The sequence below is a fragment of the Podarcis erhardii genome, assembly GCF_964252035.2.
Source record: "Podarcis erhardii genome assembly, chromosome: 2".
Taxonomy (NCBI): Eukaryota; Metazoa; Chordata; class Lepidosauria; order Squamata; family Lacertidae; genus Podarcis; species Podarcis erhardii.
The window spans coordinates 69,496,846-69,618,741 of record NC_138498.1 but is presented as its reverse complement, the minus strand read 5'-3'; the positions used below and the strand labels follow the sequence as shown (position 1 = coordinate 69,618,741).

General features: G+C 47.6%; 2 protein-coding genes across 4 annotated transcripts; one reads left to right on the top strand and one right to left on the bottom strand.

The window, feature by feature from the left end:
* The first annotated feature begins 1,644 nt into the window (after positions 1-1,644).
* Positions 1,645-21,122, top strand: HK3 (hexokinase 3). The gene is made up of 17 exons (XM_081850192.1): positions 1,645-2,609; positions 4,505-4,653; positions 6,026-6,145; positions 7,899-7,997; positions 8,100-8,199; positions 8,609-8,792; positions 10,240-10,395; positions 11,319-11,552; positions 12,319-12,623; positions 13,147-13,295; positions 13,463-13,582; positions 14,266-14,361; positions 18,344-18,443; positions 18,854-19,037; positions 19,124-19,279; positions 20,082-20,312; positions 20,771-21,122. The coding sequence occupies exons 1-17, from the start codon at positions 1,979-1,981 to the stop codon at positions 20,892-20,894; spliced, it is 3,138 nt and encodes a 1,045-aa protein (XP_081706318.1). The 5' UTR covers positions 1,645-1,978; the 3' UTR covers positions 20,895-21,122.
* Positions 21,123-21,345: 223 nt separating this feature from the next.
* UNC5A (unc-5 netrin receptor A) lies at positions 21,346-112,662 on the bottom strand. Of its 3 annotated transcripts, none has more exons than XM_081850196.1 (16): positions 112,170-112,662; positions 38,709-38,930; positions 38,121-38,264; positions 37,756-37,859; positions 37,127-37,307; positions 36,057-36,224; positions 35,140-35,304; positions 32,859-33,047; positions 29,969-30,268; positions 29,316-29,403; positions 27,531-27,699; positions 26,070-26,303; positions 25,528-25,677; positions 24,363-24,527; positions 22,923-23,101; positions 21,346-22,461 (listed from the first exon to the last, which is right to left on the bottom strand). In XM_081850196.1, exons 1-16 carry the CDS (start codon positions 112,270-112,272, stop codon positions 22,296-22,298), a joined length of 2,727 nt encoding a protein of 908 aa, XP_081706322.1. In that variant the 5' UTR covers positions 112,273-112,662; the 3' UTR covers positions 21,346-22,295. The 3 variants fall into 3 exon arrangements, with proteins under 3 accessions (XP_081706322.1, XP_081706323.1, XP_081706324.1); XM_081850197.1 differs by lacking the exon at positions 112,170-112,662 and adding an exon at positions 41,112-41,719; XM_081850198.1 differs by lacking the exon at positions 36,057-36,224 and having other exon boundaries at positions 112,170-112,660.
* Positions 112,663-121,896: the final 9,234 nt, after the last annotated feature.

The following is a 121,896-nucleotide window of genomic DNA, read 5'->3' as shown; positions in this document are numbered from 1 at the left end:
GAGCGGGAAAAGCCAGTGCAATGAGAAGCCAGTGCAATGAGTCTAAGGTAAGAGCACTTCTCTCTAGCTGCCAATCAATTGGTAATAAAAGCAGGGACCTGTTTGGTTAGCTGTTCTGTCATTGTTCTCAAAGCTTGCCATAAATTTGGGCTTGTTGCTTTGGGCAGCGTTCAACTAAGTTGTTGCATGCTCTGGTACAAGGTCTTCTTGTGCAACATGACTTCCCCCCATTCCTCCTCCCTATGCCTCCTAAATCTGTTCTGGTGGATTTGAAGAACACCCCAGGGCAGGTTTAGGCATAGCTGTCAACGTTTTCCCTTTTTTAAGGGCATTTCCCTTATTCCAAATAGGATTCCTCGCAAGAAAAGGGAAAAGTTGACAGCTATGAGTTTAGGGCGTGTGCAGAGAGAGGAGAGGAGGTGAAAATCTTGTTGCACAATCAGACCTCATTCAGTAAGCACATTCCCCACTTGATGCTAAGTCGCATTTCACCTGAGGGATAAGAAACTCTGCTTATAGGCCTCCAGTGGTGAAAAGCCCACTGCCTCCTGAAGCAGACTGTTTCACGCTCAGTAAGGTCTGCACTTAGGATGTTGCTACTGTAAAGGTAGAGCGGGCTGCACTAAGGGGAAACGGGGGTTGTTAAAAGTGGTCTGTGACAGAACTATTTAATCTGCTTTAATACTGCAAGCCTAAAGTTTTGGAATGCACTGGAACAAAATGGTGACAGTCTGGAAGCAGGCTTAGTCTCAATCTTGACCTGTGATATCCAAAGTGAACCTCAGTGAAAGGCTGACATAGTTTGGAATGGAAGAATCTGTTAATTTTGGTTCTCTCTATTTCTTGTTTTTCAAATCATAAACTCCAATCTCCACATTTCAGCATCAGTTTGTGAAGTTTTTTGTTGTTGTTTTAAAGGAAAAACCCTCATGAAAATTCTTCAGCATTCTAGTGCGAATTTCTCCTAACAAATACATTTCTATATGCATTTTTGACTGGTGTACACATTTTAACAAGCATTTCCCCCTAATGGAATCTATTTTTTTATGTTATTTTTGTATATAAATTCCTTTTTATGCACCCTTTCCCCTAACATATGCATTTTTGTGAACGTTTTTGACTGGAGAACTGCATCACAAAATTCAGATGAGTGTGAAGCTTGAAGGATAGCTATGTTTCAGTCCTCATATTGCTTTGGAAAGCGCAACTTTGATAAACCTGGCTTTAAATGCAAACTGAAAATTTCTCCCCTGTCCCTAGTCTCTGCCCCACCAACCAATTGGGACAAAAGTCTGCACTCGCATTGGAATTTCCATTGACAAGGCTATTTTTCCAATGGTGGAGAAAACAAATGAATGAAAGAAAGAAACGTCTTCCTACAAGATAGAAAGTGTAGAAAGTGTGTGAATTCCACAGCTATCTTTTATTTGGAGGTGGGCACTGCTGGGGGTCTAGTCACAGCAAGGTTAAAATCCCCTCAGGGGACTCTCCTCCCCAGCCCTCAGCTCCAGAGGCTATTTTAAAAAACGGCTTTTCAGTATGAACCATGAAACGGCCTATGCAGACAATTATATGGTCTCCTCTGCCCTTTTTATAACTCTGTGGCCCCACATTCTACTCCCCCCCCCCCCCGCTTCCATTCCACTCTCTCGCTTGAGGAATCTTCCAACTGCCTCCTGCTCCAAGCCCTCCTCTCCTTTCTCTCTCTCCTTTCCTCCTCTGCCACCCTCCCTCCCTCCCACTCTGCTTTCTTTCTACTTCACCTCTCCCTCCTGCACCCTGCCTCGTGTGTCTGTTCATGCCTCGCTCGCGCAGCTTCAAAACTGGGCCGCTCACATTCGGCCTCACTCTGCGCCCCACCCTGAGCCGGACTCAACTCCCAGCCCCACATGCTGGCCTGCCTCACCCCCACTCCCCCCTCGCGCTTTCCGCCCTTTGCTGACTTGACAGACGAGGGCTTTTTGTGACTGATGACACCATGTCTGACCGGGGCCGAGCCAGTCGGAGAGACAGTGATGACGATCTGTGTTCTAAAGTTTCGTTTCTGCTAAATTCCATGTCAGGTCCCAATCCAGCTTCCGAGGACCTTCATAGGTTTTCCTTAGTGGTAAATTCCTCGCTGGATTCCAGCTCAGCCTCCAACACATTTTTCGCTCTTAATTCAGGACCTAGTTCCTTCGACTCCAGGCATAATTCAGGCTTTCCCCCTCTTCCCAAGCAGCGGGACTCTGATGCCAGCGAGTCCTCTTTTTTAGCTGTCACCTTTTCACAATCACGTACATCTGCACCTGCAGCTTCACCTTCACCACAAAGCTCCAGGGAGATGAATTTTGTTCCCAGGTTAAAGAGAAGTTCGTTTGTGGGCACGTCCAGTACTGAAGGCAGGGAAGATCACAAACTGCTTCCCCACCGTGCTCCCTCTAAAAACGCTCCTGTTTCTGACCAGATCCAGAAACATGTACAGGCCTTTCATCTACCCAAGGAGCAGCTTCAACATGTGAGGGATTCTGTGTATTCAGCCATGCAGAGTGGCCTCAAGGAGAAGGTTAAAGATGGCCTCCCTTTACCCATGCTGCCTTCCTACGTTTGTACCTTGACTGATGGCACTGGTAAGTGTGCTTTCTTTTTGGCAGTTTGCCTGAACTGTTGTCTAGACCAGTTGTTTTAGGAATACAATTTCCACCATCCAGCTAGCTAGGGATGATGGGATTTGGAGTCCCAAAACAGCTGGAGACCTAGTCTAGACCCATAGTCTTCAACCTTTTCAGACCTAGGACTTACTTTTAACCCAAGCATGCATTTGAGGAGCCCATTTCTTAATTTCCGCCCAATATATCACCCACTGGTGATAGTGCTGCTGTTGTGGTCCACCTTGGATTAGGGGTTCTGAATGGGTCCTAAGTTGACCCACCAGTTGAAAACCAGTGGCTGACTCCAGACTCCTTTACACCTTGCACTGGGTTGCCAATTTTTTAAACAGCCCATGTAGCTGTACTTTGAATACCATTCCTTTCCACACTTTTGTTCCTGCTCCACATTATTTTCCACAACATCCTGGCTTCCCGATTGCCACATTTGGCTTCAAAACTTCCAAGTACTGGCTTGTGAATCTCTGAGAGTACACAGGGATGCACATATTTGGGCGGGGGGACAAAGAGAAAGATGAAATGCTATTAGATCATGCACAGAGCCTTGCGAAGGAGCGATTTCCTGGTTTGTCTAGCATGTGCAAGAATGACCCAGAATCTGGTAATCTGCATCTGTCCACAGTTTGCCTGTCTAGCTTGGTGGTAACAATGCTGGTGTTGGCTGAGAGGTGGCCTGCAGAATGATACAGCAGGCAGTCATCTGAGTGAGGATGAAGGGCTTGGGTTCTGCTTAGGGTTGTGAGGCTTGGTAGGCTAACACATACAACTGCGGTCTTGTTGAGCACAGATTGCCAAGCAGCACCTGCCACCTTTGTTCATTTCTTGGACCATTGAGTCAGACCCATTGGTCCATCTAGCTCAGTATTGTCTACATTTTCTGGCAGCAGCTGTCCAGGGCTTCAGACTAGGAACCTACTCTCCCAACCTTACCTGCAAATACCGGGAATTGAACCTGAGACCCCCTGCATGCAACACAGGTGCTTTCCCACTAAGCTATGACCCTTCTTGTTCAGGGGCAGAACTGTGTTGTAGTAGAAACTCAGTAGAATCCTTAAAAACACATAGATACCCTCTAAAGTACAGTGCTACTACCAGCTCTTTGGGAAGAAAGGTGAGATATAAATAGTAATAATAATCGTAATAATAATGTGTTATGCAGTGACAGCTCCTGCCTTTGCATCAACAGCAGAAACAGCTAGGTTGAAATCACTTCCACAGACTAGCCAAGAATTATAGAATCATAATTCAACAGAATTATAGAATCATAGAACTGCAGAGTTGGAAGGGACCCTGAGATTCATCTAGTCCAACCCCCTCAATGCAGGAATGTGCAGCTGTCCCATACAGGGATTGAACCTGCAACCTTGGTGTTATTAGCACCAGTAACAACGCACTCTAACCAACTGAGCTGGTTTTATTTTCTAAACCTATGCATGGAGCCTGGTGACTCTGAATTACTATCACCGTTCAGCACCTAGTCACATATGATGATCATGAACCTAAGTGATGATTGGCCTACTGCTTTTTGTATTTGTTATTGTGTGCCACTGAAACCCTGGACAGTCGCTTCCTCTCCCTCATGGAAAATAATCTATCAGTGTTTATTGACTATATAATAATTCACATTCTAATTTAAGATTGTCCATTGATTAGCAGCAAAGCTGGGCTAAACAAACAAACAAACAAACAAACAAACAAACAAACAAACAAACAGTCCTGGTGACAGACACCCCCCACCTCAGTTCCAGCTCTCCCCCCCTCATAGCAATTTAAAAAGAATTTATATGGCAACCATATGAATGAGACATGGGCAGTCTTGATCACTATATATCCTAATGTTCACATCTATTTTTCAGAGACGGGGGATTTTTTGGGTTTAGAAATGAAGAAGGATCAAGTGAAGATCATGCTCTTGCAACTATCAGATCGCAAGGATGAGCCTGTGGTGATGAAGAAAAAGGACTTTCCCATTACTGAGAATATTGTCAACGGCAGTGGGGAGCAGGTATCATTCCTCTGTCTTGAGTTCTTCAGCTTACTTAATTCATTTTGCTTGTTATTATGGGTTGGGTTGGGTTGGGTTGGGTTGGGTTGGGTTGGGTTGCTGATGTCTTCTGCAGTATGTCTTTGATGGAATAGCAATGCATTAGTGCTGGATTGAAACTGGACAGTCTGCACACCATATCCCTTTGCTAGTTGCTCTGCAGTGCTTCTGCACTGTTACTGCATTGTTGCCACCTGGGAGGGCACTTTCTTGAGCTATAACATAACAAAAGCAAGACAAACCAAAACTGAAACATTTGTTATATGACGAATTACAGGATGACAATGGAAAGCTATGGGACATGCACTGACTGGAAATGAAGCAGTATATCCAACCAGTTACCATCATGAGCACAAATAATCATGAATGCACCTTCTGCTCTCTTCACAAGCTTCTTCGTTTGTCTTGAATTTAAAATTATTGTATTGATTTTCAGATGTTTTCTTTCTCATTCTCCCACTTAGCTGCTCTTTCATCTCACCCTGCCCCTCCTTGATCATTTTACTCTTCTGGCACTCTTCTCTGCCCAATGCCCTGAGAGCACCTTTCCTCCCTGTAGCCTATCAGCTGTTTGGCTCCTTAAAATTGGCTTACTCATCCTGGGGCCCTTCAGCTGCCATCTTACACACACACAGGAATCAGCCCCACTGAATACAGTGAGGGGCTAACATGTATTCTGATTCCTCTCCTCTATTTTTCCTCCTGCTCTTTCTTATTCTTCCTGCTCTAGATCCTTTACCTTATTAATTTCCCCTACAATTTCCCTAACCTTGGCAGTTAACAGTATCTCCTGCATTTAAATGCGGAAAGTAGCTACAAGCCGCCCCCCCCCCCCATCATATTGTGACTGTGATACTGGGTAATGGGCAGATTAACCCTTCTCCCCGCAAATATATTTTTTCTGAATTAAATTCCCTACCCAAAACAGATATTTGTCCCCATAGGAAAAAGACAGATTTTGCCACGTACATTGGAACCTGCATTGGAACCTGCATTATACTGAGTCAGATTCTGGGTGTATCTAGCAGAACCTGTCTTGATGCTGGTTTCAGTTATACTGCTTAAGCATCGTCAGAGCCATTCCCTTTTAAAAATATTTGTTTCTATCTTGTGTACATTTGTTTTTTAAATAATAATAATAATAATAATAATAATAATATATTGGTAAGAGGTTGATAAAAAAAACCCTACTGGGTGATTTGGTGAGATCACACTACTGGTGAAATTTCAGGTTCTACACTGCTAGCAAATATTTGCTGTCGTCATTTGTTGGCATCGTGCCCTGAGGTGAGTGGAATGTACCGTACTCATAATACCGTGCTTTCTTTTCCAGCTTTTTGAATTCCTTGCAAAATGTGTGGCCACGTTTTTGGATGGACTTAGCCTCAACACCAAAAATTTGCTGCTGTGCTTCTGTTTTCCCTTTGCTTGTGAGCATATTGCACTGAACCAGGTGAATACTTTGTTGGCCCAGCAGCAGACAGTACGGGAGACTGGAGATAGGAAGGAAATCCAAACGGAACTTTAAATCTATGATCTTGTACCCACTTTCCTGACCCACTTCACTCGGCTGGCCGGCATTGAGAACAAGCTTTGTTTGCCAAGGAATGGTCAGGAGTGCACTTTAAGACTCCCCATTTCCCCTTTGCAGTCATGTCTTTATGTGCCCCACACCTAACATAACATGACATCAAGGGTGCAGCATATGGGTGTGGTTTGGGCAGGGCCGGATTTAGGTTTGATGTGGCCCTAAGCTACTGAAGGTAATGGGGCCCTTTATATGTGATATTTTAGGGAGCAGGCTAGCAGGCGGGGTCCGTTACTTACATGATAGGAGCCAAAATACTGTTGCTGTATGTTTATTTGTTTATTATCTCATATTTTGGAAATGTATATCTTTTTTTCCCCTTTAATTTTTTGGGGGGCCCTAAGCTATAGCTTATTTAATTTATACTTAATTCCGGCACTGGGTTTGGGGAAAACTGACTCATGGGCCAGATTGAGTTCCTCACTGCTGTTGTACAGTATCTGGGCAATATGCACCTCTGAAGGGTGCACATTCTTAAAGCCTAGGGGCTGCCACTGAAAAGGTCCTTCTGCTCACCACTTATTCTCAAACCACATTCCATAACAGCAGCATGACTAGAGTCTCCCCTGCAAATATTAATTCTCATGCAGATTGACATTGGAAGAAGCACTCCATCAGATATCTGGGACCCAAGTAATTTAGGGTTTTCTGTGTTAACAGAAGCACATTGAATTGAGCCTGGAAGCAAACTGGCTATCACTGCAGATCTTTCAAAACTGATAAAATGTGCATCTGGCCAGTGATACCTGTCAGTAGCAAGGCCGCCACATTCTCCAGCAGTTTCAGCTTCTGGGCCACCTTCAGGGGAAGCCACATGCACAGTACATCGAAGTAGTCCACCTGGGTGGGTGGAAATTACCGGAACACACGTAACTGTGGCCACATTTTCCTTGTCCAGGAAGGACTAGCTGGCAAACAAGCCAGAGCTGAAAATAGGTGCTTCTTGCCACTGAAGCCACCTGGTCCTCCTTTGGTGGTGCTGAGTCCAGGAGCACCTCCAGGCAAAGTACCAGCTCCTTTAGGGAGAGTGCATCCCCATCCAAAACAGGCTGTGTTCCCACATCCAGATCTCAGTAACCTGGAAGAAACAGCACCTTGGTCTTGTCTGGATTCATTTTCAATTTATTGGCCCACATCCAGTTCGCTGCCAACTCCAAACTGGCCCAACACCTGTCCTGCCTCTCCAAATTCAAATGGAACAGAGAGATAGAGCTGGGTGTCATCAGCATACTGATTTTGCGCTATTTGTTTTATTCATTTATTTCAGAACTTGCACGCTGCCTCGGAGGGAAAATCCTCCCAAGGCAGCCCACATAAAAAGAATAAAACATAACACAGCTCTTTAGAAAATACACAAACCCATTATCCAAATACAAAACTGGTGGCAGCTGATTAAACCAATATAGAGCTTGTTACTGAATGAATATATAGAGTAAATGAATTGTCAAAGTCATTCTCAGATTTGGATTCTTCTACTTTTCAAAGATCACAGGACATGTTTTCATGAATAACCCCGTTGGTCCTCTTGCTTGAATACTTTGCTTGTAGGAAGCAGGGCTGGGTTTCTCAGTGGTTTGTTGAAGTTTCTCAGTGGCCTTCCTGCTTGGTTTTCCCTTAGTGTAAGCTGATCAGATGGAGCAAGGATTGCCGGTGGCCAGGTGTGGAGGGGCATGATGTGGCACAACTGCTCCAAACAGCTCTTAACCAGACTTGCAAGGTGAGGACAGCGGCTGCGTCAGCTGTGACTGAAGCATGCATGGGGGGGGGGTGTGCTTCTGGTGAGAAAATGAGAGAGTCGCTTTAATCTTTTTCTCTCCAGAACTACCAGATTGAGGTCATTGCTGTAATAAACGACTCTGTGGGAACCTTGTTGAGCTGCCATTCTGAGAAAGAGCCATGTGAGGTTGGGCTGGTGATAGGTAAGCAAAACCTTGCATGGTGCTGGCGACTTGCTAGCAAGCTGTTGAGCTGGAAGGCTTTCATATGCCTTATAGTAGATGTGGGGGGCAGGGGTGCCAAGAAACTGGCTATTCTTCCTAGATTGGAAGAATCTCAGCATAGTATGTAGCCACATCACAGGGCTAGAAACCAATTCCCTGGTGATTAAGAATTAGGGAGCTGGATTCTAAGCACACATTCTAGGAAGATATTGCATTTCATCAAAATGGCAGGCCCTAACTATTGTGAGAGTTAGGATACTGGCATATAGATGGACAGTTGCAGGACAGTTGCAATTTCTCATTGCCATGCGGCCGGAGGCTTTATTAAAATGCTGTTTCTCCTGTTTTGAGCTTCTCTCCCTGTGTCCTGCCTTCCTGCATATGGTAGATGCTGGCACTAACTGTGGTTATGTGGAGGAGTTGCAGCATATAGCAGGCTTGGAGCATGGTGCTGGATGCATGTGTGTCAACACCGAATGGAGCTCTTTTGGGAAGCTGGGCGAGTTGAATGACATAACGACAGAGTTTGACCTGCAAATGGATAAGCAGTCCATGGACCGAGGCAAAAACAAGTGAGTCACAGTAAAGGAAGTAACAATCTGTTTAAAAAATGAGTCATTGGTTACTGGTGCCCGGGATTCACTGGAATAATCAAGGTTAGTCGTGCTCTGTGTCCAAAAACACATTTTCTGCATAATCAAACTCCAAATTTGTGTTTGCAATTGTTCAGTACCATCTTTGTTCAGTCACCTGATGGATGACCTTCACGAAGAGCAGGACAAGGGGAGGGTCACCTCGCTCCTGCATCTCAATCTGACTGTGGCTTTCGATACCATGGAATGGGAATTGGGAGCCCTGTGCTACCTTGGTTCCAGTTCTATTTACAGTACTGGGTCCAGAGAGGAGCACTGGGAGAGTGCTTTTCAGCCCCCTGGTGGTTACACCATGGGGTGCTTCAGGACACAGTTATATCCCCAATGCTATTTAGCATTGTCATACATTTGTGGGGTGCCTAGACTCCCCTTCTAATTCCTGGGTGTCAGGCGCTGAATTTAGCATGTTAAAATATAAGCCAGGCTGGCTTCCTGATGAAGTAATCGTCTGGAGCAGGCATGTCCAAAGTCCATTTCGGGGGCCTAATCTGGCCTGCTGTGGCAGTTTATACCTTAAAAAAGGTCAACAACTTTGGTTGGTCCTTTGGTCGGCACCCATGGCCCTTCACTTCATCAAATCTGGCCCTCTTTGAAAAAGTTTGGACACCACTGGAGAGATGGGCCATTGAAAGAGCAAAAGGTGAAGGGTGACCCATTAAGAAATCAATCAGCAAAGCTAAGACTGTGCCAGCTGGGAAATGGGTGAAGCCCCCTCGCTCTCAACTCAGAGTTAGTTAGAAATACAAAGTCAAGGAAGGCAAGCAGTTGTTGAAGGATTGCAGTTTGCGTGGTGTAGGCTGGAGGAAAAATGGTTGTGTTTGCAAGCTGGAGAAGGTGGGGAGTCAGAGCAATGTGGGTTGACAGATTGAATCTAAGGTGGCAGCCGTGGAGGAAATGGAACCCGCTTGGAGAGTAATGCTCGAAGCCCTTCCATCCCAGGTTCAGGTTGCATATATATGTAAGCAAGCCATATATCATAAAGAAAACACCATCTCTGCTGTGCCTTGTTGTCTGAAAGGAAACACAGACCCTGATCAGCAAACTTGGTACCTTTGGAATTGTGCTCTGCTCAGAGATTAGGGTGACATGAAGCCACTGGGAATGGTCATTCCTGTATAAGTCCTGAATGAATGCTGATGTTGTGTAACCTTATGTGAACTTTGTGCAGTCAGCATGAATACCCTATAGAACAGGTGGTCTACAAACAAGCAACCTATGATATTGTCTGTCTTAGCAGCAAATGTTGTAAGAAATGGCCAAGACTTCTCCTATAGACAGGGTGACTTGACCAGTAATTTGCCAACCACCCTTTCACTTCAATTCCTTCTCTTTCTGCACTGATTTTCTTCTTTCTTCTCACTGGCAGGTTTGAGAAGTTGGTCAGTAGCATATATCTGTGTGATACTATCCGTGTTACTTTGGCTACTTTGGCTGAGAAAGGTGATATCTTCAGCGGTGTCCTGACTCCCACCCTTCTTACCAAGGGAAAAATGGAGCTCCAAGATGTTGTGGACATCATAGAGTAAGTGAGTTCCTCAAACGCGTCTTGGGAGACCTGGTCAACCTGATATCCTCAGTAGCAGCAGAGTGTGACTTGGCATGCCTTGTTAGCCTAGCCCTAGAAAAGCAGCCAAGAGGAATGGACCCACATAAATAATTACATCTGTAGCCCATAAAAAACAACAACACTGAAGCAGGTGAATGAATGAATGATTGAATCAACTTGCACATTTAAATACACCGTAGGATGACCCAGAGATACACTGCCAGAGATATTTGTTCAAGTAAGATGTCTTAAAAGAAGAAGGCTTTAAAGAAAAGTGTCTATAGTGGGCCATTCATTAAGTATATCTCTCATCAGGTAGGAAGAGGGAATAGCAAAGGTGTCACAAGGCTAAGAATCAGAACTGGTAAATGTGACATGTCACTGTTTGTTCCCCCAGTACAATCATTTAATACTCTGCGTTATTCAGCACCAACACATGCATTCCCATGCTGCCTGCCCCCTTCTGCATACAAAACAAGGGCTATACTACTGAGCTATGGCCCTTGTGGTATTATTTTATTTGTAAACAATTTTTATAATGCTTTTTGCTGTAAGAAGGGCCTGTATAGCAGTGCAGATAAAAGAAGAAAATAAAACAAAGCATAATCAAGTAACAGACGTTAAAAACAAAACCTTAAATATCAACGAGATGTTAACAACGTCCACTTTCTGAAATATTTATCTTGTTACAGTTCTTGTGTCCGTCTCTAAAAAGTCAGCATGGGTAGAAACAAAACTAAACACACACACACGCTAGTTCATTATAGATGGAGAGTTCAGTGATTTCAATTTGGAATCAATATTATTCTTTGCTGAGATCAATTAACAGTTAACCAGAGTCTCCCTCATGCCTCTTGCTGCTGCCACCCTGCTTTAACTCATGTATGCTTTAACTGCAGTGAAAAAGTTGGCCTGGCCAATACCAAGAACTTCCTTGTCCGCCTGGGAATGGTGGCAAGCAACCAAGACTGTTTCAACGTGCAGCAAATATGCCAAGCGGTCTATGTCCGTTCTGCCAAGCTCTGTGCTGCTGGACTGGCTGGCGTTCTTACTCATATCCGGATCAGTCAAGGGCTGCCACACCTGAAAATCATTGTGGCTGTGGAAGGGGACATGTACAAGAGCCGACCACAGTAAGGAGTTGTACCAGGCATATAAATATTTGTTCGTGTCGTGAGTAGCCAGTGCGATGACCTCCAGATATTGTTGGACTATAATGGCCATATGCATGCTTGATGATCAAGGATGATGGGAACTGTAGCCCAGCTACATCTGTAGATCATCATATTGGCTGCCCCTCATCTAAATCAAAACCAAGAAACCCACCAATCCCACTTTCCTATGGACCACTGGACTAACCATAATATTTTCCCTGACTTCCTTTCATGAGCAGGTTATTGGAGCAAGCTTTCTCCTGGACTGAAATCACTGGCCAAGAAAGCATTTCTTCCAGTGTCTTCTTCCAGATATAAAAATATTTTCCTTCAACCCAGAGAACCATTAAGTCAGCTTAGCTATTCATTGTTGCCAGAAACTCAGTAGGCAGCATATTTTATCCTCTCTCTTGCCATATCAGCTCCTTCCAGGACAGTAACCCATCTATACTACTCAGATAAATGGATCCATCCATCCATCTGAATCTCTCAAATTGGTTACTGGGGTTTCCCAGGCTAGGGGGTCTGTTACATGTCCAAAGTTAGGAGGCTGTTAACTTCAGGGAGTTCAGCCATTTTAGAAAATGTGGATAATGTAAACAGACCCAAAGACTCATTTATCCAGCAAATTTTCACATTCCTTTTGGGCAAAGGCATAGTAAGCTAGGGGACAGGTGCAGAAAGGCCAGAAAGGTTACTTCCAGTCACCCTGCTTCAAGGTCTCTGACATTTCCTCTCCCTCCAGGTATGGTCAGATATTGCAAGAAACATTGAAATCACTGGCTCCTGATTGCACTGTCACCTTTGCCACATCAGAACATGGCTGTGTTTTTGGGGCTGCCAGGGTAGCAGCTGCGACAATGAGGCTCAAACACCAACAGGAAGGAGTAGCCCAGGTCCTGGCGCCTTTCCGACTTTCTATGTCCGACATGGACACACTGCGGACCATGATGAGACAGGAAATGGAGAAGGGTCTGTCAAAGGAGACACACAGTACAGCCACCGTCCGCATGTTGCCCACTTACGTCCGCCATTTGCCTGACGGCAGCGGTGAGAGCCAGAGAACAACCTCTTGGGAATGGCCTTTATCTTGGGAGGGAAGAGCTTTGAAGAGCTCAAGGGGGCTTTTAAAAAAGTATCAGGGAAGTTGTGTTTGTCCAGAGAAAACCTTCTGAGTTTTGGGGGGCCCAAGTCTTTCAATTGATATGGGGCTGTTGTTATTGTTACTTATGTTCATCTCACTGAGAAGAGTGCAGCATAACCACTGCTAGTAACAACAGGAGTCTCCAACCTTTTCAGATCCTGCAGCCGCCTATAGCACAAATATGCATTTTATTTTATTAGCAAATATTGGTATGGTGCCAGTGGGTCTTGACCCCTCAGTTGACAACCAATATTCTAGAGGGCTGGTGAGATGCTTTCCCAAGGCTTTATAGTTTAAGTTGCCAGCACTGGTGGGAATGATGTTGGCCTCAGGCAAAGAAGCCAAAGAAGGAGACCCTTGCAGTGACTGTGTTGGGTTGTAGTTGAGAGTCTATGTCACTCAAGCTCTTGTCCCTTATACATTTTGTAGAGAGAGGGGAGTTCCTTGCATTGGATCTGGGCGGAACCAATTTCCGAGTGCTTATGGTGCAGGTGAAAAGCAAAGAAGAGGGTGGTGTACACATGGTCTCTGAGTCTTACACAATTCCACCCGAAGTGGCCCAGAGTAATGCAATACAGGTAGGTGCAAGAAAGGGGAAGACATGGCTGGGTTGAACTGGCCTCTATTACAGACTGGCTGTGACACTGGCAACTGTGGGGATGGGCGACACTGTTATTGATGGCGTTTCCTCTCCAAAGTTGTCTTTACCTCATAAGGCCTCATGCTTTCTCCCATTTTCCTGCAGCTCTTTGATCACATTGTTCAATGCATTAATGATTTCCATAGCAAGCATAGCATTGTGGGACGAACACTGCCACTGGGCTTCACTTTTTCATTTCCCTGCAGTCAGACGAACCTGGACAAGGTATGAAGCACCTATGGAAGTGATCTGCTGCTCATGTGGTGATGCTGGGAATTAGGACTTTGCTGCCTCCCTTACCTGGGTTAGCCAGTGGAGCCCCCTGCTGGGAAGGTATTTTTGTGGTAGATGGGAAGGGAGAGAAATGGGGTTGAACTACCTTGTGTTCCCCAAGATAGAAAGAGAAAAATTTCCAAACGCTATGATAACAACATAGTTTTCAAACCATTTACAAATAACTTGAAATGAAAGCTCAGCTTGTAGGATTTCTAAATTGTGAAATTCAGCTGTCCTTTGTGAAAAACCCCTGTTGAACCCCCTGCCCCCACTAGTTAGGCATCTCCCTCTAATAGATCCAGTCTCTGTCCTAGTGTGTATGCTACAATTCTGTGGAAGCGCAGAAAAGCTGCACAATTTGGCACTGGCAAGTTTCTAGCCCATATTGTTGCAAGGATAAACTTGAGATTGGGTGAGCAATGCCTAAAGAAAACTCAGAAACTAGAGGACCTGCAGAACTTTTGCAGAGGCGGGTCCCTGCATTATCTGCATGTCTCCTACTGCCATCTCTCTGTTGCAGCTTAGCTACAGTAGAATCATCCATGAACATGTGAAGGGCAAGCAGCTCAGAGAAAGCAGTCCAGTTGCATCTACATGTTTATCACAATTCCTTGTTTCTCTTGGTTTCACAGGGCATCTTGCTGAGATGGACCAAGGGGTTCAGTGCCACAGGCTGTGTAGGAGAAGATGTCGTGCAGTTGCTAAGAGAGGCTGTAAAGCGTCAAACAGTATGTGTGGGATATGGGGCACAAACTCTGGATAGATTTGCCAGGGATTATAGTTTGGGCTGGACTATTCAGACTTAATCTGATTTATCAAAATGAAAGGCTTTTAAATTATCACAAAACCCGCTGGTTTAAAATCAGAGTTAAGGCTATCTCATGTTGGCTCAAGCTCCACAAAGCCAGAAAACTGGAAGCTGAGGCTAATGCTTTAACAGATGTGCCCCATAATCAGCAAAGTTGTTGTTCAAGGACACAAGTTGCACTTGTGTACAACTCACCCCTAAGTATCCACACTTCTCCTTGGTCTTTCAAGCCCAAATCCTGATGGGGAGGAGGGTTTTTAAAATTCTATTTAAAAATCATTTATCAAAAATTATATACCAGTTCAAAGTAGTAAAATCTCTAAGCAATTTACAAGAAAATTGTATATCCACACTTACCGTACCTCTGCTCTTTCCAGGCATGGCCCACACTTTAATGCTCTGTGTTCAAGCATCCTTCCCCCCCCTTCTTCTTTTTTTTCTCCAGTGCCTTCCCCATGAAAACCCATCTTTTAGAGTTCAATAAGAGCACACAGCAATCTACAGGAAACCCAAACTGACATTTGCTCTGATTGAGTGCTATAGAGCGGGTTTTCGTTGGGAAATCTCCAGGGCAAACAACAACAATGCTCAGACACAGAGCTTTTATGTCTGGACCAGTGCCTGGAAAGGGTTAAGCACCGTCTTCCAACACACCACTTTGCTTCAGATTGCACCCTCCCAACACCAGTTTGTAATAGAAAAGATGTGTGGGCTAAGATTTGTAAGCTCAATTGTCTAATGATGTTCTATATAAGTCCCTGTTGGAGGCTCTTTTATTTTTTTGTGTGAAAGAGGCACTGCCCTACAAATTCACTGAAATAACATGAAATGAATGAAAACAATTCATTCCTACTCAGAATCAGTGCATTCACCTCCTCCACACTGCCAAAATGCAGCTTTTAGTGTTGCCTCTTTAAAATCTATGAAACAGGTGGATTATTTTCAAAACTACTTCAGAGAGACTTTGGTTCAGCAGTTGCAGTCCTTCCAACTCAAGTGTCCAATGCTGTCTTTTATTTAATACAACTGATAATATGAATAACGTGTGTGCAGCAATATGCTTGATCATGCGCCCCCTTGATCCCTGTTCCTCTTGGTTTATTAAATCTACTATCAGGGACTCTAGGCGGCTTACAGATAAAATAAGAACAGCTTAAAACATAGAAAATAACTGCCTCCATCATTAAAAAAAACCCAAAACCCCCAATTAATTAAAAGCAGTCAGTTCCTTAAAGCCTGTTGGAATAGGATCTTCACTTGCTAGTAGGACAGCAAGGAGAGAGCTAGTCTAACTTCTCTAGTGAGGGAGCTCCAAAGTCTGGGAGCAGCCACCAAGAAGCAGTGGCGTAGCGTGGGTTATCAGCACCCGGGGCAAGGCAAGTAATTTGCGCCCCCTAACCCATGGATTTGCGCCCCCTAACCCGTGGATTTCCCTAACCCCCAGATGTTGCGCCTGGTGCGGCCGGCCCCCCCTGCACCCCCCACGCTATGCCACTGCCAAGAAGGCCTTCTCCTGCATCCCCACCACGCATGCCTGTGAGGGTGGTGGGACCAAGAAAAGGGCCTCCCCCAAAGCTCTCATAACCTGGGCAGGTTCATCTGAGGGAATATAGTCTTTCAAATAGCTTGGGCCTAAGTTGTATGCCATAATACTTCATTGCACAGTGGGGGGGGGGTCTTTGCTATCTTGAACTGCCAGTAGTACTGTCACTCCTAAAAACGCCAGCTCTAGTTCTGTTCCACTGATCTGAAGGGATGAGGCCACAGGGAAAAATAACCTGTGACCTAATCACAATGACATTTAGGCAATTTACTGGCTAATTCACACTCACAAAAACATCCCCAGCTCTCTGTCTCCTGGCCCCTAGACCTTTGCAAAAACTAGCCGTTCTGGACCCATGGGAACATCTGGACATCTGAAAAGCTCATAGACAACAGCACAAAATGGCTGCCAGAGCCGGACTTGTCCAGTCACAAAACAAGGGACACCCTCTAATCAGTTCCAGCTTAATTAACTCTTGATGCATTCATTTCTCCTCTGCCAACACTCTGACCACTTCCACCTGCATATAGACAAGTATACCCTTTCTGTCCCAGAGATAGCGGCTGTGATGATATATCCCTGTGAAATGCATTCTTTGTTTTCACCCAGTCCAATAGCCCAACCGCCACCCCACATCTCCGTTTTGGACAGTTGCCTTCTTAAACACATGGCCACTGTTGCTATCTCGAGACATAATCTATCTCCCTGGGTCACTGTGAGGTTAAGTAATGGAAGAGAACCACTGCCGTCTTCTTCTTCGTAATCTTCCTGGGCGGGTTCACTGTGGGGCAGGGTGTGTGGGAGCGGGTTCGGTATAGGGTGGGTTTCAGTGTGAGGTGGTGTGTATGTGACCAGGAGGGGGGGTTGAGGGGGGTTCAGTGCAAGGGGTGAGGTGCGTCTTGGGTTTTTGTGTTGGGTGGAGTGTGTGGCAAGCTTAGGGCAGAATGTGTACAAGGGGTTCATTTGGGCATTTGGCGGCTTGCAGCATGGGGTGGGGGCAGAGGTTTTCAGCACAGGGTATATGTGTGGTTATGGGGTGTAGTATCTTCTAGTAGTTTGGTTAAACACAAGGCATGCATCTCACTGGTATGCATTGCTAATCCACTCCCCCCCCCCCATGACCTACTTTATAGGGTCATTGTGGTATTAAATACTGGAAGAGAATAACCACTCTCAGTAGTTTTTGTGAAAATTAGGAAGAATATATATTATATGCTTTCTTAACTGGGGGAAAGGGGGCCAAAGTGTCCATTTCCAGTCCTTTAAACTTGCTGTATGCTGGCAATTTTTATCAGATTGATGTGGAAGTTGGCACTTTTGTATACCTCATCAGGCAAATCAGGTAGGCCAGCTTTGAAGTTATTAGTCAAACAGATACCATTTTTATTAAGCTATAGAATTTTGAATCTTATAATGATAGAACCTCTTTTTTTTATTCACCTTAGCTCTAGGTACCAACCATGCCTATACTATACATATACTGTAGGTACTAACGATGCATATCCATGCAAGGCAGGCCTGGCACCTGTTTTTCTTAGGGAAATCCATCTTCAAAAGGGTGTGATTTTGGAGAGGAGGAATGAGTGCTTAATCACATTCTTGCTTCTTAATTCTCTGCTCCAAATGCCTCCCTCGCCAAATCTGGGTTTGCCTTATGTGGAACCCTGGGAAGGAATGACTTTGCAGGCAACAATTTGAAGCAGAGAAGCCGCAGGCAAATGGTCAAGCATGCCTCCAGACATTTGCTTTCCCCAATCCCAAGGAAAAGCAGCCATCGCATGTCTATTTCCCTTGCATACGTGTGATGAGTGCCTCTAGTCTAACAACAGCTCTCCCATGTTTATCGGTGAGCGAGTGAGAACATGCTTCAGGTAGAAAAGGGCCTCGCCTCTATTCTTTGTCAGACCTGGGAAATGGGGCATGTGTCTGACAGAGTTCACTCAGTTTGGATATGGCGTAAGGAGCCCCTCACGACTCTGAGGCGAACCAACTTGTATGTCAAGCAGGCCCAAGAAGTTTGTGTTGCGTGTTCAAAGCATTACGGTGCTCCATATTCTCAGTCCTCACCCCTAGGTCTACTCTGTGATGATGGGTCACTTGCTCTGTAGCCCATTGAGAAAGTGGAAGGTGTAACAGCAACCATTCGGTAAGCCAGCCCGATGACAGTGACAGAGCTTGAGAGCTCCCTTCAGGTTGATGCCCCCAGGGGCCTTCAGAAGGGGGGGGGGCAGGGAGAGGGGGCCTATTTCCCAAGCGACAGGGCCTATGGGTCTCTGCTGGTTACTGTGGTGATAGGGAATCGTGTTGCCTGGTAACACATCTTGCTGCTCTCTGTCTCTCCCTCCCTTTCTCTTCCCAGGACATTGATATAGATGTGGTTGCCATAGTGAATGACACTGTAGGAACCATGATGGCATGTGCCTATGTGGACCCCAACTGTGAGATTGGCCTCATCGTCGGTAAGATGGTTGCGGCAGCATTATTTTAATTATTATTTTCTAGAAATGTATACTGCTCTGCCCTTTGATAAAATTCCTAGGGTGGTTGGGAATAGGTGAGCGGGATCTGTCTTTTAGGGGCAAGGGGATTATACATGTGGTGCTTTCCAAGGGAATATATTTCCAACAGCGGATGCCCTCCTGCACTCTTCTTCTTGAAACTATTACCTTCTTTGGGGGATCTATAACCAGAATCTGGGCTGCTCCCTGACAGGTAAGCCTTTCTCTGTAATTTTGAAATTTAGAATGGACCGCCAAGTGGGCTGAAGATTCTTCCTCCAGGCTTGATCCCAATACTTTCCTTGCTCTGAGCAGGGGGAAATATGACAGTCCATTTTCATCAGTGATTCATTTCCATCCCTTTCTCTTAGGTACGGGTACCAATGCCTGTTACATGGAGGAGATGAGGAATGTGGGCACTGTGGAGGGGGACGAGGGCAGAATGTGTATCAATATGGAATGGGGGGCCTTTGGAGACAATGGCTGCCTCGAGCACTACATAACACAGTTTGACGAGAAAGTGGATGCAGAATCCATCAATGCTGGCCAGCAAAGGTGAGTCCGGGTACCTGGGAGTGATCTGGGGTGATGGCTGCCTCCAGGGTCTCCTTGTGTGACACTCATTTCCATTTCCCCTAAAGGTATGAAAAGCTTATCAGTGGCATGTACTTGGGCGAGATTGTGCGCTATATTCTGCTGGAGCTAACAATGCGCAAGGTCATCTTCAGGGGTCGCCCATCAGAAGTACTCAAGACCAAAAACATCTTCCCCACCAAATTCCTAACAAATGTTGAGGAGTAAGTGTGTATCCGTAACATTCTCTTTTCATGTAGAATTTAGGTTTGGTGCAGAAATCAAATTCCTGAGGCTTCTTTTGGTCTTTACCTGTAAAAGACTCTATTGTTCAAGGTGTCTCTAAGTCCTACTTGGTTATCTGTCCACCCCTCATTCTTAACTTCACCTTACCTAGGCTTGGATCACCTTCTGACAAGCAAGTACCCCTTGTCCCAGATTATATTGCAAGCATGCAAACTTAATTGATTTTATGGAAAGCAAGCCAATTTTTAGATATTGTATTTATTTCAATAATACATTCTGAGCACCAAGCTTTAGTCTTGCTGATGCAGAATTCTCAGTAATTTGGCATTGCCTGGATTCCCTCCCCCCCCCCTTTTGGAATGTAAAAACCTTCATGATCTGCCGCATGAACCCTTTGGGGAACAATGGGTTCTTTCAGGATGAATGTGGTTGCTTCCAGACCACCTGTTTATACAGCATCCATAATGATTTGTTTGCACAAAGTTTGTGGGGAGGTTAAAACCGTTTTTATTCGTGAGGAAGTTATACAACATTGCACCAGACAATCTCCCACTTTCCATATTGCAAAAACAAAACTGATTTGGGATTGAAGCTGGTTTGTTGTGCAAGAACGCCAAATCAAGTTAAATTGTGCAGCCTGAATTTGCCCATTTGTGATTGAATCCCATCTGCAAAACTGAGAGACTAGAAATGCTTAGCTTCTAAGAGGGCAACAGCTCTTGTTGAATATAATAGGTGCCTCAAGCAGTTCCACCGCTGATTATAATGTTCTGTAAGCAGCACTCCTGGTCACCATTACGTGTGTAACATTCTGGAAGAATATGGGTTGAGTGTATCTACGGAGGATGCCTTGGTGGTAAAGGATGTGTGCCGTGCCGTGTCGTCACGTGCCGCTAAGATGTGTGCAGTGGGAATATCTGCAGTTGTGGAGAAGATCCGAGAGAACCGTCGTGCGTCAAAGCTGGATATAACAGTTGGCGTGGATGGGACACTCTACAAGATGCATCCTTAGTGAGTCAGTTTTGCTTCATTAAACTGCGGGGCAAGCAAGGCCTCAACCCAACAGAGTGCCAATAGGGGAATGGAAACTTCAGTTGCCCAGTGGATGGCAAGACCAGGTTGGGCAGAGATGACAACAACTGTGTTTTGATGCATGGGGAGAAACTCAGCCATTACTGATCCATGCTAGGCTGGAGGACCTTAGTACTTATAGGGAGACACAGTGCATGGTAAAGGATGGTTCTTCCTAAGCTGCAGTAAGGCTGTATGGGCAGTACCTGGTTTTCTTTGGAGTATGGGGTTCTGCAGCACCTGTCTAGAAAAGTTGAATGCTGCCCCTGTTTTGGGTGAGGGAAAGAGGGGAAAGCTGCAATAACGTATGTCCAAGAACCATGTAACCAGGGGAGGGTGTGATACTGGCTGAACATTGCTTTCTCTTCCTCACGGACATGCTCCCTTTCTGTTCTCAGCTTTGCAACAAAGCTTCATAAGACGACGGCTCTGATAGCTCCAAACTGCAACGTCAAGTTCTTGCTGTCAGAGGATGGTTCAGGGAAGGGGGCTGCACTGATTGCTGCTGTGGCCCATAAATAACCAAACCATCCACTTGACTTGAATAAAGATGTCCCAGTAACCAGGACACCAAGCCATTCTCTACAATGCCCAGCCCTTGACCCACAGCAATGTGTTTCACCCTCCTCTGTGGCCAAACTGCAGGAAAGGCAAGTTGTGTCAGCAGCTGTGTTCCATCTTTATAGCTCTCTTTACCATCTCTGATTCATGTTCAAGCGAGGAAAACAATAAAACAAATTCCTGCTGCCACTTGGTTTTCCAAGTTATATATATTTTCCCCCAACAATCCAAGCCCAAGCCCACAGACTGAGAGTGCTAAAATGGAGGTGCCTTCTTAATAACCCTGGACATTTCTACACCTACTAAGCTGTCAAGGAAGCTCTGCTCAGACTTTGAACTCTCTCTGCTTTTTTCCAGATCTGGCAATGCTTCCATTGGCCTAGTGTTGAGTAGAGACACAAGAAGTCCCATGTAGCAATATATATATATAATTTATTTACATTCATGCCCGCTAAAACCCTGTGCGGGACGCTTATATGTACATAAGGCCAAGTGTAAATACTTGAATGCACTTGAATACAGAATAAAAAACGATCTTTACACAATACGGCATGGGCCCGCCTGGCCCAGCACACGTTCACTGCACGGATTGGACTGCCACGCACACGCACAATTCCCTTTGCATATACACTGGGCAAGGACTAAGGAGGCACAGATCCTGTCATCCAGCACAGCATGGCCCACCTCCCTGGGCTGCCCTTGACCATCTCCTCTCCTTGTCCCCTCGGGGTCCCCAGTGTCAGCACCAACCCCAGGGCAGCCCACTATGACCAAGTCACGGGTATCTCTTGGGCTGGAGCAAAAATATACAGAGATGGCTCTGGAAACAACCTGTCGGATCCCCCCTCCCGGCTCTGCTTCATCGCAGCATGGGACACTCTGGGGGCTGCAGTGGGAGAGGCACGGGCTTCTCGGCTCCAGGACCAAGCTTACCTTTTGGTCCTGGGTCACTCCCCACAAGCACCAAGCCAGCCATCTCCCTTCCCCTTTCTTCCCATGCTGGGGAAGAAGAGGGCTCTGGGTATATGACTAAGCCCAACAGAAGTACATCAGAATCCATTGCCAGCCTACTGCAAAATATGGGGCAAGCCTCCCTCGGCCAGTCCCAGAGCTTCCATGGCAGTGGCAGGGCAGGCATTCAGTAGTTTCCCCCACCACCCCATGGCTACTAGAGACTGAGCCCGGTGTGCTTGCCTTCTAGTTGTATTTGGCACAAGGAACAGAGGGCGTGAGGCTAGGATGCCTCCGACGGAGCACGCAGGCGTATTCAAAGCAGGACAAGTGTGGCAACACTGCCTCCTTCAAGCGGAGATGCCCTCTGCCATCCCCCAGCAAAGGCCTGTGCTGCCCCTACCAAGTGCCTTAGCACTCAGCCTCCGACACCATGAAGAGGGAGCTGTCTTGCTTGCCCACCTCCGCCACAGCAGCCGCCAGCTGGTTGAGGTTCCCGTTGGGGAAGTGACGGGCTTCCCATAAGTTCAACATCATTGCGGTTGGGCTGGGTTTCGAAGCAAAGAAGCTTAGATGGCTGTGGAAAGAGGAGAGGCCATTATTACCCAGGAGAAAGAGCCCCCAAGGCAGCACTTATTCACACACACCTTTTGCCCCATGCTTTCTAGGCACAGGCCTGCTCTTTAAAACTCTGTCTGAGCGTTTTTGTTTTGCCCTAGCAAAACCCCCGCTCTTTAATGCTGAATTGGAACAATTGGCAATTTTGGATTTCTGCAGATTGCTGTTTGCTCCAATTCAGCAGTAAAGAGCGGGTTTTCACAGCACAAAAAGAAGTCCAGATGAGCCCCCCGTTTTCCTCTCCTTCCTTGCCCCCACTATGTCACAGGAAAAAACAATGTGACTGCATCTGTTCCTGCTGGCCCGCCATACAGAAACCCCTCCTCCCACCTTAGTCACTTGTTCCTGCTAAAGCAAGATTCATCCACCTGGTAGGTTCTGTGCCAGCTGCAGCTTGTTTCTCCTGGTATAGTGTTTTACCTGTCGAGGTGCAGTTTCTGGGCTAATGCTCTCCAGTCAGCCCCACGGGCCCCTGGTGCATCCAGGCTGCTTATGATCTTCTGGCGGATGAGGAAGGGGATCTTGAAGGCACTGGGGCCCACGAGGGCAGGGGAGCCAGCCTCATTGTCTGGGGGCAGCCAGTCTGAGAACCGTGCATCCTGGGAAAAGGAGAGCAGCTATTAGGACCTATAAGGCGAACAAAGTCTTCATGGTGAGAAGAGGCAATGGAGGAGAGAGTGCCCGTGAAGACAAGGCTGTTTCTGCTTTATATTCTCTCTCAGTTTGATGCTGCTTTAAGTAAGGTGGAGAGGCCTCCCTGACACAATATGATTTTCTCCCAGATATTCCCCAGAAGGGTAATTCTGTCTACTTGACAGGTTTAGCGAAGGAGGATACCTAAAGATCACAAAGAATATCTCCCGCTTGACTGGGAAAGGAGGAGTGAAGGGGAACGAAAAGTTAAAGGGTAGGCTCACTGCTGCGGGGGAAAGGAGGCTTTTGTTGACATAAAGAGCAGTGATGCGCAGGGCCGGCTGTATTTTGCACCGAGAAAAAATGGGATCCTGTGACTTCTACAGATTATGGAAATCGAGCATAATTGATAGTTAGCCACACCTTCTGAGATTCCAGTAATCACTGGCCACACCTTCACAGCCCTAAAGTAACTAAAAAACCTGCTTTTATGAAAGAAGTTCTTAAGATGTTAAATTTCACACCTCACGCTTCACATGTAGTCTCATAAGCCATGGCAGAGCAATGGGCCCACATGCTTCTTCCTTTCCACTCTCCCCCTCCCATTGCATGTTGGTGTTGATGCACAGATCCTGGAACTTAAGAGTTCCCTAATAACGTCTCAAATGGGGAGGTGGACCCATGTTGGTTTGTTAACCAGGATAATTAAAGCAAGCTCTGAGCCTGGTTAATATTCTAGTTAGTATTTATTTATTGTGAATACCTGTTACCTGCCCTTCAAAAAAAGTCCCAGGACAGGGTGCAATAAGAATAAAAAGGACAACTGTAAACCCCAATTTCAAATGCAGTTCCAGAATCTCCACGCCAAAGCGTGTGTGCAAGGGAAGGAAGGGCGAGTGGGATGGGGACAAGCAGAGCCAACACTCCACCTGGCTTCATAAACTATCGTTTGTTACAAAGCCATGTCCGAACTGGCCCATTCTATGCTTTTTCTGAACATGCACACAATTCCAGCCTGCGATAGTTTTCTATGCTCATGTTAGGATGGAAAGACCTATTGACGCCGCCCTGCCTTGCATTTCCACTTTTGACTCTGTTCCATGGGAATTCTATGAAACAGTCCTCGACACAATAACCGCAAGTGCGTATAACGTATTTAAAACCCGTTCAAAAGCTAGATAGGTTCCCACCCAGAAGGGTACCACATGGCCATGTCCTTGCCCTCACCTTGGCAATGTTGAAGTCAATATTGAAGCTCTGCCCATCACCCTCCACCTGCCAGATCCAGATTTTGCAAGCCAACTGGCAAGTGCTGGTGCTAAGTCGCTCCAACGTGAAGGTGCAGTGCAGGTAAGGCTGCAGACCACTCCAAAGGTGATAGAAGGGAATCTCCTGTAGAGAGAGAGAGAAAAAGAGAGCAGGCTTGGGTTGGGGGGGTGTATGGATTTCCTCAGTGGTGAGGAATGAGGCTCCTAGGAGCATGATGATCAGGCCCATGTTGTCAGCAACTGCTAGTAGAATTAGGAACTAGGCAAACTATAAAAGCAGACTGATAAATACCTGGCCCCCCTCCCACAACTACAGCTAGTGGGTGGAGCTTCATAAGAGCTTAGCATCTTTCAGATGGGGTATTCCTGGTCCTGAGGATATAATAATAATAATAATAATAATAATAATAATAATAATAATAATTTATTATTTGTACCCTGCCCATCTGGCTGGGTTTCCCCAGCCACTCTGGGCGGCTTCCATAGAAACCAAAAATACACTAAAATACCACACATTAAAAACTTCCCTGAACAGGGCTGCCTTCAGATGTCTTCTGAATGTCAGGTAGTTGTTTATCGCTTTGACATCTGATGGGAGGGCGTTCCACAGGGCGGGCGCCACTACCGAGAAAGCCCTCTGCCTGGTTCCCTGTAGCTTTGCTTCTCGTAATGAGGGAACCGCCAGAAGGCCCTCGGCGCTCGACCTCAGCGTCCGGGCAGAACGATGAGGGTGGAGACGCTCCTTCAGGTATACTGGGCCGAGGCCGTTTAGGGCTTTAAAGGTCAACACCAACACTTTGAATTGTGCTCGGAAACGTACTGGGAGCCAATGTAGGTCTTTCAAGACCGGTGTTATGTGGTCTCGGCGGCTGCCCCCAGTCACCAGTCTAGCTGCCGCATTCTGGATTAGTTGTAGTTTCCGAGTCACCTTCAAAGGTAGCCCCACGTGGAGCGCATTGCAGTAGTCCAAGCGGGAGATAACTAGAGCATACTATGGGGCTTTGCACTGAATCCCAGTAATTAAGAGATGAAAAAGGGAGGTGACATAGCACGATGACAGCAGGCAGAAGAAGAGGGAGCCTACTCTGGATACAGAACACTCCCAGAGCCCATGGACCACTTGCCTGATAGCTGACAAGAAGCTTGCTCTTCCACAGGGAGCTGGGCACATCATGGATAGAGAGGCGCAGGTTGTGGTAACTGTCCTTGAAGTGCAGGATCCGCGGCACGCCAATCAGCTGCCCCCCCATCTGCTTCTCTACTTGTACCACTTCCTGGAATTGCATGGACAAAGCAGAGGCTGAGTGACTAGAACCCATCAACACCCATTTCCTCGTGTCTTCCGCCTTCTGCGGAGGCGCAGTGTGGAGTTGCAAGGGACTGATCTGGGTTGTTGTGACAAAATCACTGGATGGTGGGGAAGGGGAGAGGCCTAGGTGAGGCCGGACACCCTGCAATTATAGAGCAACATACCGGGCATGTGGTCAGTGTCGCTGAAGCGGAACATAGGCTGTACTACTACAGCATTAAGGCTGTTCAACTGTGATTCTTGAGCAAATAATGGGCTATTATGTCTGGAGCAGGTGGGAAATTTGTGGGAAAGAAGCTCAAGGTGTGTATGTTTGGGGCATTTTCAGGGCAGTATTTTGGCCTTGTGGGGTAATACCTTGAGTGCATCACGGGTGTCACTGAGGCAATACACGCGGACATCATATTCCAGCCCAGTACAGGTAGTGGGTGCGAAAAGGACCAATTTGAGGCGCTTTGAAGCCGCCATGCTGAGCGATTCCCCCACCAAAGCAAAGCGGCCTAGTTGTTCTGTGAAGATGTAGCAAGCCTGGGGTTCCAGCTGGCAGTGGAAGAGTTCCGAGGGCACGGGCTCACCCAGGTGCAGCACATCCTGAGGAAACGGGAAAGGCGGTGGGGGGGTGGGCAGAGAGATAAAAACCACCCTGATCAACAGTTATTGGCACAATGAGCGCAGAAGCAGCACAAGGGAGCCAGTGCAGATTATGGCTTATTTTCAGAAGCATTTCTGTACCGTACAAGGTGTTGTACACTGCAAAAGCATCAATTAAAAAATTTAAATTGCATTTTAAAAGAACAAATAATCATTAAGGTGACCAGCTAATCAAAAATTAAGCAGCTGCAAAGGTCTGTTGGCAAACAAACAGGTGTCAGAAGGAGAAGGCTGACTAATACGCTAGAAGTACAGTGCTTGGGTAGTTCCTTGAATCCAGAGCAGTTTATGAATTCTGAAAAAAAATAAAGCAAGAATGGATGGCCAACACACAAGGAGAATGAATCTGTATTGGTGGGGTATCAGCAGGAAACAGCTGGTATATAGGACCAAGGATGCAGTACTGAGCTTGAGAGGGTAGGAGGATTGTTGCTCTTTGGGCACATATAGGAACATTTGCACTACATTCAAGCTGGAATCATAGAATGGTAGAGTTGAAAGGAACCACAAGGGTCATCTAGTCCAACCCCCTGCAATGCAGGAATTGTTTGCCCAAGCTGGGGTTCAAACCCACAACCCTGAGATTGAGAGTCTTATGCTCTACTGACTGAGCTATTTTCAGCTAGTCTGAGGGATCCATCACAGCCTCTATTGTAGAACACAAATCAGAATCAAATGTGCCAGTGCTGGGCAGTAAACACTCCATCAGATTCTGCTAATACTGAAAATAGGGTAATGTATATTCTACAATTCTGGGGGGAAATGTAAGATTGTAATACTGGAGGCAGAATCCAGCTTTCATATATATATTACAAAGCATGTTTCTATAACATTTGGATGCAAAGATATGCTTGAGAGTGTATGGCGAAGCCCTGAGAAAGCTACAGGGATAGCTGAATAAGACTTCCGTTGTTTCCCAAGGATGAGACTTCAGCATCACGCATAGTTCCTCCTCTTTCTCAGAAGTAGAAGAAACAGTATAGAGTTTGCAAAGCAAGCAAAAAAACCCACTATGAACAATATGACTGATTTGCATAATTTAAACAGGTTTCAGAATTTAGGTTACTTTGGCCCGGAAGGTTGTTTGTTTTGTAAAGCAAAAAGTACAATACAGCCTTGTTTAAAGCCTTCGGGTTGGTTTGCGGCTGCCTGAGGCCAAGCACTCACCTCCCATGTGCCCTCACACGACTGCTTCTTGAGGCGGAGACTCCAGGTCTCCGGGTTTGGCTCCACACAGTGGTCCATAGCTAGGATGACAGGTCTGGTGAGCAGCACCCCGGGGGGCCCACAGCTGACAATGGGGCTCAGCAGGGTCTGACAGCCAGCCAGGGGCAGCCTCAAAAAAGAGAGAAAACCATGAGTTGGAAAGAGAAGGGGCATACAAAGCCAAGCACAGACGCTTCTGACTATTGCCATGAGCTAGTTTCCCTTGGTTATCATTCCAATGGGCACAGAAAGCAAACAGGATCTGCATTCTCACCACTGGGCGGTGGAAGCAGAGTGGAGAAATTGGGTGGGGTTATAGTCAGCATGTACTACTGGCAATCCAAGCAGAGAATTGGAGCTGGCAGTCTTCAGTAAGTGCATCGGAAATGGATGCTGACATAAGGGAATGGGGAAGGATCATGGCTCAACAGCACAGCGTCTGTTTGCAGAAAGTCCCAGGTTCAATCCCTGGCATCTCTGGGTAATCCAGGAAGATCCTGGAGAAGTGCTGCCCATCAGTGTAGTCAGTGCTGAGCTAGATGGGACTCTGAGTGCTGAGCTAGATGTGTGAATTGGCATAAGGCTCGTGGGGAAAGTGGAAATGCCTCAGTTATGGCAGACAGCTGTTATTGGAGCTATCTGCAAAGTGGGAACTCCAAAAATGTTTCTGAGAAGATATCCACGATGAATAAGTTGCATTAGGTATCCTTCTTTGGAAGGGAGCAGGGAAAGGGTGGGGGCAGGAATTGTACAAGTGTGCAGCAGTCAAGTTCCTTAGAGGATGACTAGCCAGAGGGTGATGCTCCATTGAGCAGCCTGGCAAGGTCCTTTCTGGCTGGCAGATCTCACCCGCTTAGCTAACATGACTTATCCTTCATACTCCAGGCCAGGTTGCTTTAGATGTCCTAATCAAATCTCCCACCTCAATCCTCAACCAGCACCAAAGGGATTCTTGACACTAAATGTGCCATGACAGAAGCATGCTTTCTCCATTTGCTGTTGATGCAGCTGTGAGCAGAAGGATGCGGGCAAGAGTGGGCTGTCAAGGGCCAGCACAAAAACATTAAATCAGAAACATGCTCGGTAGCATTTTAGGATGTAGTTAAGATTGCGACAGAGAAATCTGCCTAGAAATGGCGGGTGATCTCTGTTGATTATATAGTTCAATCTTACGAGCATGACGTGGGAAGCGCTAGACTGGTATTACTAGAGCTTTGATGTAAAATGCTCAGGGTTGGGGTGCTGCTGGCCCTGTAGCCTCTGTACATGTAGAACAAGTAGATGAGTCCTATTGCCTATTTCCAATCAGTTTTGTTTCCTTCAGGCAAGTGTGTGCCTGGTAAGAGATTGAAATGCCGAATGGGATAATCTGGAGTTGTGGATCTTGAAGGGATAGAATTACACTGAGAATTTTCCAGCAAGAGGAGTAATGTGTATGTCAAGACTTTGTTTCCTTCCTGGATGCTGTAGCTGACCTTCCACAGTGACATTCAATTCATGCTCCTCATGAGTGGAGGCAAATTTCTGCAGCCCATCTGCATGACAAGGTCTACAGGGATGCAGTTGTCCAAGAACTCCCTGTGGATTCTACAGGTACCTGTAGGAGAGCCCTTATGTGCCACAGGTGATGGGTGGGCATACGGGGCAGGCATACAGTGGACTGGAGTCAAATTGGTATATGAGAAATTAGGGGTCCCACTGACCACTAACGGGGTAGTTGAAGGATTTCAAGGGTAAGAGGGATACCTCACATCTTCCTGCTTGTGCAGCGTCAGGTAGATTTCATAGATCTTTCCTCGCGGGATGGCATCAGGTGGGATGAGCAAGCTGACACCTAAAGGACACAGACATTATTGCTCAAGGGGATGCAATATACAGTGTCCATGGATGGCCCAAGACATTTCTGCACCTTGGACAGACCCCAAAATGATGTCCCGCTCCCCAACAGAGAAGAAGATGTGAGGGAAGAGCCAGCTCCAGGAACAAGGGGGGAAGATCAACATCAGGATCTGCTGCCCCTGTGAATCCTGACACCAGGGGCAGTCGCCTCGTGGGTGGACTAGCCCTTGTCAGACCTTCCTATGGGTCCAGGCTTGAAAGAAACATTCCCTGTTCTCTTGGGCAAGCTGACCCTTGGGCATCAATAAGGGGCTGCTCAGTATCGGGACAATTTCCCCGTAAAGTGGGGAAATGGTATATGTGGTTTCTATCTGGAATTTATCCACAAAATAATCACTTATCGTATTCCTATACAGGCCAAACAGGAAGCCTCTGTCTCTTGCATGTGTGTGCTTGAATGCTGGTCCAGAAGGGAACTACGAGCATCATAAAGCATCTACACTTTTCCCTACCTAGCTCAGCCTCCCAAATCCCCAGCCTTCCTTCTCTTCCCATCTCACCTGTGTTGGGGATCATTAAACGTCCACCCAGGAAGTTGAAGGTTCCATAAGCCATGTTGGCACCACCCCTGGGCAAGGAGCGGAAGAAGCTCTGGGTGGAGAACCGAGAGACAAAGTCCACAGGGTCCGCACTGGGTGAGCTGTGGTGCAGGGTGTGGCGCCCACTGCCCAGGGGGCTCAGCAGGTGCCCATTGCCAATCTGGAACTTGCTGGGTCCATCCTGGCGTGGACACAGTGAGCCCTGGTAGGTCATGGTGGTGGTGCTCAGGTCAGGCTGGATAGTAAGCAAGTGGGAGTTATCTGCAAAGAAGGAGAGACATTTATGTTAATAACCCAACAAACTGGGTTGGTCAAAATACATGTGCTGTTTGAACGTATTGAAAGCTCTTCTCTAGGCAGAATGGAAAAGAGAGTTCATTCTTAGCACAATATACAGACCTATATTGCTTACAGATGCAAATGCAGATATTTTCAGTCACCTCAGGTAGATAGCAGCCTAATCACATAACATCATCTCATCAGACAATGTTGCACAAAATACATTAACCAGCAGGGGTAACAGACTGCTGCAATGACCCGAGAAACAAAGATCCCTGTTCAAACCATCACTTTTTGTATTAATAAGGTTATGCATTTTATTTCCCAGAGACAGCTTCCTAAAGATGCAGTACAGTCTCCCTTGCAGAGCCCAGGAGTCTGGGCTAATTCACACAACCCATCCGGGCAGGATATCCAAATGCAGAATGACTAAGGGAGCTGGCCGCATGACACAGTTGTCGTTTTAACGCCCCACCACTTGTCAGGGTGCAAAGAGGTGAGCCTCAAAGGCCAAAGGTCGCATCATGAGGTGATGAGAAAGTTAAGTGGCTGATGGAATGATGGTAGGATACTTCTTCCGCCCACACCTAGATGCTCATAAATGACCCAGTCCACATGTATGTGAAGCTATTGTTTAAAACAGACCAGCCCTTGCTCTTTGTGCCTGCCTCTCTCCTCCCTAGGCTGCCTTGCAGTAGAAATAAACCAGAGCACTGGCTTAGTCTTACATGCAAATTAACAGTTGTGGTTTGTTTCCCTCCCAGCAAACCACAAACAGTAAGCTAAGAAAAAACATTGGTTACTGCTCATGGTTTGTTTGGAGAAAAACAAAACCACAAGTGCTGGTTTGCATGCAATATGAGGCCAGGGATCTGGTTTCTTTCAGCTCCTAAGCAGCACATGGAAGGAAGGGGGCAAGCAGGAAGAGCAGCACACTCTAGCACTCTGCTCATTCATGATCAGCCATTTTAGACCATGGCTCTGTGTTCAAAACAAACCATGGTCTGTTTTAGGGCCTAAAACCTTTGGGCCATGGCTTTGCCAACCAGGCTAGTGGGTCTTTGTAAACCGGTTCCAAAATGACAGAAATGGAGTGGTTAGGATGAAAGATGTGCTTAGCCACAAGTGTGATTTTACTATACAACTACCTATGATGGCCATTAGATTTTACTGACTTCCTCTACATTACATAATAGGTTCCCTACATGTTTAACTTCCTGGGGGTGTGACAGTCACCGTGACAGAGATGTGCCAGCAAGGTCTTGCATCTTCCATTCCAGCAACTACTTTTCCTCTAGAAGTTCATGTTTCTTGATTAGTGGGGAACCAACTTTAACTAACTAGTTCAGAAATACTTGAAGAATGCCTGGCAGATGAGCTGGGGGTGGGATGATTAGAAAACCCTTCTTGTACAGGCTCCTGTTCTGACCAGTGCTGGGCTGCCCTTACTGGTTGGTGTCCTGTAGCCCAGTGAGGGCTGGCAGGAAGCATTAAGGCCTTGTAACTGGAAAGGGTAATTTAGCAGGTTCTCACAAAATATGCAGATGGCCTGTTTCTAACCCTCTGGTGTTGCATCTTTCTTTGGCAAAGGCAATGCTTAGTAGTGTTGAGATGCATGGCTAGAGGTGAGTCTCTGGCTATAATTATGGTATTTTGTAAGAGATTTTTGGTGTGTTTATTGGGTCTGTGGTTTTTCTACGTAGTCCTCTGCAGATATCCTCTGCTTACGCTGCCTACTGTAGGAAGCCTTCAGGTGTTTAAACAGTTTTAGTCTTCTGTTATCAGAAATTTTCCCATTTGCTCACTTGACTTGAATTGAATCATAGAGTTGGGATGGACCCTGAGGATCATATATAGCTGAACCCCCTGCAATGAAGGAATATGCAGTTGTCTCTTATGGGGACAGAACCTGCAGTCTTGGTGTTATTAGCACCATGCTCTAACCAGCTGAGCTTATTCTGAGCTTATTCCAGAAAGCCATTTTTTAAACAACGAAACTCTTTAAACCACTGTTTTTAGTTGTCACCAGGTTCCATTGTGCTTTTAAGATCTGTGGTTTTTGTTCAACGTAGCACTACAATGAATGTTCTCTCAGTCAAATTATTTTTGTGTGTGTGCGTGCGACGAAACATTCTCCCCCTCCCTCTAAATCTGTTCTGGGGTTTTCCCCAACCCTCTGGAATAAATTTGAGAATAGTGCAGATGGAATAGAGGGATGGGAAATCCCCTTGAGCTAGTATGTGAAGTTTGTTGAATACTACCATTTCGTATTTATTTTTTGTAGCACTTGTAACAGCAGGAAGGAGAAGCAGAGTAGGGGAGGAAACCCGAAGAGCACATTAAGAGTTGGCACAGTAGTCACGGGACTCTTAAAATGGCGGGCACCATCCTATTTTGCTACAAGACACACTGCGGCTGTATCTTACCTAACCGTTCTGCAGTCGTAGAAGAGACAAACACCGTATCCACATCGAGACCTGGCAGCTGACTGTGGCTCCAGGAAGGCTGCTTGCACTCAATGCAAAGGACTCCAAAAATCCCCGGGATGCCCCAAAATTGGCGTGATGCTCACCTGCTTTGGTTGGCTTGATGCTGACCGGCTGGAAGCCAGCAGTGAGAATAGAAGAATCAGCCACGTCAGAATCCAGCCCTTCCTTCTTGCGGCAGTAGACAAGGGTTACCACTAGGAGCAGCAGCACCAGGCAGACAGCGACAGCAATCAGGCCCACATACAGAGCCACATCCTCAGAGCCATTCGTTCCTAAAAGGAGAAGCAGAAGAACAGAGAGGTGTGCAATTCTGAGCCAGTTGTTGCCCTGTATAAAATAATGGCATCTCCTTCTGGAGAAGGAGCACACTGCTCATCTGCATGGTGTGCAATTATCTATGGAAGTCCGCCAATGTTTCTAGGGAAGGAAGAGACACTGGATGAAATGTCATTGGCCTTCTTGCAATGAGGGTCATCAAGGAATTAATAACCAAAACCTGTGATCCCTTAAAAAAAACACCCCAAACCCCTGCCCTTTCCCTGTCCTTCAGTGCAAAGGCACATTTCCAACCTCCTCCTTTTTGCGCTGGGTATTGAACTCACAGCCTTCTTTGAGTCCCCGTCTAACAAATGATGCAAAATCCATATTGGAGAGGAATGGGTGGAAAGCATGAGAGATTCCTTTGGGAATCAGGGTCTGAATTAGGCAGGGTAGTGGTGGCAGGATAAGATTCTCAACCCATTTTTAGATAAATGCAAGATGACATTCAAAACAAGCAGCGTATTTTATGAGCATCTGTTGTGGTTCCCTTTTATAATAACTACAGCCATGTTATCAGCATGTTATCAAAGAAAAGGGCTGCTTTGGGGAACAGTGGGTGCTGAGGCACAGGCAAAGCTGGGTGAATGGTGAACCCAGGACTGAAACAGAAAAGGGGTTTTGTAAGTGTGAGATTGTGCCTGGGACACAAGCCCATTTAATTGTTCATAAGAACAATAACCCTGTCTGTCGAACCAGTGTGTTATCTAAAAATCTTTATGTTTATAGAAATAATAATTCAGAAGGGGATTTGAAATATGGTGTACGGGAGGACTAGACGCAGCCTTCCACAAAGGGTGCTTCTGCAGGAAAAGTTTTGTGGCAGAGGTTGGTTTGGGCAAGGTTAGTAAGGCTGCAGCCTGGCTTGAAAGGAGCCCTTCTGCTCCTGTCTCATAATTTCTAAGTAAAGGCAGACAGTCTTTAATTGGGAGAATTGGGATCTTGCTTATGATCTCTGAAGGTTGAGTAAGTAGAAACCTTCAAAGCTCCATGGCCAAAATCCCAGCTGTGCAAGAGAGTGTGAGTGTGTGTTGTCCTTTGTATGAAGCCTCTGTACAGAAGAAGGCAGGTTGGTGGGGGTTGAAGGGGGAAGGGGGGGAAAGAAAGAATGCAGGCCGGGTGTGGGTGTGGGTGTGTGAGGGAGAACAAACAAGGCTTCTGTGTTAATGGAAGCAAGCATTAGTCTGGTTTATGAGGCAACATATGTACAGGGAATTGTATGTAAGGGAGGAAGAATGAACGAATGAACCAGTTTTTTTTGTGTGTGTGTGTGTGTGTGTGTGTGTGTGTTGTGAACCAGCACTTTGCCCTGCTGTCCCTCTGAATCCCTCACGCACCTCCTCCCCACCCCCACTGCCAGCTGGGTCAAACCGTCAGCCTGAGTCCCCCTGGGGAGGGCAGGGGGCCATTGCTTCATTTCAGCTGTGAGAATGCTTAATTTGATGTAAAAGGAAGAAAAAAACCCTAGGAGGCCTAACAAGCTAGAACAGTTAATGAGCCAGGATGGGGCCTGTCACTCACTCTTCCACCCTGGCAGGGCCAGCGCAGAGCTCTCCTGCCTTGGGGTGGGGGGTGGCACACAGCCTGCTTGCTGGGCCAGTGCGCACCAGTTGTGATCTTTCAGGAGAGAGCTCTGGGGCCTCCTCATTAAGGGACGGAACCTCAGGGGGACGCATGGGCCAGGGGGTGCCGCTGACAAGGTGGGTTTCTGCCTTCTAGCCTGTGGCTATGAGGCAACGCTAAATCAGGCAGCAGAGATTCCATCTGTGCTGGGCAGACGGCTGCTAGTTCCTACGTGGACAGATAGGCAGACCAGAACTGACAGGCCTCAATGCCCTTACATCTCAATCAGCCTGCAACGGAAGGTCGCTCAAAAAAAGCTACGCAACAGGAGGCAGCACCAGTTGCCTATGTCCACAGCCACCCTGGAGAGGCACACCTGTGCCAGAAGATGCTCATCAAATTCATGCAACCACCTGCACCTCTCCCCTCCATCTCCACCCACAGCATGAGTCTTATATTTCCCCAAAAGCAGCAGGAACTCACCATGAGTGCATAACTCGCTAGTGCAGTTGCGGGTCTCCAGTTCAGGCCCCTGGCACTCATCCCCACCATTCCGGGGTGCCGGATCCGAGCACTCACGGCTTCGCCAGTGTGTACAGTCTGCACCACACACCGACCACATGCTCCAGGTTGACCAACCGCCAGGCACTGCCAGACAGGAGGAGGCAGTACAGCGGCTTAGGGACCAAAACCCCAAATCTCAAATGGTTTCTCATTCTCAGCATAAATTCTACCTCCCCACCCCTCCAAGCCCAAGCAGATATCTCACTTGCCAGATGCTTGCAGCAGCTTGGTGGGTCGAGAGGACGCTGTTGGTCGATGTCAGCTACAGAGAGGAGGGACCGGGCTGAAGTAGCTCAGGGCTGACCCATTACTGGCCACCGCAGAAGCCACTCCTAATGGGACAAGGGGGGCCCTCCCATACTTGTAACACGCCTTGGAAGGGGCTCAGAGATGGGAAGGGACAAACACAGACACATGGATGGGTTGGGGAAGACAGGTAGAGCAAAGAGGGGAAGGCGAGGCAAAGGCCAGCTGCTCTCTTGGGACCAGTAGCTTAAACAGAGCTGAAGGCACTGAAAAAACAAGTCCCAGGAACATGCAGCACCATTCTGGGCTCGAGGTCACTTTGGGGAAAGGAAGTGGCAACCAAACAGTGGTGGGATACTGCATAGGCAAAGCTGTGTGAGCAGCGAACTCTGGGCTGAAACAGAAAAAGGGGGGCTTGGAGTGGACTGAGAGTGGGAGATGTGTGTGGCTCAGCCTGCTCTGGGCTTCATATGTGTTAGATTTTGAGTCTTTCCCCGCTGCTGTGGGTGGTGGGGCGGGGGCCAAGGGTGCGAGTGAGTACAGCAAAACAGAGCCGCTGGAGCAGGTGCGCAGCAGTGGCAGGGCAGTACCTGGGCACAGGGTGGCGCAAGAACTTTTCTGCACATTCTGGCCCTCACAGAAGGCCCCCCCGTTGAGTGGTGTTGGGTTGGTGCAGCTCCGGCTCCGCTTCTGCCAGCCCCGTCCACAGCTGGTGCTGCAGGCTGACCAGTCCGTCCACGTCGACCAGCCGCCATTCACTGGGGGGAAGGGACAGCATCAGCTAGAGCTCCCAACAACGGTGCGCCCTGGGAGGGCCAGTCGTTGGCAGCAGGGAGGGAGGTGGGGTTCTCTGTCTGGGCCCAGAGAAGGAGCCGAGCGCTTCCAGGGTTCTCCTGGGCCAAAACGGCCGGCTCTGGGGTGCCAGCTTCCCTCTTGCTTTTGGTATGTGTGTACAGCTTGGGGAGAATACACAGGAAAACATGGGGGGATGCAGGAGGAGTCACAAGCAGAGGGGCGGACACTTGGAGGAGGGGGTGGGGTGGGGGGTCATGCCGCTTTCTCCTGTGAGATTCTGCAGGAGCATCGCTTTCTCGACATCACGTTGACACAGCCTGGCTCCCCCATCCACCCCCTCTCTCCCTCCAGGATGGGTTTTTCCTCCATTTTGAGGTGCATGTACTTAGCAAAGTCCCCTCTTCATCACACCCCAAAACAGTTGGCCCAGCCCAAGAAACAGTGCTGCCCAAAGGGAAGGACAAGCTGACCTCCACACAATTCTTCCCGTTTCCTTTTATGAAAGCTGGCTGGCTCCGGCAGTTCAAATCTTCCTTCAGTGCTGGCAGTGGGCTAGCATCTCCCACCCCGTCTGAGGGCAGCAAGTGATCTTAGAGGCACACCCAGCTTTGTTCCCTAACACCAGGCTGCCACTCCCCACCTCTGCACCAGCATCTGCCACCTGAGATGGCTCCCTCACTCTGCCTAATGGTAGAGCCGGCCCTGTCACTGCTTCATCTTCCCCTTTGAGCTACAATCAAGCCTCCAAAGAAACCAGATTCCTGCCCTTGCCCCCAACCCTGAAGACTTATGGAGAGACCTGCTGGTCGCCCATTGGTCCCCTTTCCCTGAGGACCACCTATCCCATCGCCTGGTGGGGCCCTACCATAGACAGTGACAGCAGCAGGGGAACTGCGGCGACGGGCCACAATGTTTTTGGCCACGCAGGTATAGTTGCCTGTGTCCACCAGGCGGGCCTGTTTCAGCACCAGGCTGTGCTCCAGCGTGATGTAGAAGTTGGGGTCCAGTGCTGGGTCCACGAGGTCTTCGTTGTGCAGCCACTCGACCTTGGGGAGACACAAGCCACACATAGGGCAGGAGGATTGGGTCAGGCCGCGTAGCCTTTAAGGACACTGCGACTGCAACGTGTCTCAGAAGAAAACACATTCTGGCACTGACCTAGTGAGGGACAGAGATTGACAGGCCACTCAGCACCAGGGCAGCCCAGGGAGGCTCCGAAATGTGCGTTAATGAGCTCTGCAGAGAGACAGCCGGCGTCAATCAAGTGGCTGCAATGAGGGTGAGGGCAAATGGGCTACAACGAACCCAACCTAGATCGTCTGCAGGAACTGCAGGGTGGCAAAGCCAACGCTGGGGAGATGCGGGTTCCAACGTCGGGTGGTCCCTATGAAGTGGTTTGGTTTGGTTTTGTGCTACTGGTGGGCTTCCTCAACCGTTCTCCCCAATGGCCCCCTCAGTACTGCCCAGGATTAAGCATGCAGGGCCAGTACTCACTTCAGCTGGTGGGATCCCCTCTGGAGGGCGGCAAGGCAGCACAATTCCCTGCTCAATGGAGACCTCTTTGGCCAGGGGCTCCTGCTCGAAATTCTTTCGCAGATCTAGAAAGAAGAGAGGCTTAGAGTGGTGTCAAGATGACATCGAAGACCCCCCCAGGTCATACTAGGCCACAGCCTTGTCTGCTCCCTGCCAACATGAGCAGCCAATTGATCGTAGTCGATTCAGACATGAAAGAACAGGCTCTGATTTTCAGCTGTAGGTGGGGGGAATGACAATGAGGCACTAGGAGAGGGAAGATGGGTGGTTTGAAGTCCTAGAGGGGTCCCCTGAGCAGACAGGAGGGTAAGCAGGGCGCCACTCACAAGCAATGCGCACGTAGGCCTTTTGACTCTTGGTGGTGCCAGACGTGCTCCAGGCGACACACTGGCACCAGTACTCTTCCAAGCCAAAGATCTTCTCCACCTGTTGCCGCGAGATGTCGATCCGCACTTCCATGAGGGGCAGGCCTGCCAAAACACCAAGGGGCAAAGAGGCAAGGGTGGAAAGCAGGGAAGGGGGGAGAGATCAGTGGGTGGAGGAGCGCTACATGAATGGGTGTCACAATTCTGTGGAAGTGCAGTAAGTGTGCAGAATGCTGCTGTGTTCAGTTTCCAGAGAACCTCAAGTATCATGAGAAAAGTGGGGGGGGGGACCCAAACATGTCTCTGGCTCTGATTGTTGCAAATATATGCTCAGAAGCATGTGAGAAATCTCTAAAAAACTTCAAAATGTAATAGTGAAATCTCAGGAGAACACAGCAGCCAAAGAAGCACAAAAGCTATGCTAACAGTATAAATATGAGACCTCCTAACTCCAGGTCAGCAGTGGGACAGGAGCTGAGCATCGGCCCTGCAGCCATCAAAACAAGACTCCTCTGCTGCCCTTTGATGCCCCACCCCTCCAGCACTCACCCGTGGTTTTGTTCATGCTGCGCTGTATGATGTGGTCGCCCTGGTGCACCCACTCGCCATTGCACTTGAAGTAGATCTGAGTGGCAGGCGTGGCCTTGCAGGCCAGTGTCACCGGTTTGTTCTTGACAATGTAAACATCCTCCGGTTCCAGCAGGAAGTGAGGGAGCAGGTCAGAGGAAGAGCCAGGCACAGGGATGGGCACTGTGGCACTCTGCTGGGCACCTGGGCAGAGAGGAGAGGGGCTAGAAACTGGCACACTAGCAACCACAACGTTCACAGAGGCCATGAAGAGTCAGGTTTCCACCATGGGCCTTGCGTAGGTGGATTTCATGCCAAACCTCAAGGTTAAATCAGTACATGCAAAACGCCTTTGCTCTGCTGGCCACCAAACCCCGCAGTCCTCTAAGATCAAACTTCTTCAGTTAAAGGGCAAGGCTTCAACTCTCCTTCACTGTAATCAGAGCAGCAGCAGCAGCTCTTTGGGGATCTCGGCTAATTACACAGTTAATTGGTCTGTAACATTAATGAAAGCAACTGCAGCAAGAGCTCTCAGCCATGCTGCTGTCCCCACAGCCAACTCAGATGGCCATGTTCTCAGTCCTGCTGCATCCAACCAAACACCACTGGGGCCAACAGAAAGCCCCCCGAGGTACTTCCTCTTTATTAAGTATGCTCCGGCAAGTGTCAAAAACTCACCATCATTTGACATTTACCAGTAACTCTTTTAAGATTTTAGGAGGCTGGTGGGAGATGTCAGAAAACACTTTCAGAGGAGTAAATTAAGAGCATTACAATGCCACATGATACATCATCCCACGCTTGTGTATTAACAGGGATAATCAGAGGCGATAGTTTTAGATACTGCCTTCAACAGGAATGCACACTTACAGATGGTGCGGTAGTCGGCAGCTGCCTTATACGGAGTCTGACCACTGGGTCATCTAGTTCAAAACTGCCTGTACTCTCCCACCCCTAGGTAGAGATGCCCGCGACTGAACCCACAGCCTTCTGCATGTGAAGCAGATGCTCATTGAATGTGTGTAGGTTTGTTTTACTTCCTGACTGTTCACAATATGGAATAACTTTTGGTTGTGCCTGATGCTACTAACAATTGTGATACTTGCCTGTGTGTACTTTCCCAAGCAAAATACTGGCAATGCCCTTTGGCTTTAACCTACAATCACACACCCCCATCCCATCTCATTGCTTTGTTAATAATGTTCCTGGATGAACTTGGGGTTCCTTCTTCAAACTTAAGTCTAAAGATACCCTTTTAGCTTCTTACTGGGACAAGTGGGCAGCCTGTGATGTATGGATAGGAACAGTGCTCAGGTTTAAATTCCCTCCTTTATGCCTTAAATTCAGCTTCCTACACCTGAGGAACAGGAAGCTCAATCAGATGATCAGCTCAGATAAAACCAGCTATTAGATGTAACTCACATTGCTCCAGATATGGAGAGCTAGAACCCTCTGCCTTCTGTCTCACTAGAGTCAACCCACATATCTTCCAATATGTGTTAGGTAAAAATCTTCGCAATGTTTGCACTGCTTCCCATTTGTCACTGGCCTGTGTTGAGCTGGGATAGCACAAATGAGGTTAAAGCGATGCAATTTTGCAGTAAAATAGCACATTGCTGGCTGTCCTGGGAATGGGGTGGGCTAGATGCTGATAACACTTTTTTTAAAAAAAAGAATACATAAATGCTAACATAGAGATTACAATCCACTTCAGTGTGGGGGTCAGCACACAGTTTGTCTGACACTTAAGGATTCTGGAATCTTTCACTTCAAAATGTCAATTGCCCTATCATCTAAAATGTATATGCAAATGCTTAAAGCGCCACATTTTCTTCTGCTTCGCCCACGTGCCTGGACGCTACAATTCCAGAATTTCTGAAGCACAAGTGTATGCTGAGGACGGTTCCAGACTCATTCACAAAACAAAAAAGCCAGTAGTGCTCAGCAGCCAAACACATACATGGGGAGAATGTGCCGGCAACTAGCAGACACAAGGAGGAAATGCCAATAGGTACACTTGCCTATGATATACATAACCAACTTACTCCCCGCCCAGCCTGCCCCACCTCATCCGCCACTGTGCCCTCATCCCTGGACCCTAATGCGAGGCCCTGGTTCTTCTCCCTGTCCTTCCTATTTGCCGAGACGTGTGTCACGGTGTCCCCCCCCCAACCTCCCCCCATGACAGGCGTCCAGAGCTGGGGCTGCTGACAGCAGGCTTTCCCCCCTCCCGCCCTCGTCCCCGCCGCCTCCACTGGGGCTAATCCATCACGGCCGGAAATGCCGCACGGCGCGCGCCCAGTGAACCTGCGCCGATCCCTCATGTCTGCATTTAACTGCTAATGAAAAAGAAATGTAGTGTGACCAATAAGGGACATAGCTCACTTCTCCGGGGGCCTCGTCTCGTCATGCCACGCTGAGCTGATCCCGCTCCCTCCCCTCCGCCTCCCAGCCGCGCTTTCGCCGGGCCTCCAGGCGCCTCTCTCCGCAAGAGCAGCGCCACCGCAGGCAACCCCGAGGCCGCCAGCTCCGGCCCCGCGGCCCGTGCGGGGAGGCCGGCGAAGGCCTGCTCGCCGAGGCAAACCGGCCGCGGCGAAAGGGAGGCCCCGCGCTGCTCCTTTGGCGGGAGCAGGATTGCGGCGAGCCTGAGCAAAACACGCGGGGACTTCGCGTGGCCGCTTCTCTAGCCGCAATAGGACAGGCCTCCTTCCTCGCAGCGGGCGCTTCTTCTCGCCTGCCCCGCCGCTCCTTCTGCATCCCTTTTCAACAGCCCCCTCGGAAGCTCTGCCATTGTTGCTGCTGCTGCTCCCTTCCTCCTCAGCAGGAAGGGCCGGTTTAGCGCAGCGCAGGCTCCCGCACCTCTCAGGGTTGCGCGCAACAAGAGGGGATTTTCACTCCTGCAGCATTACAATGATGAGATAAGCTGCAGCCGCCCAAGTGCCGTCTTGTACTGTACAACACCACCACTGAAGACGGGCACTGGAGTGTCCTGTCCTCCTCGGCACCTGACTGCTCCCCTTACTCATCTTCCCGGCCCACCCGTTGCTGTACATTTAAAGCACACCCAGTGCACATTTACAGCACCTGACTTCCCCCAAAGAAGCCTAAGGACGGTAGTTTCCCTCCTCACCGAGCTACCGTTCTAAGCAACCTTAACAAACTATGATTCAAGATCGTCTTTACTTGGACTTCGTGATTTTAACCCAGGTGCAACTGGTCACCTTCTACTTGCCTCTTTTATAGGTTTGTCTTTCATCTTTTAATTTCCGTCTGTTGTTATAACTGCTCTCTCTTGTTTTATATACATTATAAAATGAAATAATTATTTTAAAACGTTGCAAACAAGCAAACTATGGTTCCCAGGATTCTCATGGGGGACTTGTGTGCTTTAAATGCACATTGAATGTATCTGATCAACAACTACCACCACCACCACCACCTCCTAAGCTTCCTAGTGTCTCTATGCTAGAGATTATTTGTAATATGCAGGTAGTTCCCAAGCCTGAATGGACCTACCCTTTGCTACCTATCATCCACACACCACATGGGATAGGAGCAGTTTCAGTGCATTGTGCTCCCACACTGCTCTTTTCGCAGGCATGTGATGTGCCAGTTCCTGTGCTGTAATTATTTCAAATCTGAGCTGTTGGTTTTGGGGTGGGGTGGGTGAAATGTTATAATGTTGCTTTATCTTTGTAGTTCTAAAATTTTGCAAGCTTTAGAATTGTTGTGAGTCACCTAAAGACCATTTGGCATTAGTCAACAAAATAATAAAGCAATAATATTCCCAATTCTGTGCACATACACCTGATCACCATATGTTACGTTTGTATGTTTTGCCCCATAAGGAGAGTAGTAATTCCAAGAGATGATCATCTTTTCAGAATCAATCCCCCTTAAGGGGGGGGGATGGGACCGCTAGAAATCTGATCAAAGTCTTTCTGCTACCACATCTTCTTTGACCTTTAGACCAGAGACGCCCAGGTTCAAATCCCTATGTAGACACTAAGCTTACTGGTTGACCTGGACAAGTTGTTATCTCTCGGCCTAATGTACCTCACAGGGTTGTTGTGAGAACCTGCATATGACACCCTGAATTCCTGGTTGAAAAGGGTGGGATAAATCCATAATAAGCAAAACTAACAAGAATCTTTTTGGTCATTAGGCATCCAAGAACCTTGTGAGGTAGTCATTTTTTAAATTTCCATTGGACAGATCATGAACTGAGGCAAACGAGAGAATCTGCAGCTGAGAGGGACCCTAACACACCTCAGGCCTCTCAGTCCAATACACTATCTAGTTCTGCAAGCTTAAATCAATATGATCAATTGATCAATAAACAAAAGCTTTAATTGAAGATTAACATTAATTGGTGGGGCTGAGAGATGCAGCCTCCTTTCCTATTGACATGGAAGCAGGAATCTTTCTGCCTCCCCCCCCCCCCGAACCACCACTAAGCAGAAGAGAGGGAGGTGCAAAGGGAGTAGTGGAACAGGAACGATGCTGGCTCAATTGCTGCACCCCCTCTTGGGGTGTGGATAGTTTCACAGTCTTCATCTCTGAATGAAAACCTGCAAAGTGCACATGCACTGCACAGCCACATCAGCATACTAACTCCTTTCTCCCTGCAGCAAAGCTGATTAAAAAGAACCTTCAATATGTTTTTTTCGGAAGGACCAACCTCCTTCCATATGGTTCTCCCTGCATGCTCTGGTCATCACCTGACACACTGCTCCAGATTCATTGACTCTGTGAAGCAAACAGCTTAGCTGCTGCACATGGGGCTTTTTCTTCAGTGACACTCACCCTGCAGAACGCCCTGCCAGCTGAGATCAGTCGGGCCCTGGCACTCTTATTTGTTTGTGTTTTTTTGCAATTATTTACTACCTCTCTGCCAAGGCCCCCAAGGTGCTATAATAATGTTTTCAGCAGTTGGTGAAACTTGGATCTTCATAAATACTATGCGATTTAATTGATATTGCTACTTGCAGTTTGACTGCTGTTCCCAGAATATTTTTTTTATTCTATGTTATTCATCGGTCACATAATGACAGTCATTATTTTTGGCTCATTATATTAACACGGGGTTTATTATTCTTGCTGTTTTGAATGAGGGTGTATATGATATTTGTTTGCTTGATTTCATTAGCTGACTTGATTTCCTATGGTGGGGTATAAGTTTTATAAATAAATTCTTCCAGTCTGTATCCAAAGCTAGCATTTCAGGGTAAAACCTCCATAGCTATGCCTTTCCACCTAGTACAGGCATGTCCATTTCAGGGGCCTAATTTGGCCCGCCGGTCGATTTAATCTGGCCCCTGTGGCAGTATATGTCTTGGGGTAAAATCCCAAAAAACTCAACAACTTTGGGGTAAAATTGTAAAAGAAGCTCAACAACTCTGGGGTTAAATCTTTAAAAAGCTCAACAACTTCAGTCGGCCCTCACGCATGTTCACTTCATCAAATCTGGCTCTCTTTGAAAAAAGTTTGGGCACCCCTGACCTAGTGCTAATAGTACAGTGGTACCTTGGTTTTCAAATGGTTTAGTTGTCGAAAAAATTGGCTCCCGAACACTGCAAACTTGGAAGTAAGTGTTTCGGTTTGTGAACACTTTTCAGAAACTGAACGTCTGTCGCGGCTTCTGCTTGAGTGTAGGAAGCTCCTGCAGCCAATCAGAAGCCGTGCCTTGGTTTTCAAACAGTTTCAGGAGTCGAACGGACTCCCAGAACGGATTAAGTTTGAGAACCAAGGTACCACTGTAATCACAAAAAATGGTAGTGCACAGCTAATATCAGTGCCAATGCATTCCTACAATTTGAGTCTTTAGCATGGATGAGACTTGAATTCCCCCTCCAAAGCCACGTTGGCTGTAGGGTGTTGCTGTCCTAGGGATTATTACTTGGTAGACAAGCCCAAAGTGAAGAGAAATACATTTCCCCCTCTAATTATACATAGCAGTAGTTTTGTTTATTGAACTGAAATTTCCTGCATGTTTAAAAGAAGTGACATCCTTCCTTCACTTGCCCTTAAGAGGCCCTACATTGACATTTTGTTCATGTGAGAGTCTATTTAATCACTCTGATCACACGGGCACACACACACGTTTCAGTGCTGACCTGGAACAGACGTACCATCAAATCATGCACTCAATTTCTACATCACAAGACGATCTCTTTGCACATTTCGCCCATCTCTCTGTTCATATCTGGAATGGTTCTTTTCATGCCCAGATGCATAAAACATGTACCGTTATTGCAAAAAGGGAGCCAATTAGTTGCCAGTAGCTGCCTATCTCATCCTCCTGCCTCTTGACTGGGGACAATCTCCTTGTCCCTGATTGGCTATGGCTACCTGGATGTGGCTGAAATGAGGGAGCGCCCTTCCCCAAGGCAATGCAGCTACAGCACTCAAAGTGAATGTTCAATAACGCCATTGGCTAGACTGGGGGCAGGGGTTGTTGTTTTCTGTCAGGATCCCTGAGGCCCTTTCTTCCGGCTGTATAAAGCAGAGTTTCACATGTGCGTTACTCCAGATCATAGGAAACTGAATTATACCAGGTCAGACTCTTTGATCATTGACTGGCATCAGCTTTCCAAGGAATGGCTTTCCCCATCACCTGCTACCGGATCTTCACCACTCGACCAAGACTTTAGCTGAAGCAGATGCCAAAGGATGCCCTAGCCATCACTTTTAAAAAGTCGTGCTACACAGACATTAAATTCCTGCCGCATTTATTCCTCCCACTCCCTGCTTGGCCTCCAGAATCAGCCTTGCTTCAGTCTGTTGCATGGCAGATTCTTCCACCTGGATTGAAACTGGGATCTTCTATGTACAAAACATGGGCTCTGCCACTGAGTCACGGTCCCCAGTGATGGGTGCATGAACACTTCATTCCCAATGTCCTGAACCGATGCCTTCATGGAGAAGCACCAAATGGCGGCGGCTGCTTTGGTTTCTACACACTCTGGATGATTGGCCTGCCTATCTGGCGCATCTCAGGAGAAGAGGCATTTGAAACCCCAAGGGAGAGAAGAGTCAAGGCGCATCATGGAAGGCAAGAGAATGTGGGGAGGGGGGGAACCCTGAAGCTCCCTTCCTCCAGCCTCAGGGACTGGGCTCTCCTTCCAACAACAGCTAATAAAGCGGACTCCTAAATAAGCATTTGATTAACAAATGCTAAAGCGGCGATTGTGTCACTGCGCGGAGCTGTAATTGCTGCTGATAATTGGCTGCTTAGAATTTAATAAGCAATTAAACAGAATGGAATGCAGGGGAATTAACGCCGAGACTGCTCCCCGCCTGCTCCCCGCCCACCTGCACACTTTCCACCTGCTCCCCACATATACCCCTTCCCCACATGCTCCACACCCACCCGTTTGCCTCCCACAAAGCCCCCCACATATCCAGTCCTCGTCTGTGGGCTTCCCACATGCACCCCTCATGCCAGAATGCCCACTTGTGCCGGAAGGGATTGGAAGCCTGACAGTAGAGTGATTTCCCTCACACTCCTGTCAGGCTTCCAAGATTTTCGATCCACCTACATGCTTCCTACAGGTTCTCCTTGCCAGACATTTCACATGTGCAATGCAAATATCCCTGGACTCACTTGCCTGTCTCACGACTTCCTGAGCTCCCTTCATGCTCCACCCCAAGCACCTCTCAGACTCAGCACATGAAGTGAGCACCTTGCTGCAGCTAAGCAGTTCTGGCTTTGATCAGGGCCTGGAAGGGAGACTCCTCTTGGGAACCCAAAGTATGCCACCTTGGTTTCCATCATGGAATGGAAGGAAGGTGAAAAATAAACCAGTGCATCCTTCACAGACACAACTATTGTGCTTTCATTTCTTTTATGTCCTGTTTTCAGCTGCAAATTTCAGAATGCGCACACATTCACTATATGCCTTCATATGACATCCCCCATGCCCCCCAAGACACCTACAGCTCTTGCATACCTTGCAGGCATTACTTCTGGCATTTGTTGGATCCCCTTAATGATCATGTGGCTATTCCTTGGGGCTGCCACACCAAAATATGTGCTAGACTAGATTGACTTCTCAGTTCTTCAGAAGTCCGTTTCAAAGTGCCCGTCCCTTCAAAAACAGCTTCTGGAGACTCAACAATCAGCTGGTTGTCAGATGTCCTGAAGCTCTTTCAAAGTGCAGCTTGAGAGAGTGCTTTGATGGGGACTTCTGAAGACCCCTGTAGGCAAAAAAGGTTACCTGCCATCACTGATGGGTGATTCTTCCCGTCTGTCCAACTTGGCCAGAGAGGGGTTGGGGAGATACCTATATCTCCTCCCAGTACCCCTGGGCTAAAAGGTTGGGCTAGGACTGGGCAGAACCTGGCTCACATCCTCATTTGCCAGGAAGCTCGCAGGGTAATCTTAGGCCAGACGCTCTTGCTCAGCTTAGCCTCAGGGGAAGGCAGTGGAGGGGAAGAGAACCAAATATGTCACTTGAAGCTCTTTGGAGGAAAGGTAGGATATAAAAAAATTAATAGGCAGCTAAACTGTTGCTAGAAGGAACTAACTAGATGTAAATGGGAATCTACCCCAAGCATAATGATGAGACTGAAGAGAGCTATAAACAATCTGAAGACAGCTATAAAGAGGGAAGCCGCCACAAAAATATAATATTTGTACTTGTCCTCAGGTTCTTAACCAGCTTGCTATATCAGACTGAGGTCTATCTAGTTCAGCATTCTTTGTCTAAAAATGCTCAGGGCAGCTTTTACATAGGCAGCTTCTTTTGAAGAAAAGAGCCCTAGAGATTTGTGATGTTGTAATCATTATTTTTTATTTACTAATCCGTAAAGGCTGAATGGGTATTACAGGGCCGCAGTAGCAAGTCCATAGTGCAAGTAGTACCAGTCCCAAAGTGAAAGCAACGTCAGTATTAAAACACAAGATGACCCCACCAGGTCTTCCTTCACTCACACACTGCCAGGTAAAAACTAGTTTCTGCTGAAGATCTAACACCAGGTACATTTCAGGTGCTTGGAACAAAGGGCTTTGAGACAAACTGATGGTTACTTCCCATTTGTCCACCATCAGTGACCAGGCCACACTAAAGCCCCCCAAAGATGGGCCCCATCTCCATTTTGCATGATAGAACAGCATGGCCCAGATGAACATGATTCATTAGCCCTTGCCTTTCCCACCATTTTGTCTCCATCACCATGGACTTCCTCCATTCCATTGCTTTCAAAACCAAACCTCTATGTAGACTTCAAAAATCCATAACTAAATGGCAGAATTGTGGGATGTAAACACAGGAGCAGTCAATGACAACATTCCTAGAGTGTACATGTTAGAACATGGGGAGGGATGTCTGTCCAGCAAGCAGGTAAACTTCCTGGGGACGGACTTCCTCCGCATGTGACCAGAGGTGGGTGTGGCCTCACCTGTGCAGGTAATGATAAAAGCACAGGGCAGGCAGCCACTCTCTCTCTTGCCTCTTGCCTCTTGCCTCTCTCTCTGCCATCTTCATCTTCTGAAGGAGCAACATGCCCTCTTGGCTCCCAGCCAAGAGAGGACCGTACTATCTTGCTACAAGATAGATTCTAAGTGCATGTAACCTTTTTAAGCCTGCCTACCTTCTGGGATCATATTGTGAACAGAACGTGAGTAAACTCTTTTATACTTTTATAAAGACTGTGTCGTGTCTTGTATTTTAAGAGGGAACAAAGGGGAAATTACCAGAGTAATTATTATAGAGGTTCTAGCGAACCTGTGCAAGCGTTACCGTTGCGTACTTAAAGGGGAATGTCTATAAACTCTGCTGATATTTTGGGAACTTGTTAGTACAAGTTGGATAAGGATATAATTAGTCAATATATCCTCTCCTGCACCCCAGAACATTCCCACAAAGGGTTATTGGCCCCAGTATTGCATATTTCTGCGTATTTTTGAAGGATTGCGTTGGATTGTGATTTTGAGTTGAGTAGTATTTTTCTGAGTTAACTTCCTGGTAAGCACATGGTCCTTTGTTCCATTGTGCAGTGGGGATTAAGCAACCCCCCCCCCCTCCCCTCAGAGTTCACAGTGACCCAAGGCAGTGAAGATTTGTTTTGAATTTTGAGATTTTTGAGATTTTGATTTTGAAATTTTGAGAAATTTTGAAATTTTGAAGAATTTTCAAATTTTTGGATTTTAAGATGGCTAGAGCAGCTTTTGATAGTGATGCAAAGCTAGGAATGCCTGTGCTGAATGAACACAATTTCATACACTGGAAGCAGCGCTTGATAGCATGTTTAGATTATAAGCACATTTTGGAAGCTTTAAACCCTCAACCTACGGGATCGTCTGAGGAAGCTTTAGCCAAGATAAGTGCTTGGAAACGCATGAACAGCGAAGCTAGACACATAATTTTGAGTGGACTTCGCGATGAGCAGCTATCATTAATAAATAGTACAGATGATGCATCTCAAATCTTAAGAGATATAGAGCGCGTGTATGGAGAATCTAGCATAAACTGCTTCAGAAACTTGGTGTGTAAATTAACCAGAGTGAGGATGAATTCAAAAGAGGAATTCACAGAGCACATCAACAAGTTTACTGAGATTATTCAAAGAATTGATCTGACTCCCAAAGCTTTTGATGAAGACACAAAGATAGCATTTTTGTTATCATCACTTGGACCACGCTTTAGCGCATTTGTAAGTTTGATGGATCATAGACAAGGTCTGACTTTTAAAGACTTGATTGGTTATTTAAAAGAAGAATGCAGAGATAGAGCTGAATCTCCAGTGAGAAATGCTAGAAGCAAGGACAGCAGTTATGCATCTAGGCAATGTACAAAGTCCAAAGAGATGCCTAAGAAAGTGATTTGTTTCAATTGTAACAAAGAAGGACACATTGCAAAGAATTGCAGGGCTCCTAAAGCCAAGAAACCCCACCCCTTTCAGCCAAAAGGAGAAAAGAAGGGGAAATGTGAATGCACATGGCTACTGCAAGAAAGGAATTTAACTGTCCAGAATCGTGAGAATAGACGTAATAAATGGATAATTGATTCAGGTGCCAGCTCACATTTTTCATATAAAAAGGACTATTTTAATGAGATAAATGATGAAGAAGGATCTGAAATTGAAATTGCAGATGGCAACATTGTTAAAGCAAAAGGTGCAGGTTCCATGAGTCTGAAATGCAATATAAACAATGAATGCATTGAGAACACAATCTCTAGAGTTTTGTATGTACCAGAGCTGAGCTGCAATTTAATCAGCGTGTCCACTTTGGACAAGAAAGGTTTCCAGATCACATTTGGAAATGGAGAATGTAAAGTGACTAGAAATGGCAAAGTGTTTGCTCAAGCAGAGCTAATCAATGGTGTATATGAGCTTGATCTTTCAGAGAATCAGTCTGCAAAAGTGGCACATTCCAGCCAGAAGGATGAAGCAGATCTGGACCTGTGGCACAGAAGGCTTGGACATAGAGACACCAACGTCATTCTGGATCTACAGAAAAGAGATCTTGTAAGAGGTTTGCAGGTAAAGCAGAGCAACAAAGCTCCAGCAAAGTGCATAAGCTGTATTACTGAGAAGGCTGTAAAACCTTCATTTCCACGTTGTGCAGAACAAAGAAGCAACAAAGTGCTTGACATAGTGCACACTGACATATGTGGACCCATGAATGTTCCCTCACTGGGAAAGAATAGATACATTTTAATATTTCTGGATGACTTTTCAAGATTTTGTGTTGTGTATTTCCTCAAAGAGAAGAGTGAGACAGTGGACAAGTTCCAGGAATACATTGCCATGGTCAAGAACAAATTCCAGAGAGCTCCAGCTGTGCTAATGAGCGACAATGGAGGTGAGTACTGCTCAAATGAAATGCAGGCTCTCCTGGCCAAGGAAGGAATTGCACATGTAACCACAATTCCTTACACACCACAGCAGAATGCCATAGCTGAGAGAAAGTTTAGGTCCATTATGGACATGACAAGGTGCATGCTAAAGGATGCATGTTTGCCACAGAAGCTGTGGGCCGAAGGAGTGTACACGTCGGTCTATTTGCAGAATAGACTGCCAACTAAAGGTGCAGAGCGCACACCATTTGAACTTTGGCATGGGAAAGCTCCCAATCTGTCGCACATACGTGTGTTTGGAAGTCCATGTTACTTCCACGTGCCCAAGGAACACAGACACAAGCTTGACTCCAGGGCAAAAGCAGGTATCCTTGTGGGATACGCCTCTGGAGGCAAAGGATATAGAATTATGGACTTACAAACTGGTAAGACAAATGCATACCATGCGGTTTATGTTGATGAATATGGAAAGGTAGACACTAAGAACACTGTTGTGGATTCTTCAGATGAGTCAGAAAGGACTCAAGAATTTGTATATTTCCCTTTTGAGACCCCACAAAGTAATAATCTGCCTTCAAGTGTTACAGCGCCCCCTACAGGCGACGCACCAGAAGACGCAGAGGACCAGAACCCTGGCGGCACCAGAGACGAAGATGAGGACTCAGATGGGGACATGCCTGCGTTGGAGGAGGATGAGGAAGCTGATGCGGTCGCAGAACCAGAGGTCAGGCGCTCGTCCAGAACCAACAAAGGTGTCCCACCATTACGGTTGTCCTACTTTGCAGGGTCGGCGTTTCCACAAGAACCTTCCACTTGGAAAGAGATACAGGAGATGCCAGCTGCAGAAGCCAGTCTCTGGAGGAAGGCCGCGCAGGAGGAGATGGATGCACTGCATCAGAACAAGACCTGGACACTCACTGAGCTGCCTCCCGGTAAGAAGGCCATTGGCAGTAAATGGGTTTTCAAGGTTAAGAAGGGGTCAGAAGGAGAAGTGCAGCGCTACAAAGCTAGACTTGTAGCACAGGGATTTTCACAGCGTTTTGGTGAAGACTATGATGAAGTTTTTGCACCAACCGTGAGGTACAGCAGCGTAAGAATGCTTTTAAGCATTGCAGCCTCCAAGAAAATGAGAGTGAAACACATAGACATTGCTACCGCTTTTCTACACGGGCAGATTTCTGAAGAAATCTATATGAAACAGCCCAAAGGTTTTGTGAAACCACATGAGGCACATTTAGTGTGCAAACTGCAGAAAGGACTTTATGGACTTAAACAGGCTGCTAGAGCCTGGAACCAGAAGTTGCATAAAATGCTGACGCAACTTGGGTACAAGCAAGGCGACGCTGACAAGTGCTTGTACAGTAAGTCAAATAATGGACAATTCTCATATATCTTAGCATTTGTTGATGACCTGATTATTGCCACAGCAAGTGAGAAAGACTATACACAGATAGTAAAACACCTTAGCAAAGAGGTGGAGGTCAAGGAGCTAGGAGATGTCCAGTACTACCTCGGGATCCAGGTGGAAAGAGAAGAGGACGGCTCATTTCTTCTCAGCCAAAGACAGAAGATCCACGAGCTGATTGAGCACATGCAGATGCAAGACGCACATCCAGTTGCTACACCGATGGCTACTGACTTCCTGAAGAATCAGGAGGATTCGAAGCAGTTGCCAGACAACAATGACTACAGGTCGGCGATTGGTAAACTTTTGTATTTAGTTACCACATGTAGACCTGACTTAGCTAATGCTGTGGGGATTCTTAGCAGAAAAGTGAATTCTCCCACTGAGCATGATTGGGCAGGTGTAAAGAGGGTGGTGCGATATTTGAAGGGTACCATGAATTGTAAATTAAGGTTACCAGCCGTCAGAGACCCTAAGTTGGTTGGGTATACTGATGCGGATTGGGCTGGGGATAATGCTGATTATAAATCAACAAGTGGTCATGTTTTCATGTTTGGTGATGGACCTGTTTCATGGGGCAGTTATAAACAGAGCTGTGTAGCATTATCTTCCACAGAATCAGAATACATTGCAGCAACAGAAGCCTGCAGAGAGATCGCCTGGCTTGATCAACTCATAAAGGACTTTGGGTTGGTGAGAAAAGGGCCTGTCAGCTTGCTAGAGGACAATCAAAGTTGCCTGAAGCTGACGCAGAGTGAGAAGTTCCTGGCCAGAACAAAACACATTGGGGTTAAATACCACTACATACGCCAGATGATCCAGGATGGACTTGTGGAACTATCCTACTGCAGCACCCAAGAGATGACTGCTGACATCCTGACGAAACCCCTACCAAGAGAGAGTTTCCAGAATCTACGTGTCAAGCTGGGACTCTGGGTGGTTGAATAAAGTTGTTTATGTTTTGTGTATGTTGTATTGCCTGAGAAGGGGTATGTGGGATGTAAACACAGGAGCAGTCAATGACAACATTCCTAGAGTGTACATGTTAGAACATGGGGAGGGATGTCTGTCCAGCAAGCAGGTAAACTTCCTGGGGACGGACTTCCTCCGCATGTGACCAGAGGTGGGTGTGGCCTCACCTGTGCAGGTAATGATAAAAGCACAGGGCAGGCAGCCACTCTCTCTCTTGCCTCTTGCCTCTTGCCTCTCTCTCTGCCATCTTCATCTTCTGAAGGAGCAACATGCCCTCTTGGCTCCCAGCCAAGAGAGGACCGTACTATCTTGCTACAAGATAGATTCTAAGTGCATGTAACCTTTTTAAGCCTGCCTACCTTCTGGGATCATATTGTGAACAGAACGTGAGTAAACTCTTTTATACTTTTATAAAGACTGTGTCGTGTCTTGTATTTTAAGAGGGAACAAAGGGGAAATTACCAGAGTAATTATTATAGAGGTTCTAGCGAACCTGTGCAAGCGTTACCGTTGCGTACTTAAAGGGGAATGTCTATAAACTCTGCTGATATTTTGGGAACTTGTTAGTACAAGTTGGATAAGGATATAATTAGTCAATATATCCTCTCCTGCACCCCAGAACATTCCCACAAGAATGATGTCAAAATTAGCAGATCCACTGACATATGCTAACAGTTCTTCTGGCTGAAAAAGAAGAAGAAGAAGAAGAAGAAGAAGAAGAAGAAGGAGAAAAGATGGCTTTGTGAGACTGAATCCAGAGGATGGTGATTTTGGAAGTAGCACACAGTTATAACTGTGGCCCCCAGCCAACAGTTATTCCCTTGGAGGGAAAGATAGAAGCTCATTGTCTAGAAATAAGCTCCTACCGCACAGCTGAGCCCCATGGATCCCACTGAGCTGTCACCTCAAGCTCACCCTCACCTGGGCTCTGCAAAGGTAAGAGATTTTCCAGAACCTTCTGGCAACCCCTAGAATTCCAGCTAGAGGGAATGAGAGAAAGTCTTGCAACCCCCTAGTCTAGCGTGGGCTAGAAAGAAGACAGAGAACCCAGTCCATTGGAGGAAGAGCTAAACGTTAGAGCGTTGGAGGGGGAGGGTCTGACTCACAATGGAAATATAACAACAAAACCTTCTGTCAAATGTGCAGATAAGAAGCTCTGGCTTATTTGAGTGATGCATGCCAAGAGGGTAAGAATTGTTTATTAAACCTTTTGACAGCAGAAAAAAAAAACATCATGGCTAAGGCAAGGAAGTCTCTTTCGCTGCCACCGAAAGGCTGGCTGACTAAACAGTGAGAAATTGCAGAGATGTAGAAACTGGCATTTTATGTTCATCCGAGAGAGGAGAGATTAAATATAGAATCATCATCTGTGAGTAAGTGGAAATTATTTCTGAACTGCTGGAATAATATACAAGGGGCAAATTCCATCTCAAATCAAGCGCTGGCTTTGTTTTCCATGGCAGGGAGCTGCATGCAGCCCCACCACCGCAGCCCCCTGCTGCCACCAGTGCTTCATCAAGCCCAGAACACAATGGAGGACAAGGCGAGGGGCCGGGACACGGGCAGGGCAGGGCCCAGGCCTTCCCCTTCTGACCAGCTCCCACAAGTGCAGACTGCCTCAGCTTCCACCCCTGTGGTGCCCTCACACTCTGTTGTAAATAATGCTTTTACAACAGGGGTGAAGAATCATTTTCCATCTGGGAGCCACATTCCTCATTGAGCAACCTTCTGGGGGCCACATGCTGACAGTGGATGGGGCCTGCCTGTCTTCCATCCAGTCAGACAGGAGGCATTAGCAGAGCAAAACCAGACAGGCAAAAACAGCCCGAGGGGGTGGAAAGCAGGGCTACTGTACAGGGCATGTCTTGGGGAAAGGCTGTTGGCTTCAGAGAGACCCCAGGGTCAGATAAAGAGGCCTGAGGGCCACATTTAACCTGAGATTTCTCATCTGTGTATCAGAACTGCTACACCCAAAATGGAGGGCAAGGCAATGAGGAAACCCTCTTGCCCACAGGGAAGGCAGTCAGAGTAGCAGCTCTGCACTTTCCCCATCAACCTCCCTTGTGGAATTTGAGGCTAGAGGTGACTTGGCAGTTGGGAATGATCCAGCCTCTGAGATCTGGGGGCAGCAAGCTAGCGAGTTTCAGTAGCAACAGTTTTCTATGGCAAAAAAAAAGTGCCCAACATTACTTTCTTCCTCCTACTGGAAGGGTTGGACGCCGGTGGGCAGGGGGGAACCTGTGTGTGAGAGGCAGGGTGGAGAGAGGATGGATGGATGGAGAATGAATGAGTGAATGAATGAATGGGTGAGAGGCTGGGAGCGAGTGAAAGCTGAGGGTCCCAGAAGGAGGGAGCCAAGCTTGCAGGGTGAGGGGAGCCTGTGTCTATCCATGTAAAAATGGGTGCAAATTAACAGTGTGAGTAGAGAGAGAGAGAGAGAGAGAGAGAATACATAAGATGATACATAAATGGAGGAGACAGACAGATAAGGAAAGACAGAAAAGAGCTGTCCCTGCATGTTTTTGGATTTGGCTCTGCCCACTGCTGGTATGCAGCCCTAGATTACTCCCCACCCAAGGGAATGCAGCTACTGGCCCTGAAAATGATGGTGTACCACCATATTTTTTACCAAGTCCAGTCTTAGGCTAATTGGCAGCCTCATTCATGCCCCCTGGATCTTGGCTCCCTGCCTTTGGGGTCCCTGGCCTCCTGTCCTGCCTGCAACACTGAGGAGACCTCTTTCCTCCCTTGCCCCTCAGTTGTTACTGAGCAAAGTGCCCCAAGGCCCTTTCCACCTGCTCCTGCACCAAGCCCTACAAGCCCCAGCCCAGGCATAGCAGCCACTGAACAGGTGCTGTCTAAACAGCATTCCTTTCACCCACTTCTCCCATCGGTCAGGCTGGCACAGAGAGCCTGAAGGATGCTCTGTGCCCTGCAGCCTCCCAGCAAGCCAGAAGAGGGCAGTATGGACTGGTGCGGAGAGAATGCCTTTGCTGAGTCAAACATGCACACACACACACACCCCGCCACAACTGGCCCCGTGTCAGCCAGATGTGCGATGGCACAGACCACTTACTGCAGCTGGGAAAGAGAAGCCTGGGGCAAGATAACTCCCCCTCCCTGCCCTTGGCAGCTCCCAGAGACTCAACCTGCCAGGCATTGCACCCTGCTCACGTCTGGCTGCCGAGAGTAGTAAGGTGCAGCAGCTAATTTACGTGGGGAAGATAAACGGCGCCATAACGCTCCGGTTATTACCCCTCAGCACTTTTACAGCGTTGCTGGCAATTAATTTAATTAAAACCCCTGTCCTGGATATAAAGGCATTTCATAACTCACTGATTTAACAACTCTCAACCCCCCACCCCACTCCCTAGCCTAGCTGCCTGCAGCTCAAGCAGGGGGGCATCTGGGTCCAACAAACACTAGCACAGGTATGTCTGCACGTGCAAGGAACTGTGCACACGTAAGCCTGTCAGGCAGATGTGCCATAAAATGTACATATGCAGCAAGCATGGCGCTGTACCTGCAGGCAAATGCACTTGTGGAGGCACACACTCAGAAAATACATCAAGTACACATTGCATCCTTCCTTCATACCCATTTAGCTGCAGCAAACTCAAAAAATGGTACCCAGAATCTATGCACCGACAAACACAGCACTGTGTATACATGCCAATGAAAGGCTTGTGAAATAAAATGCAATTGCCATGCAACTGCTCTGCAAGATGCACATGAGATGCTCAAAAATGTGTCTTAAAATATACACATCAGTTTGCCAGACAGCCACTCCACTCACATATCAAATACTCTGGTTGTAATCCTGGATTATGCAGCCTCCTATGGTCTTACACAAACATATCCTGTGCATCTGCCCAATTCATCTATTGCCAGGCAAGCCACCTACGGCCAGAAACATCATCTTATTGGAAACCACTTTATTTATTCCATTTACTCCTCATTAAGCCACATTATGGCAATAAAGTGCAATGTGCCCTTTTCTTCTCTTCTCCGTCCCCAGCCAAAGGCCTCTTGGGCCTGGCACAGGGAAGGAGCACCTGGCAATGCAAGAGGGCTGCTGCTGCTGCAGAGCCCTGCGCTTTTAATCCCACCAGGTGAAGTGAATTTAGCAGCCTCTAAAATTGGGCATTCAGCTTTGTCACAAAAACTAATGCACACAATCTAGCACAGTAGCGCAAGCAACAGTCCCTGTTGAGAGGGAGCTCTAAATGGGAGGTTTAGAGGTGTGGAGGTAGAAGATTGAGGGTGCTAGCAGAAGCTGACGGTGGAAGGGGGGAGAGTGCAGAAGGAGGGAAGCAGGTGAGGCAGAATAAGAGGGAGCCCAGATACAAGCCACCAGTTTGCTGCTGGCTGGTAGTAGGTGCATTGGCAGCACTGAACATTGCCCATATATCCTTATTTGGAAGGACTGCGAGATGGGGGTGAAGGTGGGGAACATCTGCAGTGCTGTGCATATGGGAACACAGACCTGGGATTAGGAAGAGGTGCAGAAAGATCAGGAATGGGTCTGGTGTTAGCAGAGGTGAAGGCGGCAGGGAGAGGAAGTCGGGGTAACAATGCACCGCACAAGTTAGGAATGGCGGTGCTCCAGAAAACAGAATTGCTCTAGCCAAACTGCGGAGCATGCATTTTGCCTGTAGGAAAATGGCATTTCCCCTTCAACTAACACATCGATACTGAATTGCACTTGTGATGGAGAAGCACCTGGCACTCATTGGTTGAGCGGGTGAGATTATTCAGAATGTTTGCTTACCTGCTCGGGGAACTAAACAATTTGAAATCCATTTTCTACGAAGGAAAGGAAAGCCATCACTTTGGCTGGGAATCAAGAGGTACAAGAAAAGATATAGGAAAGCTAAGGTGCAGGGAGCCCCTAAGCAGTGAAAACAGAACCAAGGGGCTGACTAGGCCCTTGAAGAGACAAGGAAGGCAAACACAGACATTGGGTGCCACAGGGTGCTGAAGACAAGCAAGTAGAAGAAAGGAGAAAGCAGGACTGGGACTGAACACTGTTTGTGTTAAGGAAGCAGGTGGGAGATATGGGGACTCTGGACCAAGGAGGCCAAGAGAAGACAACAGTTGTGTGGGACTTTTGGCCCTCCAGATCAGCCCCATCAGCCCCAGAAAGCATGGCTGGTGGCCAAAGATTATGAGAGCTATAGTTCAGCAGCATCTGGAGGTCCACAGGTTCCTCACACCTGAGCTTCAGGGTACTAGATGTGGATTCTAAATCCTAACAGGGTACTCTCACAGTCATGGCTTCAACGTCTCTGCAGCATTGTGACCTCCCAAGCAATCCTGAGCAGCCAATGAGGAACGAACAGTAGGGGGCTGAGCCCACATACAACTATGGGCTTCTCCATTTGAACTTGAAAGGAATAGTCTGCACCCACATGAATTTGTATATTGCATATATTTGATTTGTTTTTGCTGTTCATACCAGTAGGCATTCCGTTTTGTGTGTGTCGCTGCCTTCTAATTTCTTGATTCTGTTATGCCAATTAAGTACCAGTAGGGCATGAGTGCAGATAGCTACATGCACCCTGCTTTAAAACAACAACCTCCACCACCAAGAAGTGTGCAAAAACACACAGCCAGGAAATTGTAAAGTTGGTTGTGTATTTTCTGGGTTTGTGCAAATCTGGAGGCTCGAAATAAAATATGCGTTGATAAGGCTAGTACCAATTGTCTGTGCCGTTTTCTGGTTTTGTGTGAGTATTATGTTCTGAAGTGTGTAAATTATTGCCACATCCATTTTGGCCTTCACCACAGGCAGCCAGGTGAGTGGCTACTTACAAACCTGCCTTCTGTCATCCTGTCTCTGCCAGTGCCAGTGCTGAACAATAAATGCCCTACTCCTCTGCCTCGTGATTGGATCCTTCCGCCAACTTCTATTTTAGGCACTTCTTATTTTAAAAGATAATAATTTATCTTGCTGATGGCTACGTGTTTCCCCGATGCACAAAGTAAGCCCTGATGTAACAGCTCATCCAGCACTCGCTTGGTTGTTTTTAACATCCCAAAAGCTGACATCTGCCCCTACGGCCCCCTCCTTTCACTGCCATTTCAGGAACCTTTGCGTGGAAGCTATTTTTTCCCCGTTTTCTTGCTGCCTGTGTGCTCCCCTGCTGTGCAAAGCCAGCCCTGGAGTGATCGCCCAGCCTTCTACTTAGCAAAAACAAATGGCAAACAGCCGCAAAACGACTGCCCTCCTCTATTATGTGGGGGTGAATGATTGTGCAACTGGCACCGGATCAGGACTATTGCAAAGAGAGCGCCACAGGTAAACCTCCATATTTTTATGATCTGAAAAGGCTCTGAGATTCTTAAGCATAATAGAAGTGTTCCCACCCCATTCCTTTTCATTAACAAGATGATAATATCCTAGATCCAACCTCCTGAGCTGTTACAGAAACAGAGTATCAAATGTTTTCAAACATATTAGTCAATTTCTAGGATGAGTACTTCAGTGACTAATTCGCTAACCATTCCCACATACGACGGGCTACGTCAGGTGTGGCAAACCTTTTCCCAGCCCAAGGGGAGCATCCTCTTGTGGTGGACTTCCCAGGCACCCATAGGAGCCAATTCCTAGGGGCCAAGGTCCCTTCGGTCCCCTCAATAAAATATTTGAGGGAGCCGGGGCCCCAAAGGTTAATGGGCGTTGCCATTCAAATGCGGTGTGTGTGTGCTGCATCTTGTGATTAATTATGTGGGGTCTGGATTACCTGCCCCCTCAAAATATTTTACTCAAGTTGGCACCCCTGCAGGTGCCACATGCCAATGACGAGCAGGGCAAGAGACCAAAGAGGGCATAGCAAGGGAGGTGATTCTTACAGTTATATAGTCTGCACTTCAGTCACACAGTCAACGGTTTGTACACCCACACCCCCTACACCCCTCTGCACATCCAGGCTAGTAAGAGTCAGGGGAAAGTTCTTAAGGAGGGTGGGGGGAATGGCCTGGAGAGGGACTTGCCTCCCGCCCAAAACAGATGTTTCATTGCAGGTGTCCTCTGCAACATGTTATAGACACAATAAGTGCTTTTTTTCTTTAAAATGTTTAGGGGTACTCTCATTTTGACTCAAGAAAATCACTGGGAAAGGAAATGAAGCCGCCATCGGAGGTGGTAACAACGAAACTGACGATTCAACAGAACTGAAGATTCACCGTGCTAGAGAAGAAACTTAGTTTCTTCTCCCGTTAGATTCACAAAGTGTTTAGGGGCATGTGTACCCCTGTGTAAAAAAGCACTGGACACAATAATAATGCATAGTACTAGATTTATTCCACTTGGGTTGGTCCTGCAGTGCTTCCCCAACACAACCATGTTATTGCTGTCCAGAGGGGCTATAGCGCACCAAAAGCTGGACAAAAATAAACCAGAACATTTGTGGTATAAAAAGTTATGGGATTTCTGCAAGAAGCTACAGGAAATGCATTGACTGGAAATGAAGCAATGTGGTCACTCCCAAAACTTTGCAGGTGCAAATAGTATTGAAAGGGAGACTGTGTGTGACCACCCTGAGTGAGTGAGTGCTGGACTGGGAGATGGGGTGACCTTGGGCCAGACACTGTTTCTCTGCCTAACCTACCTCACAGGGTCGTTGTGAAGATAAAATGGGGAAAGGCAGAACCATATAGCTCCTTGGGGGAAAGGTGGGGTATAAATATAACAAGACAGCAGCAACAGTAATGGTTTAATGTAGGAGGTACGGAGCAGCAAAACAGTGCAGATGGACTTTGAGACCGGGAAATCTTTTCACAGAAACCCTTGGCCAGCTAAACAGATCTTATGGCATACTTCTGCTTGGGTGGAGAGGATGATGTACACTGCATAGCCATAGTTTATTTGTTTTTAGAGTAGCTCAATGACTAACAGCACAATACTATGCCTGCTCAAAAGTAAGTCCTATTGCATTCAATAGGGCTTACTCCCAGGTAAGTGGGATTAGGACAGCAGCCTAAGATCAGATATGCACACGCATATGCATAAACGGATCTGGATTGACAGATTTCATTTCAATTCTGCAAATTCAGGATTTCAGTACAGAAATTAGGGACAGCCTCCTACAAGTCACAATGCTACCGTACATTGGTTGTTCATAACCCTTCATTTTAGCAGACTTGGACCTTAACCACCAGAACTTTTGCACCTGATACTGCAGTATAAACACCTGTTGGATTCCTGATTTCAGTGACATGCCCCCAAACTATTAATGAACAGAACGGCAGGTTTCCACAAGCACCCTTCACACCTCCTCATGTTAACTGTGAGGATCTTCTTTTGCTCCTCAATCATTCCCTGGTAGGAATCCATGCCAAACCCACAATTCCAACACAGATATAAGACTGGGATGTTGGCTTGGAACAAGTTGTGTCCTTCTGGACCCATTCCCAATGCTCTTTAGGCAGGAATCAGGACAATGCTAGGCTACCTGCAGTGTACTAGTCTGAGCGGCCGATTAAGAATGGGGAGGTCTGGGTTCAGATCATTGATAGTCAATGCAGCAGAGTGTGAGCGCCAGGCTAGGACCAGGGAGACCCAGGTTTAAATCTCCACTGAGCCACGAAGCTTACTGGATGGATTTGGGCAGGTCACAGCATTCAATCTGATCTATCCTGCATGGTTGTTCTGAGGATAAATGGGAAGGGGCGTTGTTGCTGCTGCACTGAAGTCTTTAGGGGGAAGGAGGCAGAATTCATATGTAGTAACTTTACATTCATCCTAAAGGTTTGAATTCATAAAGGTTGTGCCTCAAATGTCAATGAATAGCTTGTCCCCAGCATGGAAACAGAATTGTGATTGACAACAAATGTGGATCTAGTGCATACACATATACACACAGAGAGAGACCTAGGGTACACCTGCATAAAGGTAAAGAGACCCCTGACCATTAGGTCCAGTTGTGACCAACTCTGGGGTTGCGGCGCTCATCTCGCTTTATTGGCACAGCTTCCGGGTCATGTGGCCAGCATGACTAAGCCACTTCTGGCGAACCAGAGCAGCACATGGAAACGCCGTTTACCTTCCCGCCGGAGCGGTACCTATTGCTCTACTTGCACTTTGACGTGCTTTCGAACTGCTAGGTGGGCAGGAGCAGGGACCGAGCAACGGGAGCTCACCCCATTGCCCGTCGCGGGAATTCAAACCGCCAACCTTCTGATCAGCAAGTCCTAGGCTCTGTGGTTTAACCCACAGCGCCACCCGCGTCCCGTCGGTAGAGCATGAGACTCTTAATCCTGGGGTCATGGGTCCAAGCCCCACATAGGGCAAAATATTCCTGCCATGCAAAGGGTTGGACTACATGACCTTTGTGGCCCTATCCAACTCTACAAATTCAAAGATTCTATGACCTTGGCTTATTCTTGCAGCAATAGGGCTGGGATAGGGACCTCTCTGGGGCTGGCTCTTGAGCGCAAGCCGGAATGCAGCCCCCTGCCTCCCCTCCTGCCCCTAGTAAACTGCCCCGATCACTGCTATCCCTGCAGAGCTGGTGGGGAAAGTCCCTTGTGGCAGGCCTCCACCTGATGGTACTAATTAGCCCTCAACCCACTTAATTGCCCGCTGTCCCTGTAATTACAATCTTGTTTCTTTCTATGAGCACAACGGGAGCTTGGGGGCTGCCTTGATTTTGTGTTTCCCTGTCAGCTCATTATCTTCCCGGCCCCTTTAATAGCTGGGGATGTGGCCGTGTGGCTGTGTGTATGTGTGTGTGTTGTTGGGGGCACAGATTGTGGAGGCAGAGAGTGGGAGCTCAGCGAATCCCTTCCTTATGCCAGACTGCTGCAACATCAAGGGGCTGCCACCTTTCATTACACTAATGGTTGTAATAGTGAACTCCTCCTTTTGTACCACTTGACACAGCGACGAACACATGGCAGGGAAACATGCAAAATCCAAGCCCTTCTGCTGCAGAGGAGCCTGCCATTTTGGGTGAGCTGGCATTTGCTGGGGCGGCAGGAAAGACTCGTTGCCATGAGGGGAAAGGGCCCCTGAATTAGCTCTGTGGGACAACATGCTGCGAGGACCTGGGTGGCAGGTATACAGTAGCTGTCATTGCTGGGTAGCATCCAGCCAAGTTCTCCTAAAAACAGAGCAGTTGAAATGAATAGGCCCAAGCTAGTCATGCCCATTCATTTCAATGGGTCTACTCTGAGTAGGACTGGCATTGGATAGAACCCACTATCCTTAGCACTGCGATCCCCAAACAATGTACCACGGGAAATACAGTCACTTATGAGCCCAAAGCCTTCATTCATTCGTTACCTGCTGCATCTTGCAACAATTTACTGCTCCAGTCATACCTCCTTTCGATCATTCTCCACTGGCAGGGCAGGGTATAGTTTGGCATCGCATGTGACTGGTTCATCCAATCGCTCCTGATGCAGGGACTGAGCAGAGTTACCTGCTCTCAGAAGAGGCTGTCTGCGTGACTGCCCTCAGCTCCTGTGCTTTCATCCCACCAGGAGTCGCTCTCATCCTAGTGACTCATGCAGAAACAGAGAGAAAGGGGACCACCGTTCCATAGCACATCCCACATTTGTGTGCTGGAGGTCCTGGGTTCTTCTCTTGACATTTTCAGTTTGAAAACAACAATCAGGAGCATGCAATGGGGCAAAAGCCTCTGCCCCAAGACTCTGCAGATTGGCTGCGTATCGGAGGAGACAATACTGAGCTAGATAAGCAAATAGCCAGACCTGGTTGAAGGTAGTTTCCTACATGAGATGTAGGCTTCAGCAGGTGAGCAATGCTTACACTTCCACACTTAATAAATATTTTTGGCTGTACAATTGAAGGGTACCTCCAGTTTTAATTCTGGGCAGGGAATGTTTCAGCAATGAGAATTTTATGCCCTTGCTTTTGTGTAGCATTTCCTGTGGTGTTTAAGAAAACCTTTGTATTTGTTTATTAGATCCTTCAAGGGGGGATCAGTGCAATTATTCCCATTATACAGATGGGGTTGAGACTGTGCCAGTGGTGTTCAGGGGGGCGTTAAACAGGGAGGGAACCCTGCAACATAAAAGTAGCATTATAACTGACTTTCTCCAGCACTGCAGCCTCTGCCAAGTTGAGACAGTGCCCCAGACTTCCCAGGACAGAGGTTTGGCACCATCAAGGGAGGCCTGCACCCCTGGGAGCAGTGGGAGGCAGGCTCAGATTGCCCTCTTGCCTTTGCTGCCCTGCTCACCTGCATCAGGATTGTCATGGAAACAGGCTCAATGCTTTTGAAGTCACCTAGGTGATGGATCTGAGCTACATTTCCCAGACAAGGAGCAGGAAAGGGAGGTGAGGCCTTGGGGGAGGGCAAGGGCTGAGCCAGGTGGAAGGGAGGCAAGACTCTGCAGAATGGATGCCAGCAGCTCCTACCATGACCCTGCAAGGAGGTGCCTGCAGCTGTGCTTGGACAGTATTTATGAGCATCGAGCTGCAGTATATAACCATGGGGATGGGGCTGATTGAGCAGCCTGTTATCTCAGCAGCTAAATGGGTAATTGGGAGCAGGAGACGCTATCGGCAGCGATAAATCCCCCAGCAAAGCCAGTGCATTAACTAGGGCTTTAGTATCAATTATCCCTCCCAGCAGTGTTGAATAGAGAAAGTGATGCCTTTAAGTGTTGCAGGGTGGGGTGTGGGGGAAAGAGTTCTGGCTGTTCTTGCCCCAAGCCTCAGGTGGAAAGAGGCAGGGAGCAGCCCAAGGGCAAGAACTTTCCCCAGGAACAGGGATATTACCAGTGAGGCAGGCATTCAAGGGCAGGGGTGGTGGTAAAAGCTGGGGGAGCAGCCTCAGTGGCAGACCACCAACTTGATCGGGCTGTGAGGAGTGGAAGGAGGTGAAAATACACTGGGTTGCTTATTTTAGTAGTCCAATATACTGCTTGCTTCTAGAGCCAGGAAGATGGAAATGAGAGAGTGCACTTTTGAGCATGTACAGAGAGCCTTCCTCTCACCACTGAACAAGCCCATAATCAGCCTCCGCACAGAGATGGAGAGGTTTCAAGGTCAGCTGGTGTAACTTCCAGCTGGGCTTCAGCCCTTCCATTTTGATATCAGGCTCTGCTCTGCATGCCATAAATGGATAGCATCCAGTCCTCACAGAGGCTGCATATATTGTGCAGATGAGACACTATATGAATGAGGTTATGTTTGCTGGGTTTCTCTGCACTAGGACCAAGCTTATCCCCAGTAGTCACCAGACACTAATCCATAAAGCAACACCAATTGTTCTTCCTCCTCACCTTCACGGATATTGATGTCCACTGCACTCATTCTGACTCTCTTCCCAGATGGGAGGAAGTTGTTAGCAAAATCCATGCCCTGCTGTCTTGCTTTGCATTAGGGCATCACCCCCATGTCCTCTTGGACTTTCCAATTAATTGTTTTAATCACCATGATGCATGCAAGCTATTTTCATTTTACATGTGTATCTGTCCTTTCCTCCAAGGAGTTCAGGGCAGGCAATTCTCACCCCACTCCCCATTTTATCCTCAAATCCAATCCTGCATGATTGGATAGGCTGAGGTTCAGTCAATGACCCATGAAGCACCTAACCGAGCTTCATGATTGTGTGGGGATTTGAACCCTGGTCTCTCAAGTCCTACTCTACCACTTTAACCACGACACACAGATTCTCAAACATTTCATTTTTGCTTTTGTAGTTCTGAGAGAGACCTATGTTCCAGGGTGAGGGAGGGAGGGAGGCAGAGACAGGACTGGTTATCTGAATTGCGCTAGTTTGGACTACAACTCCCATCAGCCCAGCAAGCTGGGAATTCTAAAAGTTAACCCTTCTTATACAAGAAGTCTGTGTAGACCAGGCATGGCCAAACTTGGCCCTCCAGCTGTTTTGGGACTATAATTCCCATCATCCTTGACCACTGGTCCTGTTAGCTAGGGATGATGGGAGTTGTAGTCCCAAAACAGCTGGAGGGCCAAGTTTGGCCATGCCTGGTGTAGACTATTACTCTCCTAGGATATTGACTGTGTAACTCACATATATGACTCCACTCTTCCAGATGGTTATTTATTGCCACCTGCCAGACATTGGCTTCCATGATCTCCCTGGATGCTCCAGCATTTGCAACTTGTACATCCTTGTCTGGTGAATGAAGGGAGAAGAGGGGCTGTGCACAACTAGAATCAGTTGTGTGGAGAAATGCTGTCCGACAACCTCACTATCACAACTGGTCATGAAGGCCTTGGTGATAAAACTGGTGGTTCCAGAGGACATCTCCCTTAACAAAAACAATAGTAAGGTATAGATGTTCTCTCATTTGCTGTTGTTTCTACAGCCATGTTCTGGTAGAAGACCAGCTCTGGAATGGGTATCACAATCAGGAAGAGATATTGGGTTGGATCGAGACTAAGTTAGTTAGATCTCACTGAAGTCCATTGGGCATAATGAGTCATTATTAACTTTCCAAACAGATTTCAACTGGGCCTCAATTTGGCCAGCTACCTGAGTCTGAATCCAACTAATTATCTCCAAAGATAGCAAGCGTACAGATATATTGATATGGAAGACAGGTGTGTTATAATTCAGAAATTATCAGTGAGCAAATCTGTACGAAAGAGAGAAAGATTAAAATCTTTTCAACCCACAGGGAAATTTAAATCCTGGACTAGACAATAGGCTTGGCATGTGATCATTTATTCCAGGCTTGTTTTTCTTTCAGAAATAGCCATGGGCAGGAGGGGGTGGAATGGATTGGAGCTGCAGTAAATGCAGCCCCCCTCCCCCCCAAAAAAACAATCCCCCTGAAACTATAATTTGACTCAAAGGTGCTATTGAAGGAAATGTCACCTTCAGGGGTAAATCCCTTCTCCTGAGGTACTATTTTAGTGATCTGGATCAAGCCCCTGCAGCTATTTCTAAAAGAAAAGGAAAAACCCAAGACACACAATCACCTGGGAAATGTATCGTTTCGCTTCAACTTACTAGGCTGCAGAGGAGGCAGGATTCTTACCCATTGCACTCTGGTCCATACCAATGTAAGAACCTGAATAGGGTCCTCTTAGATAAAAAGTCAAGCACCCCACAAATGAGCTCACTCACCTGCCACTGCTGGTGAGCACATTTTTCCTTGCCCCTTCTTCTCAAGCCTGGAGAAAGATAAAGAACCTCATGTACCTAGTGCTGGTTTGAGAATAGACAGGAAAGAAGCGAGGGGTCTCAGCCCTTTCCGGGCCTTCCCAAACCCAGCATGGGCTTCAATAAACTCTGCTGCCCTCCTCCGGGCTCAGGAGGAGAATGGGGAAGTCTCCCTCATCTGACACAGTGAGCCACCCAGAAAGGCATTTTACTGCTCAGTGCACCCTGATGCTCTTACCCAGCTTGGATTTGTGGGGTAGGGAGAATGAGACCTTGCCCTTGAAATTGCACTAGACTAGCGGTTCTCAACCTGTGGGTCCCCAGATGTTGTTGGACTACAACTCCCATTATCCCTGAGCTCTGGCCATGCTAGCTAGGGGTGATGGGAGTTGTAGTTCAACAACATCACAACATCTGGGGTTGAGAAAGGCTGCACTAGACCAACCTTTTCTCTTTTTTCTGTCAATGGCCCCATTCCCTTGGGGGTACCCCGTTGGTGGCTGCATACCGACTGTTCAGGTCCAAAGCCAGCCACCCCTTCCCTCTCTCTCCCTGCCCTTTCTCTTCCTGACACCTCCTTCCCTTCTTTCTCTCCCCCTCACTTTTCCTCTTCCTCTGGAGCAGGTGTGTGTGGGGAGAACCTTTCTGACCTTCTGGATTTTATGGAACCAAAACTCCCATCAGACTGAGCAAGCATGGCCAATGGCTAGGAGTGATGGGAGTTGTAGCTCAGTAACATCTAGGGGCCAGAGGTTTTCCCCCATGGCTGCTTAGTGGGCTGCCAAGGAAGGAAGAGAATGCTCTTGCAGAAGATTGAAACTGGTGGTTTGCAAAGGGACTTTGAAAGTAGGCCATAAAAGTTGCATAACATTGGGCAAAGGGCCAAAGCTTTGTTGGATCAAGGCAAAGTTCCATCTAGTCCTGCATCCCATTCGCTCAGTGGCTAACCAGATGTCTATGGGAAACACCCCTGCTCTAGGGCCTGGAGGTGCTCAGAAATTATGCCACAAGGGTCAGGATCAGTGGTGAGAAAGACTGTGCGCTTACCAGCCTCAAATAACCAATACACCTAAGTCTAATTGATACATGAAGGGGTTAATACAGGCATAGGCAAACTCGGCTCTCCAGATGTTTTGGGACTACAACTCCCATCATCCCTAGCTAACAGGACAAGTGGTCAGGGATGATGGGAGTTGCCGAGTTTGCCTATGTCTGGGTTAATACTATAGACTCTATAGTAAGTAAGCTGTCCTGCCAGGCTTAGCTCACTTTGGGAGTGAGGTCATCAAACCATTATTCTCCTCCAGAAGCTCAGAGTATGAAGAGGCTAAAGCTGGTTGCTTTGGCTTAGCCACGTGGTTCTCACAAACCACTCAAATTCCTATACCAATAATTTAGGAACTTTTGCCATTCTGGAACCAAACTTTTACTGACCTGTGCAACCTTTCTGTGCAGATATATGGAAAAGCACATGAACCAGACCTTTGAAGAGTTTGTAAGTAAACCAATTTTTAATTTACCAAATGTGTGGTCTTTTCCTGTGCTGAGGGAAGAGGGAAACTTTCGAAGAAACTCAGAAGGGCATATTTTAAAGGTCTAACAGGCTATATTTCCACATACTACTTTACTGCATGTTTTGTGATTTTAAATCTCTGCTTGGGTTCTCTCACCAAAGATTACTTGCTCCAAACCTGGATTTTGGTACCCAGGAATTCCTAATTTCATACCTATTCTTCCTTGAACCAACCAAAAAATTATGGCCAGCTAACATTTGAGGCCCAGTGTCAAAGCTTCATCTAGTCCAGCATTCTGTTTCCCACAGTGGCAAAATCAGGCATGCCATTGTAGAATGCATGGGGTGGGACATTTCCTTCATACTGTATTGTCAGATTGGCATTTTAGGAATTTTGTATTGTACATCGTTTTCTTTTTCTTACTAAGTTTTTCATTGATTTTACCTGTTTTGTATTTCTTCTTTTTCTTAAGTTGCTTCAAAGTGGCAAACAAATGCAAATCATAATGATTATAAATAATAAATATTATTGTTGCATCATAATTTTGATTAACGCTTAGGGTACAAGAGTTTTTATTATTATTACAAATACATTGGTTGGTAAGAGACCTGTAAAAGAGAACCGGGTGATGTGGGCATATCAAGAGAAGCTCATCTTAGAATTGTAGAGTTGGAAGGGACCCCAAGGGCCATCTAGCCTCCTGCAATGCAAGAATCTCAACATACCGTTCCCCATCCAATTTGCTTAGCTTTGCAAATGTGCTAGCAGTTTTATTGCTGCACCACTAGCCATAGCCACCAGGGGGTTTGGAGCTTCCTGCCTATCGCAGAAGCCAGCAATTAATTGAGATTTCAGAGAAGGTCAGAATGTTTGAATTTTTCCAGATGCAGGCACAATAGAGAGCAGTTCGCTTATATACTAGGATGAGAAGAAAACAAGCCAACAAACAAAATATATCTACTGATGATGAAACATACCCTAGCTAGATTTGGGCTGCTATGCCAAGCGCAGCAGACGTGCTTAGTTGTGTTAGGAACAGGATTAGACAAATACTTTATATATATATACATGCTCACATAGGTCGAAGATCACTGACAAACTCATACTACAATATTATGAAAACCATTTCTTTTTAAAGGCAGTGCATGCAGAGCTTATGGCGGTGGCTCCATAAACTGTGCTTCTCAGTAGTAGAATATGTGTTCTGCATGCAGAAGGGCCCAGGTTCACTCTCCAGAATCTCCAGGTGGGGCTGGGGGGACTCCAGAGAGCTGCTGTCAGCCAGTGGGGACAATTCTGAGCTAGAGGGACCAATTGCCCAACTCAGTATAAGGCGTCTTCCTTCGTGAGCTAATCTTGGCACAGGGTCAGGTGGATATTAAAACTAATTACCTCAAGAACCACAACTCAAATTAATATGCAAATTTTACGTACGCACATCTGCTAACGCGCTGCTTCTTTTGTATAAGTAGATATTAGAGGCAGGGTGTTGAGGAGGGGGCAGGAAGGGTGGAGAGGGGCTAACTTTCCCATTAAGGGTCCTCTCAGACAGCCTTTTGAGTGTAAAGATCCCTCATTAGGGCTTGGAGCACTTGATAGCTCCTTCCTCCATAATTGATGACACTGGTTCTTACAAATCTCGCTGAAGTAAGTCTCAATTAACATGCAAATTTTGGGTAAGCACATCTCCCCATCTCTACTTCCTTGGTACAAGTTCATCACCTCTTGAAGTTGCTCTGGTTACCAGAGAACAGTGTGGTTTGGGAGCAGCTATACAAATATACAGTTCTTTTAGGCAGGGGGGAAAAACAACAGCCAAAAGATGAGAATAAAACACAGAAACGCTTACATAAGCCAAACCATCATTATGCTACCTTATCTTCAGGAGGTCCTTCTGCCAAGAGAGGGGCCACCTTTATTCCCGTCAAAGTCCACACCATCTCAAAGCGTCCTCATAGGGGGCCTTTGTTTTACAGCCAAACCACTAATATATTTTGCAATCTCTCCAAATAGCAAAGTTCAGAACATCTTACCACAATCTAACCACAACTAACTGGGCAAAATTCCCAGCTTAAGCAGGTGTCTGTCCTTCCTTTATGTCTCTCTTGCTTGCGTCACCCTTCAGCATTGCCTCTGATCGGAGTTTCTCTCTCACAGAGCTCCCACAATCAGCCATTTTGAGCAATCTTCCATTTTGACATCTGCTTTGGCCAAGTTAGTTTAATCTGCATCATCTCAAAAGCAAGCCACAGGGCCTACAATGCAAGCTGGGACGCAATAGCAGGGCCTACCTTCAGCAAGCAGCCAACACAACAGATCCAATAAAGCACAAGCCCCTACACCTTTGGCAATAATCTGAGGCACCATAAAGGATTGTGAATTATGAGCTAAAGAAAGGTTGGGTCCTTTGAACGTGCCAAAAATGCTTGGGATGGCCATAAAAAACATATTTTAACTTAAAAGCATTTATAAACCACTTAATATTTCAAAAAATTCTAAGCAGTATACAATATGAAAACAATGAACAGAGCATGCAGATATGCATCTATTTTGCACTCGGGTATTTGTTCCTTAGTACAAAAACACCTTGCAAATGGCTACCAGTTGCCCTAATTCAGAGGCAGCCTATACGGTCCCACCACCACTGGTTTCTGGACTACAACACCTTTGATGATTTGCTGCTGGCAGTGGCTGATAGGAACTGGAGTTCAATAACATCTCAAGGGCACCTTGTTGACTATCCCTGCTCTGAAAGAACTCATTTCCCCCAAACAAACCTTCCCTAGGAAAGCACGATTCCACTTATAGCACTTTGATGAGCACCAGGAGTACAGCGTCAACACTGCTGTTTGCTCTGTATTCAGCCCATTTCATTTATGCGTTTTGTAGCGGTAAGCAAGGGGAACAGCATGGCCCAAATGCATTTGCTGCTGATGGTTCCAGGGTGCTGAGCCCAGTGAAGTGGGTGGGTGTCTGAGAGTCTCACAGCTGCCTCTTCTGGCAACTTCATGGAGATGCTGACTGGCATTTGTTATTTGTAGGATGCCAGCTCTTGGCATCCCCTGAATGTGCTCATCACTTCCAGCAGAAAAGAGGTTTCTGGCCCTCACTGTTTGGGACAAAACCGGTGTGTGTGTGTGTGGATCGCTTAATCATATGCCTCCCCACCAGACTTCAAGTCCAAGGAAACATTAATTTTCATGTTGTTGTTTTTAAATCATGAGTAAAGAGAGCGCTCACTGCAGCTCTGCATCCTCAAAGAGTGCTCTCTGCTGCCCACCCTCCGGGTACATTGTTTGCCTTGGTACTTGGTACCCTGATTCCCCTCACAGAGCTACAAATATGGTTTAATAGACAATCCCTCTTTATGGGGAGCTCTAAGTCTGAGGGGGAAAGGCATCTCCTAAGAACTCTCAGCACCCTTAACATAGTTCCCAGCATTCTTGGGGAGAGGCCATGACTATTTAAAGTGGTATGATACTTTAAATGCATAGTGCAGATAGAAAGCTTTGTGGTGGTGGTGGTGGTGGGGACTCTTTCTTATATGCAGGTGCTCTGGTGGCAGAGATACAGTGGTACCTTGGTTTAAGAACAGCTTAGTTTATGAACAACTTGGATGAAGAACGCTGCAAACCCGGAAGTAGGTGTATTGGATTGTGAACTCTGCCTTGTTGAGTGTGTTCCATTTATAAACTGAGTCCCCCGCTGCTATGGGAAAGCACTCTTTGGTTTAAGAACACTTTGGTTTAAGAACAGACTTCCGGAATGGATTAAGTTCATAAACCAAGGTACCACTGTATTTAGAGACCAATTGACCTGGTGCCTATTCCTAGGCTAGTAGTTTGGTCACCCACTGATTAGCTCCAGAACAAAATCTGGATTGATGGTGGCAGGATCCAAGCAGGCATGCACCATCGTCTGCCATTCTACTTGCATCATCCATCACCCCCTCCCCTTTGCACACCATTGCACCATTGCCAGCCTCTCAGATACTTTGGAAAGTAGGCGGCTGCATTGCAGGGGCATGGAAAGAACTGACTTGTTTGCCTCTCTCATGCTACAGTTAAGACCCAGCTCAGATCTGAACCAGATCATCTCAAGTTTGACAGCCTAATGTCATCGTGCCAATAAAGCTGCTCCAACACACACAAACACCAATTCTAGGAGGAAAAGAACAAGCCACGGGCATTGTGGCCCTACGCTGAGGCTATGACCCATCCTTTCAGTTCTGTCCCACATGATGTCAGAATCAAGCCTTTAGTGTGTCCTTCCCATTCTAAATCAGACAGGTACCTTCTCAACTGCTAAGGACGTTCCTCTTTCAACCAGCCTTCTGAATGGAGATCTTTATCCCAATTGGTATCTGTTTCGGATTTGAATTGATTTTATGTATACGTTGTTGTTCATATATATCTTTTTAAATTGTATTTATATATGCAGTTGCTTTAACAGATATATCAAATTGCTTCAGGTTGTCTCATGGGAAATGATTCATGAGTGAAAATAATAATAATAGGGTGGTAGTAGTAGTAGTAATGCTCATCTAAGATGCAATTTCAGTCTCAGAATCAGGAGAGACACTGTCCAAGCACATCTGGGTTCAACAGGCCTCTGCTATGCCCTCCTGATGGCTCAGGAATTGAACCCCCAGAGACTGCTAGAGATCCTGCCACTTCAGGGGCTGCTCAACATGGCTATTTCTGGCTATGGTAATGTATGTATCTGAGCAAGGGAGACAAGCATCAAAAAGCTCACCTCTTCCCAGCCCAGCTAGTTATTATTACAGCCCTGACAGGGGGAGAGAACTGCCATCCAGAGTGTGAGCTCATTTAGGGAAATGGATGCATTGTGAGAGAGGCACAAATATTATCTGCAGCTACACACTGCGGGAGGGTCCTGCCAGGCGCACACACACTTAAGCAAACATTTACGCACACATGTGCGCGCGCGCACACACACACACACACACACACACACACACTTAATCTGATAGAAGCGTAGAGGCTTTGGCTAGCAAAGCAAAAGAACTGCAGCTATCATGGCAGAAAGAGACTGAGACCCTCTGGAACTAACCCCACCTTCAGGTGAGTGGCCGCTGCTTTTGTAGGCATGTGTATGTCTCCCCCTGCAGTGGGGCAAATGAAAGACAGGAGAGGCCAATCGCTTGCTGTCAGTCACAATAATGAGGGATCTGACAGAATCAAGGTAGCGCATAGCAACAGTTCTGACAAGAGGCACAATGCCACAGATCCTCAGAAACATCCCGCTTGCAGCCAGTGCAGCAGCCAATTTTCAAAGAGCTACTGAGCATTTGGAAGAGACCAGGGGTTGGGGGGGGGGGAGGATGGATAAGGGTGATGAATGTGTGCGCTCCAGACCCAGCGGCTGCTTTGGCTTATTACTCTACACCAGCTGGATCCCACCAAGCTGTACTCATGAGATTTAACAAACCAGAAGCACATTAACCTGACACAGTAGTCACTACAGCCCAGAACAATGTCCTCTGCCCCTTAAAAAAGATGTGCAGCCCATTGATCCCTGGAGAAGGCAAGCCTTTTCAACATAGGACCTTCTGCTATCAGCATAGGGCAGAATAGAACCATCTACAACTCACTCTTCATATACCCATTTGTGTCGCAGCTGCCCCTGTGTGGTTGGACCTTTCCAATAGTGGCACCACAAAGTTCCTCTGCACCAACCAGCTTGTGCTTGGGAGAGTCCAAAGCACTTCAGATATATTTGCCTCAGCAACCCTTACATCAACAGAGCCCCATACTTGAGCAAGATCTCACATGGTAGACTTTCACAACCATGGGCAACACTGACCAAGGGAGGGCTAAAAGCACAAACCCGCTCTAGAGTAATCGTGGTAATGCCCCTACCTGCAAGTAATGCATGAAAAGGGCTAGAGTGGTTTGCCATAGGTGAGATTTCCTGGTTCACAGCTCAGGCTCTTAACCACGATACTACAACCGCTCTATCCCCTTCTCCAGATCCCATGGATTAGACAAATTCATGGTGGATAAGGCTGCTACCCATGATGGCTATACTCTGCTCCTACAGTCAGAGGAAGGATACTTCTGAATACCAATGGATGAAAACTGCAAGAGGGCAGGATATGCGCTTGGGTCCTGCTGGTGCATCCTGTTGGCCACTGAGAAAAGGATGCTGGACTGGATAGATCACTGACCTCATCCAGCAGGGCTATTATGTTAACATGTGCTCCAGAACTGAAAATAATCTTTAGCAACAAGGGTTGAAATACTGCACACATACCGTTACTCCAGAGGCACATCTGAGTGCCTAAGAAGTGGAATTCTGGGAGGGTTTTGTCCCTTACTACTATAAACCCACCATCCGTCATCCAGTGTTGTCAACATATCTCTCCTGATAAAAGTCTGCACTGAAAATCTAGCTGTTGTTCTCTTTAGGTTCCAAAGACCACTACGGTAGGCACAGCAAGCACGATGATTTGCCCCAAAAGGTATGTCCCACCTGCATAATGCTCATGGGCTACAGGACACTATTTGGCTAGGGGCGCAGCACCACCAAGAGAAAGAAAACAGCCATGAGGAGTCAAGGCAGCAACTCTCCGACTGATCTGAGAAAGAGTAGGAGAGTGCACTGCCCTGTCCTCTCATCTAAGGGGGAGTAGTAGTAGAGAATGAAAAGACTGTCCCAGTTCACCAGCAAGGAACTTGTAACAAGCAGAATGTGTCCCTCACTCCTTCCCTCTCCCCATGAGCCCAGAACTCAGGTAGTGTTCATCCAGGGAGAAGCCAGAAATGAAACCCCAAAGAGTTATAAACGCAGCAAAATGTGAACAAACTTGTTACCTCTGGTCTGAGAACACAAAAGGGGTTTTAGTATGTGTGGCCAGAGCTCACCAAGAACAAGCTTCCTGGGATTTCACTTAAGCAATGGTCTAACAAGCTTCCTACTTCTCCAGCATGTGAGGCTTCTGGGAGCAGACAGGCCTTGACACCATGTTGGGCTTTACTCTGATGGGTTAGATCAGCATACAAGCCCAATGTGTCCACTCCAGTGACAATGTTAGCGCACAGAGCTGAGCGACTCTGACACAGACCATTTATCAAGCCCTTTCTGCTGCAAGCAAGACCCTGGTAATATTACTCAGTATGGGACTATGATGTGGCCGAGACAGCAGAGTGGTGTTTTGTTTCTTCTGCCAGTGCTGTGGAGCTACTGGCGTGCATGTGTGTGGGGAGGGGGGGGGGACGGAACCTGAACATGTGATGCGTCCTTTTATAGCATCATCGGCAGAAGAGATTTATGAAGCCAATCCTACCCACTTCCCAAGTCAGTTTGCAGTTACCTTGCTTGCTAAGGACTATTTCTCTCTGTGTGTCCATCGAGGAGGAGTCAGAGACATTAAAAGAAAGGCAAAATTACAAATCTGGTGCTTTACCTGTTCCCAAAGCAAATTGCCTCTCTAGCCCCTCCAAAGCCTGTCCCTGATGTAGACAGCAGTTGCAGCATCTCTAAATTCCGCTGTCTGAAGGCATGTGGCCATCACTCACTCCACAGTTACTGTCCCCTCAGACTTTGTTAACAAAAGATCAGGCCTGAAACACACTGCTCGCCTCGGCTGCTGAGCCTAATTAAGCACTGCGGGAATGTTCCATTTATGAATGGACAGACAGCTCCTCTTATGCCACTTGTGATGTGCTGGGTAAAAGGAGATGCTAGGAAGCTCTGCCTTGGGAGCCTGTTTTGGGATGGGTTGGAGGAGCTGAATGGAGGGGGTGGAGAAAAGCTCCAACCCTCAAATGGAACCTATTATTCTCTTGTGCCCAAGCTGACATCACTCAAGCCCAGGAAGAAAGGACATTGCCCGTGTCACAAGGCCATCTAAGCAAAGCAGTAGCTATTCTTAATTTCCCAGGAGGTTTTCCAAGTAGTAACACACTGCAGCCAAAACAGAGAAAAGGTTCATCACTCTACCATATAGTTCATAGGTAAGGTTGTGTATATTAGAAGGGTTCAACATTCAGTGCCAAATTGCCCCCAATTCTGTGTCAAGTAAAGCTGACTTTTGCATCCTATATCAGTTTTGCAAGCTGAGCAAATCTGCACCAATTTGCTTACTTTGCATAATTTATTTGTTTCTATCCATCCCAAGGAGCTATGGAAAGGCCTTGCATTCTGATGACTGGGAATTATACAAAGCTTCTTTGATTTCTGATGGTTCTGAAATAACTCCCACACTTGCAAATCTCTTGTCTGTTAAGGACTAGAAACATGCTTTTAAAATATAAACAGAGATTCTCTGGATGCTGTTTAGTGTACCAAACACCAAATTTCTGTCCATGTAAAGTGGGGTGATGCAGATGCAGAACAGAAGAGTCCTGGGCCACTGGACTTCTTTTCCAAAAAACATTTCCGGAATCCTTGCTTGAAGCAGCTCACTCTCACACTTCATTCATGACACATCCTGCAACACTGGGTTCTCTCTCTCAAAAACACCCTTGACTGCTTAAGATTATGATTTCCCCAGTCAGGGGAAAGGGCTTTTGGCACTCTCTTGCCATGGGCAGTGGAGTGTGAAAGTGTTCACAGAGTACAGTTCCTTTCGAAGAGCTCAATAAGGTTTCTAGGGTGCCTTACTGCCAGCCCTCTAGTTTTCAGTGAATTTCAGGCTAGCTACACCGGCTTTGAACTCTGACTGCACTCAGCACTGAGTCCTTGTATTTTCCCAGGAAGCCACTATTCCGCCTAGAAAAATGGAAGATCTATTTTGCTGTGTTCTAGAAACTCAAGATCCACCAACCAGAGATATATTCACTTAGAAAAAAATCAAATCTGAGCCGAAGTGATTGGTTTTGAATACCAGAATTGAACTGAGCTCATGGTCCTTTCACACACACAAATTCCACTCCTGGCAAACCCCTTCCCAAGCTTCCTTAATTTAAGCAGTGTAATAAACTGGGAGTTTGAAAGCCTTGCCAATCTACTTCAGACCATCCAGAGTTTTACCAGTCAGTTTCTATCTACCTTCTGCCTTCCCCTGGCCTAGGGATTTCGCATGCCCAGACTCTTGTTCATAGAAAGCTGCTTTAAACTAGGAATTGCATACTGACCTGTCCATGGTGCTGATATGGCTCTCATTACTCTAGCTATGGGTCGCTGGCTCATGGTGCATTTAACTTTTGGCCTCTGCCCACACAAGTGAAGTCTCAGCTGGTGGAGAAGCCAGCTGCCACATTCCAAGTGTGCTCTCTTTGGTGCAATCTTTATTTTAGACTCCAGCCCTTTCAGTTATGCTCTGAATTTGTTGATAAAGGGAGAGGAAACATTTTCTCTGAAAGGAGAGGCCCGTCTGGCAGGGATATTAACTGGAGGGCTATTGTCCCCAACAGGCACATATGGTCTGGCAGTGTTCAGGCTCCACACTGTATCTATGTGATTGGGCCATTGTCCTCTAAGTGGCTTGCTGAGACCTCTAGATCCCCAGCACATGACAGCTCTAGTGACAAAGGAAGCAGCCAACGGGACATACACAGTAAGCCCAGCCAAGAACACACAGAGGGGATGTCCCTCTAGGTTATGGCTCAGGCATGCTGGCTGAGCACCAGAAAAAGAGGCTTCCAAGCCATGCCTCTATGGAGCTTGGTTCAAGCTGTTTGCAGTTCATCACTAAAACACAGAACCAAGCAAACACCAGTTACTAACAGCCAACAGTGGATGGATGAAGTGAGCTGTCCACAGGTGAGGTTCACCATCTGTGTTGATCTTCCTGAAATGGGTTCCCCTGGTGGACTGCATATTGCCTGGCCAAACCAGAGAGCAGGTGAGGTGGAAGGAAGCAAGACCGTGAACCAATGATGTATGGCATCTAAACTGTCTGAAAAACTCTGAAAATTTTTGATGAAACGAGCTGGCTGTTGACAAAATAGCCATAGCTCAGTGGCAGAACATTTGATTTGTATGGTGAAGGTCCCAGAATAAATCCCCAACATCTCCAGGTAGATATTCTCAGCTTGATACCGTGGGGAGCTGCTGCCATTCCATGTAGGCAATACTGAGCTAGATGGACAATGGTCTGATTCAGCATAACCACTTGCTACATTCTTGTGTAACCACTCCAATCCAAAGCTGTGCTTCTGTAACAAGAAGGAAACTATTAAATGGGCTATAGAGTATTCTGTTACAGAGATCTTGATTAGAGTCCCCTCAATACTAGTACACCTAATGTTTGAGAGGGAGAATTGGGAAAGCCACAAGGATGTCTCAGAAGGATGTAGAACAGCATAAAAGACCACCAAGTTAGATATTAATAGGGGAACAGCGAGGACACAAGGAGAGCTAGGGGAAACCAAGAATATATGGGTGTGTGATAAAAAGATTCTGGGAGACAGGGAACAGGTAAACAAATTCCAGCTAACTGCCAAGTGAAGCATGAATTACACACATGGCTGTCGTAACACAAAACATTATCAAGTAGGCAAGTGCATTAGCCACTTAAGTCTTACATAGAGTGGTGGTTACAATCATATTCTTTGTCCTATAGGCACCTCAGGCAAGATAAATCTTGACTCCTGCTCTCTACTTGGAAAGTACTAAAGCATGTACTAGCGTGCCTGAACAAACAAAAACTCTTACTTTTATTCTGTGGAATACAGACAGGATCTTAGCACTAGAGGAAACTTAGCGTGGTTATGCAAGGTTTGAGGTTGGCACCAGTCTTAAGTTTCACCAAGCTGAAATGTTGAAATCTATTCTGTGTACTACTTCCTAGAACCACTGGACTCCTTGGGTCACCTCACCAGGCTCTGTGAGCCCTGATGATGTTCCCACAGCCATACCCAGACAGTTGTTTCCTGCAAGAGACTACAGTGGTACCTCGGGTTAAGTAATTCGTTCCGGAGGTCTGTTCTTAACCTGAAACTGTTCTTAACCTGAAGCCCCACTTTAGCTAATGGGGCCTCCTGCTGCTGCCGGAGCACAATTTCTGTTCTCATCCTGAAGCAAAGTTCTTAACCTGAAGCATGATTTCTGGGTTAGTGGAGTCTGTAACCTGAAGCGTATGTAACCTGAGGTACCACTGTAGTTTGCTCCTGTTCCCATGTCTTAGTGAGAGGTGCTTGAGGTTTCACTCCCAGATTACTGAATTCCTCCCATCTCCTTCTCCTGTCACTGACTTGCCTCTACAGCACTGACCTTTCTTTTTATACTGGGGGGAAATGGGATGGATGTATATAATTTTTGATTAAGTCTACTACCTATTTCCTTACCAAAATTACATTCAGTATTTTCCATCTCATATGATAAGAATTTGTCATTTTGGTGATGTGGCTCAGGGACTATGTATTATAAAATTGTAGCGAGGATAAAATGGGGATATAAATGATAGCTAATCCTTGGTGCCCCTACTCCCCCAAATTTGATTGTTTTCCTGACACATCATCCCTTTCTGTTCCTGTCTGCCAATGTTTCCTCAGCTCCATCTCCCATCAGGCTCTTTCTCAGATTCTTTGCTCCATACTAGAGGACTGGCAAAGCTCTTTGCACTTGTTGCCCCGCAGTGAAAAAGCTGCCCTAGACTTCTACCTAGTCTCCCACAGCGACCAGCACTGGATTTAAAGCAGTGCAAAATACTAAAATTTAAAAAAAAAATTGTGAAAATAATACATATTTTTGGGAAGGCGTCAATTTTTGTCCTCGCTCAGGGCTCCATATTCCCAAAGTCCTCCCCTCAACCAAATTTCTGGTTGGAGGGCTCAAGTATGCTGCTTGGCCCTTTCCTGTTCACTCAGCTCTGCCTGGGCCCAACATTCAGCACAGCTTAATTGGGTAACTAAGGTGAGCATATTGACAAAGCCGAAGATAAGTTATGTTCTCCCCTCTGAAGTGGAAGCAATTGCCTGGATACGTCCTCCTGAGGCTCGCCCTGTCTGGCGTCCTTGAATCGCCCCGCTTCCCCTCTCAAGCTCGTCTTGCGTTTAAACGGAGAGTCGTCCTTCACTGGAGGATGAGCCCGAATCTAGTTCAAATGATTTCCACCAGGCGCACTTTCCTAACTCGCTCTTCCTCCCCCTGTACCACCGATAACAAATGGCCCACCGTCTAGACGCGCACGTGGCCGCTCAGCGCCATGTTGGCACGTGGCTTTCTCCGGCGAGAGCCACGAGGGAGGCCCCGGAGCCGCCGCGCGCTGCAGCTGCCTTCCTCTTCCCCAGCCCCTGCAGTTCGTAGACTTTAAGCTCCGCCGCCGCTTCGGAGAGAAAAGCCTGCTGCTCAGGAGATGAGGCGCTTCTGCCCGCCTGACGTTCAACCCTCTTTCCCCTTTGCTTTTCTCTCGCCTCCTGCCCAGGCGGGTCCGTTCGGTTCCTCTGGGGCCGCTCGCATGCATCCTGACACCCGGGTCACCCCTAAGACGACCCCTCCCCATGCAGGCCGTGGCCGCTGAACGGGGGGGGGGGGCGCCACGAACTGAGGAGAAACTCGCTCCGAAGACGCTTCCTGGGGCTTCTCTGCCGGCTGCCCCTTCTGCTGAATTACTGAGAGGGTGGCCCCTGCTGGCCAGGTCCATTCCCAAAACATTCGAGGGCCGGAGTCACGCCGGGAACTGGAGGCTCAGCAAGATCCCGATGCCACCTGCAGGAAGCGAGGGCAGGGGGAGAAAAGAAAAGCAGCCGCACCTCCCCTCCCCACCCCACCCCTGTGACCTGGGGAGACGGGCTGATGCGATGCGCACAGACAGGTAGAAGGAAGCGGAGACATTGGAGCTGGGAAGCCCATTAGCGCAGCCGCAGCCTCCCGCGGGACCAGAAGCGGGGAGCTGACACGCAGCGCCGACCCCCCCCCCTCCTCCCGCCCTTCCCCGGTCGCTTTCTTCCTCTCCCGCCAGCGCCCTCGCGGGGACAGCCCCGCGGGCCAGACGCTTTTAATTAATTGCCCCCTAACAAGCGCGCGGGAATCTCTTAGCGCGCCGGAGTGTCGAGCTGCGGAAGAGTGATAGAGTGGCAGGAAAACGCGGCCCTGCTCCGAGCGGGAAACGAGCGAGGGCGCCCTGCCCGGAAACGGGGCCTGCCGGGCCGGGCCTGCTTCCTACCGCGCTTCTATACGTGGAAACTGGAGCTGGGTTTTGGAAGGCCGTGTGAACGCTTTCAAGTGTACTTCGAGTCATTATGTCCATTGGTGTGGTCTGGTTTTGGAGGCCAGTGCCTCTCTGAATGCCAGGAAGTGTCTCTACACCGAAGCAAAATGTATGAAGAGGATGATGTCCTCCCCATCCCAGTGTCTTCCAGGCCTTCCCTCGCTTTAAATGTGGGTTTATTTTAAAATTATCCTGGGATCTGATGATGCGGGTGCTTGCTTTTTGGAAAGAAAGCCCACACCTTGGTCCTCAAGCCTAAGAATGTGAGGACAGATTAGGGTTTGGCGCACTGTGCCCGCTCAAAATCAGACTGCGTTCTAATTGTTTTGTGTATTCTTGGATCCTAGGGTTAGAAATAGATTCTGGCCTTGGCACAAATTAAGCCTTGAGGCCAAACTATTATTAGAGTAAGGCATTGTACAGTCATACCCTGCTGCTACCTTTTTAATTTAAAAAACTACAACAACCAGGTATGTGGACTTCTATATCCATTTCTCCAGCTAGTAGCTTTTCCCACTCTCATCTGGACGTAGAGAATGGGAGAAAGTGGGCATGAGATTTTGTAATGTTCAAGCAGTTAAATTTCAAACTGACATAGAACTAGCAGATCTTACAAAACCTGCTACTCCTGTTTTAGTTGGGAGGCTGGTTGTTGTTGTTTTGTTTGTTTTTAAAAGACCAGCAGCATCTGGCAGGAATTCAAATAATCAAGTAGCTGCTTATTACTGTGGATCAGAAAATTGTTTATTGGGTGGCATTTGCTGCTGCACCTAAAGCAAAGGCACAGTACGTGGAAAATTGTAACTTGATGCCTTTCAGTTTAAATTTTGTTGACTGTATTTGTGGTTATCATTTTTATTGTTTCAGCATTATGATGTATAATAGCTTTAAGGAAGGAAGTGCAGTTTTAGTTATTACACATTATGATTGTTTCCTGGAGATTAACTTGTTGCTTTAGATATAATCTGTGGTTCGAACAAATGACCTATGCCACTGCTCCTATTTAAGGACTTCTAATTTGCACAAGCACTATACTGTCTTTATCCTGCTTGCTTCCACAACAACACTGTAAGGTAGGTCTACAGACAGAAGCATCCCAGATCTGGCTTGCAGCTTAATTGATTTGATTTATTTACTGTATGTATAAGAGACCACCCAATAACATTGTTCCCTGGGTATCTCACAAACATAAAGTGAGAAAATACAATTAAAATACAATGTCATAAAATACCAATATAATAAAAGAACAACTTGCAATAAAAAATTCCAGCAGAGAGAATAAATTCATATGACTAAAAAACAAAAAGAAAACCTGCACATCGCATAAACATCCGTTTTTTCAGATGCGTGCCTTACTACTCTGACATTATGAAGACTTATGTTCTCAGCATCCACCTCCTCCACCTCCATCACAAAGTCCTTTTCTGCTGGCAAAAAATAAGACTTGAAACAGCCCTGAGGGGTTCAGCTCGTTATTAATTAAAATCTAAAGGTAGACAAATAACATTGCCTCTGACTTTGAAGTACAGTCCAAGATTTCTCAGTAAGTGGAGTTTACAGCTAGAAAGATCTGTGGACACCTGTTTATAAAGAATGGATAAGATAAGATGCCATTGTTCTTTGACAATAGTGATTCACAAGCAATAAATCAATAGTGCCTCCAATGGAATGCACCAAAGAATCCAAGATCCATGGCCGAGATTCCAGATAGATACTGGGCTAGCCTCCAAATGTGGTGGCAGGAGAGAGAACATAGAGCCTGAACTGTGCAACTCACAACCTGACAGTATGATGCAAAGTGGTTGTTTATGCTACTGGTGACATAATACTATGACTGGTATTGTTGCTGGTTGCTCTGTTAGTATCAGAGAAGAAGATGCAGAATAGATGCCACATAAAATACTCTACAGTATGTTGATGTGGCAATATGCAAGCTGCTGAGCTATACAGTACCTTTCTTCCAGTAGATCCAGTTCATATCAAGTTTCATTAGTGTAAATATTCAGCCACAAAACTCAGATGGGAAAGGAAAGGAGCTGCTTGAGGAAGAATTATGTGTCCTTCAAAAAGGATGTAGTGGACTAGATGTTGGACTACTAATATGTGTCATTTTATCTGTTTCATGACTTTGGTTCAAGAAAGCATAGAATAAAAGAGTACCCTGTAGTTGGACACATAGTTTAAACAATGCATTTCAGCTGTTCTCATTTCCAGATTTGCAAAGGTCATTTTCACATGTCCAGCAATGGCCTGAAACCCCCCTTCGTTTATTCTACGAAAGGCCATAGGTAGAAAAAAAAATGGTTATTTGTTTTTGTAGTGCAATTTACCTAGTGATCTTAGGAAGCTATGCCCAATGGCTGACTGTCTTGTGCATTAATATAAAGTGAGACCGATCCACTTGAGTGACAAAACACTGACTTCCCTTGCAGCACACCAAGGCCTTAAGTGGTGGGCAGGCTTATTCACCACCCCTCCAACCTCACATCGCTCAGTAACCAGATAGGAAACCCTATGGGTGTGGGGAGACTCTCTGGGGATGGAAACATGGGCGTAGCTGCCCCCTCTAAATCAATAGATATCCATATAAATCCATAGCTAACTGAGGTTCTGCCCCTCCCCCAACAAAAGGCCTGGCTATGGCCAAGAATGGAAAGCAAGGAATGTAACAGGTTTCCTTGTTGGGGTGACCCCATGTCCTACTCCACTCACACCCCCAGTTACTACCACCTCCTAGGAGGAACAAGGGCCTCCTTTTTTGCATTTCCCAGCACAGAAATAGTAGCTCAGAGAGTGCCTTTTGAGCCTTCAGTGAGGTATAAACTACATTAGGAGTATAGGTTCTGCCTTTAATGAATCAGTCCATTGGTCCATCTAGCTCAGCCAGCCTTTCTCAACCTGTGGGTCCCCAGATGTTGTTGAACTACAACTCCCATCACCCCTAGCTAGCAAGGCCAGAGCTCAGGGATGATGGGCTTCTAGAAATCTGGGGACCCACAGGTTGACAACTGCTATGATTGGCAGCAGCTCTCCACAAAATATTAGATGGATCTCTCAGCCCCACCTGGAGATGCTTGGGACTGAACCTCGGGTGCTATACCCAGGGCTTGCTCACCCGTAAGTCAAGATGAGGCAGGATCCACAGGAGCAGAAGATCTGGCCTCCATGGAAGACCCTGCCCGCTCCTGCTGTCAAGGTGGCACTGGCAACTGCAGCAGCACTCCCTGGAGGCTGGATCTGCTTCCTCCTCAGCAGTCCCCCTCACTGCCACCTCTAGTGGCCTCTTGGTGAATAGGAAGTACTATTGGTTTCCGTGCACCCTTGTTCCCAGTGTAGTTCATTCATCCTTGATGGGGAGGTGCACCTCCTCACCTCACAGCAACACTTACTTATGGGGCCTGTGCTCCTCTTCCTGGCCAAATACCCCAAACGTCCTTCTCTCTGGCATCCCTCCTGCTTTGAAGGAGGGGTGTATGACCTTGAGCAGTTCCCTTCCTTTCCATTTCTGGGCAGCAGAAGCTCCCTGCCGGCTGGCTTCTAGAAATCTCTCTCTGCCTTTTCCACACACTCTTGAATGTGAACATTTTGGGGCCTGCGCCTCACCTTCCTACTTTTGACAGCTGGCTGCGCTTGGCATGTTTGGGTGGAGAAGCAGGACTGACGATGGGGCATAACGGAGGCCAAGATTCACAAGCGTTTATAACCCTTTATTTGGATGGATACCGGCGAAAGAATAAATCAGGGGAATCAACTCTGAAAACTTGCGGTGCATTTATTTACCTTACCAAGAAATAAACAGGCTGCAGGCTTTTATTAGGGGTTGCGGAGAAAGGCTTTGAAGCAGCCTTCCTCTAGGTTAGGAAGTTAAGGCATTGGTCAGCGTAATGCAACGGGATTCCCTCCCGCCTTCCCCTCCCCTCCCCACCCCCAGCTCCAGCCTAGCTCTTCTTACCCCCGTGCCGCTAAATCCAGCGGCGTAGGTAGCCGCGTCGGCGCGCACAGGGCGTGGGGCAAGGTGCCCGTGGGATGGGACGGGGCAGGGCGCGCCAGAATCCCAGAACCCGAGCCGTGCTCCGCTCCGGCGCCCTGCCTTCAGGCCCTCGTTGCTTTTTATTTATTTTTTTTATTAAAATTTTTATTACATTTTCAATTTACAGAAAAAAGAAAAAAGAAAAAGAAAAAACGATCCAACTTTCAAAATGCATTTTTACATTGTTAACTGGACTTCCCCACATCTCCCTCACCCTGCGTTCCTTACAATAAACATGTCAGCAAATTAATACCTTATTTCGTGTCTTATTTGTATCTTTCAAAATATTTTACTTCTAGATTTAAAGTACCTTTTTTCAAATATTTATGCCTTAAAATAATACATAAAATAACTTTAAATTTCACCTTTTTCTTACTTATAACTTAATTTTCTATTTTCCCAATCTAGTTGCAGGAGCAAAAATTTCCAAATCATGCAGATTCTTAACATTCATACAACTTATAATGTTTTTGTAAATAGTCCTTAAATTTTTTCCAGTCTTCTTCCGTTGTCTCTTCTCCCAAATCTCGAATCCTGCCAGTCATTTCTGCCAATTCCATATAGTCCAAGGCCCTCGTTGCTTTTTAGGGCAGCATGGAGCCTACAGGCGCCCGAGCCACCGCGTCACTCCCAAGAGAGACGCGTGGCTGGTGCGCGCTGCAGGCCCCACGGTAAGCGCCATCCCCTGCGGTGTGGCGCCCAGCGCCCCCTGCCTCTAACCCCCCCCCCCGCCCTGAGCTACGCCTCTGGCTAACTCTGCCGGACCCGCCACCTTCCCTCCCTCCTCGCCCCCCGGATCGGGCCCGCCCACTCCCGGGGGCCCCTTTAAGAATCTGCGGGTTTTCACGGCGGAGTTAAAGATACCATCTGGAGCCTTATAAATCGAGTTCCCGCCGCGGGGCTGGCACTCCATTACAATGAAAGATTTTAGCGCACTTTACAACCTCCCCGGCCCGCGCCGACAGCAGGTAATTAAAGCAATAATTGCTTCTGATGGCGCTTCCTAAACGAGGAAACTTTGGTGTTAACCCTGCAGAGCGAAAAGGCTGTGGGTGGGGGGAGGGGTTGGCCAAGTCACCCGGGAGGGGAGGAGGTTGGAAATGCGAGGGCTCCGCCCCCACGGTGGCCCCGCGGGATCCTAACCTGGCGCGCGAGTCTCTAGGATTATATTTTTTAAAAGTGCAATGTGTGTGTGTTCTTCCATCTACGCGAAAACCGTTCTATTTTGAATGACAGTGATGTCTGAGCAACGTATGTGTTACAGCATACGTTTTATTTTATATGTGAGACAAACTGCATATCACACCCCCGCCGCACAAAGCTTGCCTTTGTAAACATTGCGTTTAAAATGAATGTGTAAGATGTGTGCAAGTGACATTATATTTAAAAAAATACAGTAAGTGCCTGATTTTGACTATCACATGAAAGCCCTGCTGCCCCCACTCCTGATGGGTAATTTGGCTTAACTAAAGTTTTCCCAGTAGTGATGTATAGAAGTGAGAGCTGGACCATAAAGAAGGCTGATCACCGAAGAATGGATGCTTTTGAATTATGGTGCTGGAGGAGACTCTTGAGAGTCCCATGGACTGCAAGAAGATCAAACCTCTCCATTCTGAAGGAAATCAGCCCTGAGTGCTCACTGGAAGGACAGATCCTGAAGCTGAGGCTCCAATACTTTGGCCACCTCATGAGAAGAGAAGACTCCCTGGAAAAGACCCTGATGTTGGGAAAGATGGAGGGCACAAGGAGGAGGGGACGACAGAGGGCGAGATGGTTGGACAGTGTTCTTGAAGCTACCAGCATGAGTTTGACCAAACTGCGGGAGGCAGTGGAAGACAGGAGTGCCTGGCGTGTTCTGGTCCATGGGGTCACGGAGAGTCGGACATGACTAAACAACAAAAAAGTTGCTCTATTGTTCTATTTACTTATGTATTCCATTTTGAGCCATCTCTTCCTTCAAGGTGGCCTGGTGGTTTCTCTCTTTGTATCCACATAACAACCTTGTGAGGTAGGCTGGGCTGATAAGGAATACAGATTGGCCCAAGGAGACCCCATAAGCTTCAGTCACTCAGTGGCTTCACCTAGCAAGCTCATATGCTTTACCTTTTTTCCTGTCATCCCTCAGCACTGAAGCCCCAAGAGGATGCTTAGGAAATCTTACTTTCCTAAAGCAAAAACATAGTTGGACATGAGGTTTGTTCAGAAGGGCTTCTTCTGCTCTTGCATCCAACCACTGACTCGTTTAACTGCTGCCAAATTAAAGATGCATCCAGTGTTTACGCTGCAGCAGGTTATCCCCTGCCAAAAAAGGCAGCTCTGTGTTTTGCACTTTTCTTCCCCATCCCCAATTGTCTTCTTAGATGTGATTAAAATGCTATATTGAGGCACCATATCTGCACATATTGCAGATTTACATATTTCTGCAGGGATCAAGAAACAAAGCAAACTTCCAAGGCTGGGAAATAGTCTTGTCTGAGATGTGCTCACCTGCTGTGGCAGGTAGAATAGCCATAGGCAATGGTGGGGGAATAAGGTTATCAACTTTTTTTACCATCCTGTGCTCCTCTGCCTTTAACATCAGTTTCATCTACAGGCACTAGAGTGATGGTGCTGATTTCTGTACCATCAAAAAGCACCTCCTCGCTTCTCCTGATTTCTACAGAGCAAGCTGCTCCTGAAGGTACAAGAGCAAACCTTTTTCTAATCAGCTGGTAACCTAGAGGGATTCAAGTATAAGCACCTTGGGAGATGTTTTAGAAAAGATGATGAATATTGGGGCATATGAGGCAGCCTTATTTTGAGGCAGGCCTCGCACAGTCTGTTACAAATAGCACCAGCTTTTTGAGGTCTCAGGCAATGCACATGGACCAACCTTCTTTTCCTCTTGAATACACAAATTACCTCTTACCAGCCGCCCTCTGATGTGACCTATGAAGCTGGAGAAGGGGAGGTCCAGCATTTGGTATCTGGTAAACTGCAGCACCACCTTCAATACCAGATGGAAAGTGTTATGCTCCCCCTTCCCTACAACTGATCTGACAAGGAAAGAAGGCCTTGGAGATTCCCTTCTCCCCACCAGCTTCACAAACACTTTTGGGGAGAAGTGGGGTTCCTACATACAGCTTCACAGACTCAATGGGCTGCAAAGAACCTCAAGGATCAGCCTACTGTTTGGCTCAGTCTACGCTCCACCTGTCACAACGAAGGAGAGCGTATTTTACACTTGCCAGATGCGAGTCTAAAAAAGGAGGAGGCATGTGGAGTTCTGGGTTTCTTTCCTAAGAGATGCATAGAGGTGTTCTGGAATAACTTAAGGCACATCCATTAAGCTTAATAGAGCTGTGATCTTTCAGAATAAGGGTGTTAGTTGTTATTCTTGGGGGGGAAATCAGCCACATTTGGCAATCTAAATCCAATATATCATATTTGATTGGTGTTTATCTAGCCACTTTCTATAAATCACAAATGAAAGCAGTTCCATGACTTCCCTACATAGGGACTTAATGTTCTGTTATTTCCTCGGGAGTACTCAGTTGCCCAACTTAGACATTTCCCTTACTATTTGACTCAAATCTTCCTCCCTGCATCTTAAAGCCATTTTCTGCTGTCCTGCTCTGTCGTGAGCGAAAACAACTGTTTCCCATTTTCTTTGTAGCAGGCTTTTAAATATTTGAAGACTGTTATCATGTTCTTAATCTTCTTTTCTCTAAGCTGAACATCCCCAATTCCTTCAACCTTTCCCCATACGTCTCGCATTCCAAACCATTTATCATCCTAGCTACCCTCCTTTGAACTCCCTCCAGTTTCTTTGCAGCATTCTTAAAATCTGGTGACTGAAACTGGACATACCATCCTCCAGCTGCAACCTATCTGGTGCCAAGTGAAGTGATATTATCTAAGGCTTGGTGCTCTAGTAGTCAGTGCAATCGCACATGACACTTTCTGGCACATGCAGTTTGTGATCCACTATAAATATGACTCCATCATCATCAACATCATTAGTTATGTATGGACAGAAGTATGTATTGCATCAGGTGCAGAATTTAGCTTTTTTCTAAAACGTGTGTCTAGTTTTCATAGAGAATATCCAAAAATACCCATCCAGACCACAAGAAGCTGCCTTAGACCTAGTCAAACTATTGTCAGTCTAGCTCAGTATTGCTTACACTGATTGGCAGTGGCTCTTCTGCAGGATTTCAGGTGGGAAGTCTCTCCCAGTTATACCTGGAGATGCTGGGGATTGAACCTGGGACCTTCTGCATGCAAAGCAGATGCTTTGCCACTGAGCCACAGCCTGGAGATGTGATGCACACAGAGAACTCGAATAAGCACAGGTTGCCCCACTAATTTCAGTAGAGAGAAAAGATCAATGTGCTCAAGAGAACATGCCAACCCATGGGAGTGCCAGGTTTCCTGCACCCATAATAAATTTATGCGTTGGAGCACTTATCTCCAGAAGGCTACACTTCTTAGGGGAGCAAGTGGGTGGCTCTTCCTAGCCTCCTGGTCCACCTTTGTGCCCTTCATCTTTGTTCTCCTATTGCCACCCATGCATGCATTTCATCCAGCCATTCCACCACTCTCTGCCAAAAGAACTGTAAATTCTCCTAATACTCAAATATTTGGTTAAGAAGAAAATATGCCAATTGAGCAAGTTATGTTAATTAAAGGTATTTGCATACATATTATTGCATACATATTACTGCTTTGCATAATTTATATTAAGCATAGCATTCTAGGACTGGAAGAGGCAAGAAAGACACCCATTTTCTACCTTTAATAGAGGTAGAAATCCACACTTGATTTCCCACCTCCCAAAGGCTTACCCACAAAATCTAGAGTATGGTATGTAAGAAACAGAGAACAGCACACAAGGATACCTTGAGCTTTCTTGTGAACAATCTATAAACCTAGAGAATTAAAAGTTTTGCATTTTGAGTGGACGTTTGTGGCTTGTTACGATTCAGAATCAACCACATCATATCCCTTTCTAACATAATCAAGGAGATGGCGGGGGACGGGACCTTACTAAAGAACAAATAACCAAATCACTGGGGTGCAGAAAGAAAGAGTAGTACCATCTGGATCATAAGAACAGTCCTGCTGAATCCAGAAAAGGACCCACCTAGTAGAGCAGCATTCTGTTCCCACAGTGTCCAACCAGGTGCCTATGGGAAGCTCACAAGCAGGACCCGAGTGCAGGAGGGTTCTCTGCACTAGTGATTCTCAACAATTAGTACTCAGAGACATGCGGCCTCTGACAGTGGAGGTGGAACAGAGCCATTGTGGCTAGTCATTTTTGATGTCCTCCATGAATTTGTCTAATCTTCTTTTAATACCATCCAAGTCTATGGCCATTGCTCTCTTGTGGGTCATAGTACTCTGCGAATTTGTACTTTCTTTTGTCTGTCCTGAATCTTCCACCACTGAGTTTCATTGGATGGCCCCAAGTCATAGTATTGGGAGCAATGGTGGAAAACGTCTCCTTTCTCCCTGCCCACTTTGTCCACACCACGCATGATTCTACATACCTCTATCATGTCGCCTCTTACTCTAAAGTAAAAAGATCCAAATCTACCTTTCTACAAAGGGGAGTTGCTCCATCCCTTTGATCATTTTGGTTGCTCTCTTCTGAACCTTTTCCAGTTCTACAATATCCCTTTTGAGGTTAGGCAAACAGAACTGTTCACAGTATTGCAAGTGCAGTAACACCAGAGATTTGTATACAGTAAAGGCATTATGATATTGGCAGATTTTGTGTGTGTGTGTGTGTGTGTTTGCAATCCCTTTCCTAATTAACCTTTAGCACAGAATTCACTATTTCCACAGCTGTTGCACACTGGGTCAATATTGCCATTGAGCTATTCACTACAACCTGGTTCTCCTTCCTGTTCAGTCATGTATATGTGGAATTAGGTTGTTGCTGTTTTTTGCCATGCTGGTCTTTGCCACTTCACAGGCCCAGAGTGAGGGCTTTTCACTGTTACTATACAATTGTAAGTATCCCTTCTCTAAAGGGTGTGTTTAAATGTACTTACAACTAATGTATGGCATGAGGAATGGAGTGGTGTTGCTAATCATTAATGATGACATGGTCACTAGCCGATATATGCCTTTCCACGTTCATGCAGCCAATTCCACACTGCCCCACAATAATACCAACCCCAAGACAGATCATTTGGAGAGCACCTGGAGTGAAATCTGCACGACAGTTGAGAAGATATATCCTGAGATACATACTGTCAGGAAGGAAGACCGATTCATTATTGCTAATGACACTGGAAGCAATATTGATGGCTATCCAGCTGGGCAAATACTAGAAAACTGGGATATGCCAGCTGGAGTTGTCAAGCACCAATTCTACCTGGGCTGAGCTCCAGTGAGTTAGCAGCCAAAGACAGGCTAGGCCTGGCAAGCTGTGGCTGGTGTCTCTAGACCACCGGGAAGTGAGGTTAGGAAAGGCTAGCTGGGCCAGCCAACAAGGACTGGCAATTTTCATTGCCGAGACATGTTGGCTCTGGACGAATTTATTTGAAATGAGGTTCTTTGTGGGATCACCTGTGCTCCTTTGGAGAAGGAAACTCAAGTTGGGGAGGGAGGTTGAGATGAAAGTAGGTGCCTGCTCATGGGAAGGGGCAGTACCAGAGGACACCAGTTGGCCAGGAGCCACAGGACCTAAAACTAATGTCTAAATCTCAGCATTTTGTGGCTTAACCGATGAAAATAATGTTAACCTCCCTGTTGACTGAGACAAATCTTAGCCAATCATTGGGCAAGTGATTTTTAGTTGGATACATCAGGGAAATTAAGTGCCCCAAAGCAAGAAGTTCAGCTTTATAAAACTCCAGAAACATGTATGCTCTCCCCACAGTGAGTCAGAAGCCACACACAAAATCACACACAGTTAGATCCAGTGCACAACCCGTTCCCAACCTAAGCAAAGAAAGTAAGCCGCATAACAGAAAATGGCCAAAGGTAAGAAAGAGACCTTCCCCTCTTTATTTTCATCCATCCATGTCCAGAGAAAGAACCCAGGAGTCCTGACATCTAGTCCCCACTGCACTGACCTCTAGACTGACTTCTTGTTTGTACATCAATGAGAAAGGCATTAGATAGTTTACGAAGCAAACAAAAGCCAGGTTACTGATCTCTGCAGAACAAACACTCCCAGAACTAGGAGAGAACCCAGGAGGGGACCTGACTCTGCACTGGGCATGATCCCCATGCAAAAGGAGAGAAGCAGTCCACGGGCAACAATTCTGCTATCTCCAAGGCTTTCATTTCACAGAGGATATTGATGGTAGGTCCTCGGTTCCTTATGTACTGGAGCTGAAGAGACTACACCTGATGACACTATTGGGATATATCAGGGCAGTTTTAGGGCAAGCTGGTTTCTGGATATTCCAGTCCCATAAACTGGAAGTGGGATGAGCTTGCACTGGTTGGTAACTGGTAGCCTCTGGGGCAGTTGGTTTCTCTAATGCTATTTGCAAAAGCTATTATATGCCTTTGCAAAAAGAAAAGAAGTTGATAACTCATTTCCTAATTCTTTGTAAACACAGTGTTGCAATCATGCTCTTTGCAAAAGTGGCTCTTCTCTACATAAGATTTCATCAACCTGATGCCCCCACCCCAATGAGTAGAGGTAGGTTGGGAAGTCATAACTGGGTGAGATTGAAAAACAATATCTGGACCATTACTATTTTTAAAAAAGACTTGCTTAGGTGATGAACACTGTGCAAAATTGGACATAAAAAACAGAACAGAGAAGTGCAAGACATTCCTTACAGCTGCCCACGTGAGTACCTCCCAACAAGTTCCTTGCTTCTGTTACACACACACACACACACACACACAGACAGACAGACAGACAAACACACAGGTCTTCCTTTGAAAAAATTGGGAAAGATCTAAAATCTTTCTACTTCTGGGACCTCTTCCTGGTCCTTTGGGTTCCCCCAAGTCCTTTTACGCACTGAGCACTGGGCAGGCTGAACCTCATTCTGCAAGATCCATGCACTGCTTATGTCACTGGCTCTGCATGAGCAGCAAGCTACATCCACCACACCTGGGCCAAGCTGATCTGGCAGGAGGTCCTGGCTGGTGGACCTGGAACTGTGCCCACTAGCCAGACTGAAGCCAGGAGCATCAAAGGGGTGGGAGGACATGTCAGCCATGAAGAGGTTTACAGAAAGCTGCTCTCTCCCTCACCCACCTCCACCTCTTTCCTGCCTGGAGGAATCCCTGAGAATCCCAGTGCCAAACAACTCCAAAACTGACAGTGTCTGAGTTACCCAAGACCCACTGCTGCTGTCACTGTCATCAGGAAGTCCCTGTGAGGTGTGATTGCCACCACAAAGCAGCTTCCTTGTGGCTGGTCCTTGCAATCTTTTAGAAATATGTAAAAGTCCCAGGCACCTGCATCCCCGATCAGGGGGTCATCCATGGCATGCGTGGTGCCTATGGGGCCTGGGCCAGTCCAACTGAGTGGCACTTTGACATGTGACCCATGCTTCGTAAGAAGCAGCCACAGAGAAAGGGCTTTGCAGCAGCCATACAGCAGAGGTCGGATGCAAAACAGGCCAGAGTTCCCACTCTTATCAAAATCAAGCCAGAAATATCACTGACAGGATAAGATGTGCCATTTCCAAAATATAGCTTCCCATGAGGCGCTTGTCAAGAGTGAGCACGGCCCACCCAGGATGGAACCAGGCAAGAGCAGGTGCATCATTTCTGGAAACAGAGGTCGGGGCTGAAGCAGCTCCTTATCTTTTACACCTTGGGGTGGGTGAGAGAGATGGGGAGGAGGCACTCTGCACATGCTCAAGAAATGCTTATTATTCTACTATGGTGCTGAACATTTATGGAGAGGGAGGGCTGGGTCCTGACATAAATTAACCCCGGCTAGAGCCTATATTTGGGAGTCATATCATAAATCAGCAATGGAGGCTGGTTTGCCCCAGCAATCTCAATCTGCCCTAAGCAGCCTCCACTTGCCTGCCTTTTAAATAATTATTATTGTTGCTGTTGCTGCTGTTGTTACAGATTTTATGCCCTTCCTCCTAAAGCAGGCGTGGCCAAACTTGGCCCGCCAGCTGTTTTGGGACTACAATGCCCATCATCCCTGACCACTGGTCCTGTTAGCTAGGGATGATGGGAGTTGTAGTCCCAGAACAGCTAGAGGGCCAAGTTTGGCCATGCCTGTTCTAAAGGAACCCAGATTGGGAAAGTCTTATGCGTTTCTTGCATCCAATCCAGGGGGCAGCCTTGGCTGTCAGCTTCCTCCTTAGTCTCAGGACTTATCCATACAGTGGTACCTCGGGTTAATAACTTAATTTGTTCTGGAGGTCCGTTCTTAACCTGAAACTGTTCTTAACCTGAAGAACCACTTTAGCTAATGGGGCCTCCTGCCGCGCAATTTCTGTTCTCATCCTGAAGCAAAGTTCTTAACCTGAGGTACTATTTCTGGGTTAGCAGAGTCTGTAAACTGAAGCGTCTGTAACCTGAGGTACCACTGCACTTGCCTTTCCTCTGCTCTTTCCAGATATAGTCCATGGTTTAAAGCTCTGTGTTAAAGCACCCTTTTGTTTGCTCCAGAGCATTCCTTGCCAAAAACCTGCTCTTTAAAGCTCAATCAGAGGAAATATCAATCCGTGGAAAACCTGAACTGACTTTTGCTCCGATTCAGCTTTAAGAGTATGGTTTTGCGGGGAAAGTTTGGGGCAAAAAAGAAAATGCTTCAATGCATGTAGCATTAAAGAGTGGCCCTGTGTCTGGAAAGAGTAGGGCAAGTGTGGGTAAACCATTAGTGTTGCTATTATAGAATTCAGCAGGGAAGAGAAAGTTACTGGAATTACTGTATTTTTTGCTCTTTAAAACTCACTTTTTCCCTCCTAAAAAGTAGGGGGAAATGTGTGTGCATCTTATGGAGCGAACGCAGGCTGCGCAGCTATCCCAGAAGCCAGAACAGCAAGAGGGATGCTGCTTTCACTGCACAGCGATCCCTCTTGCTGTTCTGGCTTGTGAGATTCAGAATTATTTTTTCTTGTTTTCCTCCTCCAAAAACTAGGTGCGCCTTATGGTCTGGTGCGTCTTATAGAGCGAAAAATACGGTAGTTGGCTCTGCCTCTCATTGACTCTAGCGCCACCTGCTGTTGGCCTCCCTGCCTTTCACAATACCAGTCTCAGTGGGCACCAGGTGCCCATTTAAATCTACCTCCCCATGCCTAGTGTCCTCCAGATGTTATTAAACACTAGCTTCTATCACACCTATCTATACTAACTGAGGTTGATGTGAGTTAGGAGTCGAAATACATCTGGAGGGCACCAGGCTGGGGGAAACTGCCCTAAAACCATAGTTAAAAACCCAGCAGTCCATGGCTTACCCAGCATCATAGAACTGTGTATCTGATTCTGTCTTACCACCACCCTTTTATTATTTTTTTTCAGACCCAACTGTCATAATTTTGGATGCTGCAACTTTGGCTCTGCACATTCTATGCCTCTTGAAGCACATTCAAAGGATCTTCTTTCCCTCAAAGGATTCTGGGCACTGGAGTTTGTTAAGGTTGCCATGAATTGTGGTTCTGTGCAGGGTAAACTACAGTGCCCAGAATTCTCTGAGGGAAAGGATATGTTTCAAAGGTATAATGTTTGCCGTGCCACCTGAGGAGGTTAGGAGCTCCTTCCTCAGCCAGTGCCTCTCTCTCTCTCACAGCTTCTAGCACACTCCCTGCCGCCAGGCTCTCGGCTGGAAAGCCAAATGGAGTTGCGCTCATGAGACTGAAGTTGGTTCCCAGTTCCCAGCCTCATGTTGTACTCGCAATAAACGGTAGGGCCAAGTGCTGATTAAGTCAGTGATTGTTATAAATGAATTTGTCAGTGGCGGTTTTGCATCACAATGGAATTTAGCTAATTAAGTATTTCAGCTGATAACACTTCTCCCATTACATGCAATTAGCAAAGCACTAGAGGCTGCAAAGATCTCTGCTGCCGCCCCTCCAGCCAACAAGCACATCCCCAGAGCTAGGGCTGGGCTACAAAGACCACCCAGAATCCCAAAATGGAGGGTGTATTGCTCAGAAATCCTTGACGCTTGTGTTGTAGCATAATCAGACCCCACCCCATTCCCAAATACCAGGGCAAAATAAGAGAACATGCATTGCTGGGGGTATGTATGGCGTAAGAGTAGCAAACCTGTGGCCCTCCAAATGTTGTTTTAAATTTTTTTTTTTAATTAAATTTGCTATCTTGACCAAGACAACAACTTCCATCATCCCCAAGCACTGGATATGCTGGTTGATACTAACAAGAGTTAGGGCCCAACAACTTGGGGTGAGCACAGTTTCTTCATCCCTGATACAGGAAAATGCATCTGCATCATTATGGAATGTGATGGTGACAATTACTGAGCTCCTGTCTTATAGGAATTACTGAGTTAGTTCTGCATCTTGGGAAGCCAAGTCCCATATGATCATCCCAAGTGGTGTGGGTCTAGTAACTGGATCCTAGAAAAGCTATCAAAGGAAAAAACCAATCACACAGCTGGGGCCAGCCAGCTTGCCAGAGGCAACAGGTCTACTAAGGACAGGAATCTCCCTTACATACTACCATTTTATACACAGGGAGTTTTTGTTTGTGTGGAATAGCATTTCATTGTGGGAGCCCTGGTCTATGCTTTGAAGCGACACAGCTGTGATAGTAGAGACCGTCATTTCCCATTTTTAACCCATCGTTCCTTCCTATGCTTGTGCCCAAGGAACAGCCATACTCCATTTTCTGTTGCTTTTTTCCTACTAACCTTTCTTAGGACTAATTCTCACCAAGATGGTAAACATGTGCCTAGACTATACCACTTCAAATTGCAGGGGGGAACTTAAATTGTGGAGTGTTTTCCTAACATTGCCTACACATTAGAGTGGGGGGGGGGGCTGGAAGCCAGGCAGAAAAGTCTAGGCTAGAACACTTCTCTACTTGACAGCTTGTTTTCTATGTGCAGGGAGTATTTTGTACGGAATAGTGACACTCAGTTGCTCAAGTTCCCGCCTGCGGTTTGAAGTAGACCAGGCTTCCTGAACCTTGGCCCTCCAGATGTTTTTGGCTTACAACTCCAATGATCCTTAGCTAGCAGGACCAGTGATCAGGGATGATGGGAACTGTAGTCTCAAAACATCTGGAGGGCTGAGGTTGAGGAAGCCTGAAGTAAACACAAATTTATCACCTGACTGAGGAAGAGAATCAGGCCCAAGAATTAACACATGTCATGTTAAATTAGGATCAGAAACCTGGCAGTATTTCGGACGTGGACAGCACTTCAATAGTCTGACCAACTCATTGTTGAATCCTGGGGCAGAGCATACATTGGAGGGAGTGTGCATCAAGAATAACAGCAGAAAGCAGTGGAGCCTGGACATAAGGAAGGATGAACAGATAAGAGCATCTATAAGCCTGCCAGCCTCGCTCACACACCAGCTCACCTCTCTGCTATTTTGCCAGGGGTGCAAGACAGTGTCTAGGTCAACAAAGATCCAGAGCTTGCGTTCCTGCTCTGACAGCAATATCTTAACACAGCTCCCCAGTTGTCACTGAATACATTAAAGCGGCTTCTTTCAAAGGCCAGACTACAAACCCGACATTGGTAACATCGACTTATAGCGGAAAGGGCACTGGGCTAATTGGGGCAGAGGCAGCTGGGCTCCAACAAGCTCAGCACAGAAGCCGCTAACAGCTCCCTTGCAGCACAGAGGCATTTCATGGGGTGGTGGAGGGGAGAGGAAGGGGCTGCCGGGTACTCTCCTCCTGCTGCCTCTCTCCTGCCTCTCCCCACCCACCCCCTTGTTACCACAATTGCTCATTACAGGGAGGCTGCCCTTGCTAATTGCTGATCTGCACCAAGCATCCTGCCTTGAGAGACCCACTTATTGCCCTGATTAATGGCAGATGCTTCCCCGGTCGTCAGGCATCAGCCGTGCTGCCGTAGCAACCACTCACCTCAGCAACCGCTTGCCACAGCCACTTCCACCTGTCCCAGATTTAGGGGCCGCTGCAGAGTTGGAGATGGGGAGGGGGGTGGAGCTCGGAGTCGGTGGCGGAGCGGGAGAGGGCCAGGTTCAGACAGAAGGATGAAAGCAAGACTAGGTGGAAGAAGAGAAGCTATAGGGGTGTGCCTGCTGGGGTCTGTGGGGCATTTGTTGGGCTGGGGGAGGAGAAGAAACTGAGGTTCTGAGCAGGAAGGGACCACACTACTGAAAATTCCTGTGAACCCCTTCTCTCTCTTCCTCTCAACCCTCCGGGGCAAGACTACATACAGCAGCTGCTCCAGCAGGGAGTGTCACGGTGGCTCCAGGAGGCCAAGCAAATTCTTTGCCTCTCCTTTAATTGCAACTGAGGATCAAACGCTTGGATTCAATAACGTTCCTGCTGGAGCCTCAAGGTCACCCTGAGCCCTGGTCCCTCCAGCTGCAGAGTGGAAGAGGAGACAGAGGCCTTGAGGAGGAAGGGGGGATGCAGCAGGCAGAGGCAGCCACTGTATACTCCCCACATACGCACAGCCAGTGCCCAGCAATGGGATCCCAAGCTTGCCCCACATTAGAAGGAACATGCAATGAGGGAAGAGGGCTTTCGGCTCTGCCTATTCCTCCCTGGAGGCAAATTGTGTTTGGTGCAATGCAACTTGCCCTGCCTGGAAGGAGGGATGTAATTTTGAGAGGTGGTGGTGCCCCCACACCAGCACCACAAACCCATCCCCCCTGCAATCCATCTCCCAGTTCAGCCTCTGGTGTGTCCCACAAGATAGGGAGATTTCCAGCTCCTCACACATTTCCTGTCTCCTGGCCTCCTTCACAAAATGCATCCATGTGGAGATGGGGCAATTATTTAGCAAGCAGACTTGTGAAGTAGGGAAATGTTGGCAGGTAAGGCCTTGCACAATTAGCACCTTCCTCAGCTGTTCTGTCTCTGTGGTCTGCTCCAGCCCTGCCGCTTCTGTGAGCCATAGTGATTGTCACAGTAACAAAAACGCAAAACCGTATAGATCTATTATGTGTGGCTGGGGCTTGTCAAGCTCTGATAGATCTCTGACACGGGCATGACCAGCCATGGACCTAACATACAATTCCTTTTCCATTCCAGGGCAAAAGCCAGCCAGCCTCTTCTGTGGCCCTTTTCACACATCTGATGTGTGCATATTTGTCTCTTCTGCAATTCAAATGCAATTTCTACTTAGTTGTTCTTGGGGGTGTTAATGCTTCTTTTTCCGCTTTCAAGCCTGCATAAACAGTGCCCGCATGTGCACACAAATAGCAGCGTAATGGCTTTGAGTGACATTTGGGGGAAACTCCTAAAGGTTGAGTGGAGAGAGCTCCAGGCCAGTTAGTCTAGAGTTGCCCAGTAGAGGGTCTCCTTGCTTCATTCCACGAAATGGCTGGGTTGGCTCCAGCGCTTGTCTGATGACCCAAGCACATAATTACAGCCGCAGGAAACTTTCTCAGACGTCACTGATCCTTCCTCCCTGGCCCTTGCTTCCACCATGCATGCACACATAGCAGGGATGGGGGGGGGGAGCCACCCTGCTGTCAGATGACAGTGCTCATCACCCCTGACCGTTGGCCCTGTTGGCTGACGCAAGCTGGAGTTCAAAAACATGTGCGCACAACCAACCACCTTGCCCGGAGAACAGCTATGGATGTGGGACTCTCTCACGGCCGCTTAGGTTTACTCTAGAGGCTGTGGGGCATCTAGGTTGCTACCATGTGGGTCAGCTACTGAGGGAGGTGTATCTTCTGGAAATTATAGAGCCCCCCTTCTGGAGCAGTATCCATTTCTCAGTCCCTGCTCCTGGGCTGACGTTCAGCACCGCAAGCTAATCCATAGCCCAGTTCAGAGATATAAGCACAAGCTGCTACAGACCCCCAGGCACCATACAAACACACACACACACCTTACTCTGATGCACATCAAAACACACCAACTTGCCTTGTTCAATGCATTTGGGCCTGCACGCACATCTGTGGTTTCTCATACGGAAGCCAGAAATCAGAGGGCAAGCTGCCTAGGAGATCCCTCCTGGGAGCCCAGTCTGTCCTGGGGCTGGGCTTGCCATGTCTATATGAGGATCAATGGTCAGGTTGTCTGAGAAGTAAGCTCTGGTGCTCCCAGGGCATCCCTAGGAAGCTTTAGATAACCGTTTACCACCTTGCAACCCTGCCTGAAACCCTAGAGATCTGCTGCCAGTCAGCAGGGACAATGCTGAGTGAGGTGGACCAATGGTCTGACTTCCTATATTCTCCTATAGAGAACCCCCATAGCCGCCTATTATGCAAAGCCCCACAACCCATGGGACTAGTTTTGTAATACAGGGACAAATGAAGGAAAATCCAAGACTCAGACAGGATTAGCACTTGAAAGGGCCCTCAGGCAGTAAGATCGATCCAGCCTAAGAAAGACAGGGAAAGAGTTCCAAGCTGAACTACACCTCCAGAAATAGCACATGGTGCTGCTGTCCTAGGAGTGTACCACTTTGGAATGCAGGTGAGGGGCTCATAGGAGGAAAAGCTCCACATCATCAAAACAAAACAAAACACACCAAGCATCTCTTGCCTGTGGGGGGGGGGAGGGATGCCAGAGAGGATTCTCGCAAGCTTTCCCCTCAATTTCTGAATGGTACAGATCAGAAGCCCCCGAATACTCCTTGTGGGGGATACAAAATGGGCTGCTGCTTTTACGCTCTGCTTGTGTCTTTCCCAAAGGTTAGAACACCATTTAAATTAGCAGGGCTCTTCTGTATGTGCTTATGTTCCTCATTTTCTATGTGCAAGAAGAGATTGCATGTTTGGGGGGGGGCACTGAAACACAATATTGTCCTGCATTCTGAAGTGGTGGTTCAGTCCCAAGCGATCAGTACCATTTGTATTTGTGGAATGATTTGCCTCTGTTCCGAAACTTGAGTAGAGAGCAAGTAAGTGAGGGGAGACATAATAGAGGCACACAAATTTATGCAAGGTGTGGAAGAAGCAGATAGAGAGCAGCTTTTATCCTTTTCTCATAATAGTAGAACCCTGGCTATCAGTGAAGCTGAATGTTTAGGTTATGGCCCTTGCTCCACCATGGAGAATCTGCATTGCATACAGAAGGTTTGTCATGGTCTTGTTACAAGAAGAGTCTCTGAGGTGCACTTGCCTGGAGGCAGAGGCAGCATCCAAAGTCAGGTCCAGTCCTACAGCTGGATGAACAGTGATCCATGGGGTCAGGGAACCTGTTGATCATGGGGTCCAGGGTCACAACAAGCAGGAAACAGCAAGGTAGGGCCAGGAGCTACTAGCATTGCTACCAGCATCCACCTGCTGCTTGAAGCTCTGCTTAAGAAGGCTGAAGCCAGCTTGTTCTCATCAGCACCTTCTCCTCTTAAGTCCTTGAAGGTTGATCAGATGCAGGTGGAGTCACTCCCCTTTCTCCCCCTTCAGGCTGCTGTTCAGCAGGCAAAGCTGACTCCTGGCCCATGGCAAAGGCTCCAGATTCAGTCCTGGACATCTTCAGGTAGGGCTGGGACAGTAGGACAAAGTCTCATCTGAAACCCTAGAGAACTGTGGCCAACCTGTGTGGACAACACTGAGCTAATTGCCTGAGGCAACCTGTCCCTAATGGAGAACCAGTGTGGTATAGTGGTTAAGAGGGGTCAGACTAGAATCTTGGAGACCAGAGTTCAAATCCCCACCTGGCCCTAAAAGTCACTGGGTGACCTTGGGCCAGTCACTGCCTGTCATCCTAACCTACCTCACATGCATGCCTCTTAGATATCCTTGGAGAAAAAGGTGGGATATAAATGCAGTAAACAAATGCAAACAATTATGTTAGCAGGTTCAGGACAGGCAAAAGTACTTCTTCATACAGCAGAGGCAAACTTGGAAATTTTCTCCCACAAGAGACAGTGACAGCCACCAACCTGGATGGCTTTAAAAGAGGCTTAGACAAATTCATGGAGGATGAGGCTATCAATAGGTATGAGGTCTTGGTTGTGGGCTTCCCATAGACATCAGGTTGGCCACTGTGAAGACAGGATGCTAGACCAGATGGCCCTTGGTCTGATCCAGCAGAGCTGCTCGTATGAAGGGGTATGAGGTAGAATTAACTTTGCAGAAAGAGCCTTTCCCCCATTTGAATACATTGTGTGTCTGTGTATATCAGGCTTTCCCAAACTAGGTTCTCTAGCTATTTTTGGACTTTAATTCCCATCATCCCTAGCTAGCAGTACCAGGGGTCAGGAATGATGATGGGAACTGTAGTCCAAAAACAGCTGGAGACCCAAGTTTGGGAAACCATGGTGTATCTAAACATACATGTGCTGTTGAGTCATGAGTGAAAAAAGTCCTTAATCAATATTTGCTTACAAGGGGGGGGGGGAGCATGCCCTAATTTCTGACAGCCTACTTGGTCTAAATAGGGAGGACTTGATGAGGGACATCCTCAGCACAGCTGGAGGAGACGCAGCAAAAGTCAACTGAACAAATCAGGAAGTTGGAGAATCTTCCCTAAAAGGAAATGCTAAAAAGGGAGATGCTTCTTAGTTTAGGGAAAATGATGACTTAGAAAGAACATAATAGAGGTTTATATAATTTTGAATGGCGTGAATAGGATGAATAGAGAGATTTCTCTCTCAAAATACTGGACCTCTGGATCATCCAAATAAAAATTGATTGGCAGCAGACTCAGGATACTTAAGAATATAGCCATGCAGTACATCATTAGCATGTGGAATTTATTGCCACAAGATGTGGTGGAGGCCATGGGGATCAGTCAAATTAATGGTGGATAGTTTGATCAATGTGTCTTAGCCATGAGAATGAATAAAGGAATTCTATATTCAGGAACAGTTTACTTCTAATTAACACATGCTGGGGACAAACAAATCTTCATCATGACCTGCCTGTGATGATCCAAAGGTCATTTGAGTTTCCAGCGTTAGGGACAGTGGGTCTTTGCTTATGCTCTTGTGGTCACATTTGAAGCTCAGTTTGGGTACAGCGGAAGTGGGGGAGCTACAACTATGGGATAATTAGTTAGTAGGCTATTGGGGGGGTGCAGAATCAGAACAACCCCAGGGGGGGTCAGACTTGGGGTGGCAGTACAAGAAAGGCCTGAATAGGAGGAATCTTAAATGGAGAGACTAGCAGATGCTGGCAGGGACTGAGGGTCACACCACTGGCAAAATTCTCATATTTAGATGCACTTCAGGATCTCTGTTATTCTTATATTGGTGTGATTATATTAACACGAGTGCCTGCACTTGTTGCAGGGGTTGTTCACTCAGTATTGTTTTCCTCTATCTACCTGGACAAGGAAAACCTAGTGTGCAAAAACAAAGCCCTTGCATAAATTCAATTTGCAGTCTCTCCAGATATAGCTGCCTGAAACACTGAAGATCTCCTGCCAGTCAGGGTAGACCAAGGGTGGAGATTGTAACACTCCAGATATTTTTGGACTCCCAACTCCCATAAGCACCAGCCAGCATGACCAATACTTGAAGATTATAGGAGTAGTCCAACAACAATTTTGGGAAAGCCAGTGTGGCCATCCTTGGTGTGGACAATAGTGGTCTGATCTATTGGGGTTCCAATGTTCCTACTATCGTGGGTCAATCAATCAACATGCATTCCTTGGAGGCTGGATCTGCTGCCCCTGTGGATCTTGCCACCTGGGGCAGTTGTCTCATTTTGCCTCATGGGTGGACCAGCCATGCCAACAGCAAGAAAAAGCATGCAGGTAGAGCTGATTGTTTGGGTCTTTCCCCATTGCTTACGACTCCAGTAGCAGGCCAGTTTCAGTATCATGGGAAAGAGATGCATGATTGGTCCTGTCCATGTAGTTGTGATATTGTTTCTCTCTCTCTCTCTCATACACAAACGGACACATACAGAGGCCCCCTACCATACCACGGGGAACTAATTCCTGCATTTCTCTCTCTCTCCTTTCACCAGGAGCTGAGAACTACATAACAGGAAAAAAAGACTTGAAGCTCCTCATCCGAGCATTCTCAAGGAACTGCAGGTAGGATGAAAGTCGTTCAATCTCAAACCCTGGAACTGTAGAAAACTGTAGGGACATAGGTATAAGCTTAGAAGATGCCTTATTCCAAGGCTCACAATTGCTCCAGCTGACTCAATATTGTGAAAACCCTGAATGGAAGTGGCTTTCCAGAGTCTTTCCTAGTCCTACATGGAGACACCAGGGATTGAACCCAGGGTTTTCTGTATGCAAAGCTTTACCACTGAGCTCTGACCCCAATATCAGAACATTGGAAGTTACAGATAGGTAGCCGTGTTGGTCTGCCATAGTCAAAACAAAACAAATTCCTTCCAGTAGCACCTTAAAGACCAACTAAGTCAGTTCTTGGTATGAGCTTTCGTGTGCATGCACACTTCTTCAGATATCTGAAGAAGCATCTGCTTTGCATGTAGAAGGTCCCAGTTTCCATGACTGGTACCTCCAGATATCTGAAGAAGTGTGCATGCACACGAAAGCTCATACCAAGAACTGACTTAGTTGGTCTTTAAGGTGCTACTGGAAGGAATTTGTTTTGTTAGAACATTGGAAGTGTCCATTGTGAGTTTCTGCACCTGCTGGGCCGGAGATTCTTACCCAAACATTCAAAGGGACTTTGGCATATAGCTCCTGGAAAGGTTGGGTGGCATTTAGCCTCACTTCACATGAACGCCTCTCTGGTTCAAGAAAAGAAGAAAGTGTCCCTCGCATCTCCTTCTCCTGCAATATTGAAGGAAGGAGCTGAACGCACCTGACCCCAGCATGAGCTGGTAAGAAACAAAATGAAATGGCTCAGTGCAAGTTGCCCAGCTGATGTCATCCCAAAGTCACCAGGAAGCGTTTGGTTTCACATTGCTTGGAATGCAGAGATAATGAAAGATCTTGCACATACCTCGTTCTGCCGTAAGGGGCTATTGTGAAGGAGGGCTCCCCCCCCCCCAAAAAAAGCAGCAGCAGCAAGGCGAGTCTGGCAATTCCCTAGCTAGATTGTTCCAGTGGTTACTTTCTTTCTTCCCCATGCTAAGAGGGTGCAGCTTATCTGCACCTAATTTCTTGTCTGAATTTGTCTGCCTTCAGCTTTCAGCCGGGGGCTCTCATTCTGCCTTTGTCTGCTGCATTAAAGAGCCGCCTGCCGTCAGAAATCTCCTTCCGTACCATGTAGGTACTTAGAGATTGTGATCAAGTCACCCTTTACCCTTCTCTTGGAGAGACTAAACAGATCGAACTGCTTTGGTAAGGCAGGGCTCCCTGCCCTCCAGTTATTCTTACAGCTTCTCCCTACTTCCTCTGATTTATGAACACATTTTTACTGACACGTTTTTTTTTAAAAAAATAAAAAACTGCAATATAAGCAGGGCTCAGGATGCAGGTTTTAGCAATGTTCGTCTTCATGATTCACACAAAGGTAACGTCACCGTCTTCCCATTCCTGCTGCAATGACCCCTGCTTATTTAAGGGGTTGTTTACAAGATAACATAAGGCTAACCTTCCACACACTTTAAAACGTATGAAAAACCACTCTATAACCAGAATGCTTGAAGACTAGCAAAAAGGTGGACCACCCCTCTTTTCTCTTACAAAGAGTATTCCAAGAAGGGGACGGTGATTGTACTACCTGTTGAGGATTATAAAGGAACACTCTGTGTTAATTAGCCCAGAATAAAAAACACAGATTAGCACGGAATTGGGAGTACCCTCCCCAGAAGATGCACTGAATGAGAAGGAGGTGGGAGTCCATCAACTTACTATGCTTTAGCTTCTGCAATTACGCAAAGCAAAAGGATGACTAAACACACATTAAGTAATCTTGAGAACACACAATAAAACAGAGGTGGGCAACCTCAGGCCCTTCAAACCCCTCTATATGGCTCTCAGGATTCTCCCCTGCTCCACACCCTCCTTGAATGTTTTTGCCTGGCTGGAATGTGTCCTTGAGCTTTGATGATGCCTCCTGGGTGCCTGGGTGTGTGAGTGTATTTAGAAATTGTCCAGGTCTGCAAAGGCAAAATTTACATCCCTTGCTCCTCCCACTTTTGCCCATGGCCCCGCCCACCACCGGCATGTGGCCCTTTGGAAGGAATGTGGCCATTGAACAGAGGTAGTTTCCTCGCGTCTGCATTAAAAGCTAGAGTGGTGATGCTAATCCACATTGGTGACTGTGATTAATCGGGAATAAAAATATGTTACTTTATGACAGCTCCCCTAAATTATCTTTATATGTATTTCTCAGAGAGACTCATAGAGAACTCTCAACCAAGTTCCATCTCTGGGAAAGGTGACATTCAGCTGTCAGTCTGAGTAGGCTGGCTGGTTTTGATTTGGAGCTGTGGGGGCAGAAAGGTTATATGCTGGTGATCCACCAAGCCTGCTGGAAGAAGGGGCGGAGGTGACAAAAACCCATAGAGGTTCATCTAGGCAATGGGAGGGAGTCTGCCTAGGAAAGGCTTCTCAAAGCCCACCCTGGCTTTGGACTGCTACCGCCCTCCTGCTCCAGAAAGGTGCAAATTTGACAATTCTCACGTTGCAATAGCTGCCCCATCCTACCTAAGCCATACTGACATTATCAAAACCAAGGCTTCCAAAACTGTGGAAACCACCATAGTGGTTAGAAATGGCTCTTGGCTGCAATCAGCCCTTCTGGAGCTTGCCTCTGTTTCTGTGGCATGGAGAAAATGAATATATTGTGCCACACCTGAAGCCCCTGCCTTCCACATAAGAAGAGAGCCCTGCTGGATCAAGCCAAAGGGGCCAACTAGTCCAGTATCCTGTTCTCACAATGGCCAACCAGATGGTGAAGCCTGAAAGCTGGACTTGAGCACAACAGCACTCTGCCCACCTGCAGTTGCCAGCAACTGGTATTCATGGGCACAACAGCTCTGGCATCCACAATCTGGTTCCCTCCAGATGTTTGAGTATCAACTCCCATAATCCTTTGCTGGCACAACCAATGGTCAAGGATAGCAAGAGTCATGGTCCAACCAAGACCTCCCTGGAGGGCACCAGGTTGGGAAATCCTGCAAACCACTGCAGTTCAGAGGTGCTTATATAAGGCATGTGAAAGACTGTGGAGGGACATCTGGTGCACTGAGACCAGTCCCTAGATCAGGAATCTTCTTGGGCTCCCCCTTTCTTTCTACAAAGCATGCCTCTGAGGTTTTCTGGCTGGGCTGGGGTAGCATCTGATTGCTGAGTATTTGTACAGCAGGGCCCTTGGTTCATAACTCAGCTTCTAAGTATGACCACCCATGTCCATAAGAATGATCACATGGAGAAATTGACAATAAAATATTGCAGCATGGAGTGCACCTGTTCATGGCTGGCTGGCTGGCTAGAGCCCTGCTCTCTCCCAGGTTACTCCATTCCATTTCCCTACCCCTGTTTTTTGTTGTTGCTCTTTCTCCTTCCCTCCAACAGTCCATCAGCATCCCATGGCCACTGTGTGCTGTTTGTACCAGGGTTGGGATGCTGCTGTGGACTCCAGCTCCCATCAGCCCCAGCCAGCATGAACAGTGATCAGGGATGATGGAAATTGTAGTACAATAACATCTGGAGGTCCACAGGTTCCACATCCCTGCATTAGTATTTGATTATGTAATTATGGGAATGTAGGGACATGGCGCCTGCCACCACAGTCTTTTCTTTCATCTCTCCAATCCTTCACCTTTCTAGTTCTGCCAAGAGAATTCCCCCACCTACATCCTTCTCTCTGCCTTTGCAGAGTCCAAGCTCAAAGGTCCTTATGAAGACAGCATCTTCTAGTGAGTGAATGAGAGAACATACCTTCTCACACCAGACCAGGTAGTGTATGACATTTGCCATGGGATTCTCCCAGGGTTGTCTTTTGTCACTAGCTCACTTGTTCCAAATCTCAGGCTTTATAGAGGGTTGCACCTCACATCCAAGCAAATCAAGAACACCAAGCAGACAGGTCACCCCTTTTATCTGAGAACATTTCACCTCTGCATAACTCTGCGGAGCACAAGGCACATCTCCAGGGTGTCCTTTGTTTTTATTTTGATCTGACAACCCTATCCTTTCCTTTTGCTTATCAAAAGGAAGTGGGGTTGTATGCTTCCTTAACTTGTAGCTTAACTTAGGCAAGGAGCACTCTGGGGGCACCATGAAGTTGTGAAAATAAACAGATGATGCCTTGTCTTATCTCACCACTGGCATATAGGCAGGGCAAATCACAGACCTGGCTGCCTAATGGAGAGGCAGTCCAGTAATACACCAACTGAAATGCAGGCTTCAGATCCCTCCCACTTACATCCACTGGCCCCTTATGTCCCACCCCAGGCACAGCTCAGAGGCATCCTTCATCTACAGCTGTTGATTTCTGAAATCTTAGTCCACTGTGAGTTTTCCAATCAACCCTCCGTTGGAGCACATGCTGGGGTCACAAGATCAATTTCAATAGAGATCAGTTACCCCATACTACTTTTTATTTTAACCAAACCATCAAGCTATCAGGGCAGCCCAAGAGAGTCAATGGGTGGACCCCTCCCATGTTCTGGAGGAAATGAAATGGAGGAAAAGATTTTAATCCACTTCGGTGCTGTGTAGGGAATGCACCCAACCATAGGCTAGCAGTATAAGATGGGGTGATATTGTATTATGTGTTGATAGTGATTGGATCACCTCTCCCCATATGATCTCCTTGCTCACTCCCCACAAACACAACTGTGGAGGGAAATTGGCATCAAGGCAGTGGAGGATCATAGAGCTGAACTGAAGGCCATTCGTCTTAAGAAGCCAGTGAGGAAAACCAAGAGACATGAATTTGGGGGAAATGCATGGGAGCAAAAGGAGAGCTAAGGGACAAAGACAATCTGAGATGAAAAGGTAGTTGTGTGATCCTAAGGGAGCAGGCTGAGAAAGTCAGGATTATGGAGCATTGGTAGGGAGGAGAGGCAATTAGTCCAGCAGTTTTTCAATGCTTGTTTCACCTCTGACACTGTGCCTGGCTACAGCTGATACCGCCGTGGCTCCCGGAGTCCTCAGAACAGCACAATAACTTGGGGCATGTGGGGTGATGCATTTGGCTTGGGCTCTTGTAGATTTGGAAGAGCACAGAACAAACTGACTGCATTCTGGAATTGCCTGCCCGCTCTGTGCAAAGGGGTCAAATTGCCCTCATCCATAGGCAAAAGGCTTCCTATGCTGCCAGGATGAGCCGCAGCCTCCAGGCAGGTGGAACGCCCACCATCTTCAGCAGGGAAGAGGACCCCCTCTATGTGGGCCCCTTTTGTGACTGTGCCTCTAGACGGGAAGACTTACCCCCTGCTTGGCTTGAAAGTTGGCGGTCTCCCTACAGGCTGGCAATGAGATCAGTGGGAAGAGCGGAGTGAAAAGACAAAACAGTATCCACTCATGCTCCTCTCTGCTGCCAGGTCCAGGTCCTCATCCTTCAAAGCAGCCTGTGGCATGTGTGGGTTTTCAAAGAATCACTGTGCAGCTCTACAATAGGCAGCTTGTTTGTGCAGTTGGTAGTGGCTGCTCTGTAGAGGGCATGTATTTCTCATTGCCAGGTGTTCTGGCTAGGTGCGTAACTGAAGGGCTCTGTGACATACAAGTGTGTGGCCAGGGGGCGTGTTGCCTAGAGAGGAGTTGTTATGATCAAAGGCAGCATAACATGTGTGCAGTTGTGTGACTGTGTGGTTGTTTGCTGACAATGCAATCACCCTCTGTGTGTGTGTGTGTGTGTTTGTGTATGTGCACATTATCTTTTGCATTTGTGAATGTGTCTGTGTCTGTGCTTGTCGTGCGTGCACATGAGTGCCTAGCATATGTTCAAACCTCTTGCTGTATGGGGTCAGTGGGAGCTGCAAACAATTTGCAAAGGACCCTTCTAATCCTCAAGAGATCCTAAAAAGCGTGCGTCCATGAGTGCATGTGTGTGTATCTTTGGTGCATTATGACGGAGTGGCTGGGGTTGTAGCTTGGAAATCCTTCTGCTGATGAGACACCAGAAGCAATTCCAGAGACACACCTGTGCAGGCCAGGTTAGCTTCCCCGAGACCCTGCTTAGAGAAGGAGGGTGGTAGGAATGAGAATGGCTGTCCTTCTTCGGTTCCACACTCTGCTACTGACCTGCTGGCTGACCTTGGCAATGTCCCTAAGGCTCTGGGCCTCAGTTCGCCACAGTTTAGTTTGAGAATCAAAGCCCTGCCAGGCCTCATGCACTGTTGTTGTTTTTTGTTCAAGCCTTGGTTGCTGTTCTGATCAGGAAACTAACTGCCTCTGAGCCCAGCCGGACAGTGAACTCTGGGTGAGCAGATGGGTGTCTTTGTTGGAGAGGAATGTGAAACAATTAGCCAACCCTCTGAAGACGCCCTCTGTCATCCTAATAACACACACACACACACACACACACACCCCTTCCCACATCAATATTCCTCTCTTTGGCACAGGGCAAACTGAACGCAGATGCACCACTAGGCCCCATGCCTTTCGTCAAATCCTCAGCTTGGGGTTCCCATCACAGACCCAGGGCTTTTCAGGTTAAATATATGTACCATAATCTTCTCCCCTTACCCCAACCACAAACTTCCCCTGCCAAGCTCTAGGCACAACTGCCCCCGTAGTTGTTGGAAGTCCCACTTCCAGTATTCCTCCTGTACAGAGAGGTCCCAGTTATCCTGCTGAGGCCAGAGCAGTCAAGCAGTCTATGTTTCAAATCCTTCCTACAAAACCCTTTCGGTCACCTTGCAAAAAAAAGAGCTGCCTGCCAGATCTGAGAAGCAAGACAAACAAGACTGTGAGCTCCACTGAAGCCAAGAGGATTGGCAAGAGGTGGGTGGGGAGGGGGCAGAGATGCAGCCAGACACCCCCATGCTCCCCAGCTCTTGTTTTAACTCAATCAAAGGGCAGGAGCAATGGGCAGAAACGCAAGCATTGAGAGATCAGGAGAGAGCCCCGGGAAAGAGGGTCCTTCTGCTGCAGACACAAGACACACTTGGGCAGTGCCAGGGCAGCGGGTGGCGGAGGCAGCGTTGCACATGGCACCGAGCCCAATGGCTGCTTTAGACAGAGCAGGGGGTGCAGTCGGCCTGGAAAGTTTGTGATTACACTTGGTGATGCCGAGTGGCTCCCTGTCGAGTCCAGGGTTCCCGCGCACCTCGACGACCCGCGTCCACTCCCGCTTGCCGAGCCCCTGGCTCCCATAACACACACCTCGTGCCCACTCCTACGACGATGCCACCTGGCGGCTCCAGTGCCTCCTTGGCTGAAGCCACGGCGCCGCATCCTCCGCCAGTGCCCACCGTACTCCCCGTCGAACCGAACTCAGATGCATCTTCCGCTCCAGCCGCCCCCTCACGCCGCCGCCACCCCACCCCCCGCCGTCCCCGAGGCTGCCACCCGTCAAGGAAGGCACCCGAGCAGAGCGCGAGAGCCGCTCACGCTGCTCCAACCAGACCGACGCCACCGCGCGTAAAGAGCGCTCTGACTCACCGTTGGGATGAATGTGGCTAGTGAGGATCGTGCCAGCCAGCAGGACATGCCATAGCCTTGTGCCCAGGCGGGCACCGGCTCCCAGCTGCTGCCATAAAGCCATCCTTCGGCAGGAGAGAGGGTCGTCGTGTGAGGACGGGGCAGGATCCGGCCCAGGGAGAGAGGAAAGGGGAGAGGAGGAGGAGGAGGAGAGGATGGGGACGGCCCAGGGAGCACTGGAGCGGGGGGGGGGTCCCAGCTGGAGTCTGCTCCGCGCCGCCGCCGCCGCAACAACTCCTCAAGGTACCTCGGGGGCACTTAGCACCCCAGCCTGCCGCGGGCTCCCTGCGCGCTCCATCTGCTGCTCATGGCCGGACGGACCCGCCGCCAGGGCTTCGAGGGGCAGCTGGCAGGGGGCGGCGGCAGGAGAAGGGGGCTCGATCCGGCAGCCAGCACTGGAGCTCCGTGCCGGGCAGCCGCAGAGACCCCCTCGCCGGCCGGTCGCGGCGACGCGACGGTGCGTCTTGCGTGTGTGTGTGTATGTGTGCGCGCCTCTCTCTCTCTCTCTCTCTCTGCGCGTATGCCAATCTCTCTCTGCCTCTCTCTCTGCCTGTCTCACCCTCGTTGCCACTCACTGCCAGGCAGCGCCGGGCTGCCTGCAAGCACCTTGTCCGCGGCAATGCAGAAGAGAAAGAAGAAAGAGCCAGCGAGGGGCTGCAAAACCCGGACTGGATTCCGCCACGGGAAGGGACGGAGCAACAGCTGGTTCCAGACTGACAAGCTCCGGAGACGCAAACAAGCCCTCCTCTGGGAGGGAGAGGGAGCCGCAGCCGCCAGGCGGAGCCCAGCACACCTACCTCCCGCGCCGGGCTCGCTCGGCAACGCCGGCGAGGGAGGGAGGGAGGGAGGGAGGGAAAGCCCGCCGCCGGCTCGGAGAGAGAGCTGGGCTCGGGGGCCAACGGCGCCCGGCGCTTGCTAGTCTCTTCTTTTTATATGGCGTGGTAGGGACGGCGGGGGGGGGGGGGCAGGAGGCTGAATCCTCTCGGCTGGCCGGCCTCACAGCACTTTCCCTCCCCGCGGGCCCGAGGCTTCCCTACCCGCCCCCGGAGGAGCAACAGGCGGCAGCAGCAGCAGCAGCAGCGCGAGGCGAGCAGGCTTCCTCGAAGGAAGCCCCCAGTTCCGCCCCCCAGCCGACGGCCAGCCTGCCCCCTAGCCCCCTCTTCACACAGGTCGGGGCCAAAGGTCTCTCAGCCCCCCCCCCCCGCAGCGATCCCGCCGCCGCCGCCCCCTTAGCCATCTCTGCTCTTTCTGGGAGACATCATCACACCTCCACAGCACTCCTGAGAGGCGAGCAAGCAGCATTCACACATCGCAGAAGAAGGGAAAGAGCGGGAGAAGGGCTGAGGGAGGAGGGAGGGAGGAAGAAGCCCCCCCCCCCAGCTCCAGGAGAGTGGACCCTTCCCCTCATAAAGGGCTCCAGTCCCCCGCCCCCCCCCGCGGCCCCAATGTCTCTGAGGGCGCAAGGCGTCGTTCCCAAGGGGTCCAGAGTCCCGTCCGGCTGCCGCCTGGTCCGGACTCCAGTCCTGGGCTTGTCTGGAGCAGGGACTGCCAATCACCGGCATTTATGTTCTGGACAAACGTCCCCGGAGGAGCTGCCTGGGACCCCCGCGCTCTCCCGGTGCCGTCTCTGCCGCAGCAGGGCGGGGAGCAGAGGCGGGCGGGCGGGCGGGCGGAAGAAGGAAGGGCGCAGGGTGTGCAGGAGCCCGCGGGGCAACCCTGCCCGGCGAGGGGGCGGGGAAGGAGGGCGCCAGGGCCAGGCGAGGGGGCTGGCGAGGAAGAAGCCCGCGCCTCTTGCAACACAAGGAGAGGCACAGGGAGACAGAGAGGAGAGAGACGCCGCTCTCGCAGGAAGAGACACAAAAGACGGGACAAAACAGGCTCGGAACAATACGGGCAGACTCCGGCGCACGTACGGAGGGCGGCGGGCACATGGCATCGCGGGGAGAGTTGCACCGCAAGCCACATGCATGCATGCACATCGCATGTCAACACAACGCAGGATATGAACACGGCGAACGGAGACGCGCCGAAGGAGGAGGGGAGCGGGAGGGAGGGAAGGAGGGAGGGAGGGAGGCGGAGAGACAAAGCAACACAAAGAACAACAGACAATTCGCACCGAAAGACCAAACGGAACAGGAGCAGACCCCGGGCACTCTCGCGCGCGCGCGATGCAAGGGCGACAGCCCTCACAGGCAGCGCTGCCTCTTTGTATAGAGCGGGGCTCGTAGCTCAACACACCAGGTCCCACGCTCACCACATGGTACTAGGAGGGCAGGACGCGGGAGCCTCCCCCTTACACTTTGTTTGTTTATTTAGGGTGGCCTCTGCAACTAAGTTTTACTCAGAGTAGTCCCACTGGAATGAATTGGACCGAACTCGCATAGATTCATTATGGGTCTACTCTGAGTAGGGCGGAGCTGAATACCACCCTTTGGTTATGTTCCACACTTTTCCCAAGCTCAAAGTGTTTTGCATGGTTCTCCCCGTCCCCATTCCGTCCTCACAACAACCCCGCGAGGTAGGGCAGACTGAGGGGCAAGGACTGGCCCAAGGTCACGAGTGAGCTTTGTGCCTGAGTCTCCCATCCCTCATCTGCAAGACACGCACTGCTGTGTGTCTTGTGGGCGCTGGGAAGTGGGGCCAAATCCAGCCTCCGGGAATCTCTTTGGCAGCTGCATCAGGGCTTCCATCTTTTACCCTGACTTTGTGGAGAGGGAAACTGCTGGCCACAGTTAGCTTCTCTGCAGCACCAAGTGCCAGCCAGGCATTGCTGCCAGTATTACAGTCATCCCATCACTCCAAGGAATAAGCAAAACACATGGCTGAGGGTAACCCCTTCCCCACCCCAATTTCTCACCCTTCGACTGCTCCTCAAGCAGGGTGGGCTGCCTAAGAGCAATTTGGAAGTAGGTGCAGGAGCAGATCTAGCCAAAGTTAAGAAGTTCACAACCTTTAAATACACACACACAAAAAAACCCCTTCTTCTGGTTATTTAAAGCTTGCATTTTCTTAACACACACAACTCCCCTGTGGCCCAGAATGCATTGGGCTTTTGAATGGAATTGTCTGTTATAGAACTTTGAATAAATCTGCTCCTGCTGCAGCCTCCTACAGAATGCTCTTGTGCTCTGTGTGTGTTTATCTTGAGAGCTTTTTTGCCAGGCCCATGCCCTACCCCCAGAGTATTGCTGGAGGGTGCTTTCCCCACCACAGATCCCAGCCTGAGCCTGCTCTGCTTTGTCAGTACTGCCTGACCTCTGCCACCACAGGTCCCAGCATCCTACAGTGAGCATGCAGCAACACGGGCACACTTTAAATGTCAGAGGGGGAAAGGGGGTGATGCTCTCTGAGGGGATGTCCATCCTGGCAGCCACAGGCTCCCCCCCCCCCTTGCATGAGGCACTACCTTGGTAGTGACATCACTGCCCAGCACTGGGGTTTCCATAGAAACACCCCCCTCTTTTCAACACAGATTGACCAGAGCTGAGGGGAGGCTGAGGGGAAGATCTGGCCATGAGCCAGCAGGTGTTCATCATCCCCTGAATGGTTTTGACGGTGAGAGGAATTTCAGGTACTGAGCAGTATCAAGTAAATGTGAATGCACAACTGATCCCTGCTTGTGGTCATGTTCTGGTTACTTGGCTGCTCTTCTGATGTCAGTGAAAGGTGACAGCAAATGGCCCCAAGAGTGACAGATAACACCCCCCACACAAACACATTCTGATAATGTTAGAGGCAGTTTAGGAAATATAGGATGAGACACACACACGAGAGAGAGAGAGAGAGAGAGAGAGAGAGAGAGAGAGAGACTTGGGGAGCAGGCATTCACTGTTGTGCTGAGCTGGCAACTGGGCAGAACAGGCCTGGTGTCAGGTGAGAGTGGCCAGGGTTAGGGGAAACACATCTTTTAGCTTAGGCTGGGGGTTGCTTATAAGAACTGTTTAACGGCTGAAAGGAAGTCAGGGCCTCTGAAACTATTCTGCCGGGATAGAGAGTGTGGGCTCAACCCAGGGGTCAACAAACATTTTCAGCAGGGGGCCGGTCCACAGTCCCTCAGACCTTGGGGGGGCAGACTATATTTTGAGGGGAGGAAATGAATGAATTCCTATGCCCCACAAATAACCTAGAGATGCATTTTAAATAAAAGCACACATTATACTCATGTAAAAACACTAGGCAGGCCCCACAAGTAACCCAGAGATGTATTTTAAATAAAAGGACACATTCTACTCATGTAAAAACACGCTGATTCCTGATCCGTCCATGGGCTAGATTTCAAAGCCAATTGGGCCAGATCCAGCCCCCCGGGCCCTAGTTTGCCTACCCATGGCTCAACCATTATGGACTGCAACACTTTCTCCCACATCCTGTATATGTGCACACACCACACTGAGTAGCACAGATATATTATGGAATTTGACTTCTTCCAGAGAACCTTGGTGTGTGTGTCTGAAGGGAGTGTGATGGGGGTGGTAAAGCAAGCCTCCAGCTTTCCTTGGTCCCAAGGGGTGAAAACTGATGTGACTGTGCCTGCTTCAAAGCTCTGCCTTAAAAAATATATACGAAACCTTGGCCAGGGCTCCCACTGGTCAGAATGAAATGGGGATTCTGTGCTCTCAAAAACTAGTTGTGTTGCCCCATCAAACCCTACTCCCTTATCCTTAAGCCCGGTTTACTCTCTCTGGTTTACCCTTCCTCTAGCTTTGTCCTTTCTGCTGTCCCACTCTTTGCCAAAATATTCCAAATTTTGCAAATCCCTACTGTTGGAAAAAGTACAGATGTCACCAGTTAAAAAGTGGAGCTGTGTGCTGCAAGGGCACAATTGATCAAGAGTGGCTTTCATGAGGTCCGCTGGCAGAGAACGTGGTTGCAGAGATAGGCGTCTCCTGTGCTACTTTGTCTCCATGTAATCCTGGGCACTGAGATGACACCTTTACACGCCATCAAATGGACCCACAGTCCCTCTTCTTCCCCAGAAGGGTTTCCCTAGCCAACAACTCCTGCAGAGTCTTCCCTCTGGGTGTCCGTTCGCCATGCCCAGAACCCCCTTCCTCTGCCCATTCACTCCTGTCCTCCAACATTATGTGCAATTGCCAAGCCTTTCAAAAGGACCTTGCCATATACCTGCCAGGAATCAACTCCTGCAAATAATGTGGCAGGCCCCAGCCATGACACAGTCCCTGCTGTTCTGGAACACTTTGGTGGCTGGCAAGAGAGCGAGAGAATGAGACAAAGCCATACTTGCTCCCACTTACTAGTCCCGTCCCTTGGATATTTATTTACATCCACTTGGCAGCGTGAAGTTGGAGACTCATTAGCCTCTTCTATTTGCATGAAGCCGATAAATAGTCCTAAAGGAGATGCTCGTGCCACATCTGGGCTTGTCTTTCCCAGCAGCACTTGCTCCTTCTTGGCTCGGCTTATTATCAGTCATGCAGCTGCCTAGGCAAGCTCTTTCCCGGGAGTACAGAGTGGTCCCAGCCAGTAGCTGGACACAGTTAACATTGCAGTCAAGGTGCCCTATTAGCAATGACACTATCCTCTCCCCTACTTGCTGTGTTTTAGGCCTTGGCTGCCAGAACAGAGAGGGAACCAAAAGAACAGATGACCCAGTAGAAATGCTTCTGCAGATGTAAGGGGCACTTCCATTCTCAGCTCTGTTAAGACGACTTATTCAGTGCAGAATACCGTCACAACAACTTGACAGTCAAAATAATAGAATCGTAGAGTTGGAAGGGACCATGAGGGTTATCTAGTCCAACCCCTTGTGAGACAGGAAGCTTTTTGCCCAATGTGGTACCCAAACCCATGACCTTGAGATTAACCTTGAGTCTTGTACTAATTGAGCTATCCCAAGATGTCATATGCAAGATAGTGCTTATTAATCATCCCCCCATAAACTTATAGCCTCATTCTCTCTCTCTCCCTCTCTCTCCCTCTTTCTCCCATTCTTCTTTCAAAATATATTTTCTTTTAAAATAGTTATATGCCACTTTTCCAGGCAAGCCCATCCAAAGTAGTTTATAACAATGAAAGCTACAAGTATATCACCCCTCCATCACCATACAGAGTCAATAATGAAACAGAATCACAAAAATAAAAACAGACTCAAAACTCTGATAACGACATAATATTCCAGGGTGGTATAGGTGCAGGCAATTCATCTGACAGCTCACAGTCAAAAACTTTAACGGGTTTTCACAATGCACCGCAGGGGAGGTGTATCAGCCTGGCTCTTTGGAAACTGGAGTTTTTACGTTTTCCTTTATAGAATCATAGAATAGGATCATAGAATCATAGAGTTGGAAGAGACGACAAGGGCCATCGAGTCCAACCCCCTGCCAAGCAGGAAACACCATCAGAGCACTCCTGACATATGGTTGTCAAGCCTCTGCTTAAAGACCTCCAAAGAAGGAGACTCCACCACACTCCTTGGCAGCAAATTCCACTGTCGAACAGTTCTTACTGTCAGGAAGTTCTTCCTAATGTTTAGGTGGAATCTTTTTTCTTGTAGTTTGGATCCATTGCTCCATGTCCGCTTCTCTGGAGCAGCAGAAAACAACCTTTCTCCCTCCTCTATGTGACATCCTTTTATATATTTGAACATGGCTATCATATCACCCCTTAACCTCCTCTTCTCCAGGCTAAACATGCCCAGCTCCCTTAGCCGTTCCTCATAAGGCATCGTTTCCAGGCCTTTGACCATTTTGGTTGCCCTCCTCTGGACCCGTTCCAGTTTGTCAGTGTCCTTCTTGAACTGTGGTGCCCAGAACTGGACACAGTACTCCAGGTGAGGTCTGACCAGAGCAGAATACAGTGGCACTATTACTTCCCTTCCCTTGATCTAGATGCTATACTCCTATTGATGCAGCCCAGAATTGCATTGGCTTTTTTAGCTGCCGCGTCACACTGTTGGCTCATGTCAAGTTTGTGGTCAACCAAGACTCCTAGATCCTTTTCACATGTACTGCTCTCAAGCCAGGTGTCACCCATCTTGTATTTGTGCCTCTCATTTTTTTTTTTTGCCGAAGTGCAATACTTTACATTTCTCCCTGTTAAAATTCATCTTGTTTGTTTTGGCCCAGTTCTCTAATCTGTCAAGGTCGTTTTGAAGTGTGATCCTGTCCTCTGGGGTGTTAGCCACCCCTCCCAGTTTGGTGTCATCTGCAAATTTGATCAGGATGCCCTTGAGTCCATCATCCAAGTCGTTGATAAAGATGTTGAATAAGACCGGGCCCAAGACAGAACCCTGTGGCACCCCACTAGTCACTCTTCTCCAGGATGAAGAGGAACCATTGATGAGCACCCTTTGGGTTCAGTCAGTCAGCCAGTTACAAATCCACTGAGTGGTAGCATAGTCAAGACCGCATTTTACCAGCTTCTTTACAAGAATATCATGGGGCACCTTGTCAAATGCCTTGCTGAAATCAAGGTAGGCTACATCCACTGCGTTCCCTTCATCTACCAGGGTTGTAATTCTGTCAAAAAATGAGATCAGGTTAGTCTGACATGACTTATTTTTCAGAAATCCATGTTGACTATTGGTGATCACAGCATTCCTTTCTAGGTGCTCACAGACTGTTTGCTTAATGATCTGCTCCAGAATCTTCCCTGGTATTGATGTCAGACTGACTGGGCGGTAATTATTTGGGTCCTCTCTTTTCCCCTTTTTGAAAATAGGGACAACATTTGCCCTCCTCCAGTCTGCCGGGACTTCGCCTGTTCTCCAGGAATTCTCAAAGATGACTGCCAGTGGTTCTGAGATCACATCTGCCAGTTCTTTTAATACTCTTGGATGCAGTTCATCTGGCCCTGGAGACTTGAATACATCTAAACTAGCCAAGTATTCTTGTACTATCTCCTTAGTTATTCTGGGCTGTGTTTCCTCTGCTGAATCATTTGCTCCAAATTCTTCAGGTCGGGCATTGTTTTCTTTATCGGAGAAGACTGAGGCAAAGAAGGCATTGAGGAGTTCAGCCCTTTCTGTGTCCCCTGTTTGCATTTCACCATCTTCTCCTCTGAGTGACCCCACGGTTTCTTTGTTCTTCCTTTTGCTACGAACATACCCATAAAAGCCTTTTTTGTTGCTGATCAAAATTGATCTTGCTATAGTAGCTCATTTAGTGCCCATGAAAGAAGCTCTGTTATGTTCCTCTTATTATTGAGATTTCCATATGTTTAAATCCCACTTATATTCCACCATAGAACCCAAGGCAGTGTACAGATTGTCTTCCCATCCAGGCACTGACCAGGCTCAGACCTGCTTAGCTTCAGGAAGGGGGGCAATGGTTTGGTTTAATATGCCATCAGACTAGGCTCTGATTGTCAATTTCTTGTGGGGGGAAAGAGGAAGGATTTTGATAGAGGGTCTAAGGTGGGAATCGGCAACAAGTGGCTTTGTGGGCCAACAGTGGTCCCTAAGGGCTTCCATCAGTTGGCAAATGGGAGTGTGTGGATGCAGCTGCTGTGACCATGGGACTTGCTCGTGGTCCCGTGCAGTGAGCATCTCCTCTTCTCAAAGAGCTTCCAAGGTACAACCAGTTTCTCGCCACATCTGGATGATGTGGTTGACCATGGAATGAAGATGTAGCCCCTTTGGGGGATTTCCTATCAAATTTTAGCAAAGAACAAAGAATTTTATGGAGCATCCTCAAAGGACCAAAAACAAGCTCTGAACTGCATGCAGTATGAGGAGTTGATCTTTCAGCAGGCAACTCAAGAAGGCGCCCAAGGAAATCTTAGAGCATCTCTGAGAAATTAATATTAATTAGAAATCTCTATCTTAAATTAGAAATTGTTTGGCACTTTATTTCTGCACAGCCATTTTGTTTCGCACAAACCTCATTTCCACCTCAGATTACCTCATGTCTTCCCTTAATAAACGTATTGATGTTGCACTATAAATTCTATTTGAAGTGCAGTGTGGCAGACCAGCCGACTCTGGGTGCAGTGACTCCATGATAGCATTAAGTCTCAAACCTCAAGCAAGAGAACTGAGCCCTAAGAAGCTGGATCCAAAAGGACTCAATATGTAACAGCTTCTCTGATTCCTGGGGAAACAGAACTAAGACTGAGGTAGTGCAAGAGAATCTGCTTGCCGTCTAGAATTGCTGGTGTGTTGGAGGGCAAGTGAAGCTCTCTCTTGCTCATTTGGGGCAGCAAGTGTCTACTTAGGACCACAAGTGCTGGAGAGCAACTCATACTGTGGGTTAGTAGGAGAAAGAGCCACTGTGGCACAGCGGTTAAAGTGTTGGGGCTAGACCAGGGTTTCCCAAACTTGGGTCTCCAGCTATTTTTGGACTACAACTCCCATCATCCCTAGCAAGCAAGACCAGTGGTCATACTGTTGGTTCAGTATGGGCCAGGTGGAAGCCAAGAAGCCAGCAAAAGGGGGAAACAGTGAATCGAGAGGGTTAAGGAGAAGCAGGTGACAGTGGAGGAGAAAAGGCAGGCCTTGCAGTCTGTGATGGGAGGTGATCTCCTCCTTGCCATGTGCCAGCATGCTCTGCAGAGCTAATTTCATTTGTAGCTCCAGGAAATGAACAATTAACAAGATGCTCCGATGCCTTTAAAAGCTGAAGTGGGCGAGAAAAGGCCTGGGCCAGCTGCTGCCTTCCTTCACCCTATCATAACACATGCTCCATACAGGTCCCCTCCATCGCCAGCAGAGGACCTTAGACCTTCCCAC

Excerpts from the sequence above, each read along its gene's own strand:
- HK3 (XM_081850192.1), top strand. The coding sequence starts at position 1,979 with ATGTCTGACCGGGGCCGAGCCAGTCGGAGAGACAGTGATGACGATCTG. Across the intron at positions 13,296-13,462 it reads CCCAGAGTAATGCAATACAG|CTCTTTGATCACATTGTTCA; the intron begins GTAGGTGCAAGA and ends ATTTTCCTGCAG. Across the intron at positions 14,362-18,343 it reads AGGCTGTAAAGCGTCAAACA|GACATTGATATAGATGTGGT; the intron begins GTATGTGTGGGA and ends TTCTCTTCCCAG.
- UNC5A (XM_081850196.1), bottom strand. The coding sequence starts at position 112,272 with ATGGCTTTATGGCAGCAGCTGGGAGCCGGTGCCCGCCTGGGCACAAGG. Across the intron at positions 37,308-37,755 it reads AGGGGATCCCACCAGCTGAA|GTCGAGTGGCTGCACAACGA; the intron begins GTGAGTACTGGC and ends TGTCTCCCCAAG. Across the intron at positions 23,102-24,362 it reads TTGACTTCAACATTGCCAAG|GATGCACGGTTCTCAGACTG; the intron begins GTGAGGGCAAGG and ends TCCTTTTCCCAG.